Here is a 111,077-nt window from a genome sequence, read left to right as displayed (position 1 = left end):
TGCCATCGATTGCTTTACTCCACGTACTTGCATGCTGCTTCTCCCAGCTAGAGATGGATTCTGTTGTCCCTCCCCTTAAATTTAGACTGGCCTTATGACTTGCTTGGACCCGTTGATTATTCTGGGACTTTAAAGCCCAGGCCTCAAGAAGACTGGCAGTTTAAACTTCCTCCCTCTTGGAAACCAACCATCATGGAAGAAGCCTGACTACCTGAAACTACCATGCTGTGAGGAAGCTGAAGCTAATTCCACAGAGAGAGAGAGGCCATGTCCAGGACCACTAAGACCCTGCACATGTAAGTGAAGCCTCCTTAGGCCTTCTAGTCCAGCCCCACCCAGCCCAGTTACCAGCTGAACGCAGCAGACTGAGTGGTCCAGTTGCTCCAACGTGGAGCCAGAGAACTTTCCAGCTGAGTCTAGCTATTCCTCAGAAAAAAAAAACCCTCAGAGTCATGAGAAATAACATTTTTGTTGCTTTAAGTCATTAAGTTTTGAGGTAGTTTCTTGCACAGCAGATAAATTAACGGATAAATGAAAGTATCTATAACATATATAACATGCACTATATGTTATGTACACACACACACGCGCACACACACACGTATACATATGTTGTTGTTAGGTGCCATAGATTCAGTTCTGACTCATAGCGACCCTGTGCACAACAGAACGAAACGCTACCAGGTCCTGCGCCATCCTTACAATCGTTGTTATGCTTGAGCTCATTGTTGCAGCCGCTGTGTCAATCCACCTCGTTGAGGGTCTTCCTCTTTTCTGCTGACCCTGTACTTTGCCAAGCATAATGTCCTTCTCCAGGGACTGATCCCTCCTGACAACATGTCCAAAGTATGTAAGACACAGTCTCACCATCCTTGCTTCTAAGGAGCATTCTGGTTGCACTTCTTCCAAGACAGATTTGTTCGTTCTTTTGGCAGTCCCTGGTATGTTCAATGTTCTTCGCCAACACCGCAATTCAAAGGCATCAGTTCTTCTTCGGTCTTCCTTATTCATTGTCCAGCTTTCACATGTATATCATGTGATTGAAAATACCATGGCTTGGGTCAGGCGCACCTTAGTCTTCCAGGTGACATCTTTGCTTTTTAACACTTTAAAAAGGTCCTTTTCAGCAGATTTACCCAATACAATGCGTCATTTGATTTCTTGACTGCTGCTTCCACAGCCGTTGATTGTGCATCTAAGTAAAATGAAATCCTTGACAACTTTAATCTTTTCTCCTTTTATCATGATGTTGCTCATTGGTCCAGTTGTGAGGATTTTTGTTTCTTTATGGTGTGGTGCAAACCATACTGAAGGCTGTGGTCTCTGATCTTCATTAGTCCTCTTCATTTTCAGCAAGCAAGGTTGTGTCATGTGTGTAACACAGGTTGTTAATGAGTCTTCCTCCAATCCCGATGCCCCGTTCTTCTTCATACAGTCCAGCTTCTCGGATTATTTGTTCAGCATACTGATTAAATAAGTATGGTGAAAGGACACAACCCTGACGCATACCTTTCCTCACTTCAAACCACTCAGTATCCTCTTGTTCTGTCCGAACAACTGCCTCTTGATCTATGTAAAGGTTCCTCATGAGCACAATTAAGTGTTCTGGGATTCCTATTCTTTGCAATGTTATCCATAATTTGTTATGATCCACACAGTTGAATGCCTTTGCATAGTCAATAAAACACAGGTAAACATCCTTCTGGTATTCTCTGCTTTCAGCCAGGATCCATCTGACATCAGCAATGATATCCCTGGTTCCATGTCCTCTTCTGAAACTAGCCTGAATTTCTGGCAGTTCCCTGTTGATATACTGCTGCCGCCGCTTTTGAATAATCTTCGGCAAAATTTTGCTTGTGTGTGATATTAATGATATTGTTTGATAATTTCCTCATTCAGTTGGATCACCTTTCTTGGGAATAGGCATAAATACTCTTCCAGTCAGTTGGCCAGGAAGCTGTCTTCCAGGTTTCTTGGCATAGACAAGTGAGCACCTCCAGCACTGCATCTGTTTGTTGAAACATCTCAATTGATATTCCAACAATTCCTGGAGCTTTGTTTTTCACCAATGCCTTCAGAGCAGCTTGAACTTCTTCATTTAGTACCATCGGTTCCTGATCATATGCTACCTCTTGAAATGGTTGAACATCGACTAATTCTTTTTGGTATAATAACTCTTTGTATTCTTTCCATCTTTTTTTTTGATTCTTCCTGCGTCATTTAATATTTTCCCCATAGAATCCTTCACTATTGGAACTCGAGGCTTGAATTTTTTCCTTAGTTCTTTCAGCTTGAGAAATGCCAACCGTGTTCTTCCCTTGTGGCTTTCCATCTCCAGCTCTTTGCACATGTCATTATAATACTTTACTTCGTCTTCTCGAGCCACCCTTTAAAATCTTCTGTTCAGTTCTTTTACTTCATCATTTCTTCCTTTTGCTTTAACTGCTAGACATTCATTCATGAGCAAGTTTCAGAGTCTTCTCTGACATCCATCTTGTTCTTTTCTTCCTTTCCTGTCTTTTCAATGACCTCTTGCATTCTTCATGGATGATGTCCTCGATGTCATTCCAGAACTTGTCCTGTCTTCGGTCACTAGTGTTCGATGGGTCAGCTCTATTCTTGAGATGGTCTCTAAATTCAGGTGGGAGATACTGAAGGTCATATTTTGGCTCTCGTGGACTTGCTCTGAATTTCTTCAGTTTCAGCTTGAACTTGAATATGAGCAATTGATGGTCAAAAGTAGACTGCTGTGTCTATATATAGCTAATATATATATTAGCACTGGTGTTGCAGTGGTTAAGAGCTCGGCTGCTACCCAAAAGGTCAGCAGTTTGAATCCACCAGCTGCTCCTTGGAAACCCTATGAGGCAGTTCTACTCTGTCCTATATGGTTGCTATGAGTTGGAATCGAATTTATGACAATAGGTTTGGTTTTTGGTTTTTATATGTCATATATAATATTATTACTTTTGAACCATCTGAGAGAAAATGGTAGAAATCATGGCCCTTTGCTCCTAAGCATTTCAGTGTGTATCTTTTTTTTTTTTTTTTTTTTTATAATAACTTTTATTAAGCTTCAAGTGAACGTTTACAAATCCAATCAGTCTGTCACATATAAGTTTACATACATCTCACTCCCTACTCCCACTTACTCTCCCCGTCTTGAGTCAGCCCTTTCAGTCTCTCCTTTCTTGACAATTTTGCCGGCTTCCCTCTCTCTCTATCCTCCCATCCCCCCTCCAGGCAAGAGTTGCCAACACAATCTCAAGTGTCCACCTGATATAATTAGCTCACTCTTCATCAGCATCTCTCTCCCACCCGCTGACCAGTCCCTTTCATTTCTGATGAGTTGTCTTCGGGGATGGTTCCTGTCCTGTGTCAGCTGAAGGTCTGGGGAGCATGGCCGCCGGAATTCCTCCAGTCTCAGTCAGACCATTAAGTTTGGTCTTGTTATGAGAATTTGGGGTCTGCATCCCACTGATCTCCTGCTCCCTCAGGGGTCCTCTGCTGAGCTCCCTGTCAGGGCAGTCATCGATTGTGGCCGGGCACCAACTAGTTCTTCTGGTCTCAGGATGATGTAGGTCTCTGGTTCATGTGGCCCTTTCTGTCTCTTGGGCTCTTAGTTGTCATGTGGGCTTGGTGTTCTTCATTTTCCTTTGCTCCAGGTGGGTTGAGACCAATTGCTGCATCTTAGATGGCTGCTTGTTAGCATTTAAGACCCCAGACGCCACATTTCGAAGTGGGATGCAGAATGATTTCATAATAGAATTATTTTGCCAATTGACTTAGAAGTCCCCGCAAACCATGTTCCCCAGACCCCCGCGCTTGCTCCGCTGACCTTTGAAGCATTCGTTTTATCCCGGAAACTTCTTTGCTTTTGGTCCAGTCCAATTGAGCTGACCTTCCATGTATTGAGTGTTGTCTTTCCCTTCACCTAAAGCAGTTCTTATCTACTGATTAATCAATAAAAAACCCTCTCCCACCCTCCCTCCCTCCCCCCCTCGTAACCACAAAAGTATGTGTTCTTCTCAGGTTTACTATTTCTCAAGATCTTATAATAGTGGTCTTATACAATATTTGTCCTTTTGCCTCTGACTAATTTTGCTCAGCATAATGCCTTCCAGGTTCCTCCATGTTATGAAATGTTTCAGAGATTCGTCACTGTTCTTTATCGATGCGTAGTATTCCATTGTGTGAATATACCACAATTTATTTACCCATTCATCCGTTGATGGACACCTTGGTTGCTTCCAACTTTTTGCTATTGTAAACAGAGCTGCAATAAACATGGGTGTGCATATATCTGTTTGTATGAAGGCTCTTGTATCTCTAGGGTATATTCCTAGGAGTGGGATTTCTGGGTTGTATGGTAGTTCTATTTCTAACTGTTTAAGATAACGCCAGATAGATTTCCAAAGTGGTTGTACCATTTTACATTCCCACCAGCAGTGTGTATCTTTAATGAGCAAAAACATCCTCTTATAAAACCATAGTATGGGTATCAAAATCAGGAAATTTAACACTGATACAATATTATAATCTGTACAGTCCCTAGTCACATTTTGTCAATTATCTAAACAATATCTTTTATAGTAATTTTTTTCAGTTCCAGGATCTAGCTCAGGATGACACATCGAATTTAGTGGTTATATTAGTTATATCCACCACCAGTCTACGATTTCGTTATACTGAGGTCGCTTGTGTGTTGCTATGGTGCTGGAAGCTATGCCACCAGTATTTCAAATACCAGCAGGGTCACCCGTGGTAGACAGGTCTCAGCAAAGCTTCCAGACCAAGACAGGGTAGGAAGAAAGGCCTGACAGGCTGCTTCCAAAAATTAGCCAATGAAAACCTACTAGCTCACAACAGAATATTGTCTGATACAGTGCTGGAAGATGAGCCCTTTAGATTGGAAGGCACTCAAAACTCACAGTGGCCACAAGAATGGACTCAGACATGTCAATGATCATGAAGATGGCAAGGATTAGACAGTATTTCATATTATTATACGTAAGGTCGCCATGAGTTGGAGCCCACTCAACCACAACTAACAACAATATTAGTTATATATTGTTGCATCACAAATTACCTCAAAACTTAGTGTTTTTGTATTTTTAGGGAACAACATGGCCTTATTGAATTAATTTAAAATATATTAGAATATTATATTGATATACTTTTTCACTTTATCTACTTTCTAGGCAGATTCCTGCTTTGGCTTGTAATGCTAATAGGGAGAAGACCAGAAGTAGAAGAAGCCTGGGCCAGTTATGAACTCGTTGTCTCTCAGCTCCAAACTTACCCTTCTAGACTCTGCTTTGTGATATTGGTGTCGGACTCTGCAAACCACATTTCTGCTTTGCCAGCTGCTCCCTGTTAGGCTCTGTCACTGAGGGGCATGAGAGGGAGATCACAAGGCTGAATGCGGTGTAGTGAATTACTTAATATGGCCCCTTTTTTTTTTTTTTTTTTAGCCATAGTCTTTGTAACTCCCACCAAATGACTGGGTGAGGCTATGAAAATGAGATGTTTTTGGCCCACCAAGGGGATTGGATAACTTGCTAATAATGTAAATACAATGCATGGCAATCTCGTGGGGGTGGGACCATGCAAATAAGGAGTATAGAACCCTAACAAGGGGATTGGTTGGTTTTGCCATCCTGCTAGGCTTAAAGGAAAGCCAGTCCCAGAGCAAAGGGGGATCTGACCACCACCAAGAAAAAGAGCTAGGATTGGAGCTCGTCCTTTGGGCCTGGGATCCCTGTGCTGAGACCTTCCTAGATGAAGGAGACAGAGAGAGAGCTGTAACACTGGAGACGGTGAGTGACGATGAGAAGCAGCGGCAGAGAAAGTGCAGCAGCAGAGGCAGCAGAAGCAGGAGATGACACAGTGGACGAGTGATGTTAGTTTGCCCCATTATTGGTGACATTAACTTGAATCTCTTGGTTACAGTGGTACTCAAGCTCCCACATTCTTAACCACTCTGCAATTCTGCCTCTGGCCTGGAAAGTTCTTTCAGTGGGGAAAAAAAAAAAAAAGAGTAAAAAACGAGACCAATTCTCTTGACAGAGCAATTCTGGGAAGAAAATGAGCCTTAACCCTATTTTAGGCTGAAAATTCCCAATACCCTGGGTTAGCCTTTTACCCATCCCTCTCACTGGCATCCACAACACCTTCACTGAAGGCCCAAGTATGGGCTGACATGCCTGCCCTCAGTTTGGGGAATGAATGCCCTTTCTCACCTTTCCTTTACAACTGCTCGGTCTTTCACCTCTGACTAGAAGCCCTGGTGATGCAGTGGTTAAGTACAAATCCTGGACTAGACCCAGATAACTAAAAGGGACCTCTCACTCACACCATGTGGATCGTGGGAAAGCCAGGGCCAGGTTCAGTTCTATTCCGCTCCTTGATTGCTGCCCAGGGCAAACACTTGGAGGATGTCTGTTGCCTGTTTCTCATCTACAAATGTTAAGAATGACGGAGAGAAGCCAAGTGCAGACGGAGAGAGGCCAAGTGCAGACGTTGAGCTTTTGCTTCACTTATTTATTTATTTTCCTACTTCTTTACAGGAGATATTGCATCTAAACCCTACCATATCCCACTGAATGTCAGGGCCACTGCCTTGGAGGGGTCTGAACTGGCTCCTGCCTGTAAGTGCTGGGAAGTCCCAGGAGGAAGTCCTGCGACTCTGGTTCAAAAGCTATTCCAGGACACGGGCAATACTAGCACTCAGGCAAATAGAAGGCTGGGTTCGTGCTCCAACTCTGAGCCCTTTACCACGCTCCTCGCGAAGCCAACCCGGGTACCCCAGAGTCGGCGCTGCCCAGCCGGTCCACTGCTTCACGCGCGGAGGCGACAGGGACCCCATGTACCCGGGAGCCTCCGCCTGGACCCTACTTCCTTCCGGCTTTCCGGGTCTCACTTTAAGCGGGTCCTAGGCTGGAGGCGCGAGAAGATCGAGAAGGGCTGGTGGGTGACCTGTCACCGCCCAGGGAGGGGTGCCGTGATCTTTCGAAGCCTTGGGGGCACGAAGATCCTCCCCCGCTCAGGGTGGGCAGAGAGCCCGCGCAGTCAGTGGGGTCCCTTTGGGGAGGGACGGAATGGGTGCCGGTAACGGCCTGGGCGGGGAGGCTTTGGCAGTGTGAAGCTGCGGGGATCTCGGTGCAGCCTCTCCCCCACCCAGGGCCCTGGAGCTCCTCCCAACATCGCCCGGGAGAGAGGCTGGGGGACCCCGGCGGCCCGAATGGAGTCCCGGGGGAGGGGCGGCCCGAGGTGCTGCTCCCGGAACAAAGGCCCACAGAAGGGTCCCGGCGAGCGCGGCTCCCCGGGGCGGGGGCGGCTCCCCTCCCACCCTCAGCTCCTCCCCCTGCCCCCTCCCTGCACCCCGCGGCCGGGCCGGCTCGTAGCCCCAGCAGCTCCAACTTCGCCAGCCGGTCCCAAGTTGCGGGGCGCGCGGTTGGTGGGAGCTGGGTGGGGTGAGGAAGAGGAGGAGGAGGAGCAGGAGGGCTCCCGGGCGCCTTGGCCGCGGTTCAGGAATCCGCTGTCGCCGCCGCGGGCCGCTCGCTGCCTCGGGCCGGAGCGGGAGGACGCCAGGCAGGACCGCTCGCTCGCTCCCCGGCTCGCAGCGCACGACTGCGCCCGCCCGGCGCCGATTCCCGCCCGGCGAGGACCCGGCGGCCCGCGCCTGCCTCCCTGTCTCCCCGCCGCCCGCGGGGCGCCGAGCCCGGCCCGCACGGGAGCCGGAGCCCCGGAGCCGCTTGGGCCGCGCTCTTCCGAGAGGAGGAAAAGTTGCGAGCGGATGCTGCCAGCGGCCGAGCCCAGGCGCGGAGAGTCGGATCCGCCCCCGCCGGAGGAGCCTCGGCGGCCGGGGTAAGTAGGGCGGCGGCGCCGGAACCGCCTCCCAGACAGAGCCGGGGAGGCGGCCCAGCCGTGCGCTCCCCGCCTTCGCGGCCCGGGCCCGCGCGCCAAACTTTGGAGGCAGAAGGGGGCTAAGCGGAGCGTGGGAGAGGGAGTTCCCGCCTTGGGGAAGCCCCACGCGGGCACCCACAGACCTGCTGCACCCAGATTGGCAACTGCCAGGTACGCACAGCTCATCAGCGCTTAAACCACAGCCTCACGGCGCACAAGGTCTGGGCACATGCCACGCCGCAAACGGAAATTTACGATCCTGAGAACGCGGGTCGGGGGTGGGGGGTATCGATCTGCAAACCAGACATGTCCTCCTGCTCCTGAAATCGACCCAAGGTCTTTGTCCGCCTCCCCCGCAGCACCCCAACCCCCGCCCCCCGCGCCCCGGCGAGAGGGAGCCCCCAAAGCGCGACGGTCAGGGGAGGGGCTGCCCTGCCTTTGGGAAGTCGTGGCCGGGACCCCGCGGCCGAGGAGTGGAGACGGGAGAGCAGACTTTGCAGTCGGTTTTCAGGGTTCAGCAGGAGTGCGTTGTGATGGGGGCAACTCGGTGTCTGGGTGATGTGACGGGCGTGCACAGCCCTTCCGGAGGCGAGGCCGGGGGAGAGGAGGGACTGATTCATAAACTCAGAGCCGGCGTGCTCAGGTCTGTCAGCGAAGGGAAAAGGCTGGCGGGCCGGCGAGGCTCTGGGCAACGGCGCAGCCGGGCAGCTGGGCGGCCGCGGTGACACGGTCTTCGGGAAAGCCAAGACCCTTCCCCCCAGCGGATATGCTTCCTCGTAGGGACTTCCTGACTGGGCAAGGTGAGGAGATTCCAGCCCTGGGTGTGTATATGTGTAGGGTGGGGGGTGTTTCAGACTCAAGGTCATGAAGAAACCAGGGTAAGTTCTCTGAAGCCTTATTTATTTTCCTTGCACCCAAAGTTGTGTTTGGTTTCTGATGCTGTGGTATCCTGGGGGAGCCAAGCATTTTCCTGGGCCTAGCACAGTTCCTGGCACTTAGTGGGTACTCAGTAAATCATTGTTTGATGAATAACCCATTTGACTGCTAACCAAAAGTTTGGAGGTTCGTGCCCACCTGGAGGCACCTTGGAAGAAAGACTTGGCAGTCTACTTCAAAAAAAACCCCAGCCATTGAAAACCCATGGAGCAGAGTTCTGTTCTGACACACCTGTGGTCATCATGAGTCAGAATTGACTCTCCAGATGACTGGTAAAGCACAATAGCTGGCACATAGTGGGTACTCAATAAATAGTTGTTTGGTAATATTTATTGTGGACTGACTATGAGCTAAACTCAGTGGACCTGAGATGGGTTGGAATCAGTCTTCCTGCAGGGGCTCCGGAGAGCCCCGCCTGATCTGTTTGGGGAAGCGGCCCAAGCACCACTGTGCCCTATATGCTGGCATCAGGGACTTGAGTCTCATCATTGGCCTCAGACCCCCAAAGAGGGACAATAGGAAAAGCTCCATTTCTTGTCTGGCTAAGCTGGGGGAGAGTGGGGTTTGTGTGGGTGGGGTCTGTAGCTTGCAGGCATCTTGGCTATCAACGTGGGATCTCAAAAGAGAAGTGAGTGTCAGTATCAGAGACAACCCAGCAACAGCCATCTGGTGTGCCCTGGGCCTGCCATATCCCGGCATGATTCTAAGAAGGTTAGAGCCCTTTGTGGGAAAGCCCCAGGATCACACCTTCCAAGAGACAGATCCTGCCTAGGGGCCACTCTTTCCTCCCACCTGCAGACTTAGAGAACATTTTAGACCTACAGCAGGGCGAGGGTTCCATCCCATCAACCCTCCCATCTCCTAGCTTCACGGAAGAGGGATGGGTAAGTGGGAAGAAGAGCTGGGCCAGGCTGGCGGGCATGTACAGGGGTACCTGGATCATGGGAGCCGGTAGAATTGGCGGGGCACCTGTTTCCTTCCTAGCTCTGCTGGCCTAGCTGGAGATGGGTCTCATGAAAGATCTAGGAGCTGTGTCCTCCAGCAGGGGTTTGGCTCTGTGGTTGTGGTGGTGGCAGGTGGAGGGGCGGTCACAAACAGTCTCTGCATTGAGCCCTGGAGTGGGTTCCTCCATGCCAGCTGGCATGAGCTTCCCAGAAGATCAGAAACATCCCATGTCCTGGAATTGGGATTGCAAGCAGTTTTGGGAATGATACCCAGCTGGTGTGGGAGAGACAGCATGCAAGGATATGGGGGTGGCCTGGGCATGTAATGGCAAAGAAATGTGTCGTTCCCTACCCCCAGCCCCTTGTGAAGAATTCTGATTAGATCCACTGTGCTTTTCAAGCTTCTGAATGGCATTAATGTGAAAATAAGCAAAGCATGTGAGCAGTGTCAAGGACTGTGGCCCGAGAACGAGAGGGGCCGGTCTGGGCTTAACCAGCTGCCATCAGGTTGATCCTGACTCATGGTGACCCCATGTGTGTCAGAGTAGAACTGTGCTCCGTAGGTTTTCAATGGCTGATTTTTTGGAAGGAGATCACAGGCCTTTCTTCTGAGGCACATCTGGGTGGACTCAAACCTCCAACCTTTCAGTTAGCAGCTGAGCACGTTAACCTTTTGCATCAGCCAGAGACGCCAGTCTGGGTTTGGCCACCCCTAAATTCAGGTTGAACTCTACAGCCAGTCCCTTCCCCACCATCTTTCTACCTTAATTTTGCCTTTTGTGCACCAGAGGCTCTGCATACATTATCTCATTAAGCCCTTGCATCTGTAGAAGGTTTGTGTTTTATCTCCCATTTTACATATTAGGAAACTGAGGCTTAGAAAAGTTGAGTAATTTTTTCAAGGTCACCTAGTTGGTTAGGGACAAAGCTAGGATTTGAACCTGGGCAGTGTGACTCAGGAATTCTTGCTGTCTCCGTCATGCCAGGCTATCTCTCAGGTCCCTCCTAGTTCTCCATGGCATCAAGGAAACAGCACCCATTCCACTTACTGACATGGAGGTTGTTTTATAGGTAGACTGCGGTCCTCTTTTTCCACACACCCTGCTTAGCCTGTCAGGAGGTATAAGTCCCTGGAGAAGGAGGTCATGCTTGGCAGAGTACAGGGTCAGCGGAAAAGAAGATGACCCTCAATGAGGTGGATTGACACAGTGGCTGCAACAATGAGCTCAAGCATAACAACGATTGTAAGGATGGCACAGGACCAGGCAGTGTTTCGTTCTGTTGTGCGTAGGGTCGCTATGAGTTGGAACCGACTCGATGGCACCTAACAACAACAACAGCGGTCCTCTTTTTCCACACACCCTGCCCAGCCTGGGTTACACCATGGCCATGCCGTCAATGGCTGGGTGGCCCAGGTGCTGGAGACTTCCAGTGACTCAGGAGTCAGGAAACGATTAGGGGAGGGCAGCTCAGGGGTGAATGCAGGGAGATGCTGCAGTAACTCAGGTCAGAGATCTCTGCTTACCTGAGAAGTGGGGGCTCAGGTGTCTCGTGGTCACCCCTTGGGTGTGGGAGAAATTGCCAGGTAAACTAAAACATTCTCAAGTAGATTACCATACTCCTTTCTCTATCGACCCTTGCCCTCAACTACCACCTCCTGCTGTCACTTACCTTGTGAATATAAAGGGCCACATCCTGGCAGTCTTTCCCTGGTGCCCATCCCGTGTCTGACACTTAGAGGTGGAGTTAGGTGATGGATGAAGCCTGGGGAGGGTCTGTGAGTGCCTTTGCTGGGAAGTCAAAGGAAAGCAAGGAGCAGGAGGAAGCTGTCCTCAAGGAAACAGATTCAGAGAGGTCTTTATGAAGCCATGCAGGCAGCAGGACTGTTCTCCTTCTCATTCCTTAAATAGAAGTGATGCTGGTGCCCTTTTCTTCTCTGATGGCTAAAGAAACAACAGAGTAGTGCTTGCCCACACTGAGCCTGCGGGTCCCACAGCTGGGTGTGGGTTGGCCCCTGGCGGGCCCAGAGAGTTCATGCCATGGTGGAAGGGAAACAGACTTCAGCCTTGTTTCTCCATCACCCCGAGTCACCCTGGTCATTCCTGGCCCCCCGCCAGGTGGAAGGATGGGGCCACGGGAGCCCCTGACCACGATCAGGGACATACCACTAACCTCATGTCTCCCCCAGCCCTCCCTTTCCACGTGCCCAGGCCTGTTCACAAAGATGGCTTGTGTTCTGAGGGACTGCAGTTTCTCTGGGTCCTGGGAAATCTATCACTGGGACTGGGAGGGCTCTCTGAAAGGGATTTGGAGGAAAAGTGTGGAAAATAAATATGCCAGTTCTCAGTCAGCCTCTCCTGAACTCCACAGTAAACAGGCGCCTCAAAACCGACCTGGGAAGCGATTTGGCCACCATTCTTACACCTGGCTCCCTAGCTGCCTCCCACCCTCCTCCCTCGGTCCTGTCCCTCCTCTTTGACTTTGGAGCCTCTAGTGGGGAACATGGGAATACGCTGGCCACCGCCAGTCCATGTCCTGCTGGGGCAGGTGGACCAGAGGAGCATATGGGAGAAAAGACTTGTCCCCCAGGGGTTCCATCCCAGCCCTACTCTCCCTGGGTGAGTCTTTGAGCCCTGGCCCTGCTGGGAGTGGTAAAGGTGGTCTGTCCGTCCATTGGGGCTCTAGTGGCGCAGTGGTTAAGAGCTGAGGCTGCTAACCAAAAGACTGGCAGTTTGAATCCACCAGCTGCTCCTTAGAAACCCTTTGGGGCAGTTCTATTCTGTACTATAATGTCACTATGAGTCAGAATCGACTCAGCCGCAACAGGTTTGGTTTTGGTTTCCGTCGGTGGATGAATTTTATTTTGATGGTGGAGAACCGTGGGCCTTTTTTCCAGTTGTGTGGCACCTGATGGAACTTTGCATCTTAAACATTGGTTTCGGATGGACAGGCCAAAGATAGCTTTCCCCTCTGAGTCCTTTCAAAATGGGGTCCTTTTGCAAAGAAACCCTCAAAACTATACACGTACCATGACAGTGCTTCCCAGACTAACTAAAATGTCGGGCTGCTTTGCTTTTGGTGGGAGTCGTATCAGTTCAGCGGTGGGGTGGTGTAAGACCACTCCAGTGATTTCAAGAACCTCAGAAGCACTATTGTAATTACTATGTCTGTGGAATGAGAAGCAAATTCATGATAACTTAATAACTTCAATTTATCCGGTTGCCCAACTCTAAACCCAGCAACTGGTGAGAAGGGGAGGGCTCTAGGGTGGAATTAGCAGCTGAGGACACCCACCTCCGGCGCCAGGAGTGGCCGAGGGACCTCTTTCCATGGTATGTGGCTGTGCTGCGTTGGGTCAGCAAACCCTGAAACCTCAGATCTGGGGAGCAGTGCACTGCTTGAAGGCTCTAGGTCCTGCCTCCAGGCGGGGAGCCTCTTTGTCCTGCTGCTGCCGGGCTGCCAGAGAGGGTTCTCCAGAGATCCAGAACCAATAGGAGATGGTAGACAAACAGGCGATAGGTGCACGTTGTTACAGTTAGTTGCTGTCGAGTCGGCTCCGACTCATGGTGACCTTTGGCAATCTTATGTGTAACAGAGTGGAACTTTACCCGGTCCTAGGCTATCTTCATGACCACTGGCATGTTTGAGTCCATTGTGAAGCGCCTTCCCACCTAGGGGGCTCATCTTCCAGCACAGTATCAGACCATGTTCTCTTGTGATGCTTAGGGTTTTCACTGGCTAGTTTTCAGAAGGCGATCACCAGGGTCTTCCTCCTAGTGTGCCTTAGTCTGGAAGCTCCATTGAAACCAGTCCACCTTGGATGACCCTGCTGGTGTCTGAAATACCAGTGGCGTAGTTTCCAGCATCATAGTAACATGCAAGCCACCACAGTATGGCAAACTGATAGATAAGTGGTGGAATAGATATATAAATAAATATAGATAGATCAACTAATTTTAAGGAGTTGGCTCATGCGTTTGCAGGGGCTGGTAAGTCTGAAATCTGCAGGACAAGCTGGGAGGCAGAAAACTGCAGGAGTTGATGCTGTAACCTTGAGGCAGAATTTTCTTGTTCCCTGCAATCTCAGTTTTTGCTCTTAAAGGCCTTCAACTGACTGGATGAGGCCCACCCACATTGTCGAGAGTAATCTCCTTTACTTAAACTCAAGTGATTGTAGATGTTAATCACATCTACAGAGTGTCTTCACAACAATACCTAGATTAGTATTTGATTAAATAACTTGGTCTATAGCCGAGCCGGAGCCCTGGTGGTGCAGTGGTTAAGTGTTTGGCTGCTAACCAAAAGATTGGCAGTTTGAATCCCTCAGCTGCTCCCTGGAAACCCTACGGGCCAGTTCTGCTCCGTCCTAGAGTCAGACTCCACAGCAGTGGCTATAAACCAAAAAACCAAACCCACTGCCGTCGAGTCCGACTCATAGCGACCCCAAAGGACAGAGTAGAGCTGCCCCGTAGGGCTTCCAAGGAGCGGCTGGCGGACTCGAACTGCCGATCTTTTGGTTAACAGCCACAGCTCTTAACCACTGCGCTGCCTCAGAAACAACTCAGCAGCAACAGGTTTTTTATAGCTGAGCCAAGTTGTTGTCACATAAAGTTAACTCTCACGAGAGGTGAGCACCACATCCTGAAGCCTTGTGAGAGATGGGCCGGTGGTCTGGGCTGCCCGTCACATCCTCACAGACCATCACATATGTTGTCATGGGCAGACTTGTACAAATACATGCATAGCCTGCACGTGTACACGCGACTCAGATACGCTCCCCCCCGGCCCCAGTAGATAGCCAGACACGTCACAGGTGCACCCTGAAGCAACATTTGCAGGTACGAGTACATGCGTGTACACACACAGACCCAGGTAATCAAACGCAGGGCATGCTCATCCTGAAAGGCAAATTATATAGTGGTTAAAAGCGCAGATTTTCTTTTCTTTTTTATGATAAAGGACTTGTATTCAAAATATACAAAGAATTCTTAAAACTTAACAATATACAAAACAAAACAATCCAACTAAAAAGCAGCAAAGGATATGAACAGACACATCACCAAAGAAGATATACAGATGACAAATAAGCATGTGAAAAGATGTTCAACACTATATGTCATTAGGGAATCGCAAGTTAAAACGATACTGAGATGCCACTATACATCTGTTTTTGCTGTTAGCTGCCATTGAGTCAGCCCTGACTCCTGGCGACCCCATGTGTGTCAGAGTAAAACTATAAGAGCGCAGATTTTCTGAAGCCAGGTTGCCTGAGTGGGAATGCCCATGATACAGTTTAGTAACTGTGTGACCTCAGGCAAATCCCTTAATCTGTCAGGTCTTTGCTTCCCAAACTGTAAGAGGGGGCATGGTAGTAGTAATTTAGCTCAGAGTATTGTAAGTGAATTAATGTGTGTGTTATGGATGGCATTGTGTCACCCCAAAGTGTGTATTGGAATCCTAACCATATACCTGTGTGTGTAATCCCATTTGGAATAGGGGTTTCTTTGTTATGTGAATGAGGCCCTAGCAGTGTAGGGTAGGTCTTAAACCTTATCACTTAGGAGATATAAAAAGAGCAGATTAGGCATAGACACAAGCAGGGACAAACAGGGGATGATAAATGCCACAGGGAGATCACCAAGGAACTGAGGAACAGAAGCTGAAAGAAGCGAAGACCTTCCCCAGAGCCAACAGAGAGAGACAGAGCCTTCCCCTAGAACCAGTGCCCTGAATCTGGACTTCTAGCCTCCTGAGCTGTGAGAAAATAAACGTCTGTTCACCGAAGCCATCTGCTCAAGGCATTTCTGTGACAACAGCACCAGGACACTATGACGGAACTTAAGCAGTTAGAATTGGCCCGCACAGCCGAGAGCGTGGTCGTGCTGTGTCGCTGTTCACCACGCGTTCCCTGCCTGATAGCCCCAGGCCCGAGTGCACGGCCTTCTCTGAGGAGTACCACAGATGTGAGTGGTGGATGGGGCCAGTCACTGCGCTTTCTGAGGCCCGATTCCTCAAGAGCTGTGGCATTCGCTGTATTAGGTTCTAATCAGAATTTCTTAGAATGATAATCTCATCTTCCCTCAGGAAGTTATTATTTTAAAACAATTTGACATTCACTCCACCAAAGAAAGGTGTGAGTCCTTTAACAGGGGTTTTCAAACTAGGTTCCGAGGAGCCCCAGAGCTCACAGGGACCCCTCAGAGGCCTGGTCGGGGGGGCTTCCAGGCACCTCACCGGTTTATTTGTTCTGCTTACTGGGTTTCTGAGGAAAGTCCCAGTTCGTAACAAGGCTCTACAGGTTGATCTGCTGTGGGTGTGCGCACTCTTGTTCACACTTGCGTTGCCACCTGGGCACAGACGAGTTCCCATAGCTACCTGAGGGTTGGCTTCGGCCTCTCACGCTCCCCTCCCCACCGCACGCTTCCCGCTTCCTCTCCAGCTGCTGTACCATCTGTAGGATTCTGGAAGGTGCTAACATGTCTGAGCCAACGCGGTGCTATCTGAGGAAATATTTTTAAAACAAACTGGGCCACCCCTCTAGCTGAGGCTACACTTATTTTCAGCAAGGAATTTCACAACTCAGACAACACAGGGTGGGGTTGGGGGCGCCCGGCCTTTTTCTGGAGAAGAGCCCAGGGCTTGTGAGGGAGACCGAGAGAGACTTGTGGGCCTGTTGCTGCAGGGTTAAGGACAGAGGTGTTTGAAGAGACCCTGAGATTAGAAACCTAGAGCCTGGGAGTCAGGAAGGGGAAGGCACTCTCAAGAGGAATGAAGAACCAAAACATTCTCCACTATAAAGGACAGGCAAAACCAAACCCACTTCCATGGAGTTCATTCTGACTACTCAAAGCAATCCTATAGGACAGGGTAGAATTGCCCATAGGGTTTCCTAGGCTGTAATCTTTACGGGAGCAGATTGCCACATTTTTCTACCATGGAGCAGCTGGTGGGTTCAAACCACTGACATTCTGGCTAGCAGCTAAGTGCTTTAACCACTGCGCCAGGCGGCCTTGTCCTGTTTTTATTTTGAGTCATGCTATTTCTTTTTCACTTTTCCTCCTTCTTTTGAATTTGGTACAGGTACCAGGGGGTAGGGCTTAGAAAGGGAACATGACAGCCTCCACTGTACACAGGAAAAAAAAATATATATATATATATTATTGTACTTTAGAAGAAGATTTACAGAACAAACTAGTTTCTCATTAAGCAGTTAGTACGCATATTGTTTTATGACATTGGTTAACAATCCCACAACACAGCAACAGTCTCCTTTCTCAACTTTGGGTTCCCTGTTACCAGCTTTCCGATTCCCTCCTGCCTTCTAGTCATTGCCCCTGGGCTGGTGCACCCCTATAGTCTCACTTTGTTTTATGGGCCTGTCCAATCTTTGGCTAAAGGGTGACCCTCAGGAGTGACTTCATTACTGAGCTGAAAGGGTATCCGGGGACCATACTCTCAGGGTTTCTCCAGTTTCTGTCAGGCCAGCAAGTCTGATTTTTCTTTTTGAGTTAGAATTCTGTTCTACATTTTTCTCCAGCTCTATTCGGGACCCTCTATTGTGATCCCTGTCAGAGCAGTCAGTGGTGGTAGCCGGGCACCATCTAGTTGTACTGGACTCAGTCTGGTGGAGGCCGTGGCAGATGTGGTCCATTAGTCCTTTGGATTAATCTTTCCCATGTATCTTTAGTTTTCTTCATTCTTCCTTGCTCCCAAAGGGGTGAGACCAGTGGAATATCCTAGATGCTACTCACCACAGTAGAACGTAGAACATCTTTATAAACTCTGCTATGCCAATTGAACTAGATGTTCCCCTAGACCATGATCCCCACAGCCCTCAGCCCAGCAATTCGGTCTCTCAGGGAGTTTGAATGTGTCTATGGAGCTTCCATGACCTTGCCTTGGACAAGTTGTGCTCGCTTCCCCAGTATTGTGTACATGGGAGATATTGATGATAGCACCTAGCATGCCCAGTGCTGTCCCAAGCGCCTTTCAGGCATTAATGAGTTTTCACAGGAAACTCATGAGGTAGGTACCGTCGTTATCACCGTATTACAGATGGGAAAACAGAGCTACACAGACAGCTGGTGAGTGGCAGAGCTGGGTCTGAGCCCAGCAGCCTGGCCCCAGAGTCTGTGCTCTTAGGCCTGCCAGGAAACCACCTGATTGTGTCTGCCCTGTTTGTGGCAGCAGCCGAAAGGAGAAATGGCACACTTGAATGGCCATTTAGTAACCATGAGCAGGACCCGCCCTGGTTTCTGGCTAGGAAGTTCTGGAGAAGTTGGCGTCAGGGGTAGCCCTGGGCCGGCTGTGGGCACTGAAAGTGAAATTTTGAGCCTCAGCCTTCCCCAAGTCTGATTCTGGCACCCACCAGCTGACCTGGGCAGGACCTTTCTGATTGTACAACGACCTCTTTTGTTTTATTTTTTAAATAACAGCTTTGTGGAGATATAATTCACCCACTAAGTGTACAATTCAGTGGTTTTCAGTATGTTCACAGAGTTGTGCAACCATCACCACATTTCTAGAACATTCGCAACACCCCAGAAAGAAGCCCGTGCCCGTCAGCAGCCATTCCCTATTATCTTCCACCCCTTTTGCCCCCAGCCCTAGGCAACCACAACTACCAATTTTCTTTCTGTCTCTGTGGATTTGCCTATTGTGGACATTTCATACAAACAGAACTACACACGATATGGTCCTTTGTGACAGGTTTCTTTCGTTCAGTATAACGTTCCTGAGATTGGTCCACTCAACGGGCCTCTTGTACGGCCTGGCCATCTGCTGGCGCTGCCCCGTCTGCTCTGACCTGCTCTCAGACAGCAGTGCAGATGGTGGCAGGAGGGATTTAAGTTAAAAGGAGGAGCTGGTGTGAGCGGGGCTCTGTCTCCACAGTGGCTGCCCCAGCAAGTCCAAAACCCCACCCTGCTTGGAACACTCAGCCTTCTGCAGTCCCGGTGATTCTTCTGCAAATATTTATTCCCTAGCCCCTTTGACCAGTCCGCACCTTGTCGGCGTGCCAGCATCCCAAGCTGTCCTCGTCTCTCAGACAGACACGTCTTGCTCTCTGGGGCCTTTTCAGCTCCTGAGAACACTGTTTCCTGCCCACTTTCCTCTGGCAGCTCTCATGCACCTCGGGCCTCAGCTTAGATGTCACGCTCTCCTGGGACCCATCCACTGACCCCAAGTCTAGAGCGGTGGCCCTCCCCTGGGACTGCCTGCGCTTCCCTCCTCATCACATTTCACAGTGTTAACGCTTGCTTGCTTCATGGTCTGTGGTCTCCACAAGGTTTTGAGCACTGTGAGGGCAGGACAGTGTCTACATTATGTCCCCAGAGCTGGGCACAGCCCCAGGCAGGCAGAGGTGCTCATGCCTGGTGATGGAGCAAATGAGTGAGAGATATGACGTGGGACCTGGGATGTAGAGACTTCTGGCTGGAGGATGACGGATCAGGGTGACCTGTGTCTGGGCAGAGATGATGGATCACAGTGATTGGGGGCAGCTGACGTGGGCCCAAGACAAATGTGAGACAGGAAGGGAACTTGGAAAGCTGGCCCCAGGCAGACCACCCCTCATGATCATCACCCAGTGGGCACTCCGCTGGGATCCTGAGCCTGAACGACCTGCTCTTCTGTCCTGGCCAGACTGAGGATGGGCCTGAGACCCTCTGAGAGCCTCTACCAGGCCCCCTACTGCCTACCTTCCCCTAGATGACACCCCTGTGAGTTACTTGGGCTTGTAGATGGTTGTACTATGGGCCTCACGACCTAACACCGCCAGCAAAGGGGGCCCAATTCTGTTGCCTTGTGGATGTTGGTTAAACTTCTCCAGGGTCCAGTCCTGACCTCTAGGCAAGAGAAGCCACCCATGCCTGAGTCAGTTCCCCTGAGCAAAGAAAAGGATGCTGGGCTGGCAGTGGCTGCCTCTCCCAGGAATGGGAAGGAGCTGCTCTGTAGTTCCAGCTTCATCCCTCTGAGCTGTCCTTGTAGAAGGAAGGGGACTCCCAAGTGCTGGACCCAACCTCCATACCACCTACCACATCACCTGCCTAGGGACTACGTGCCTGGTCACACCTGACACCATGCAAGGTGGGCTTTGGGTAACAGGAGGCACCTTCAGGCTAGGTAAGAGAGGAGATCAATTGTGATGAGCCCACAAAGGTAGACATGACGGAGGAGCTGGGGAAGACTTTGTGGAGGAGGTGGATGTTCTGCTAGAAGCAGGAAACCCTGGCAAAGCATGGAGATGGGAAAGTTCAGATCTAATGCAATAATGGTGTGCAGCCCAGCTGGCCTGAACTGTAATTGGTAGGGTACTCAAAGGAGAGAGAGAAAGAGGTGAGGCAGAATGGAATAGTGGTTACATACCCAGGCCCTGGAGCTGGGCTAACCTGGCGTTATGGATTGAATTGTGTTCCCCCAAAATGTGTATCAGCTTGGCTAGGCCATGATTCCCAGTATTGTGTGGCTGTCCACCATTTTGTGATCTGATGTGATTATCCTATGTGTTGTCTCTATGAGTCGGAATCGGAAATCAACTCCACAGCATAAGTTGATTGGTTTTTTAATGATGTTAATGAGGCAGGATTAGAGGCAATTATGTTAGTGAGGTAGGACACAATTCCCAGGATTAGGTTGTATCTTGAGTCAATCTCTTTTAAGATGTAAAAGAGAGAAGTCAGCAGAGAGGAGAGGGACCTCTGTACTACCAAGAAAGAAACACCAGGAGCAGAGTACATCTTTTGGACCCAGGGTTCCTGAGCTGAGAAACTCCTAGACCAGGGGAAGATTGATGACAAGGACCTTCCGCCAGAACCAACACAGAGAGAAAGCCGTCCCCTGGAGCTGGCGCCCTGAATTTAGACTTCTAGCCTCCTAAACTGTGAGAGAATAAATTTTTGTTTGTTAAAGCCATCCATTTGTGGTATTTCTGTTATTGCAGCACTAGCTACTCAAGACATCTGGCTTCCCACTTACTGGCTATGTGACCATGCCCAAGCTACTTAACCTCTCTGTGCCTCAGTCTCCTCATCTGTCAATGGAGCTTCCAGTGGTACATACACATACCACATGGGGGTGATAGGACAATACAGTGAGTTTCTCTGTAAGCATTTAGAGCAGTGTCTGGCATACAATAAACACTCAAGAAGGATGTGCCGGTCCCTTTTTTTTTTAAGGTAGCTAGAAAAGCAAGTTGTGGTCAGATTGTAGAAGGCCTTGAATGTCATACTTTCTATTTACTAAGCACCTGCTCTGTGCCAAGTGGTTAACAGACTTCTCACTAAGTCTCATACAACCCCGCAAGGTTGTTAGTAATGTCTCCATTTTACAGATGAGGAAACTGAAGCTCAGAGAGGTAGAGTAACCCATCCAAGGCCCCTCAGCCAGGAGGAGTCAGAGGTGGTAATCAGACTCAGGTCTGTCTGGCACTTGGGTCTTTCCTCAATGTGGAGATTGGAGAGACAGGGTAGAGGCAGTGGTGGGGACTGCACCTACTCCTGGGGTCCCTGGGACGGGAAGGACGGGGGTGGTGGGAAGGAGAGATGCCGGGCAGGCCTGGAGGGCAGGACGCGTGGGGCCGGAGTGCACTGCTCACCCTTCACAGCTCAGGGCATGCTGTTGAGTCATTTTGGGAAAACATGACATCACTGAGTGTCACCATCTGCCACCCACCTGCTAGTCTGCCTTCTGTGTCTCTCCTGGTGACCTCAGTGCCAAAGCCCCAGGTGGCAGGGTCAGGCCAGCTCCCCCTCTCTGCCCTGAGTTCCCCTCCTGAGCTGCTGTCTCCCACCCCCCACCTCTGTCCTCCCTGCCAGGAGCTCCCTCCCCAGCCCTGCTCTGAGGCTGGAGCTTCTGGAAGTATTGATGGGCACAAAGAGCTTCCCATAAGGCCATCTGATCGGGATCCTGGGCACAGGACGTCTCATGAGCTTGTGTTATGTCTGCTTTTCCTTTGAGAATAGTGCCTGCTGTTCTACTGGGATCACTCTAAATATATAAAGGCTGGTTGAGGTGTGTGCCCAGCACTGTGCCCTGTCCTAGAGGGGATTTAGAGACTGATAGACATAGGCCCCGACTTCCAGAGTATACAGCTGAGTATCTGAGAGCTCTTTATGTATTACGCATCTGCGGGCTTAGTACTTTGTTAGCATCAGTCTGATTGTATGAGGTAGCCCCATTTTACAGATGCAACGCTGAGACCCAGAGAGGTTAAGTGACTTGCCCAAGGACACACAGCCAGAACTGGGACCCACGGTTGTCCAACTCCAGAGACTCCAAAGCCTGTGCTTTTAGCTACTCTACCATCCAGCCTCAAGTGAAGAGTGATAAGAGGTGGGGTACCCGACCTGTGCCTGTCAGGTTGTGTGGTGCAGTCAGGAAGTGCCAGGGGAGTTTTCATCTCAGAATGTGGGTCACTCCAGAGCTTCTTAGAGATTGTAGATCCATCTAGGGGGTGGCAGGGAGTGCCCAGCTTTCTTGGCCATGCAAACCCTGCTGACATGGTTGTTTGGGGTGAGAGGGTCTCTTTAAAACTTCTGTTGACTCTCTTCTCTGTAAGGAGCACAGGGCTCAGGAGGCGGTTATAGAGTTTTTGATGGGCGGGACCTGGAAAAGGAGAATGAGTCAAGCTGGAGATGTGTGCCAGTCTCTCAGCCTGGACTGTGGGCACAGGATGCCAGGCTGCTCCAGCTGCTGCTGTGCCTCGGGCCCCCTCCCCACACAGACCACAGCCGGGCCAGAGCTGGGGGGCAGTCACTGCACCCACACTGACTGGCAGGCACATTAGTGATCTCCCTCACCACAAACTTGCAGAAGAGACACGATTATCCCCATTTTCCAGGTGAACACAGTTAGGCTTAGAGAGCTTTCCTAGCTTGCCTGAGCTCCCTCAGCCAAAAGAGAAGACGCTGAGACTCAGATTTTCAACGTCTCAGTCTTCTTCTGCAGAGGCGGGGATAGGGGCCCAGTTTCTTCTGGAAGGAGGAGAGGAATTGGCTGCTCTCCTACCCTGAGCAGTGCAGACCACGCTCTGTCTAGGGCTAGCCTTTCTGATTCATTCTGCAGTCACCGGGGCAGGCAATGGGTCCCTCTGTTGTAGTGTGAATAACTGTCCAGGGTGAGAGAAAAACTCTTATTTCCCTTGGGCAATGAGTCATGGTTTTTCCTGGAGCGCTTCTGAAGCCATAGGGGCCCTCTGCGAGGCATTGGAGGCCAGCTCCTTCTCCACTCTGGTGCCAGTCCCACCCTTGCCCGAGCAGTGCCTGTCTGTGGAAGAAGGCCTGGAAACAAACGGCCTCCATGACTGGGCCTGGCCCTGGTGATTACCCGGCATGCAGTGCTTTGCTGTTGCTCTCAGTGGACAGATGCCAGACACCCAGAGGTCTGTGGGGGTTGCAGGCTTCAGGGGTCCCTGTTCCCTTTAATACCCAAGTAAGCCCATCCCAAGCCCCAGTCCCACGTGGTTAGCACTTCAGTTCCTTCTCCCCAAGGATTTCTGGGAATCCCCCAGATGTACAGGTGGCTCCTCCTGGGACTGCCCCCTCAGTCTACATCAGGCTTTGGGGGTGAGCATTCCTCCCCCACAGGAGCAAGGGGAACATAAACCAGATATTCCCCCTCATCCTCAGTCTTAGGCCCAGTCACCACAGTAATAATTTCTGGACAGCTGTCACTTTTCTAGCAGAGAAGGCAGACTTTTTTTTTTTTTAATTGAGGTAAAATTCACATAATTAAAGGGAACGTTTCAGCGGCATTTAGTACATTCACAATGTCAAACCGCCACCTCTAGTTCTGAAACGTTTCCATCACTCCAAAATAAAGCCCCTGTGTATGTTAAAAGGAGTCCTGATGACGCAGCAATATAAGCGCTCGGCTGCTGACCGGAAGGCTGGTGGTTTGGACCAAGTGCTCCTGGGAGAAAGATGCAGCAGTCGGCTTCCATAAAGATTTACAGCCTTGGAAACCCTATGGGGCAGTTCTACTCTGTCCTCCAGGGTCGCTATGAGTCCTTTGGCTTTGGTTTTTTGATATATATTAAGCAGTTTCTCCCCAAGCCCCCTGCTGCCAGCCCCTGGCATGCACTGATCCCGAAGAAAAGGTAGACTTGTAAGCTAAACTCTAGGGGCAGTTTTGCTTCTCATTACCCCCCAAATTTCGTTTTCTGGGGTAGGATTTGGCTTTTCCTCTGCTTCAATTCCAAGGCCTGTTGAAAAGGCCTTTCCAAACAAGGGAGTCTAACCTCAGAAGAATTTTGCCTCTACTTCTCCAGGTGGGAAACTGGTTATCAGTTGATGCCGAGTCAGCTCCAAGGCATGGTGACCTTACGTATAACAGAAGGAAATGTCGCCTGGTCCTGGCCATCTTCGTGATCGTTGGCATGTCTGAGTCCGTTCTGGCAGCTGTCGTGCCTGTCCATCTCTTTGATGGTTTCCTTCATTTTCATTGACCCTCTACCAGAAAACTGGTACCTATTTTTATTTGATTTTAACCTTACTTTATAAAATAGGTAATATGTGCCTACAGTACAAAATCCCAAAGGTACAAAAAGGTATCCAGTACAGCCCCTTTGCTGGGCCTTACCCAGACACCCAGGTCTCAACGGAGGCCACCAGCATTGTCAGTTTCTTGTCTGTAAGCTGCTTTTAAATTGTCCGTTTTGTTTTCTTTTCTGGTGAAATACACATAACATAAAATTTGCCATTTTAACTATTTCAAATTGTCCAATTCAGTTGAATTGTCCGCGTTTGTTTTTTTAATTTTTATTGTGGTAAAAATATACACAACAAAACATAAAACAGTTCAATAATTTCTACATGAATAGCTCAGCGACATTGATTACAGTGTCTTCAGGTTTAACTTGTCCAGTTTTAAAACAGTTAAAATCCTATTCTGTTGGGCTCCCAGTTCCACCCTTAGGTACACTGAGGCCCAACCTGGAAAATTCCAGGCTCTGGAAATAGCATCTGGCTCCCTGCAGAGCCAACTCTGCCCAAGGACTGTTATTATGATAATTGCCTGTGATCGCTGCTAAGTGGTCGCTCTCTCCCAAGCCGCTTTGGCTGCCCTGAGTCCCAGTCCCCATCCCTCAGCTGTCACCTTTGACTCAGTCGTCACACCACACAATGGAGACCCCTTACACCCTCACCTCCAGGGAGCCAACCCCAGCCAGTCCCCTTGGCTTCCAAGCAAATTGTTCTCCAGGCTCTGGGTTAACCCTGCCCTCCTGGCTGCCCCTCCTTCCCCTTCCCCTCTTGTCCAGTTGGGCAGGGAGCCAGGGCCTGTGAGGTCAGCCGATGTCAGTGGTCTGGCGATGGTTCATCTGACTAGACCATGCCGCCCCTTGGCCAGACTGTATGTTCAGAGTTCTCAAGGTGTGTGTGTGGAGGCGGTATGCATGCAAGAAGGGCCTGCCCTTCCCCATGCCTATCCTGAGTCTGACCAGAGACCACTCCTCCCTTGCTCCTGCTCTACCTCCAAAACTTGATTTTTTACAAAAGCCTCCCACAGGTCGGCTCTGAGGCACTTGTTGAGGAGGGAAGTTCAAACAGCATTCAATGATAGTAACACCACCACCTCCTCATATCACCCCTGCCTCTGTGCCAGGCACTGCACCGTGCATTTTAATGTATTGCCCCATTTAATCTTCAGGACAACCCTGTGAGGTGGCATTGCTGTCCCCTTTGACAGAGTGAGACCGGAGAAGTCTAATCACAGTAGAGAGTGGCTCAGCCATGCTACTCACTAAGCTCCTAACCCCAGGCTGCACGGCTTCCCAGGAGGGTGTCTCTGTGTTCAGAGACCCACTCACTTCCCTCAGCAGGCCAGCCTCTCATTCCCCACCCATTGCCATGGAGTCAATTCCAACTCATGGCGACCTCGTGTTACAGAGTAGAACTGACCCATAGGGTTTTCTTGGCTGTGATCTTTACGGAAGCAGATCGTAGGCTTTTCCTCTGTGGTGTCACTGGGTAGGTTTGAACTGTTGACCTTTAGGTTAGTGCCACCCAGGGACCTTCATTCCCCACAGACTAGTAATAATAGTAAATAACTCTCTACACCCTTTACTCTGAGCAAGGCATTGTTCTAGAAGCTTGATAAATATTCATCGTTTAATCCTCACGAGGGGAGTCCCGGGTGGGGCATCGATACCTATCTTGTGCCCTTTTTATAGCTGAGGAGGCTGAAGCACAGGGAGCTTGTCAGAAAAGAAGCTCGCATTTAAGGGCAGTGAGGGGTGCAGCCCTTAGGAAATGCAGGGAGGGCTCCTCCTGCACTCAGAGAGAGAGCTGGCCTGTCACATCTCTGCCTAGCCCTTGAAAATAGCCTTCAAGGGAATGCTGTTCAGTACTGCTCAGTGGGCCAAAAGCAGGAGTGTGAGAGGCACAGCTGGGTGAAGTCTATAGACCCTTTGTGCCTGATCTTGGGGTCCCAGTATCGGGGGAAGTTGAATAACAATCTGTTCCTTGGTCCTGGAACAGATTCCTTCCCTCCCTCCTTCCTTCCATATTTATTCATCACTGCATGTATTTATTCAGTGCCGTAAGGCGACAGCTCATGCACGTTCCCTCCAATACAAGGTGGAAAGTGATAAGTATGGTGCCAGGTAGAAGGATGGTGCTAGAAGTGGAATGTGCTTGAGGGTTGCAGTCAGGAGACCCTGCCCCTCATGTCCTGGCCTTGCACCTCCAGCTGTGTGACCTTGGACAGGTCACTTAGCTTCTCTGAGCCTCCATTTCTCCTCTGCCCAGATCATGGAGATAATGGAGGAGAGGATGGTGGGCAGGATCCAGCCTGCACAGAGGGCTGGCCTGAGACTCAGGAGAAACAATAGGGCTTTCGAAGGAGGAGAGGGTGACAGCTGTAGGGGTTGGTGCTGGTCCTCGGGGACTGATTATGGCTGTGGGGGCAGGAGCAAGGAGGCTCTGGGGACACATGGGGTTTGGCTCATCCACAGGAGATGGGTAGAGTTTGGTGAGGCAAGATGGGGAAACCAGTAAACCAGTTGTCATTCACTGTTGACTCTGATTCATGGTAACCCCATTGGTGTCAGAATAGAACTGTACTCCGTAGGGTTTTCAATGGCTGACTTTTTGGAAGTAGATCTCTAGGCCTTTCTTTCGAGGCACCTCTGCGTGGACCTGAACCTCCAACCTCTTGGTGAGCAGCTGAGGGCATCAACCATTGGCACCACCCAGGGAGAGCACAGATGAAGAAGGGAGTGGAATTTTTGGCAGGCACCAGCCTTGCGCTGCCCGCCCTCCCTCAAGGGAATGAATACCTTCCATTTTCTGTATTTCCACCAAAGAGATGGACCCTCTGCTTTGCATTTTTTAAAGCAGTGACTTTATTGTTTTTATAATAATGATAAATGCTTAGTACACAAAATTCACGTAAAATAGGTAAATACAGAGAAAAAGCAACAAATCACCCCCAACCCTACCACCCAGACATAACTGGCTGGTTATTTGGTCCACATACGTCTGGACCCTCCCTAGGCATGTTTACACAGAAGGTGGGGTCAGTGGAGAGACAGAACGTGCTACAAGGATGGGAAAAATGCACCAGTTTAATTTAATTTTAGGCCAGCATTGTACCAAGGCTGTCTGCTCTCAGCAGACCCAGGAAGGATTCCTTTGGAAGGAAGATTGCCTGTCACATCCTTCTCGCCTGTTCAAGTAAATTCCATCTCCATCATGGCTGCATCCTATGGGGCAAGGGGAACTCTGACTCTGTGATCTTAAAACCTTACCAATTCAGACAAAAAAACAGAAAGAAAAAATGGAGGTGGGGGAGCCGGTCTAAATTAGTACGTTCCTGCTCTAGAGTAGTGGCTTTCGCACTTTTTTGACCAAAGCCTGAGACAAAAGTTTTATGAAGCCCGTACCACCAGTTGCTGGCGAGTCGGGCCCAACTTGTGGCGGCCCCATGTGCGTCAGAACAGAACTGTGCTGTATAGGGTTTTCAGTGGCTGATTTTTCAGAAGTAGATCTCCAGGCCTTTCTTCTGAGGCACCTCTGCGTGAGTTCAAACCTCCAACCTTTTGGTTAGTAGTCTGGTACTTAGCCATTTGTGCCACTAAGGGACTCCCATGAAGCCCATGTTTATCCTTATATTATCCTTATGTGATGCACTCTGATATTTTCTAGTCTATACAATTTTTTTAAAGCTTATCAGACCTACCAAATTGATTTCACAACCTGCAGTTTGAAAAATAGCACTCTAAAATCAAAATCAAACCCGTTGCCGTGGAGTCAATTCTGACTCATAGCGCCCCTATAGGACAGAGTAGAACTGTCCCATAGGATTTCCAAGGGGTGGCTGGTAGATTCGAACTGACAGCCTTTCGGTTAACAGCCAAGCTCTTAACCACTGTGCCACCAGGTCTCAAAATGTTGTTTTTGTTGCTAGGTGCCATCGAGTCGGTCCCGAATCATACCAATCCTATGCACAACAGAATGAAACACCGCCCAGTCTTGCGCCATCCTCACAACCGTTGTTACACTTGAGTCCGTTGTTACAGCCACTGTGTCAATCCATCTCGTTGAGGGTCTTCCCCTTTTTTGCAGACTTTCTACTTTACCAAGAATGATGTCCTTCTCCAGGGACTGATCCCTCCTGATAACATGTCCAAAGTATGTGAAACGTAGTCTTGCCATCCTTGCCTCTAAGGAGCATTCTGGTTGTATTTCTTCCAAGACAGATTTGTCCCTTCTTTTGGCAGTCCATGGGATATTCAGTATCCTTCACCAGCATCGCAATTCAAAAGCATCAATCCTTCTTCGGTCCTCTTTATTCATCTTCCAGCTTTCGCATGCATATGGAAAACACCATGGCTTGGGTCAGGCACACCTTAGTCTTCAGGGTGACATCTTCGCTTTTTAACACTTTAAAGAGGTCTTTTGCAGCAGATTTGCCCAATGCAATGGGTTGCTTGATATCTTGACTGCTGCTTCCATGGGTGTTAATTGTGGATCCAAGTAAAATGAAATCCTTGACAACTTCAGCCTTTTCTTTGTTTATCGTGATGTTGCTTTTTGGTCCAGTTGTGAGGATTTTTGTTTTCTTTATGTTGAGGTGTAATCCATACTGACGGTTGTAGTTTTTGGTCTTCATCAGTAAGTGCTTCAAGTCCTCTTCACTGTCAGCAAGTAAGGTTGTGTCATCTACATAGCGCAGGTTGTTGATGAGTCTTCCTCCAATCCTGATGCCCCGTTCTTCACATAGTCCAGCTTCTCAGATTATTTACTGAGCATACGAGTTGAATAAATATGGTGAAAGCTCACAACCCTGATGCACACCTTTCCTGACTTTAAACCACACAATATCCCCTTGTTCTGTTCAAACAACTGCCTCTTGATCTATGTACAGGTCCCTCATGAGCACAATTAAGTGTTCTGGAGTTCCCATTCTTCGCAATGTTAGCCATAATTTGTTACGATCCACACAGTCAAATACCTGGAACAGGATCAAAATCACCTGGAAGGCCTATTAACACAGGTTTCTGGACCTTACCACTAGAGATTTCAATTCAGTAGGTCTAGGTTGGAGCCCAGGAATTTGCATTTCCATCAAGATTGCCAGGTGACGCTGACGCTGCTGGCCCTGGGACTGCTTTGTGACCCACCTTCCTAGAATATTTTTTAAGGCAGTGTTCTCCCTCGGCCAAGACCCCCAGGGGATTTGCTTTATTGAACAGTTCAGAACCGCTGATGACTAAGCATAAGCACTGTAGGTCTCTGAGATCTTTGGGGATGCTGGTCAGACACTGTCTTTGGGATCTTAAACACCAGCCTCCTGAAATCCGGCTGCTACTAATAATATAAAGCGCTGAACGCAGAAAAGGGCTGCTAAGCAAAGGGATATTTGTGCCCAGCCCTGGCTGAATTACCTGCCTCTCCAAATCCCAAACCCACAGAACATAAAACCCTCATAGCCCTTCTGAGAACACTGTTCTTCTATAGAGCAATGAAAGGAACCATTTACCATGTGGATTGCACCTTTTTGTGTTTTTTAAAGGGAGGAAGGTAGGTCAAGCATGACCACCCCAGGGGAAGGCTGTCCCCCACTGGCCTTGGTTGGAGCCTGGTGAGTTTCATTGGCTCCCCAGGTTCCCAGCTTTAACCCGAACCTCTTCCAGGCACTGCAGCTGAGTGCCAGCGTCAGCACACCCAGCTTTCCCGCCAGCTGGCTGCAGAGATGCCCAGATTCCCAGCTGCCTCTCTTCCTCCAGTTCAGGAGACTCTCAGCCCCCACCCTAATCCTCCTCCCCCGGAGTCTCTGGGCTGGACGGCTTAAGGTCCCCCAGCCCCCTCCCCAGCCTCACTGCCCTCCAGATGCCAGCCCTAAGCTGGGAGCAGCCTCAGAGGGAGGAAAGTGTTAAAATGGGACAGAGCCCCACTGTTCTGGTAACAATGGCCCGTTTATGATTGGATTCTACCCGGTTGGCCCCCTTGACTGGACTTTGGGGAGGAGAAAGGACTCCAGCCCCCACCCCACCCCCACCCCCCGGCAGCCGTTTCTGGGTGTGAGGTTGATTCAGAAGCTTCAGCCTCTGTCCGCCCACAGAACCTCATTCTTCAGGCCTTAAGGCATCAGCAAGAAGCCCCCTGTCTCTCAGCCCAGCTCAACAAACATTCATTGAACAGCTGCTGGGCACTGAGGTACCGTGCTGAGTAGCTGTGGGAGTGAGAATAAGCGCTGACGTGAATTCGGTGCCTATCCCAGCCAGCTCACCCCTGGCTGCCCAAGAGTCACTAGGGACCTTATAAAAACTCAGATGCATAGCCACCCTCCTCAGAATCTTCAGGGGCGAACCCCAGGCAGTGATATTTTTTTAAAGCTCTCTAAGTGATTCTCTGGCCCGGCTGGGAGTGAGCACCTCCCCCTCCTGTTGGTTAGACACTGTGCTAAGCCTTTAACTTGGAGCATCCCATTTAAGGAGCTGAGTGCTTGTGTAGGCCTCCTCAAAGATGTCTTCATCCGAATCCCCAGGACCTGTGAATATGTTGTCTTACATGGTAAAAGGGACTTTGCAGTTAAGGATTTGGGGATGGACAGATCATCCTGGATTACCTGGTGGGCCCAGTGTAATACAAGGTCCTTTTATAAGGGGGAGACAGAGGGAGATTTGACTGCAGAAGAGGGGTGTCAGAGTGCAACCTGAGAAAGACTCTGCCCGCCATTGCTGGCTTTGAAGATGGAGGAAGGGACTATGAGCCAAGGGAAGCAGGTACCTTCTAGAAACTGGCAAAGGCAAGGAAACTGATTCTTCTTTAGAGCTTCCAGAAGGAATGCCACCCCGCAGACACCTGGAGTTTAGCCCAGCGAAACTGGTTTCAGGCTTTTGACCTCCAGAATTGTAAGATGATAAATTTGTGTTGTCTCAAGCCACTAAATTTGTGGTAATTTGTTACAGTAGCAATAGGAAATTAAAACAGTGCTATTGCTAACCCATTTTACAGGTGGTGCACAGAGAGGTGAGGCAGTTTGCCTGGGGTCACACAGCCAGTAAGTGGCAGAGCTAGACTAGGAAGGCCTCAGGTGTGTCTGCCCCTCGTTCAGTGCTCTCTGTACTGTCCCTTCTGGAACTAGACAGACATGGGTTCATAATCCTAGCTCTGCCATGTCCTGTCCGTGTGTCCTTGGCCAATGCCGGGGCCCATCTGGCCAGGGGGGTGATTCAAGGAGAGGAGGAGCGGCGACCAGTTGGAAAGATAGCACATTCCAGGTAGAATGCCAGAGGAGTTTGAACTTGATTCTGGAAGGATGTAGCCCACAGGAAATCACCCCTAGTTTCTTTTGTGGTATTTCACAATGGCCGCTTCAGACTTTCAGGCCTGCTCAGTCTTTGGGGTCTGGCCTAATGCATCAACCTATCTCTCGTTCAGAACCCCAGGGTTAGGGCCAGGAGCAGTGCTGTACTTCCTGTTACCCATAGCCAGTAACAACCACTTATCTGGGACGGACAGTGGGCACCCGTGTCCAGGGAGGCCAGCAATGGCCTTGTGCTTACAAACCATGTTTCCTCCAAGACTCTCCAAGAACCTGAGTTTGGAGCCCTGCATATTTCTTAAAGAGGGAGTGTGAGACACACAAAGAGGTCCAGAGAGTTGTCCAAACTCACACAGCAAGTTGGTGACAGGTCTTTGGAAGACCAATTCCTGGCCAGGACTCTGATCTGCCCGCTGCTGTACAGCTACCTCCTTCTGGCAATTCTTGTTCAGCGATAGAGTATAGTGGTTGAATCTGTGGGGTATGGGGTCAGACTGCCTGGGTTCAAATCCCAGCCCTGCCGTGTGAGTGAGAACAAGTTGTTTTGCCTCTTTGCCTTAGTTTTCTCATCTGTAGGATGGAGATGGTGATAATAGTATCCTCCTCCTAGAGTTGTTCTGAGGACTAAATACATTTGTGTGTGTGAAGTGGTTGGAAAGGTGCCTGGTTCATTGTACGTGTTAATTTGTTGTGGTTAAGCTCCCTCAGGGCAGGAACTGTGTCTTTTCCCCCCTGTAGTTCCCAGAGCAAGTGCTTAGTAAATGAGTATACTTTTGCTTGTGAGCTTTTATCCTTTAGAATTCCTTTAGATATTTTTTACTTCTAAAAATCTGCACCTTAATTCTTCAAACCCTTCTTCTTTCTTCTTGCCCCATTGAGGACTCCCAACCCAGGGAACTGCAGAATTGCCATAAAGCAGTCTGAAGCTTGCCTTGTCCCTCGGTAAATTCAGTGAGCAGTTCAGAGATGACGCAGGTGTCCCCAGGTCTCATCTACCAGTGAGCGCTAGAGTCAAATGGTTAGCATTGCGGCCCAGATCTCTTTTACCCTGAGGCCATGCCTGATGGACCCACTGAGGTCTCCCTGGTATTTCTGGGCCCTGCCCAGCACAGCTGGGCACCCATTCTTGTGTGGCTTCACATTGAACTCAGTTCTGCAGCCGCCCGTCCCAGCTCCTCTCCTTTTTTTTTTTTAAATAATTTATTTTATTTTGTTGTTGCTATTGAGAATATACGCAGCAAAACATATGCCAATTCAACAGTTTCTGCTGTCAATTCAGTGACATTGATTACATTCTTTGAGTTGTGCAACCATTCTCACCCTCCTTTTCTGAGTTGTTCCTCCTCCATTAACATAAACTTACTGCCTGCCAAGGTTCCTATCTAATCTTTCCAGTTGTCAGTTTGATTCCACCTAGACAGATCTTGAAAGTGTCTAACGCTCAAGGCAGACATTCTTTATCAGTTAAGCCAAATTATTGTTTGGTTTTAAGAAGACTTCAGGGGATATTTTTGGTTTAAGGTTTAAAGATTATCTCAGGGCAATAGTTTCATGGGTTTATCCAGCCTCCATGGCTCCAGAAAGTCTATACAGTCCATGAGAATTTGAAATCTTGTTCTGCATTTTCCTCCCTTTGATCAGGATTCTACTATAGGATCTTTGATCAAAATGCTCAATAATGGTAGCCAGGCACCATTCAGTTCTTCTGGTCTCATGGCAAAGGAGGCCGTTGTTCATGGAGGCAGTTAGCCACACATTCCATGTCCTCCTTCTTTTCCTGACTCTTCTTCTTTCTCTGTTGCTCCAGGTGAATACAGACCAACTGTTGTGCTTTGGATGGCTACTTGCAAGCTTTGAGGGTCCCAGGCACTATGCAACAAACTAGGAGGTAGAACAGACCAGTTCTTGTCCTTAAGCTCACATCAGGTTCTCTAGCTGGATCATGTCATTCCCTGCAAAACCCTGTCCCCTTTTTTTCTCTACTCTAGTATGAGGGAGCCCAGGTGGGCTTGGCTCAAGTTAGAGCTTGACTGCTAACTGAAAGGTTGGTGATTTGAACCCACTGGCGGCTCCATGGGAGAAGAAACCTGGCAATCTCCTAAGAAACCCTATGGGACAGTTCTGCTCTGTCCTACAGGGTCACTATGAATCAGAATCAACTCAACGGCACACAACAACAACAGCAACTATAAGGATAAAGGGTCCCTGAGTGGCACAAATAGTTTGCACTTGACAACCAACCTAAAGGTTGATGGTTCAAACCCAACAAGTAGGCACCATGGAAGACAGGCCTGGCAGTCTGCTTCTGTAAAGATTATAGCCAAGGAAAACCCTATGGAGCAGTTCTACTCTGTAACACATGGGATCACCATGAGTCGGAGTTGATGTGATGGCGAAGGGAGCATGAGGATGGGGCTTCCTCATCAAGTTCCTACCTCTTCAGTTAACCTCCCCCTAAAAAACCCCCAGGCTTATCTTCACACTGAATAGACCCCCAGGAGGGGAGCTGGCCCATAGTTCTGGAATAAGCCAGAATGATTTCTGGTTTGGACTCAACTAGTTCATTCTTCCGCCCTAGGAAGTCCATTTCTATTTCCCCCAAAGGTAATGTCTTACAGAACTATAATACCAAAAAAACTTGTTGCTGTCGAGTTGATTCCAACTCATAGCAACCCTACAGGACAGAGTAGAGGGGCCCCATAGGATTTCCCAGGAGCAGCTGGTGAATTAGAACTTCGAACTTTTGGTTAGCAACCGAGCTCTTAACCACTGTGCCAGCAGGGCCCCAAACTATAGTACAGTAGTATCACAATCAGGATATTGACATGGTCAAGATACAACACATTTCCACTGCCACCTGGAACCCTCATGTTACCCTTTTATAGCCACACCCACTTCTTTCCCACCCCATCCCCTCCTTAACCCCTGGCAATCACTAATTTGTTCTCCATTTCTACCATTTCGTCATTTCCAGAATGTTATATAAATGGAATCATACATAGCATGGAGCCTTTTGGAACTGACTTTTTTCATTCAGCAAATTCGTCCAGATTGTTGTGTGGGTCGGTAACTTGTTCCTTGTTATTGCTGAGTATGGTACGGGCAGCTGGCTTTAAATGGATTATTCAAACATGGTCCCAGAAACTCCCTAAGCACCTGTGACCACTGGACGTGTCTCCCCAGCCTCAGACTCCATCTTTCCTCTTCCAGGGCTGGGCATACATGGGGTCCATGGTGGCCAGAGATGAGTCTAGACAATAGCAGTAGAGACGAGTGAGCAAAGACCCCTGCTGCTCCTCTCTGTCCTTCCCTCTGCCACCTCCACAGTACCGCGCTAGGATGGTGGGCAGAACTCCCTGGTAGAAAAGAGAAGAGGCTGGGGTTCCTCTTTTATCACAAAGAATCAACTCCACCCTGCTATAAACCAGTGAGTGAGGACTCAAGGAAGCTGAAGGCTTCGTCTCTAAGATTCTGTTTCCTTTGCATTGATGACAGGAAATACCCATAAGTAGTTCTGGAAGAAAACGGAGCAAAAGAAATTCTCCTCTTCATCCTATTCCTTCCCTGGACATTCTCCAGAAGCGGAAAGACTCAAAGTCTCCTTAGGGAGGTCAATAAGTAGGATAGAGCAGGAACTGGGGGTTCTGGGCAGGGCTGTTGCATTGAGGGCTTTTCTCTACTCTACCCAGTTTTCTCAAAGACCCTAATGGAGCTGTCTGCATTATAGAGGTGCAGAGCAAAATGGGAAAGCTATGTCCTCACATTGAAGGCCAACGCATGGTCACTCCACAGCTTCCATGGGCTTCTCCTGAAGATGTTTAAATATATGCATGGATACATATATATACACATCTCTGGTTGAAAGGTTGCTGACCAATGAAACTAACAAGAGTCCCCAAACCCACAAATGAGCAGAGAACTTTTCAGTAATGAGTATGACCAATATGGAAATAATAGGGCACATGACGACTGCGGAAAGAACCCTAGGGCCCAGAAGATTCCTAGTCTTACTTAGCCTGTTTCTCCGAAAGTAGGAATGGCAAATATGTGACACACATGCCAACCCTTCCCCTATCCTACACACATGAAGACATCACTAATCAACCACCCCATTCTTTCCCACCAAAAACAAGTCTGGTCACAGAATTCTTTTGATCAAAGTGCTCCAGGCAGCCAGTGTCAGTCTCTTCGCTTTGGCACATGAGATGAAAACTATTTGCTGTCCTCAGCTTAACAGCATTCTATGGCTCAATATGGAGTCCCTGGGTAGTACAAACGGTTGATGTGCTCAGCTGCTTATTGAAAGGCTGGAGGTTTGAACCCGCCCAGGGGCACCTTGGAAGAAAGGCCCGGCGGTCTACCTCAGAAAAATGAGCCATTGGAAACCCTGTGGAGCTCTACTCTGACACACATGGGATCTCCATGAGTAGGAGTCAACTTGATGGCAACTGAAAATAAAAATGGTCCAAGATGCTGGGAACTTGATACAGTCCTCATCTATGTCAAAACCCCTCTTGGCTGTGCTGGGTTAGGCTCATAACAAAACTCCTTAGCTAGGGTTTGTCATCCAAGTAAATATTAAGCACTAACTGTGTACAGGGCAATGGATTGGGACACAACCCCCTTCAGTCTTTTTATTCCAAATTTACTTTATAACCACTCCCTTTTATTTTGAGAAGGTAATAAGTAAACATAGGGTAACAAATTCAAACAATACAAGTGAGTATAAGTGAAAGGCAAGTCCCCATTCCCATCTCTATTTCCCAGTCCCCCTCAGCCACTTTTGCCAATTTTGTCGTTTCTCTCTTAGAGATATTCTGCGCACATGCCACCATTTGTGTGTACCCACCCCCTTCTTTATGTACTTGGCAGTATACCACACACACTTTTGCTTCTTTTTTTATCATTCATATCTTGAATAGCATTTCATATCAGAGTATACAGAGTTGCCTCAAGTGTTTTAATCATTACAGGGCATTGCACTGATAAATGCATGATCATTTATTTAACTATTCATTTAAATAATTTAATCAGGCATTAGGGTCATTTCCAGCCTTTTTAAATTACAAACCTTTAACAGTTGTATGTGTCCTGGTACCTGTGCAAGTACACCTGCAAAATTAACTCCCAGAAATGGAACCACTGGGTCAAAGAGTACGCATATTTAAAATTCCGATGATTTTGCCAGATGACCCTTCAAAAAGAACACTCCCATCAATGCTATGTGAGAATCTTATGTATTAGGATAGGCCAGGCCGTGCAGCAGTAACGATCTGACCTCCAAATCTTAGTGGATTTACACAATAAACGCTTCTTCTTCACTCACATCACATCTGATGCAGGCTGGGTGGCTCTCCAAGCGGCAAGTCAGGGATCTGGGTTGCTTCCATGTTATACTAAGCCAGTTGGAACACGTGGCCTCCGAAGTTCCCGCAACAGGGAAGAGAGAACCAGAGGTGTGTATAGGCTAGGTTTAAGGACCAGCCTTCAGGGTGGCTTCCAGCACTTTCACCTACATCTCACCCTGTAAGACAAACTGACAGATGTGTTACTATGATGCTGGAAGCTATGTCATGGATATTTCAAATACCAGCCGAGTTACCCTTGATGGACAGGTTTCAGTGGAGCTTCCAGACTGAGACAGACTAGGAAGAAAGGCTTGGCTACCTACTGAAGATTAGCCAATGATCACAACAGAATAGTTTCTGATATAGTGCTAGAAGATGAGCCTCCTAGGTTGGAAGGCGCTCGGAATATCCAGCGGTCGTAGCAGTGGCCGGAGCACACCAGTGATCATGAACGTGGCGCAGGACTGGCAATTGCAATGAGTTAGAGTCGACTCAGTGGCAATTCACGACCACAACTCACATCCCATTGATGAGAACCCAGTCCATGATGTCAGATTTACTGCACGAGAAGCTGGGGACCAGAGGAGCTCATGGATACTGGGTGAGCACCAACTCTCTGCCACAGTCAGTCTCCCCAGAATTTCACCTACACAGTATACTCTAGGACATTTTGTTCTTTGCCAATCTAACATATAAAAAAACAAAACAGTATTGCATATAGTTTTAATTTTCACTTACATATTGTCTTTAGGCAGTTGCCCTCGGCCTCTTCTGCTGTCTTGCCTGTAGCAGACACACTCCCATGGACTTGCCAAAATTTCCCCAAAACCCAAAAAAAATTTTTGTGGGGAAGCCCTAAGACTTTTTTCAATAAAAAAAAAAATCAAAACATATAAAGACATGTGAGTAATAATATAAAATTAGCCGTTTAAAGATCTTTGCCAGCCGTGGTGAGGAACGGACCTGCGGTGGTTCTGTACAATTCCCCAGGCTAGCTATAACCCATCTCCTCCCCTGTTTATGAAAGCACAAGGCAAACAACAGAGAAAAGGATAACCTTGCACCCAGTGGCTTGCAGTTGTTTCTAAGGAGCAGTTTTTTTTTTTTCAAACTTTGATGCTTTAACTATTCTTAGTAACCTCACAGTTAATGGTGACCTCTGGTGTTTTGTTCAGTGAAGGGCTGTGTGGGCTAAATTACAGGCTTAGAGGCTGGAATGCATGAAGCATGTGTGCTTGAATGGAGGGTTTATGTGAGGAAGAAGAGAGCTGGAATTCAGGCTGGCGTTGTGGTGTGACGTCACGCAGTGGAATGCCGACTTTAGGGGATAGTGAGGAATTTTGTTTGGTAGCCAGTGAGGATTCTCAGTAAAGTTGGAATGGCCAGTAGGCTTTATCTCACATCCAACTCTAATGGACTGGCACTGTGTTGAGAAGGCGCATGATGCTACATCCGGCCTCAGATGAAAAGGGGCTGGTGATTGATTAGTGATGTTGCCCCAATCACACGACTGCAAGTGGGGAAGTGTGTGCAGTTTGCCATCCCTGTGCTGAAGGTTTCTGGATGGGGTAAGCTATGAGAGCCAGGGTGGTGAAGCTGGCCTGGGCCATCACTAACCTGGGACACAGGAGACCTAGGTCCTAGTTTGGGTTTTGTCACCACCCAGCTATATGGCCTTGGCCAAGCACTTCCCTTGCTGAGCCTAAATTTCTAGAAATGAAAAGTGAAAAAGGGTAGTCAAGAAAATTTCCAAGCCCTTTCCGCCCTGATATTTTGCAGTTTTATGACAAGAGCCATGTTTTGTCATGATTGGTAGGATGTGAACAGATTCTTCTTGAATCTTTCAGAAATAAATGCCCACTCCGACCTGCACATTGAAGCCAAAAGCCAGTTGCCATCGAGTCAGTCTGACTTATGGCGACCCCATGTGTGTCAGAGTAGAATGGTGCTCCGTAGGGTGTCCAGTGGTTAATTTTTCGGAAATAGATTGCCAGACCTTTCTTGTATGGTGCCTCTGGGTAGACTCGAACCTCCAGTCACTCTGTTAGCAGCCAAGCACCTTAACTATTTGCACCATCCAGAGATTTCACACATTTAGAAGGAAAGAACAACTAAAATTGGAAAACCAAGCTACTTTGTGTGGGGCCGCTGACCTGAGCCCCTGCTGACAACATGATTTTATCTTGGGCCCAAATCCCGTGGCATTCAGCTTGTTCTCGGCCTGATAGCTCTTGGGTCTGCTGGGTTGGGCCTCGCCCACGGGACGCACAGTGCTGTCCTTCACAGCAGTCAGGGTCCATTGTTCCCACGCCCTGTCCCATGAGTCCTGCCATTCCTGTGGCCATGCTTCTCTCAGAGTCTTCTCAGCGCTTCTTGGCCACACCTGCCACATGGGATTTCTGAACCACTCTGGCCTTCAGAGGAGCTGAGGAGAGAACAGCTTTGAGGGTTCTGGCTGTGGTATTTTTGGGTCCCTCTCTGGCTGCCCTGCTGCCTCAGTGCCAAGTCAGTTAGTTTATGCCCAGATGGGGCCGGAAAGACAGGATGGGATCCCCAGGCCAAATACCACCCATGAGCGGATGGGCCACCTGGCAGCGGTTCTGCCTGAGGGCCATTTCCAGCAGGTGGTCAGGTCAGGTTACCACTGTTTCCTTCGTCTTGGTGTGTTGGGAGCTCATGACCCCCATTCCAACACTTGCCACCAGTGTGCAAGCCACTGAGTCTGCTGCATCCCTAAAAATAGGTCCAGCAGCCCCTTGCTAGCTACCACTTGCTGCATCTTAGGCTTGGATGAAGCATTTTACCAGTATCATCTCACTGAATTCCTCGTAACCATGGATGCAATAGATGATGTCAGTGTCCTCATGTTGCAGATGAGGAAACTCCACCTAGAGAGGTTAAATTCCTTGCTCAAGGCCACAGGGCTTCAAAAATAATATGCAAAAGGAAGGAAGCCAAAATCACCCACAACTCTAGAGAAAATCACTCTTAACATTTTCTGACTTTTTCCTGAGTGTATATATTTGTGTGTGTATATATAAATTTTTTTTTTTTTAATGGGATCTTACTTTAGAAACTGGCATGTCCTGCTTTTTTGGCATGACATCATAGCTTGAGCATCTTTCTGTGTAATCAGTTAACTTTACCAACATTCTTTTTTCAATGGGGTGTTAATTAAGCATCTTTTATGTGCTCAGTACTCTGCCAGCACAGGGGAAGAGAAGACCAGCCTACAGAAAACAATAGCCAACTCTTCAAGTCAGTGTATAAGTCCGTCCCTTCACTTAACAAATTTTTATTGAGCTCTGCCATGTGCCAGGTGCTGTGCCAGGTACTGTCATCCAAGGACAGAGCTGGGTCCTCCTCCATTCCACTGTTCCCCTGAGCTCCCCACCTGTAGGCATCCTTTTGACCTCCAAAAGTCTCACGCATCTGCCTCCCTTTCCACCCCTCTGCCACCACCCTGCTCTGGCCACCTTATCCTTCCTGAACCATCCCAAAGGGTACCAGCTGGCCTCCCAGCCTCCAGTCTTGCCCTTTTCCAATGCATTCTCCATGCCATTTCCATTTCTGTTTTAAATTTGAGATCAGGTTTTAAAGACTATTAAAGTGATACATGTGCACGGTTGCCAAAAATTCAAACAACGTGACAGGGTATAAAGTTAAAAGAATCAGCACGTATTAACTGTATGAGTTTCCTAGGGCTGCTGTAACAGAATACCACAAATTGGGTGACTGTCTTAGGCTGGGTTCATTAGAGAAGCAAAACCAGTGAAGCCTCTATATATAGAGAGAGAGAGAGAGAGGGAGGGATTTATATCAAGGAAATGGCTCATGTAGTTGTAGAGATTGGAAAGTCCCAAGTATATGGGTCAGGCTGGAGGCTTCTCCTGACTCACATAGCAATGGGGTCTGGTGAACCCAAGGTCGGCAGGTCAGACAACAGGTCTCCGGGCTCACAGGCTGCGGAGGCCAGCAAATCCCAGGATCAGCAGGTAAGCTACTAGTTCAAGTCCTAAGAACTGGAGGTCAGATGAACAGGAGCTAGCTGCAGTATCCAGAGTGAGCAAAAGCCCACGAGCCTTGCTAGAAAGTCCACCTATACTGGATACAGGCCACACCCCCAAGGAAATTCCCTTTCAATTGATTGGCTTCTCACAGCAGATCCCATCATAGAGGTGATCACATTATATCAGATCTCATCATGGAAGTTATTACATCATTATATGACTACCAAGCTACATCATAACTGCCAAACCACCGAGAGTCATGGCCAAGTTGACACACAACCTTAACGATCACAGTAGCCAAACTATGTCCTCTCTGAAGCCTCTAAAAGAAGATTCTTGTCCGTTTCAGCTTCTGGTAGCCCCAGGTGTTCCTTGGCTTATAGATGCATCTTCACATGGTGGTCCTTCTTCTATCTGTCTCTTTGTCTCTCTTTTTAAAGGACATGACTCATGTTGTCGGGAGGGATCAGTCCCTGGAGAAGGACATCATGCTTTGTAATGTAGAAGGTCAGCAAAAAAGAGGAAGACCCTCAATGAGGTGGATCGACACTGTGGCTGCAACAGTGGGCTCAAGCATAGCAACAATTTTGAGGATGGCACAGAACCAAGCAGTGTTTCGTTCTGTTGTACATGGGGTCGCTATGAGTTGGAACCGACTCAACGGCACCTAACAACAACAGCAGATTGGATTAGGACCCACACTACTTCAGTATGACCTCATGTTAACTGTCTGAGTTATCTAGTGCTACTATAGCAGAAATACCCCAGATGGATGGCTTTAAGAAACAGAAGTTTATTTTTTCAGTCTAGTAGGTTAGAAGTACAAATTCAGGGCACCAGCTCCAAGGGAAGGCTTTCTCTCTGTGTCAGCTCTGGAGGAAGGTCCTTGTTGTCAATCTTCCCCTGGTTTAGGAGCTTCTCACCGATGAGACTCCAGGCCTAAAGGATGTGTGCTTCTGGCTTTTCCTGCTTGGTGGTAATGAGGTCCCCCTGTCTCTCTGCTCGATCAAGATACAACCTAATCTTGTAGATTGAGTTCTGCCCCTCATTACCATCATAGAGGTAGGATTTACAACACATAGGCAAATCACGTGAGATGCCCAAATGCTGGACAATCACATAATACTGGGAATCGTGGCCTAGCCAAGTTGACACACATTTCGGGGGGACACAGTTCAATCCATAACATTAACTCTTAATTTTTAGCTTGACATCAGCATTTTTAACCCCTGTGTGACATTAATTCACTGTGCCAATGCCCTGCAATTACTCAACCAGCCCCTCGTATGGAACACTTGAGTTGCTTCTCCTTTATTGGACATCCAGGGCTGGGTGTACATCCTTGGCCATGAATCTTGGCCCATGTCCAGCTCTGTTCGAATGAGCCAACAGAGCTTCCCTAGGAGGCCCTGGCTGCATAGTTACAGACATCACGGACACCGCAGCTCCTGACTGGGTGGTGCAGCAGGAGCCCAGAAAGGCAGATGGGCTCTGACCTGGCCCAGAGCCCAGGGCCCAGGGCTCAGCTCAAGAGGTACAGGAAGTACCTTCACTAACAGAAGAACTGAGACCGTTCTCTGGGGACCTGTCTTCCGTGCAGCTGTTAGCTTTGGGATTTATACAGCTAAGCAGGCCCCAGTGAAGTGACTTCTTGTCAAATGGGGAGAGAGAGACAGCATAGTCTCCCGTGTCCCCACCCAGGCAGCAAGGGCTGAGGGCAGCTAGGCCTGTCCCTGAGACTCTGTGGTAGCCTCACCCCCCACCGGGCTGAAAGCAAGCCCAGCCCAGGGAGGAGGCAGAGCCCAGGACGTGAGTGTGCCGGGCCAGGCTGGCCTCCACCCCATGGTCCACCCTGTGGCTCTGGCCCACAGCTTCACACAACTATTTGGGCATCCACAGGCCCTCAGGTGACATATGTCTTCCCCTTCAGCTGCCTCTACTCTATCTCTCTCTTTGCTGGGATTGGACAGATTGTTCCTTCAAGGAAGTTAGAGATTGGTTCGTTTTTGGAAAGGAAGCTGGAGTCCCAGGATGTGAGGATGCTCGGGGAATACCGGTAGCCTTGAGCTGCAGAGAGGAGCATCAGCTATTCATCCTTTCATTGGCTTCCTCATTCATTCATTCACTCTCCATTCACTCACTAGTTAATTGAACAGCCACTGGCATTACGCCAGACACTAAGCTGGATAAATTGAGCCATATCTAGTGTGGAAGTCCCTTTGTGAAAAAGAACCTAGCCTGACAGGCCACTGGATGGACTTCTGTGTTCCCCAAGCTCTTCTCCTCTAAGACAGAGGCAGGCCCACCATTCTCCCTGGTCAAATTTGTCAATGACTCTGGGACAACTCACAGAAAGTCTCCCAAGGCCTGCCCTCCCAGGTCTTTGGGATGTGGCAGGGGGCAACCTCCCAGCCCCCAAGGGTTGCGTTCCCTGAGCTGGCTCCGGACTTTCACATAGTGGGATTTGGTGTTCTTATCTCTGCCTGTGGAGCCTTCTAAATCTCCGGCTCTTGCCCTCCCTCCAGCCCTCTCCTCAGTCAGGCTCCTCCTCCAGCCCTCCCTTCAGTCAGGCTCCCCCTCCATTCCTCCCTTCAGTCAGGCTCCCCCTCCAGCCCTCCCTTCAGTCAGGCTCCCCCTCCAGCCCTCCCTTCAGTCAGGCTCCCCCTCCAGCCCTCCCTTCAGTCAGGCTCCCCCTCCAGCCCTCCCTTCAGTCAGGCTCCCCCTCCAGCCCTCCCTTCAGTCTGGCTCGTGTAGCCCAGCAGAGAGGCTTTGTGAATGCGGCCTGCAGCAGCTGAGGAGGCCCCTTCCCCACTGTGCTCCTGGCACAGGGGAGTGGAGTTTTGCTGCCTGATGCAATGTTTGGCAGGGCCATCCCCTTATCAGAGCTCCGTTGGAATTGTTTCTCCCCCTTCCCCACTGTGGGGGAGGGGCTGAGGCAGCCACAGCCCACAGGATCGCCAAAGGCCATCTGGGCCCCAGTGGAAGGCCTGGGGAAGCCAGGGGCCTGGCTGGAAGCCGTCCAAGTAAAGAACTCATTCTCTGTAGTGCCCTTTGCCAGGTCATGAGGGGGACCTGAGCAGAAAGACCCCGAGGGGAGAGCAGAGAGGGAAGCTGGGCCTCACTGGTTTGGTCTGGATGCCTTAGGCTGGTTTCTGCCCTTCCCCTACCAGCATGCAGCTGTGAGAGGCTTGAACTGAAAAGTCTCAGAGTTCCTCTTTTGCAGAAAGGGGTCCCTGGAGATTGATACAGAAATTCAAGGGGCTGATGCACATGAAGCATGAAGTTTTGTCCATAGTGCACACTCAGGGTACACCCTCATAGCACACACCTATAGTATATAATCATAGTACACGCTCACAGCACACACGGATGGTTCACTCAATATATGGACCAACTGCTTTGTCGACCTCTTTCTCTTCATATTTTCTATCGAGTTGGAATGATTAAGCATCTTGCACTAGGCTAAATGCTTGGGGAAGGCATCCGTTTGTTCTTTCATTAGACAAGTATTTATGGAGCCCCCCCTCTTTGCTGGCCGCAATTCTGGGCACTGGGAATACAGAGGTGGAGCAGACAGCTCATGGAACTGATATTCCAGTAGATGAAACCAGCAATAAACACATCCATTTCCATCTCTGCAGGAAAATGACGGGAGTGGTCAACATTAGGCCGGTGGTCGGTCGGTGGTCGGGGAGGATTTCACCAGAGGAGGCATGTGAGCTGAGTCCTGAATGACTAAAAGGAGCCAGGCACAGAAGATCCAGAAGAGCCTCCCAGGCAGAGGGGCTAATGGGAAAGCCCCCAGGTGGGGGGTAGCAGGCAGGGCAGGGGGGCTGGAGCTGAATGAGCAGGGGCAGGAGGGGTGACCAGGAGCCATCACCAAGGCCCTGAAGGGCATGTTAAGGAATATTTTTTTAACAGGTTAATTGAGATATGATTCACGTAGCATACAATTCACCCATCTGAGATGCACAATTCAGAGTTGTACGTCCATCGCCACAATCGATTTTAGAATATTTTCATCATCCCAAAAAGAAACCCCGTATTTCTTAGCTATAATGTAATCTCCCTAACCCCACAGTCCTGGGCAACCAATAATCTACTTTCTGTCTCTATGAAGTTGCCTGTTCTCCACAGAGCTTCATATGAACTGAATCAGACAATGCAATAAAACCTGTGAAAGCCACGACTTGTGTAAGACGAAAACCCACTAAATAGAGAGGGATAGAAAAGTGGTGACTACACCCTGTCAGAGGCAGAAAACTTTCGAGACCCAGAAAAACAAGGCAGTCCTGTCAAGCTTCATCTCTCCCAGGTTTCACTGAATGTGCTCTTTGTGTCTGGCAAAATGTTTTCAAGGTTCGTCCATGTCTCAGCATGTATCAGGGCTTCATTTCTTTTTATGCTGAATAATGTTCCGTTGTATACCACATTTGGTTTATCCATTCAGCGGTTGATGGACATTTGGGTTGTCACACCTTAGCGATTTTTTTTTAACTGTGTGTGGTGCAGTGGAGTGTTCCAAGCAGGAGGAGATACCCCAGCAGTCAGGGCGTTGGCCATACCTCCAAGGGCTCCTGTGTGGCTGATGAACCAGCTATGCTCAGGGGCTCCTCGGAACTGTCTGTCAGGGCAGGAAGAGTTGGTGGGGGGCGGGTGGGGACCCCTGCAGGCTAGAGGAGCCAGAGCACCTGCAAGGAGAAATAAACCCCCAAACCCATAGCCATCAAGTTGTTTCCAACTCATAGTGACCCTGTAGGACAGAGTAGAACTGCCCCATGGGGTTTCCAAGGAGTGGCTGGTGGATCCAAACTCCGGACCTTTTGGTTAGCAGCCTGAGCTCTTAACCTCTACGCCACCAGGGCTTCTCATGGAGGGGAAAAAAAAAAAAAAAAAAACCACTGCCTTGAGTCAATTCCGACTCATAGCGACCTGTACAACAGAAGGATTAAATCCTGAGAACCAGAAAGCAAAGGAGAGAAAGGAGTGAGGCCTTGGTGGGGGGAAGGTAGGGGAGGAGATGCTGTTGCCTAGAGAGAGGATCTAAGATGCAAGAGAGGACCAAGACCACCCACATGTGGAGAGGAGGCCAACAGGGTGGGGGGAGGCAGGAGGGAGGTGGGCTGAGAGGAGGCTGGATCCTGGGCCTCAGGAACGAGGGGGTGTTCTGCACAGCAAGCAGGTGAGAAACTCAACAATGGCGTTATTTCAGTGGAAGGCTGGGGGCAGGAGCCAGGTGGGGTTAGAGGAGAGGTGAGAGCCAGGTGAGAAGGTGAGACAGAGGGAGGACTGTCCTTTTGAGAAGTTCAGCTGTGGAGAAGAGGAATGAGTAGGATGGGAGGGACTTGAGCAGGCTTGAGTGTCGAGTGTCAAGGGGCAGCATTCCATCGAGGAAGGAAGAATAATGGATCATGTAGGACCCCCGAGAGGGCTGGGAGCACTCGATGGAGGACAGCCAGCTCTCACCTGGTCCCAGGAGGAAAGGAGCCTTGGGGAGAGAGGCTTGCCAGGACAGGCCTGAGCAGGAACTCTGCTGGTGGACAGAGTGGGCTGGATCACCAAAAAAAAAAAAAAAAAAAAAAATCCTAGCCCATTGTCATCGAGTCAATTCCGACTCATAGCAACCCTATAGGACAGAGTAGAACCGCCCCATGGGGTTTCCAAGGAGCTCCTGGTGGATTCCAACTGCCGACCTTTTGGTTAGCAGCCGTAGCCCCCAACCACTGCGCCACCAGGATTTCCCAGCTGGATCATGGGGGTCCCAAAAGCTAAGCAGAGGAATGGGAACTTGCGGGCCATCAGGCAGAAAGGCATAGTGCAAAGGCTTTGGGATCACAGAGACTCAGGTTCAAATCCTGGCACTGCCACTCAGGGCTATGAGGCTTTAGCACTGTGACCTAACCGCACCAAGCCTTCATTTCCTTATTAGTACCTGACCATGGAGCAACAGCACCTGGAGAAGCAAATGAATGTTAAGCACCTGGCACACAGTAGGTGCCTCATAAATGGCTGCTATGATTATACCAGGCAATAGGTCATTTAGTATCCGAGGAAAAGGTGAGAAGGGCCTCATGGGAGCTGGGAGGGCTTCAGAGACCACCAGTTCAGTATCCTTTAATGAGGGACCCAAGGCCCAGAGTCAGGGAGGGACCTGTCTAAGAACACACAGCAGGTCAGAAGGGAGAGCTAAGACTGCAGACCAATGCGGGCATTGTGGGGTCTTGGTCAACATCAGGGACAGGGACTATGGGGTTGTGGCCAAAGCATAAATCCTAGGGGTAGGCCACCCCCACTCCCAGTCTCCTGTTGTTAGGGCTGTGTGGCCTTGGGTAAGTGGTCAGGGAGCAGAGCTTGGGGGTCTGCCCTGCACCTCTGGGACTCTGAAGCCCACTCCCCGTGTCCTCCCCCCCGCCCCCACCAAGCGTGCACTGCTTCTTTGGCTGCCATGGTATTTGAGGCCTGGGTTGCAGTTCTAGGTGCTGAGTGAGGGGTGTCCAGCTGACTTTGAGCTCCTGCTGGGCCAAGCTGGGCGCTAGTGCCTAAGGTTCCTCGCAGCGCCTGCCCAGGGCCTGCCCCAGTGTTCATTCTCCAGACTGTCACTGCCCCGAAGGAGCTCCATGCCTCATGCCCTCTTCTCTCCTTTGGTGTTTGCTCTCAACATGCAAAGCTCTGGGCACACCTGGCCCGAGAACGGCTGCCCCACCACCTGCTGCACCCGGTCAGTGCCCCTGCAGTCTCTTCACCGCATCCCCACGCCCTGGCAAGGCAGCCCCCGTGGGACCTAGGCTCCACCTTTTCCCTTGACTGTCACGTAGTTGTTGGGGCATTGTTGGGGTGTTCCTCCAAGAGAGGGAGGAAGAGATGTTTCTTCCTGTGAGCCAAGCAGCAGAGGCAGGCCCAGCCAATGCACACTGAGAGCTGGGAGGGAGGCAGCCGGAATGCTCGTCCTATGTGACAGATGTCACAGGTCACTTCTTGCAGAGGTCCTCCCGTAGGGCAGCTTCTGCTGAGGGCTTTGCCACATGAGATCCCTGTCCTCCTCCCTGATGACCCTGTGACCTCCTGGCTCTGGGGACCTCCTGCACCCCTCTGGGTCCTCTAAATCCCCCCCCCCACACCTAGATTCCATAGCTGAGCACAGGGGCAGCCTGCCCGGGGTGGGGCAGGGCAGAGCGGCCAGCCACTCGCCTGTGCTTCATATTCCCCCTTGCTTCTTCCTTTCAGGGAAATGTCGGGAAGGATCTTATGAACCCTGCGTTGTCGTGGAGGTGGGGGACTGGAAAGGCAACTCAAAAGTAGAAACAGCCCCTGGAAGGTGGAGAAGGAAAAGGTTCAGGGGCTTTGTCACCAAGGCAGCCCACTGTACATCTTAGGGAGGAGAGGGCAGCGAATGCACCCCCACCCCACCGTTTCTCCTCTCTTGTATGTAATGAGCACTTGCCGTATGCCAGATCCTGCTCCTTACAGCAACCTACGGTTGTAGACATGGCCATTTCCATGGAGAAATTGAGGCCCAGAGACATTGAGTCAGCTATACAAGGTCACACAGCATGGCAGAGACACAGGAAGAACGAATGCAGGACTTCTGATCCCCTGCTCCTCTGCTTCCACGCCAGCCAATCTGGTCCGAGAGCAGAGATGGCAGCCCATTGTGCATGGAACTGAAAGCCAGGATTTCAGCATCTTTGCTCTGCAGACTCAGGGTTGCGTCTCACCCTCCCGACTAGACAGGCAGCTTCACACCCACTACTGGTGAACACGGTGTGTAGGGAACGTGGCCCCTGAAGTCATTCTATGAACTCAGCCTGTGCCAGGCTCCCACCCTGACACGTCCATTCTCCAGTGGTTTGCTGGATGCCTGGTATGTGCTAGGCACTAGGCCCAGGTTCAGGGAGCTTGCAGTCTGGGAAAGGGAGACACATGGCCATTAGAAAGCACTCGCATACATGCTGTAATGGGGCCACTGGGCACACTTTTCAGAGCCTTGGACCTGGGAGGGCAGCCGGGGGCACAAGGATGTGCTAACTCAGCTCACCTGAGGGATGAGTAGGAATTTCTGAGGTGGGGTGATCCTGGGGAAAAGAAGGAAGGGGAGGATGGTTTGGTGCCGAGGGAGTGGCCCAGCGGTCAGAAGATGGAGGGATTCATGTGACTAGGGGGCCTGAGTGGGCGGGTGAGAGACGAGGGGAAAGGCAGACAGGGCCACGTCTCTATGACCTGCGGGTCTCCTCAGGCGACGGTGAGTGTGGAGGCTTTCTAAGCAGAGCAAGTTGCCCTGTCCCCCTCTCCTCTGCCTCCGCCCACCCACACCCTTTTCCTCCCCTCTCAGATTGGGGGCTGCTCGGCCTCTCTGAGATGGGAATTTCCTGTTCTTGAGGAGGCCCCCAGTTTTCCAGGCAGGGTCCCCAGACCAGCAGCACCAGCATCATCTGGGAGCTTCTGAGACATGTGAAATTATCAGGCCCCACCCCAAGCCTACCAAGTCAGAAACTCTGGTGCTAGGGCCCAGCACCCTACTTTTTCACAGCCCTGTGGGTAAGTCTGATGCCCACCAGGTGTGAGAACCAGTGTGTCCAGAAGACAGCTGAGGTGGGGGAGGCCCCACCTCAGTTGCCAATGTAGAAATGAGCCTCACCTGCCCCAGGGAAACTCCTGGACCGGTTTCAGGTCAGCTCCCATTACTGAAGTTCTGTCTCTCCACTCTGACAGCACGCTCGTCCTTGTAAACCGTTTGCTTCACTTTGTGGACCAGAACCACTCATGGGACCTCAGTCCCCACTGCTGCGGCTCCTCAAACTGGACGAACTTCCTCTTGGAAATATCTTTTCTCTCTGGAGCAAAGCAGGGTCATTTAATTAAGGTCTCCTGTTAGCTGGCCATTTTCACTTTTCACACAAAGCTTATTGTAATGACAGTTACCGAACTTAGATTTTACAACTAAGCAGAACGCCCACGTTCCCTCACCTAACCTGTTGGTGATTTCTGGGCTTATGTGCCCTCTTCCAGTATCTGTTCACAGCTGCTTAGACCAATCTCAGGCAGCAACTGTGGCGAAGACACAGCTTTCAATTATGCTTTCTGCTGTGCCGGTAACTAGAATTCTCCTAACAAGGATTCCCCACACACCCGGGGGACTTTCTGAGTTGAAAGGGCAGAGAAAACCCTTGGAGCACACGGTGCTGTGGATTTGGGTGCAGAGGTTAAGAGCACGTACTTCGGAGGCCGGCTGCCCGGGTCAGGTCCCAGCCGTACTGTCTGCTGGCTGAGGGACCTCGGGCAAGTTACTTCACCTCTGTGCCTCAGTATCTCATCTATAAAATAGAACAGCTGCCACCTCCTAGGGTTTTTATGAGGATTTGATGAGAAAATGCAAATCACGTGTTTAGCATGGCACCTGGCACATAGCAAGCACTCAATAAACGTCAGCTACCCATGTCATTCCAATTGGCCCTCCCAACTGTAGGGTAAGCCCCACGAGGGCACAGTCAGTGTCTGCTTATTCACTGCTGTATCCCCAATCCCCAGACCCAAGGCTGGCACATAGTTGGTACTCAGAAAACATTTGTTTAATGAGTGCATGGGGAAAGGGTCAGGAGAATTAGGAAGAGTCAGGAATATTCCAGTTGCCTTAGGGTTGGCCTTGTGGTCCTCCTCCTTCTTGGGCCTGTCCTCGCCCAGTCCTCATCTGGGCAGCACAGCCGGCACCCCAGTCAGGGAGAGCCAGCCCTCTACTCCACCACCACGCTTCCTGGCACAGCTTAGGGACTTTCCCCCCAGGGAGGAGTACCAAGGTGCACATCTGCTCCACCCACATTGGGAGCACCCACCCCACTGCTTTCCCCAGAGAACCGATTATCAGGCTGTCCCTGAAGCCACTTCCATTGTGTGAGCAAGGTGTGGTCCCGGAACCCCCCTCCCTGCCTCCTACTCCCCCATGTGAACATCAGCCACTTCCCTTGGGGACCTGCATCTTTTCCAAAAGGGAACGAGCAGGGTTGGGGAGCAAGGGCTGCCCCAGAGTACCCATGAGTACAACAAGATTTTTCCAAACTCCAAATTGGAGCAGGATGTCTCCAATGGGTGAATGTCCTTATGGAGACAAGAGATAGACTTTCAGAAGTGGGGGCTGTGCTGAAACCTGGGACCCGTGGTGCTGGACTGAGTGTGTGTGACATTGCTGATGGTGATGAGAACAAATGGGAGAAATGGTGATCCAGGCTCCACTGGGCAGTCCTCTATTTGCTTGCTTTTAAAAAATATGTATAACTTTCATCAAGGGTCATCTATTCGTTTATCCATTCTGTCATTGTATGTATATCTACTAGGGGCCCGAACTCCCTGTCCTCTCACAGAGATGATCAGCTATTACAAGTGGGTTTGCTTTATGACAATGTATCTAGTGCTAATAGGAATCTTTGTACAGCAGTGGGGCTGTAGGGGGACCCTAACCTAGCCTGGGGGGAGCTATCCCAGTAGCCTGAGACCTGGAGGCTGAAACCTTGTTAAGGATTTTGGTTAGAATTCATGTGTCATCGTGGATTTTTTCTTTAGGTAAAGATCATTTTTTAAATTGTGGTAAATACATATGTAATAAAACATTTGCCATTTCATCACTTTTTACATGTATAGTTCAGTGACATTAAGCACCTTCAACTTGTTCAACCATCACCACTATCCTCTTCCAAATGATCCCATTACCCTTAACAGACGCACAGTGTTTCTTTAGTAATCTTAAAAAACATACACAGAGGGGCGGAGCCAAGACAGTGGAGTAGTCAGATGCTTCTGCTGATCCCTATTACAACAAAAAAAATTACAACAAAGACCCCAAAAAACAAGTGAAACGATTATGACAAGCAAGGAGCCCTGAACATCAAAGGCAAAGTTAGAAAACAGACTCAGCATCAGGGGGAGGGAGAGACAATTCAGAAGCAAAGAGGAGCTGCCGGACCTGAATTGCTGGGAACCCTCAGGCACTGTTCCCGGGAGTGACTGTGGGGGGCTGGTGGTAGCGTTTGGCTGCAGTTTCCTCGGGGAGAAACAGCCAGCCGCACAGCCTACTCACACCTCCAGAACCAGAGGAGAACGGTCCCTTCAGCAAAAGCTAAGTACTTGCGTATGTTTTACCACGTCCCCAGCCCCCAAGCTGGCTTCAGTGGCTGTTGATTTCAGCTGCTGAGTGCCCTGAACCATTCTTCCGGCCTTGGAGAAGGAATAAATTCACAATTGGGGGAAAAGATAATCTGCCAGCTCTACTAACCTGGGAACCTCAGGACAGAAGTGGCTCCTATCCAGACATAAATGGTCCGTGGGCTTTGAATACCTTTCCCCCCTGCATGGACTTGTGTGGGCCTATTTCAGGAGAATAGGCCCTTGTTGGCAGACTACAACTGTTTCAGCTGTGCAGTGGAGAGGTGGGTGTTTGATGTTTGATACTGCTTTGCCTATTAAACAGGGTCCTCACTTACCCATATCAGGGGTCTAAGGACTGGTGGCTCCACTCAGGTCACCCAGCCACCCCCGACAGGGGTCCAAGGATAACTGGTACCTCCCAGTTCTTACAACCAAAAGCATTGGTGCCCATAAAGCACTTGGCACCAATATATTTGAAGAAAAATCAGATAAAAGAATTTTAAAAAATGAAGAAACCCTAAGAATCAGGCGGGACTTTATCAAGAGAAATAACCTACGAGTGACTGGAGTACTGAAACAGGGAGGGATAACAGAAAATACAGAGAGAATTGCTGAAGATTTGTTGGCAGAAAACTTCCCTGATATCGTGAAAGATGAGAAGATATCTATCCAAGATGCTCATCGAACTCCACATAAGGTAGATCATAAAAGGAAGTCACCAAGACATATTATAATCCAACTTGCCAAAACCAAAGATAAAGAGAGAGTTTTAAGAGCAGCTAGGGATAAAGGAAAAGTCACCTACAAAGGAGAGTCAATAAGAATAAGCTCGGACTACTTAGCAGAAACCATGCAGGCAAGAAGGCAATGGGATGACTTATATAAAGCATTGAAGGAAAAAAATTGCCAGCCAAGAATCACATATCCAGCAAAACTGTCTCTCTAATATGAAGACGAAATTAGGACATTTCCAGATGAACAGAAGTTTAGGGAATTCATAAAAACCAAACCAAAACTACAAGAACTACTAAAGGGAGCTCTCTGGTTGCAAAATCAATAATATCAGATATCAACCCAAGACTAGAACACCAGTCAGAGCAATCATATGTCAACCTAGAACGGAAATCACAAAAATAAATCAAGATAAAAAAAACACTCAAAACAGGGAAACAGCAATGTCATTATGTAAAAGAAGACAACATAAAAACAATAAAGAGGGACTAAGAAATGCAGTCATAGATCTTTCATATGGAGAAAAGACAAGGTGATATAAAGAAATAAAGTTAGGTTTAAACTTAGAAAAATAGGGGTAAATATTAAGGTAACCACAAAGGAGACTAACAATCCTACTCATCGAACTAAAATTCAAGAAAAAAATGGGGACTCAGCAGAAACAAAATCAACAACAATGAATAAGAGGAAAAGACAATATATAAAGATAAACTACTTAGCACAAAAAAATTAAGTGGGAAAAAGAAACTGTCAACAACACACAAAAAAAGACATCAAAATGACAGCACTAAACTCATATCTATCCATAATTACGTGGAAAGTAAATGGACTAAATGCACCAATAAAGGGACAGAGAGTGGCAGAATGGATAAAAAAACACAATCTGTCTATATACTGCCTACAAGAGACACACTTTAGACTTAGAGACACAAACAAACTAAAACTCAAAGGATGGAAAAAAAATATATCAAGCAAACAACAATCAAAAACGAGCAGGAGTGGCAGTATTAATTTCTGACAAAGTAGACTTTAAAATTAAATCCACCGCCAGGGCAATTAGGCTAGACAAAGAAATAAAAGGTATCCGGATTGGCAAGGAAGAAGTAAAGTTATCACTATTTGCAGATGACATGATTATATACACAGAAAACCCTAAGGAATCCTTCAGAAAACTACTGAAACTAATAGAAGAGTTTGGCAGAGTCTCAGGTTATAAAATAAACATACAAAAATCACTTGGATTCCTCTACATCAACAAAAAGAACATCGAAGAGGAAATAACCAAATCAATACCATTCACAGTAGCCCCCAAGAAGATAAGATACTTAGGAATAAATCTTACCAAAGATGTAAAAGACCTATACAAAGAAAACTACAAAGCTCTACTACAAGAAATTCAAAAGGACATACTTAAGTGGAAAAACATACCTTGCTCATGGATAGGAAGACTTAACATAGTAAAAATGTCTATTCTACCAAAAGCCATCTATACATTTAACGCACTTCCGATCCAAATTCCAATGTCATATTTTAAGGGAATAGAGAAACAAATCACCAATTTCATATGGAAGGGAAAGAAGCCCCGGATAAGCAAAGCACTACTGAAAAAGAAGAAGAAAGTGGGAGGCCTCACCTTACCTGACTTCAGAACCTATTATACAGCCACAGTAGTCAAAACAGCCTGGTATTGGTACAACAACAGACACATAGACCAATGGAACAGAATTGAGAACCCAGACATAGATCCATCCACGTATGAGCAGCTGATATTTGACAAAGGACCAGTGTCAATTAACTGGGGAAAAGATAGCCTTTTTAACAAGTGGTGCTGGCATAACTGGATATCCATTTGCAAAAAAATGAAACAGGACCCATACCTCACACCATGCACAAAAACTAACTCCAAGTGGATCAAAGACCTAAACATAAAGACTAAAACGATAAAGATCATGGAAGAAAAAATTGGGACAACCCTAGGAGCCCTAATACAAGGTATAAACAGAATACAAAACATTACCAAAAATGATGAAGAGAAACCCGATAACTGGGAGCTCCTAAAAATCAAACACCTATGCTCATCTAAAGACTTCACCAAAAGAGTAAAAAGACCACCTACAGATTGGGAAAGAATTTTCAGCTATGACATCTCCGACCAGCGCCTGATCTCTAAAATCTACATGATTCTGTCAAAACTCAACCACAAACAGACAAACAACCCAATCAAGAAGTGGGCAAAGGATATGAACACACATTTCACTAAAGAAGATATTCAGGCAGCCAACAGATACATGAGAAAATGCTCTGGATCATTAGCCATTAGAGAAATGCAAATTAAAACTACGATGAGATTCCATCTCACACCAACTAGACTGGCATTAATCCAAAAAACACAAAATAATAAATGTTGGAGAGGCTGCGGAGAGATTGGAACTCTCATACACTGCTGGTGGGAATGTAAAATGGTACAACCACTTTGGAAATCTATCTGGCGTTATCTTAAACAGTTAGAAATAGAACTACCATACAACCCAGAAATCCCACTCCTAGGAATATACCCTAGAGATACAAGAGCCTTCATACAAACAGATATATGCACACCCATGTTTATTGCAGCTCTGTTTACAATAGCAAAAAGTTAGAAGCAACCAAGGTGTCCATCAACGGATGAATGGGTAAATAAATTGTGGTATATTCACACAATGGAATACTACGCATCCATAAAGAACAGTGACGAATCTCTGAAACATTTCATAACATGGAGGAACCTGGAAGGCATTATGCTGAGCGAAATGAGTCAGAGGCAAAAGGACAAATATTGTATAAGACCACTATTATAAGATCTTGAGAAATAGTAAACCTGAGAAGAACACATACTTTTGTGGTTACGAGGGGGGGAGGGAGGGAGGGTGGGAGAGGGTTTTTTATTGATTAATCAGTAGATAAGAACTGCTTCAGGTGAAGGGAAAGACAACACTCAATACATGGAAGGTCAGCTCAATTGGACTGGACCAAAAGCAAAGAAGTTTCCGGGATAAAATGAATGCTTCAAAGGTCAGCGGAGCAAGCGCGGGGGTCTGGGGAATATGGTTTGCGGGGACTTCTAAGTCAATTGGCAAAATAATTCTATTATGAAATCATTCTGCATCCCACTTTGAAATGTGGTGTCTGGGGTCTTAAATGCTAACAAGCGGCCATCTAAGATGCAGCAATTGGTCTCAACCCACCTGGAGCAAAGGAAAATGAAGAACACCAAGGCCACACGACAACTAAGAGCCCAAGAGACAGAAAGGGCCACATGAACCAGAGACCTACATCATCCTGAGACCAGAAGAACTAGGTGGTGCCCGGCCACAATCGATGACTGCCCTGACAGGGAGCACAGCAGAGGACCCCTGAGGGAGCAGGAGATCAGTGGGATGCAGACCCCAAATTCTCATAAAAAGACCAAACTTAATGGTCTGACTGAGACTAGAGGAATCCCGGTGGCCATGCTCCCCAGACCTTCTGTTGACACAGGACAGGAACCATCCCCGAAGACAACTCATCAGACATGAAAGGGACTGGTCAGCGGGTGGGAGAGAGATGCTGATGAAGAGTGAGCTAATTATATCAGGTGGACACTTGAGATTGTGTTGGCAACTCTTGTCTGGAGGGGGGATGGGAGGATAGAGAGAGAGGGAAGCAGGCAAAATTGTCAAGAAAGGAGAGACTGAAAGGGCTGACTCAAGAGGGGGAGAGTAAGTGGGAGTAGGGAGTGAGATGTATGTAAACTTATATGTGACAGACTGATTGGATTTGTAAACGTTCACTTGAAGTTTAATAAAAGTTATAAAAAAAAAAAATTAAATCCACCACAAAGGATAAGGAAGGACACTATATAATGATTAAAGAGACAATATACTAGGAGGATATAACCATATTAAACATTTATGCACCCATTGACAGGGCTGCAAGATACATGCAACAAACTCTAATAGCATTGAAAGGTGAGATAGCTCCACAATTATAGCAGGAGACTTCAACACACCATTTTTGGTGTAGGACAGAACATCCAGAAAGAAGCTCAATAAAGACACGGAAGATCTCAATGCCACAATCAACCAACTTGACCTCATAGACATATACAGAACAACCCACCCAACAGCAGCCAAGTATACTTTCTTTTCTAGTGCAAATGCAATATTCTCTAGAATAGACCACATATTAGGTCATAAAGCAAGCCTTAGCAGAATCCAAAACATTGAAATATTACAAAGTATCTTCTTTGACCATATGTCCATAAAAGTAGAAATCAATAACAGAAAAAGCCGGGAAAAGAAATCAAACACTTGGAAACTGAACAATACCCTGCACAAAAACATCTGGGTTATAGAAGACATAAAGGATGGAATAAAGAAATTCAGAGAATACAATGAGAATGAAAACAATTCCTATGAGAACCTTTGGGACACAGCGAAAGCAGTGCTCAGAGGTCAATTTATATCAATAAATGCACATACCCAAAGAGAAGAAAGGGCCAAAATCAAAGAATTATCCCTACAACGTGAACAAATAGAAAGAGCGCAACAAAAGAAACCCTCAGGCACCAGAAGAAAGCAAATAATAAAAATTAGAGCAGAATTAAATGAAATAGAGAACAGAAAAACAATTGAAAGAGTTAACAAGACCAAAAGCTGGTTCTTTGAAAAAATGAACAAAATTGATAAACCATCGGCCAAACTGACAAAAGAAAAACAGGACAGGAAGCAAATAACCCGAATGAGAAATGAGATGGGCAATATCACAACAGACTCAACTGAAATTAAAAGAATCATATCAAATTACTACAAAAAATTGTACTCTAACAAATTTGAAAACCTAGAAGAAATGGATGAATTTCTAGAAACACACTACCTACCTACAGTAACACAAACAACTAAATAAACCCACAACAAAAGAAGAGATTGAAAAGGTAATCAAAAAACTCACAACAAAAAAAAAAGCCCTGGCCCGGACAGCTTCACTGCAGAGTTCTACCAAACTTTCAGAGAAGAGTTAACACCACCACTACCAAAGGTATTTCACAGCATAGAAAAGGACGGAATACTCCCAAACTCATTCTATGAAGCCAGCATATCCCTGATACCAAAACCAGGTAAAGACACCACAAAAAAAAAAAAAAAAAAAAAAAATTACAGACCTATATCCCTTATGAACTTAGATACAAAAATCCTCAACAAATTTCTAGCTGATAGAATTCAACAGCATATCAAAAAAATAATTCACCATGACCAAGTGGGATTCATACCAGGTATGCAGGGATGGTTCAACATGAGAAAAACAATTCATGTAATACATCCTATAAATAAAACAAAAGACAAGAACCACATGATCTTATCAACTGATGTAGAAAAGGCATTTGACAAAGTTCAACACCCATTCATGATAAAAACTCTCAGCAAAATAGGAATAGAAGGAAAATTCCTTAACATAATAAAGGGCATTTATACAAAGCCAACAGCCAACATCATCCTAAATGGAAAGAGTCTGAAAGCATTCCCCTTGAGATTGGGAACCAGACATGGATGCCCTTTATCACCCCTCTTACTCAACACTGTGCTGGAAGTCCTAGCCAGAGCAATTAGGTTAGATAAAGAAATAAAGGGCATCCAGTTTGGTAAGGAAGAAGTAAAAGTATCTCTATTTGCAGATGACATGATCTTATACACAGAAAACTCTAAGGAATCCTCAAGAAAACTACTGAAACTAATAGATACCAGCACAGTATCAGGTTACAAGATAAACACACAAAAATCAGTTGGATTCCTCTGCACCAACAAAGAGAACTTTGAAGAGGAAATCACCAAATCAATACCATTTACAGTAGCCCCCAAGAAGATCAAATACTTAGGAATAAATCTTACTAGAGACGTAAAAGACCTATACAAAGAAGACTACAAGACGCTACTGCAAGAAACCAAAAAAGACCTACATAAAAAAAAAAAAAGACCTACATAGGTGGAAAAATATACCTTGCTTATGGATAGGAAGACTTAACATTATAAAAATGTCTATTCTACCAAAAGTCATCTATAGATACAATGCAATTCCGATCCAAATTCCAACAGCATTTTTTAATGAGATGGAGAAACAAATCATCAGCTTCATATGGAAGGGATAGAGGCCCTGGATAAGTAAGCTAAAAAAGCCAAAGGCAGTGCCATCGAGTCAATTCCGACTCATAGCGACCCAGAGTAGAACTGTCCCATAGAGTTTCCAAGGAGCACCTGGCGGATTCGAACTGCCGACCCTTTGGTTAGCAGCGGTAGCCCTTAAGCACTAGGCCACCAGAGATTCTGGATAAGTAAAGCATTACTGAAAAAGAAGATCAAAGTGGGAGGCCTCACTCTACCTGATTTTAGAACCCATTATACTGCCACAGAAGTCAAAACAGCCTGGTACTGGTACAACAGATACATAGACCAATGGAACAGAATTGAGAATCCAGACATAAATCCATCCACATATGAGCAACTGATATTTGACAAAGGCTTGACGTCAGTTAAATCAGGAAAAGACAGTCTGTTTAACAAATGGTGCCAGCCTAACTGTATATCCATCTGCAAAAAAATGAAACAAGACCCATACCTCACACCATGCACAAAAACTAACTCAAAATGGATCAAAGACCTAAATATAAAATCTAGAACAATAAAGATCATGGAAGAAAAAATAGGCACAACGCTAGGAGCCCTAATACATGGCATAAACAGTATACAAAACATTACTAACAATGCAGAAGAGAAACTAGATAACTGGGAGCTCCTAAAAATCAAACACCTATGCTCATCCAAAGACTTCACCAAAAGAGTAAAAAGATTACCTACAGACTGGGAAAAAGTTTTTAGCTATGACATTTCTGATCAGCGTCTGATCTCTAAAATCTACATGTACTGCAAAAACTCAACTACAAAAAGACAAATAACCCGATTAAAAAATGGGCAAAGGATATGAACGGACACTTCACTAAAGAAGACATTCAGGTGGCGAACAGATACATGAGGAAATGCTCATGATCATTAGCCATTACAGAAATGCAAATCAAAACTACCATGAGATTCCATCTCACTCCAGCAAGGCTGGCGTTAATCCAAAAAACATAAAATAATAAATGTTGGAGAGATTGTGGAGAGACTGGAACACTTCTACACTGCTGGTGGTAATGTAAAATGGTACAACCATTTTGGAAATAGATTTGGTGCTTCTTTAAAAAGCTAGAAATAGAACTACCATATGATCCAGCAATCCCACTCCTTGGAATATATCCTAGAGAAATAAGAGCCTTTATATGAACAGATATATGCATACCCATGTTCATTGCAGCACTGTTTACAATAGCAAAAAGATGGAAGCAACCAAGGTGCCCATCAGAGGATACAATGGATAAATAAATTATGGTATATTCACACAATGGAATACTACACATTGGTAAAGAACAATGATGAATACGTGAAACATATCATAACATGGAGGGATCTGGAAGGTATTATGCTAAGTGAAATTAGTCAGTTGCAAAAGGGCAAAGATTGTATGAGACTAGTCTTATATGAACTCGAAAAATAGTTTAAGCAGAGAAGAAAATATTCTTTGATGGTTACGAGAGTGGGAAGGAAGGGAGCGCGGAGGGGTTTCACACAATACAGGAGAGGTCAGTACAATTGGACTAAACCAAAAGCAAAGAAGTTTCCTGAATAAACTGAACGCTTCAAAGGCCAGCATAGCAGGGGCAGGGGTTTAGGGACCGTGGTTTTGGCACAATAAAATCTATTAAGAAGACCATCTACACCCCAGTTTGGAGAGTGGCATCTGGGGTCTTAAACGCTAGCAAGCGGCCATCTAAGATGCATCAATTGGTCTCAACCCACCTGGAACAAAGGAGAATGAAGAACACAGAAGATACAAAGTAATTATGAGCCCAAGAGACAGAAAGGGCCACATGAGCCAGAGACTACATCAGCCTGAGACCAGAAGAACTAGATGGCTCCCGGCTACAACTGATGACTGCCCTGGCAGAGAACACACAGAGAACCCCTGAGGGAGCAAGAGAGCAGTGGGATGCAAACCTCAAATTCTGGTAAAAAGACCAAACATAATGGTCTGACAGAGAGTAGGAGGACCCCAGACGTCATGGTCCCCAGACCTTCTGTTAGCCCAGGACAGGAACCATTCCCAAAGCCAACTCTTCAGACAGGGATTAGACTGGACTATGGCATCTAGAAAATGGTAAATGGCATAGAAAATGATAACTGGTGAAGAGTGAGCTTCTTGGATCAAGTAGTCACAGGAGACTATGTGGCAGCTCCTGTCTGGAGGGGAGATGAGAGGGGAGAGGTGATCAGAAGCTGGCTGAAAGGACACGAAAATAGAAGGTGGAGAGAAGGAGTGTGCTGTCTCATTGGGGGAGAGCAACTAGGAGTATGTAGCAAGGTGTATATAAATTTTTGTATGAGAGACTCACTTGATTTGTAAACTTTCACTTAAAGCACAATAAGAATTTTTTTTAAATGTATACATATGCATGATAAAATTTCAAACAGTACAGAATTTTACCTAGCAAAGCTAAGACTCACCCCACCCTTTCCTCCTGACCCACAGTGCCCCCTTCCTAGAGGCAATCATTGTTACGTGGCCTTGTGTCTTCCTGCAGTCACTGTCCATTTGTGGGCAGGCATCTATAGTTTCTCCCACTTTTTTTTTTTTTCAAATGGGATCAGACTACATCAGTGGTTCTCAACCCAGGATGTTTTTCTACCTTCCCAGCCCACCCTACCCACCCCCCCACCCGCTCCAGGGGACATTGGGCAATGTCTGGAGACATTTTCGATTGTCCCAACAGGAGTGAGGGTGCTACTGGCATCTAGTGGGTAGAGACCAAGGATGCTGTTAAACATCCTACAATGCACAGGACAAGGCATCCCGCCCCCAGGTGGAAGGTCCCCAGGATGTGGTATGACGGAGGGCTGGCTCCCTGGCTGAGATGCTGGACAAGCTCCCAGTCATGGGTTGAACTGTGTCCCCCAAAAATATCTGTCAACTTGGCTAGGTCATGATTCCCAATAGTGTATAATTGTCTGTCATTTTGTCATCTGATGTGATTTCCCCAGATGTTGTAAATTCTATCACTATGATATAATGAGACGGATTAGTGGCAGTTATATTGATGAGCTCTACAAGATTAGACAGTCTTAAGCCAATCTCTTTTGAGATATAAAAGAGAGAAGGGAGCAGAGAGACATGGGGACCTCATACCACCAAGAAAACAGTGCTGGGAGCAGAGTGTATCCTTTAGACCCGAGGTTCCTGTGCGGAGAATGCTTCCAGACCAAGGGAAGACTGACAATAAGGACTGTCCTTCTAGAGCTGACAAAGTCTTCATCTAGAGCCAGCACCCCGAATTTGGACTTCTAGCTTACTGAACTGTGAGAGAATAAACTTCTCTTTGTTAAAGCCATCCACTTGTGGTATTTCTGTTACAGCAGCACTAGATGACTAAGACACTCCCCTCCTGCCAGGAAAGAATTATCCAGTCCAAAATGTCAATAGGGCCGAGGCTGAGGAAACTTGTCCCACATAAACACACTGTGTCTGCACTTCGTGTTTTTTTTCTTTCTTTTTTTAATGTGTTTTGTAGGTTATTCCACATCAGCATTTATAGATCCACCTTATTATTCTTTGTGGCAACATAAGAATCCATTGTTTGTATGCCCCATCATTTTTATTGAGGTGTTTTCAGTCTTGGGCTATTGCAAACATGTGCGCTACAAGGAACATTCTTTTCCATACATACGCCTTCAACCTGGGAACCAGTGTGTTGATGGGATAAACTTCTGGAGGTGGAATGAATTAGCCCAAGGGTCCACTAGCATCTTAGATGGTCTGATTCCAAGTCTCTGGGTCATGGTGGGTGGTAAGAGTGGGTCTGGGGTTCTGGCTGCAAAGTTGGGCCAGATCTGGTGGAGAGACGTCCTCCTCGTTCCCTGTCTACGAACGGTGTCCTGACTGCCTGTCTCTCCACAGGACGAGGGTGTCCCCCACCTGAAGTCGATGAGCCAGCTCCCAAGGGACGCCCCTGAGCTGAGTCCCACGACTGGCCGGAGGAGCCCGTTGCCCACCCCTCCCCATGGATAAAGGACTCCCTCTGCCCCAGGACTGCCGGGACTTTCTGCACAGCCTGAGGATGAGGAGCAAATATGCCCTTTTCCTGGCTTTCGTGGTGGTAGTTTTTGTCTTCATTGAAAAGGAAAATAAAATCATATCAAGGTGAGAGATGCTGGCACAAGTCTTCCTTATCAAGGTGGGGTGAGGTAGGGACAGAGAGCCACCTGTAGGTTTCCATGGGGACCTGCAAACTCATTCATTTGGCAAGTAATTATCCAGCACTTCCTGTGTCCCAGTCAGTGGGTCATCAGATGTCCTTATGAGGAGAGGGTGGCACGACTGCACAGTGGTAAGATCCTGGGCTCTGGACTTGGGCACCCTGGGTTGGAATCCCAACCCTGGCTTTTCCAGCCATGAGATTCAGGGTGAGTTACTTCACCTTTCTGAAACTGTAAACAGTATAAAAGGTGACTAACGATGTGAAGATTAAGTGAGAAAATGTAAAAACATTTAGCCCAATGTCTGGCATACAGTTGATATCCAGTACTTACTGGCTATGATTATTATTATTTACTTACTTTTTTGGCCTAGAATAATGCCTGACATTAGCAGCCCCCCTTTACCAGTCTTGGTGTCATGGGTAAGGGTGAGCCCATGGAAAGGCAGGTCCTGGTACGGATAGCCTGGTAGGCGGGGCTGCCCTGTGCAGCTGCCCAGGTTGTGAACTGCTGAACCCCAGGGAGTGCCACTCACATAGGCTACACTGGGAACGCCGCTCCCTAGAGTTGGCAGTGTACCACTGTGGCCAATGGCCCTGCTAATGGGCCTGCTAGACAGAGTTCTTAGATCTGCCCTCCTCCCAGGCACAAACCCTGCCAGGAAGCACCAGCCAAGATGGGTAGGCTAGGGATTGGGCTGTGTAGACACTACCAGTGCCCCACCTGGGTCTCCTCAGCATGAACTTCCAGTTCATGCCTACAGGGACCTACAGCAGGCTCCTGCAACCTTCTACCTGAAGGCTTTCTCTCTACCCCCACACTGTCAACTGGTAGTGCCAGGGAGTTAATGCCTCTGGGAGCAGCTTTCTGCAGGCCAGGTGGGTATATTCCACCCCTTGGGGAAGACAGTCCTGTGAGGTGCTCAACACTGTCTCCCCGAGTCCCCCAGTCAGACTGAGCCTTGGTTGCCCAGAAGGGTAACCTGCTCCATAGCATCATACCCTTTATTGACTTCTTTCCTTCCCTGCCTCACTTCCCTACTCCTCTATGAATTCTTCCTGTGATTTCTGTCCCAAATTAACTACTTATTCTTGAATCCTTGCCTCCACATCTGCTTCTGGGGAAACACAATTAAGGCAGGCTTAGGGTAATCAGTCTGGGAAGCTGCTTGGAGGAGCAGGCTGTGCGGTCTATGTGAGTGGCACTCCCCGGGGGTTGAGCAGTATACAACCTGGGCAGCTGCACATGGCACCTCTGCCCATCAGGGTACCTGTACCAAGACCTGCCTGTCCATGGGCTCCCACCCTTGCCCATGACATCAAGACCGGATCAGTCACTGACCCCTGTCTCCCTCCTCACAGGGTGTCAGACAAGCTGAAGCAGATCCCCCAGGCTCTGGCAGATGCCAACAGCACCAACCCAGCCCTGCTCCTGGCCGAGAATGCATCCCTTTTGTCCCTGAGGGAGCTTGATTCTGCCTTCTCCCAGCTACAGAGTCGCCTGCGAAACCTAAGCCTGCAGCTGGGCTTGGAGCCGGAAGCTGAGGCTGAAGGGGAAGAAGAGGAGGAGAAGCCACCCCAGCCCGCTGTGGCCGGGCCCCGGCGCCACGTGCTGCTCATGGCCACCACGCGCACCGGCTCCTCCTTCGTTGGCGAGTTCTTCAACCAGCAGGGCAACATCTTCTACCTCTTTGAGCCGCTGTGGCATGTCGAGCGCACGGTGTCCTTTGAGCCCGGAGGCGCCAATGCCGCCGGCTCGGCCCTGGTGTACCGCGACGTGCTCAAGCAGCTCTTCCTGTGCGACCTTTACGTCCTGGAGCACTTCATCAACCCCCTGCCGGAGGACCACCTGACACAGTTCATGTTCCGCCGGAGCTCCAGCCGCTCGCTCTGCGAGGACCCGGTGTGCACGCCCTTGGTCAAGAAGGTCTTCGAGAAGTACCACTGCAAGAATCGCCGCTGCGGCCCCCTCAACGTGACGCTGGCCGCAGAGGCCTGCCGCCGCAAGGAGCACATGGCCCTCAAGGCCGTCCGCATCCGGCAGCTGGAGTTTCTGCAGCCGCTGGCCGAGGACCCCCGGCTGGACCTGCGCGTCATCCAGCTGGTGCGAGACCCCCGAGCCGTGCTGGCCTCCCGTATGGTGGCCTTCGCCGGCAAGTATGAGACCTGGAAGAAGTGGCTCGCCGAGGGCCAGGACCAGCTGAGAGAGGAGGAGGTGCAGCGGCTCCGGGGCAACTGCGAGAGCATCCGCCTGTCAGCCGAGCTGGGCCTGCGGCAGCCCACCTGGCTGCAGGGCCGCTACATGCTGGTGCGCTACGAGGACGTGGCGCGCCAGCCCCTGCAGAAGGCACGTGAGATGTACCGCTTTGCGGGCATAGCCCTGACCCCACAGGTGGAGGACTGGATCCAGAAGAACACCCAGGCGGCCCAGGACAGTAGCGGCATCTACTCCACGCAGAAGAACTCCTCGGAGCAGTTTGAGAAGTGGCGCTTCAGCATGCCCTTTAAGCTGGCACAGGTGGTGCAGGCCGCCTGCGGCCCCGCCATGCGTCTCTTTGGCTACAGACTGGTACAGGATGCTGCGTCCCTTACCAACCGCTCCTTTAGCCTACTGGAGGAGCGTGGTGCCTTCTGGGTCACGTAGGGGGCCCCGGCCACCCGTACCCCTCCTCATGGTAGTCGGCCTTGCCTTCCTCACTCGCAGGCCAGCAGTGAGACTGGCGTGCAGAGGGCAGGCGGGAGGCGTGCAGTGGGCAGGGAGCCCCTCTGCTGTAGAAGTAGGTCCCATGCCAGCTAGCTTTGCCAGCACATCCGGGGCCCTGGGGTTTCTCCCTGGCAGCAGGACGGTGCCTGCAACCCTGGGGGGCCATCAAACCCAGACCTCAGGGGCTGCGGTCTCCAGAGCAGGCCCGGGCAGGCCTGGGCCTATGACAAGCCTATCACTCACACAAGCACGCATGCGCACACACACGCAGACAGAAACATACATTAAACACAAATAATGCCGCTATGCCTGTGGGCAAGAGTCCAGACACATAGCAGCCGGGCAGAAGGTGGGTCCTGGCCAGACACTTTTAGACCTCCTGAAATGCCCAGTGTTAGCCTTTTAGTTTCTGGGTTGTGGAAGTCTGGAGTCAGGGCAGGTCTTTGGGGAGGAGCCAGCACAGCCCAGGGTGTGGAGGAAGAGAGGGCATTCGGGGATCACCAGGTGACAGCAGCTGTTTACCAACCAGTGCAGAATGAATGTTATTTTATTAGCTGGTATAACTGTGCCGAGTCCATGGTGGTGCAGACAGTTTACAGTTCGGCTGCCAACCGAGAGGTTGGAGGTTCGAGTCCATCCAGAGGTTTCTTAATGAAAGGCCTGACTATCTACTTCTGTAAGTTCAGCCCTTGGAAACCCTGTGGAGCACAGTTCCAATGGCAACTCGTTTTTGTTTTTTTTTTTTATAGCTGTGGCGGCATTCTGATGAATATGAACCCTGTATAGAGCTAAAAAACACATAGCAATGAATACCAACATGCACACCCCACACACAGATGTGAGAGCATCATGAAAACCCAGGTCCACACACATACACACACACACACATAGGCAAGCTTCTCATTGCTTTATGTCCACAGGGTTCATCTGCACCACCCACCTAAAGAGGAGCCTTTAATTATGTTTTTAGAATTATTTGGGGAAGCGGGGGAAGGGGACATGGGGACATGCCAGATCCACTTCCACCCAATTCCCTGACCAGTTTCGACTGAACAGTGGTGTAGAACAGCCAAGTCTGCGATTCCTGTCCATCTTGGCTTCTCCTGGCTACCTCCTCTGACCATCCACGTCCTCGTTGCTGGCAGACAGGATGTTTTGAAATGGCGTGGCCAACGCTCACGTGACTGAGCCCAAAGGCCCCGTGGTAGCTTGGCCAGCTCTGAGAGCTTGTCTGTGCTTGAAGGCTGCCTTCAGCCTGACCAGCCAAAGCAGCTGGGGTCCCTGGAGGTGAAAAGCAGCCCATGGCCCCGCCATTTCCAGCCAGGCCTCAGCTGGGGCTGGGCCAGGAAGAAAGTACAGTGTGCTCTTCGGGGAGAAGTCACATCAGGATACCCCCTCCCCTGAGAAGCCAGCCTGCTCCCTATGGACAGAGGTCAGCCAGCTGGTCGTCATGGTTACAGCCAGTGTCTGGAATTCTTCCTTTAGGGCTCTGGGAAGAGCATTGCTCAACTGGAGCTGGGCTGGGTGTTTTATTTGGGTCTTTTTTAAAGCTGTTTATGGTTTGGTGTCTTTCTTGTTTGGTGCCTGTGTTTTTGGTTTTGACTCGAAGGAGTGCCCCTGGGAGGCAGTCTGGGACTTAGGGAGACTAGAGAACCAGCAGGGAGCACTTGGGAGAGGAGAGGAAGAAAGAGGAGAGGGAGCGGGGATGCTTCCCCAGAAGGATCTAAGCTGAGGGGCCACGTGGGAGCCACTTTGCCCCAGGCCTTTCTGTTTGAACCCCATGTGGAACGAATCTCAGAAACCACCGATGTTCTTGTTGAATGCCCAGAAGCAGCATGAATGAGCAGTCTTTACCCCCTCCCTGAGAAAAGGCCAGCCTTGAAAAGTCCTCGAAAATCCCCCCGAGAATCCAGCACATTTCCTTGGGGGCCAGAGGCCCCATCGCCAAGCAGCACATCTCCCCAAAGTGGAAGTCCTTCCCTAGCTCCCACACCCAAACCCAGAGCAAAACTCAGTACTGGGCCCAGAGCTTGCAGGGAGGGAAATTTGACAGCTCACCAAGGGCTGCGGGCTTAGGGAATCCATTCAAATACTCTGTTTCTGATTTCCTGGACAACTTCTACATCAGACGTGAACCGTTGTCAAACCCAGAGGGCTTAGTTTTGGTTTGAGTAACGCAGACACCAGGGAAGTACAGGATCCGGTTGCTGCTGCTGTGGGGACCAGTGAGTGCGTCCTGATAGGAAGTTGCTGTTTAAAAAGGTGAGGACAGCCGCCATCTTGTGGGATTTGTCGTAATCAGCATATTTGAGCCTTTGCTGAGTCTCCAATACCACGGACTTCAGCCACTCAAGGATGTCTCCGTTCTGGGTTTTACAGTCCAACGAGAGGCTGTCCAGGGAGCTGGCTTTAATGTCAAAAGGACTCCAGCTGTGAACACTTGACTTGGAGTAAAGTGGAACCTGACCTTTCTGGCAGGCCCAGAAGTGCTGGCTTTTCTTCCCCAGCCCCCAAACTACCACCTCGTCTGTTCCCCAAGTGGGGCGGGAGTGGGAGGAGCAACCTCTATACGGGTTCTTCCTAGGGAAGCTCCAAGTTTGGACAGCAGATCTGTTCCTTCCTTCCAGCGTCTCTGGGGCCACCGCCTCAATCCCTCAGCTAGCCCTCTGAGGACGGGACCAAGAATGGACCTTTGAAACTTCTCAGGACATTGACATTTTGTACACTGCAAGTTGACTTAATTTATTTATTTTATGAAAAAGAAGAAACAGAAAATACCTTATTATTGGCAGGGACTCAAAGCTGTACCAAAATAAAGACAAGATAATAATCATAGAAACCATTCACACACTGCATACCCACAAGGACATCTGAAGACAATTCAAAATATGAGGGGGGGAGGGGAGGGAGATAAACCAAGAGCCCCAGGTCTTGGTCACCCCTTGGTATTGTGTAAGGGTTTTTGTTTGGTTTGTTTCTCGCACATTTGAAGATGTGACATTGGGGCCCTGTGCCCGGGTGTTTGAGACAGGACACAACCCAAGTGTGTGTTGCCATGAAGTGTATCCCCCTGGGGCTCAGCAGTGCTCTGGGAACCCTCAGCGTTTGGGTGAGAGTAGTGGGGGGGTGGGTAACTACCAACCTTATGTACCGTGGGACATGACGGGTCGTGCGTTTGGCGTTTTCAGCGGGGAGCTGGCATGGGAAAGGTGGTAGAGCTGGGGGCTGTCCCTCCTTTTCCAGTGAGACCAGCTCTGGTTTCCCCTCTGGTCTTGCTTGCCCGCCAAGAGCCTTCACCTCCATAGTACCCACCACCTGGAGTCAGGGAGCAGCTGAGGCCTCACCACTATGGGCCACCAGCTTCCTCAGCACAAGAGGCTCATTCAGCAAAAAGCGTTCATTCATCTTCTCTCTAGTTGATGAAGACCTCTTTAGCCCAGCCTATTTAAATAGTGCAGAACATTCCAGGCCTGGGTGAGACAGGGGAGTGTCCACCACTCGCAGGCCCTTGCCACAGCTGTCTATTCCTGGCTTCACCTCTGGGCCTGGTTTATAATTATAAACCTGGGAGTGGAGAAGAGGCACTGGGAGGTCCTTGGGGACAGTCAGTGGGGGGCAGGATTCCTGAGGCACTAGACACACAGCTCTGTGTATCACATGCTGGCCGGACCACCAATTATTACTAAGGCCAATTCCATCCTTTTGTCCCTGTATGTGATACACACACTTGAAAATAAATCATGAACAGAAAAAAAATTTTTGTAGTGAATTTATTCACTGTCTGCTAGGGCTCTCAGCCTGGGACCTACTGCCAGAGGCTGGTGTAATTGGGCAGCTGCTGACTAAACCCCAAAGTAGCAGAGGGTACCCACCCAGCCCATCACAACTGCATCTTTTCCTACCATCCCTGCCATGTGTCCGATGACAGCAAGAGGTTGTGCAGCCCCAGTCCCGAAGAAGGGCGCTTAGCTTAGATGGTGGAGAGAGATGCGAGCGTCAGATCATGGTCTGGACCTGACCTTTAAAGCCCCCTCCAACCCTGGGTGATCCCCTCCCACACTGGAGCCTATTTTAATTGACAGTTGGTCCAGTTTCCTGATAGACCCCAGACTGTGAAAGACAAGTACTCACTGGGTGACTCTCTCCAAGGCAGTCTCGTTCTGTTGGGCATGACCCCTCCAACCTCACCTCCAAAGTCTGGAAGAGCAGGCAGGTCTCAGAGGGATGGGCTCCTGGGCTAGGCAGGCGGAGCTGAGAGGAAAGAGCATGGGGGACAGATACCCAAAGAAGCCAACTTGAAGGGAACTTTTGGTAAAGGTGTTGTCAATCTAGATGTATGGACTGAATGGAGGAGCTTCTGCTGAAGCCCAGGAGCCCCCAGCGAGTAGGTTTGCTTGTGGCAATCCCTAGGTTCATGTTGTCTGTTTGGTCGAGCATGGGCCCAGCCCCAGCAGCCATCTGAACGCCCGTTAGTAACTGCCCCGCCTGGGAGCATGGGTCCAGCTAGACAGGAAGGAGAAAGCCCAGGATTTTCTGAATGCAGGCCTCATAGCCTCTCAGCTGCCCACTGTTTCAGGAATAGCGGAAGCTACTCTTTACCTCACAAGGATGAAGGAGCATCGGCATCTTCAGATGTCTTAAGAACATCAAGGTCCTTTGGTCTCATCTCCTTTGTCACTCCGTGACTGTGCATGGGAGACATATTATGTGTTTCCAGGGATACAGACAGGTGCCGTGGTCACAGGCCTTGGCTTGGATTATAGTCCAGGTACTATGTTTGGGAAACAAATGGCCTGCATCCTCTAGCCCTGGGCTGGAACAGGGCACCCCCTGATGTCTCCATCTGTGATATTCCAGCCTAAGTTTGCCTGGCTCCCTTTATCCTTCCTGAATCCTGGAACTCTTGTCTTCTTGCAAGACCTGAGTCCTGTGTCATAGCCACAGTGGTGCAGGACACCCCCTCCCCATGGCCATACGTGGCCACAGTATGTACATATGTGCCCACACATGTGCACATGTAGCACGTAACTCCGCTTGGCCTCTGGTACCGCTTACACTGCTCCCAGACCCGTTGCTGTCAGTGTCCCGATATTGTGGCTGTGGCTGTGACCACAGACGATCTGCCGTCTCCTGGAAATGCAGGGACTGCCCTTCAGAGAGTGCTGGTGGCCGCTGCCAGTCAGGGTCTGCTTTGCAGAACAGAATGTGAACCTTGTGGCCCATCATCTGATGGTGTACTTGACTTATTTAATTAAAAACAAAAACATGCAACGAGCAAACTCTGAAATGTGTCTCTGCTTTTCTTTGACATTTTTCTCAGTAAGAAGAGAAAAATTAACAGTTGTAACAGAGGGGTGGCTTCCTGGGAAGCCCTTCCCCCTTCCTGAATGATAAAAAGCAAGGCAATTAGGATAAGTGCAGGGGGCAAAATGAACCTTTTTTTAGTACTGAGATGTCAGAGCTGAGGGTAACTGCTTGGAAGAGATGACTGTAAGAACGAGGTCGGGAGCAATACCTAGGCCTTGTGGGGCAAAGACAGGAGTGTTGTTACCGGATTAGGGTCCGTGCTGTGACCCCAATACTTCTCAACATGTTTTCTCCTTTTTTCAAAATGGGCAACTGAGAGCTTGACACAACTAATGCCATGATGAACCTATAAGTTCTTCTCCTTGCTCTGCCTGCCTCCTCCTTCACAGACCTCTGTTAATGACTGTTTTGACCAAATGTTACCCTAATCTGGTAACAGTGCCCTGGAGCAGTCGAGCCAATGAAACAAACTCCAAGTCAGAAAGAGTGAGAAAGTTTATGAAGGAGATGCATACATCACCGGGAACCAGCAGCAACACAGGCTGCCTTTATGGAACCCCAAAGAGCAATTTTACATTAGAGCTTATACAGAATCTTACAAGGGTTACAGGTGTCTTTGTAGTCCCCTGCCAGACGTTTCTTTATTAGGCTAAAGATATTCATATCAGATACCTGGGCTCTGATTTTCCTGTGGGGATTGTAGGCCACAGGTGGTCAGACATAATAAAAGGTTATTTGCATCAGTTTAAAACAAAAAACAAAGTCATTAACAGAGGTATGTGAAGGAGGAGGCAGGCAGAGCGAGGAGAAGAACTTATAGGTTCATCATGGCATTAGTTATGTCAAGCTCTCAGTTGCCCATTTTGAAAAAAGGAGAAAACATGCTGGGGGGTATTGGGGTCACGGTGTTAAGCTCGGGGTTAGGGGACCTGGGGACAAGTCCCATCTGGCTGTGTGACCTAGGGTAAGTAATTTCCCCATTTGGGCTCTAGTATCCTTTAGAATGAGGGGAGTAATCAGTAGTTTACAACCACTGTTCCAGTAAAAGCCCCTTTAAGGAGTTCCTGGATAGTGCAAATGGTTAACATGCTCAACTGCTAACCAAAAGGTTGGTGGTTGAAGTCCACCAAGAGGCACTCTGGAAGAAAGAGCTGGTGATCTGCTTCTGAAAAATCCAGCCGTGAAAGCCCTATGGCGCACAGTTCTACTCTGACTCACGTGGGGTCACCGTGAGTCTGAGTCGACAGAAACAGGTGGCTGGAAGGGCAGGCATTGTCCTTTCAACCAGAGCAACTGTGTGTTGATCTGCTTTGCACATTGAGATAAGCATCTTCAGTCAAAACAACTTTAATGCAAATTAGATTCCAGAACTCTTGTGTCCTGACAGCACGTGGAGGGAATGGGCGTTCCCAGCAAGAAGCCAGCCTTCACTTTGGTGCTCAGAGGGACAGCAGGCTGGAGCTCTGTGGTGGGGAGGGGAGGAAGCAGGAACAGCGGCAGCAGTGGGGGCGGCAGGGGAACTGAGCACAGGACAGTGGAGATGTGGTGGGATGTCTCATGGGGGAGTGAGACCCCTTCCCCTAAACACCACCGCTGTATCCCTGCATTTCACCATTTCCTTCCCAAACCTTAAAATAATCTCGAGTCAGGGCAATTGACATCCCAACCTGTATAGAATCCCCCCACCCCCACCATCCACCCAGCCAGGTGGGTTGCTGTCTCCACTTCCCTTAGGTCTAGGTATATTTAGTTTAATTTCTGGGTTGTGTTTCCTACCACAAATGACCCCCTAGAGAAATAAATAGATTGCCCCTAATCATAGAGCAGAGAAGCCTGGACACACCCCCTCACCCTCGGCCACCAGCCCAGGTGGGGAGCCATCTTTCCCCTCTTCCCCTGTCCCTCCCAGACCCTTTGGGCTTCTGACCTTCCTTGCTTCCCACCATGAGCCTTCCTGTCACGCCTCCACTTTCTTATGCTCAGCTTCCCAGCCTCCCCACTTCCCAGGCCCTGGGAAGGAGTTGACACCCCACAGGGTCTCTGAGGCAGTGACAGCAAAACCAGTCTGGGAAGTGGTTTGGTGAGCAGAGGCCTGCCGGTCCAGCCCTGGGGTCAGCAAGCCCAAAGTGTGTTTGAAGGAACTAGGGTCACATAAACAGCTCTTGGGAAGTTACAGTCCCCATAAGCATATTACAGACCCTGAGAAGCCCTGCTTCTCTTTGACTCACCTGGCATTTAACACGTTGACCAGGGTTTGCTAACAAAACCATTTTTATGGGTGAAATTCTTTTTTCATGGGGACCTTTTTTTCATCAAACAATATTTTCAAGATAAGGTGGTGGGCAAAGTGCATGGGGAGAAAAAAACAAGGGCTCTATTGCACATGTGAGGCACAGTCATGTGAGCGGCAGGCTAAGAGGTAAGAGGAGGCCTGTGGAGACTTGGGGATCCCTATGGATAAGAGTTCACTGCCCAAAGGCATCGGAGCTGCTGCCATACAACCTCCTGGTTCCTGAAACTCCTGGTCCTTGGCTACCTGGCCTCCATGGCATTACCAAAAGATATGGTGACCACCACAAAGAATGGGGATCCTGGAGACCCAGGCCAGGCATAAACACCCTTGGCGATATTTATCCGAGAAACCAGAGCTTTGGGTATTTCTTAAAAGAGCCATTTCTGAAACAGCTGGACAAAGGTTACCATTAGTAAACAGGTTCCCTGGAGGTGTAATCCTCTAGTAGCTAGTAAAACTCTAACTAAATGCTGCCGTGCCGTTTATTGGCAGAATGAGCAGGTAGTAAAAGCTCAGCAGGAGAGTCTTGCCCAAAAAATCGGAATGGGGAAAAAAAGGAAGGAAGGAAGGAAGAGAAAGAGGGAGGAAGGGAGAGTGGCAATGGGGGCAGGGGCCATTCTCCTGCCAACGCAGAGAAGAAAGACAGCCAAGTCCTGGCAAGAACCCCCGTACGGCTAGCCTCAGCCACCACGCCCCAGGGTCAGACCAGGCCCGGGAACATCCACAGCCCTGCAGACAACTGGCCACGGGCCACATCTGTCCCATGGATGTGTGGCCCATGGATATATGTTTGGTTTTGTATTTAACAACTGTCACTAGAGGCCAACACTTAAAAATTAAGGGGTTTTATATAAAATCCAGATTTCTAGTTCCTCTTGAAAGTTGGCATCCTCACTTGGGTTATGCCGGAAGCAGACTCTGAGACAAATATTTCAGAGCAAATGGTTTACTGGAGCAGCCAGCAGCCCAGCAGGGGAGGAGGGGAGGGTTTTCAATGGCTGGTTTTTTCTGGAAGTAGATCACCAGGCCTTTCTTCCAAGTCACTTTCGGGCAGACTCAAATGGCCAACCTTTCGGTTAGTAACTGAGTACTTAGCAGTTTGTGGCACCCAGGGGCCCTGGAGGCTGCTCTTGGGGACCATTAATTTCCTGGCAGTGTCCCACAGGCACCAGCAGAGCAGCGTTCCAGATCTTCTGGAAAAAGCCTGGGTCGAGCGATGATGATGATACAGGCAGTTGGAAGATGTCCAGGGCACCCGGAAAGATAAGGGGTGAGAGGTGAGGAGTGGAGCTGCAGCGTCTGCTCCCTGGGAGATCTGTTAACCTCAGCTTTCATTCCGCAGGAACAACGGCCTGCAATGGGGAGAAGTGGAGAATGGCGTGGTCCCCAGGGTCCCTGTGGTCCCCCCAATACTGAGGCAGTGTGCCCATTGCCATTTATCAAGCGCTTGCACTGATGGTGGACTTATAGTGGAGAAATCTCTGTGAATCCTTTTCTGTCAAAAGTGAGATACGGCTAAGTGGTGACTATGGTGAAGGGTAAGACAGTACACAATGCTGGGGAAGCCAGCACAACTTATACGAGGCAAGGTCATGGAAGCTTCATAGACACATCCAGACTCCCTGAGGGGCCGAGTTACTAGGCTAAGGGCTGGGGACCATGGTCTTGGGGGACATCTGGCCCAACTGGCATAACATAGTTTATAAAGAAAATGTTCTACATGCTACTTTGGTGAGTAATGTCTGGAGTCTTAAAAGCTTGTGAGTGGCCAGCTAAGATATTCCACTGGTCTCACCCCGTCTAGAGCAAGACAGAATGGAGAAAACCAAAGATACAAGGGAAAGATTAACCCAAAGGACTGATGGATCACAACTACCACAGCCTCCACCAGGCTGAGTCCAGCACAACTAGATGGTGCCCGGCTACCATCACTGACTGCTCTGACAGGGATCACAATAGAGGGTACCAGACAGAGCTGGAGAAAAATGTAGAACAAAATTCTAACTCACACAAAAAAGACCAAACTTAATGGTCTGACAGAGACTGTACAAAACCCCAGAGTATGGCCCCCCAATACCGTTTTAACTCCATACGAAAGTCATTCCTGTGGTTCACACTTCAGCCAAAGATTAGACAGGCCCATAAAATAAAATGACTAAATGAGCACACCAGCCCAGGGGCAGTGACGAGAAGGCGGGAGGGGACAGGAAAGCTGGTAATGGAGAGCCCAAGGTCTAGAGGGGAGAGTGTCGACACATTGTGGGGCTTGCAACCAATGTCGCAAAACAATATGTGTATTAATTGTTTAATGAGAAAACAATTTTCTCTGTAAACCTTCATCTAAAGCACAATAAAAAAAGAAAAAGTAAGAAAAGGCCAGGCCAGGAGAGCTCCTGCTGGTCCACTCCATCCATTAGATACCTCTCCAGCCCCGATGGTGTTTGGGTTTCCAACCTCAGCTTACATTCCTCGTGGAATGCTGAGGTCTAGGCTGGCCTTCCCGACAGCACCCACCACAGGCTCCTAAATGGCTGGACATCGAGAATGAGGCGGCTAGTCTGAAAGCCATCAGGTCTGCCTGGTGAGGACACCATGAAAGTCAGTAGTGGGGCTGGGGTGACCACACTGATGGCCATCTGTCCACACAGCCACGCTAGATTTCTCCTGCTCTACCCTGTCATGGAGCAGCTGCTGCCCGCCTGAGTGGGGACCAGCGTAAACAGCAGGAAGGACATAGCTGGTTTTGCCTACCTGGAAGGTAGGCAAAATCCTTCCTTCTTCCTGCCGTGATGCACTTGGTGGAAGATGCTCACCTGTGGGGCACCCAGATCCCTCAGGCACCCTCTTGCTATGATCACTCTTGTAATTCCCAGAACCTGAGCTCAAATGCTGTCCTGTTCTCTCCCTGCCAGGAGAGCTCAACAGAGTGACTGAGGAAACAGTGTCTGCAGAGGCCTGGAGGATGGTGAGAACATGGAGGGCTTGTGGACCAAGAAGCAGTTTGCTCTGGCTGAGGCAGTGCTCAGACAGGAGGCTGGAGAGGAAAGCTGGGCCCTAGATGTGCAGGGCTCTGTCGGCCATGCTAAGGATAGCTGTAAGGAGCTGTTGAAAAGCAGAGTGAAGCAGCGTGGCCTGGTCTGATCAGCTGTATCCAATTTTACAGATGAGAAGAGCAGGGCACAGAGAGAGGATATGACCAGCAGTGTCAGGAGGTGAATCCAGGCCTCATCCTCACAGGCCCAGAGAGATTCCAGGCCTCAGACTCCTCTGCCCCATCTCAATCTGTGAAGACCCAGTAGGCCATGTGAGTGCCTACTGTGGAGGAACAAACCCAGAACCAGAGTCTATCCTTTGGATCACACGGAACAAGCCTGACCCCTCTCCCATGTACCAGCTTTTCAAACATATACCTGCGAGCCTGCTCTTCTCTAGGCTTAAATAGCAGCAGTGTGCCCCTGCTCTGTGGCAGTGGGGCAATGACTTACCCTCAGAGCCTGGGGTTGCTCATGTGTGAAATGGGGATAATAATATCACTATGAAGGATGGGGTGATGTACATAGCATGCAGGGATTCACCGTGAGCCCTGAATAAACAGTGGCTGCTAATTCTTTTTTTTTTCTTGTGCTTTAAGTGAAAGTTTACAAATCAAGTCAGTCTCTCATACAAAAATTTATATACACCTTGCTATCCTAGTTGCTCTCCCCGTAATGAGACAGCACGCTCCTTCTCTCCACCCTCTACTTCCATGTCCATTCAGTCAGCTTCTGTCCCCCTCTGCTTTCTCATCTCCCCTCCAGACAGGGAGTGCCCACATAGTCTCATGTGTCTACTTGCTCCAAGAAACTCACTCTTCACCAGTATCATTTTCTATCTTATATTCTAGTCCAATCCCTGTCTGAAGAGTTGGCTTTGGGAATGGTTCCTGTCCTGGGCTAACAGAAGGTCTGGGGGCCATGACCTCCGGGGTCCTTCTAGTCTCAGACCATTAAGTCTGGTCTTTTTTTACAAGAATTTGAGGTCTGCATCCCACTGCTCTCCTGCTCCATCAGGGATTCTCTGTTGTGTTCCCTGTGAAGGCAGTCATCAGTTGTAGCCTGGCACCATCTGGATCTTCTGGTCTCAGGCTGACATAGTTTTTGGTTTATTTGGCCCTTTCTGTCTCTTGGGCTCACAATTCTCCTTTGCTCCAGGTGGGTTGAGACCAATTGATGCATCTTAGATGGCTACTTGCTAGCATTTAAGACCCCAGATGCCACTCTCCAAAGTGGGATGCAGAATGTTTTCTTAATAGATTTGATTATGCCAATTGACCTAGATGTCCCCTGAAACCATGGCCCCCAAACCCCCAACCCTGCTACACTGACCTTTGAAGCTTTCAGTTTCTTCAGGAAACTTCTTTGCTTTTGGTTTATTCCAGTTGTGCTGACCTCTCCTGTATTTTGTGTTGTCTTTCCCTTCATCTAGAATAGTTCTTGTCTACTATCTAATTTATCTAATTAGTGAATACCCTTCTCCTTCCCTCCCTCCCCACTCTTGTAACCACCAAAGAATATTTTCTTCTGTTTAAACTATTTCTTGAGTTCTTATAATAGTGGTCTCATGCAATATCTGTCCTTTTGCAACTATTTTCACTCAGCATAATGCCTCCCAGATTCCTACATGTTGTGAAATGTTTCATGGATTCATCATCATCATTCTTTATCGATGCATAATATTCCCTTGTGTGAATATACCATAATTTATTTATCCATTCATCCGTTGATGGGCACCTTGGTTGCTTCCATGTCCATGTTTTTGCTATTGTAAACAGTGCTGCAATGATCATGGGTGTGTGGCTGCTAATTCTTGAGGAGTGGTGCAAACAGTTTGAACTCAGCTACTAACTTGAAGGTTGGTAGTTCAAATCCAGCCAGTGGTGCCATGGGAAAATTCTGGTGATCTACTTCTGAAAGATCACAGCTATTTAAAACTTTAGGGAGTTCACAATAGCCAGAAGGCAGAAACAACCTAAATGCCTATCAATAGACGAATGGGTAAACAAAATGTGGTGAGTGCATACAGCGGAATACTACTCAGCCAGTAGGAGAAACGAGGTCTTGATACATGCTACTGTATGGATGGAGCCTGAAGATATTATGCTGAGCAAAATAAGCCAATCACAAAGGACAAATGTTGTATAACCTCACATACAAAGATAAGAAAAGGCAGAAGTGTAGAGACCAAAGTTTATTAGTGGTTACCAGGGGTAGGGGTGGACTGTGGAGGCAGGGTTAATGGTAATGGAAAAACTGCATTGATTAAGGGTAGGATTGCACAGTAATTATTATAATTGTTGTCAGGAAGTTGTACACCTGTAAAAAGTTGAATTGGCAAAAGTTGTGGGATAGATTATTTACAACAATGACGAAAAACAAAAAAAAGAGTAGCTGATTCTGAGGCTGCTTATGTTCAACCAAACACCTCATGGGATTTAGTTTCTTGATTTGGAGGTTTAATTGGCCTGATCATGTGTTTAGTGTTTCTGTTCCACCTCTTAGTTCATTGTGTAGGGCCTGGGGTCCTAAAGACTTGCAAGTGGATAGGAGGAGGATATGGAAGGTGTGCCTAATTGCCTCCATGAATAACTGCCTCCTTTGCCATGAGACCAGAAGTGGATTGTGCCTGGCTACCATTACTGAACATTTTGATCAAAGATTTCATAGACAAATCCTGATCAAAAGGGGGAAAACGTAGGACAGAATTTCAGATTTTCATGGACTCTAGACTTTCTGGAGCCATGGAGGCTAGACGAACTCCTGAAACTATTGCCTTAAGAAATGTCTGCCTAGAGCATGTTGCTCTTTTAAGAACTATCTATATGGAATCAAACTGACAACAGCACTTGAAAGATTAGGTAGGAACCTTAGGGGGCGGCGAGTTTATGCTAATGAGGGAGGAACGACTTAGAAAAGAAGGGGAGAATGGTTGGACAACTTGAAGAAGGTAATCAATGTCACTAAATTGTACATGAAGAAACTGTTGAGTTGGTGTATGTTTTGCTGTGCTTATTCTCAACGACAACAACAGAATAAACTTTAAAAGAAAACCTTATGGAGTGCAGTTCTACTTTGAAACACATGAGGCCGCCATGAGTTAGAATCAACTCGATGATGTGGTTGGCTGTTAGTTGCTATCACTTGAAGGTGGTCAGAGGCCCTCACCCTGTGTTCACCCTCTCCTGGGCCCCTGTCTGTTAACCATTGCATCAATCAATACTTTAGAGGCCAAACTGAGCCGAAGTAGAGTTTATAACTAACCAGTTAACCAGTTGCCACCCAGTCAGCTCCAACTCTTGGCAACCCCATGTGTGTCAGGTAGAACTGTGCTCCATAGGGCTTTCAGTGGCTGATTTTCGTGAAGTAGATCACCAGGCTTTTCTTCTGATGCACCTCTGGGTATTCTAGAACCTTGACCTTTCAGTTAGCAGCCAAGTGCATAAACCGTTTGCACCACCCAAAAACCCATTGCCGTCGAGTCATTTCAGTCTAAAATGAGTCCCTCAGCATCTCCCCCAGGCAGGCTGACCCTTGCAGGATAAACACTGAAAACAAGAGCTGAAAGTCCCAGGGGCAGACCCCAGATGCCCCTCAAAGCTCCTCCCAAGCTTGGGTATATGAGTAGGGGCTGACTTTCTCTTTCCTTTAGGAAGCTTTCATTAATATTCTACTACTGCTTTTTAATACTGTTTTTCCCCCGACTTGACGTTGATTTATTTTAGCAGTTTCTCTTCCAGGAAAAAAATGTCCTCTGCCTTCTGTCTCTGCGAGTAAGGAGACTGACGCTTAAGAACCAGAAGAAACTGGTTTAAATCAATTAATTGAAAACATTGCCTGATGGGCACCATGTTCACACTGGTCTGGAGCCCACGTCTTCCTGACACATGTCCTGCTCAGGTGGGGAGCTGCAGAACCTTCCAGAGACATGTTTCAAGACTTGCCCACGGAAGTAGGAGTCCAAGGAGCACATTGCAGGGAAATGTTCCTGACACCTTGCTTCTAGATGACAGGGCCTTTCTCTTTGTCTGTCAGGACCGATTAAGCCTCAGTCCCTGATGTCATTACTCACATTGTCTCCCAGTCTGCCTGACACAGCGAGAGTGTAGTTGAGTGAATAAATGAATGAATGGTGATGAAGTGAAAGAAGCAGTTGGAATAAACACTTTTTTTTTTAATAATTTTTATTGTGCTTTAAGTGAAAGTTTACAAATCAAGTCAGTCTCTCACACAAAAACCCATATACACCTTGCTACACACTCCCAATTACTCTCCCCCTAATGAGACAGCCCGCTCTCTCCCTCCACTCTCTCTTCTCGCGTCCATTTCGCCAGCTTCTAACCCCCTCCACCCTCTGATCTCCCCTCCAGGCAGGAGATGCCAACATAGTCTCAAGTGTCCACCTGATAACACTTTTGTTTTATAAGTTGGAATTGAACGATTTTATTTTTGTGTTGTGGCAAAATATACATAACATAAAATTTGCTGTTAGTGGCTGTGGAGATTTAATTTTGTCCCCCAAAAAGGTATGCTGAAGCCCTAACCCCTGATACCTGTGTCCACAACCTTGTTTGGAAATAGGCTCTTTGAAGATATTATCAATTAAGTTAATAGTTAAGTCAATAAAATGAGGAATTGAGGAGGTGGGCCCTAATCCAATGTCAGTGGTATCCTTAAGAAAGAGGAGAGCAGACACAGACAGAGGACAGGCACCCATGTGAAGATGCATCTATACACTAAAGGACGCCTGGGACTACCAGAAGCTAAGAGAGATGAGAAAAGGTCTTCCCCCGGAGACTTCAGAGAGATATGGCCCAGCTGACACGTCAGCCTGGACTTCTAACCTCTAGAACTTTGAGGCAATACATTTCTGTTTTTACAAGCAACACATTTTAGGGTATTTTGTTAAAATGGCCCTAGGAAACTAAGAAATCATGGCTGTTATTTAGACTCTGAGGATCTTCTCATCATCCCAAATGAAAACCCCATACCCATTAAGCATAACCCCAAATTCATTAAACTCATTTACTCCCTCTCTCTAACCCCTGGCAACCACTAACCTGCTTTCTGCCACTGTGGATTTGCCTATTCATATAAAGGGACTCCTATAACATGTGGCCTTTTGTGACTGGCTTTTTTTTTTCACTTAGCATCCCGTTTTCAAGGTTTATCCATGTTGTAGTGTGTATCAGTACTTCATTACTTTTTATAGCTGAATAATGTTCCATTGTATAGATCTACCACATTTTCTTTATCCATTCATCCGTTGACAGACAATTGGGGAAGTTCTACCTTTTGGCAGCACTTTCATTTTAATAAGCATTTGTTGAGCACCTACTATGTGCCATGCACTGTGCTGGGCGCTTGTTCATTATTTCTTATTGAGCCCTCATAATTACTCAACAGGGTAGATATTATTTCCCCACTTCACAGATGAAGAAACTGAGGCTGAGAAAGGTTTAAGGGACTTGCTGAGATAGAAAGCGGCAGAGACAGTTCAATCCACCAAACATTGACTAGGTGCCTCCTGTATGCCAGACCCTGTGCTGCGTCGCACAGGGGAACAGAAACGACGAACACAGTCCCTGGCTCCTGAAGCTCACAGCATAGTAACGGACACCCCCACATCAGATGTTTCCGGGCAGGTTCAGTATTGCCTACTTTTATACTTTCCAATAAAGGAAACTCATCAAAGATTTCAATGAGGCTTAATTTGTAATAATTTATACAAATTCGTAATCAGGGAAAAATAACAGCCATCATCAAACCCCGTGTCTGTATCAGTCCCTCCCCACGTATGACTCATGTGATTGCCCAGTCCGAAGTGGTTTGGGCTTCTCTGGTTCAAGTGCAACTCACCAACTCCATCTGCCCTTGGCAGTGAAAATCACTCTCTCCATCCGTATCTGCATTAACAGCTGACCAAGGGGGGCTTTATCTTACTCCTCAAGAGGCCAGGAACTCTGCTGCGGTGCTTTTATCTTGGGGATAGAAGCAGGGTGACCATTTCCCCACAGTGGCTACTCACTGTTTTCTTGACATTGCCCCAGGAGAGCCCTGTGATCATGTGGCCGTAGAAGCAGAAGCAGAGTAGAGGCCTGAGCACATGGAGAAGACTGGCCCATGGCTGCGCCCTGCAGAAACTTGTAGTCATTAAAGGTCTCTGGGCAGGATCCAACAGAGACTCATAAAATATAGGGTTTGGAGGGCTCAGGGCCCAACACCACCCTGCCGGCATCTCTTTTCTCAGAGGCTGAAGGAGGTTCATGGCCTGCGGTGGGGGCTGCTGGCTGAGCAACCCCGTAAATGGCAAACTGGAGCAGAGTTTAAGCGAGGTGGGGCATTTTTCTTGAATACACAGAGATGCCACCACCTTTGAAAATATTAGCATTTGTGTAGTGCGGAAGATAAAAACATGGAATCTGGAGCCTGGCTGCCCGGTCCCAAATCCTCGCTGTGTGATCTTGGGCAAGGTACTCAACCTGTCTGATCAGCAATTTCCTCACCTGTAAAATAAGGAAAAGGATAGTAAGTACCTACCTCACTGGGTTGTTGTAAGGATTAAGTAAAGTTAATACTGTACCCGCGAATGGTCTGGCACATAGTAAGTGGTCATTAATGTTAGTTATTACCTTAAGAGACTGTTCAGAGGCAGGAATAAAGAGTAAAACTGTATGTGTGTAATTTTTTGATGGATACAGGGTGGGGTGGGAGAAAGAGGGGTATTCACTAAGTAGATAGTAGACAACTATTCTAGGTGAAGGGAGAGACAACACACAATACAGGAGAGGTCAGCACAACTGGAATAAACCAAAAGCAAATAAGTTTCCTAAATACAACCGAACATTTCAAAGGTCAGAGTAGCAGGGATGGGGGTCTGGGGACCATGGTTTCAAGGGACATCTAGGTCAATTGGCATAACAAAATGTGTTAAGAAAGCATTCTGCATCCCACTTTGGTGAGTGGCGTCTGGGGTCTTAAATGCTAACAAGTGGCCATCGAAGATGCATCAATTGGTCTCAATGCACCTGGAGCAAAGGAGAATGAAGAACGCCAAAGACACAGGGTAAGTATGAGCCCAAGAGACAGAAAGGGCCACATAAATCAGAGGCTACATTAGCCTGAGACCAGAAGAACTAGATGGTGCCCGGCTATAACCAATGACAAGGAATACAACGCAGAAGCCCTGATGGAGCAGCAGAACAGTGGGATGCAGACCTCAAATTCTCATGGAAAGACCAGACTTAATGGTCTGACTGAGACTGGAAGGACCCCAGAGGTCATGGTCCCCAGACTTTCTGTTAGCCCAAGACAGGAACCATTCCCAAAGCCAATTCTTCAGAAAGGGATTGAAATGGACTATAAGACAGAAAATGATACTGGTGAGGAGTGAGTTTCTTGGAACAAGCAGACACATAAGACTACGTGGGCAGCTCCTGCCTGGAGGAGAGATGACAAGGCAGAGGGGGACAGGAGCTGGCTGAATGGAAACAGAGAATGCAGGGTAGAGAGGAGGAGAGGGGTGTCTCATTACGGGGAGAGCAACTAGGATCACATAGCAAGGTGTATATAAATTTTTGTATGAGAGTGACTTGATTTGTAAACTTTTACTTAAAGCACAATAAAGAAATAAGAAAAACCCTCCAGATACTCATATAACTGAATGACAATAATAATAAAGGTAATTTGTGGAGCATGTACTTTCTGCCAGGCACTGTGCTGAGTGCCTTCTATGGGTTACCTCACTTGATAAGCCACCCAACCTTGTGAAATGGGTGCTGGTTTATCACCCATTTTACTGTTGAGGAAACCAAGGCTTGGAGAGGTGAAGTGAGGGGGACCCAGCTGTGCCACACCATTGCCAGAACACCGTGTGCTCAGGGCCTTTGCACCCTCGCGTTTTGCTTTGGTGACAGGACAAATTAGTCAGCCATGATGTCCGGGATCTTGGGCAATCCCTGCAGGTGTTGTCTGCTTCTGTGAGCAGTGCTTGTATTAGTTTTACTTAATCCTTCCAACAACCCAGCGAGGCAGATACTACCTTCTCCCCATTTTACGGATAAGGAAACTGCAACTCAGACAGGTTGAGTATTTTGCCCAAGGCCACACAGCGAAGATTTGAGACCAAGCAGTCTGGCTCCAGATTTCATGTTCTTATCTTCCACACTACACAAATGCTGACAATTGCTCATGGGATCCTGATTTGGCCAAGAAAGAGTGAGATTGGGAGATTCTCTTGAGAACTTGGCTTTTGCCACTAGCAATGAGGAGGGAAACCTCACACGTGAGGCTGGCCCCAAAGAGCTCCCAGATAATACAAACCCACTATAAGCATAGGAATAAGGCTCAAACCCGGTAGAGACCAAAGAAGCGCAAACCCAAACAACAATGACCTCTTAAATTAGCAAAAAATTTTAAAAATAGTAAGACCCAGTGCTGGTAAAGGTACAGGGAAACATCAACTCAGCTAATGGGACACCAAATGGATGCAACTCTTCTGGAAGGCAGTTAGATCATGCGTATTAGCTACCTTAATGTTTCCATACCCTTTTATCCAGCAAATCCAGCCACAGGAACCGATCCTAAGGAATTAAGATGATTATCGAAAACGTTGTTTATAATAGCGAAAAGAAAAGATGCACCTAAATGTTGAATAATAAGGGATCGGTCAAATAAATTACAGCCACACATATGATGGGATTCTCTGTAGCCATTAAAATCATTACATGGAAGAGTCTTAAGACAGTTAATAATGTTCAGGAGATAGTAGGTGACAGAAGGAGGCTATAAAACAGCGAGCACCTCAGGACTCCATTTTTTAAAATAAAGTATTAGCTATAATGGGAGTGTATCTGCACAGAGAAAGGATTGGAAGGACATAAAGCAAAAGGTTGGCAGTAAATGCCGAGTACTGTATGGTTTTTCCTTTATTTATACGAACATCAAACCGCTTCTTTAACCAACATGTGCTCCTTGCATCCATCTCTCACTGGTTATAAGCACAGGCTCTGGAATCAAGCTGCCTGAGTTCAAATCCCAGTGCCACCCCTAACTAGCTGAGACCTCTTTGAGTTTCAGTCTTCAAGTACAAAATAGGCATAACAATATAGCCAAAGACCCTGGCTCACATAAAACCCAAAAACCAAACCCGTTGCCGTCGTCGAGTTGATTCCATCGTCGAGTTGATTCCAACTCAGTGACCCTGTAGGTCAGAGTAGAACTGTCCCATAGAGTTTCCAAGGAGTGCCTGGTGGATTCAAACTGCTGACCTTTTCATTAGCAGCCGTAGCGCTTAACCACTATGCCACCAGGGTTTCTGGTGGCTCACATTAATCTTTATCAAAACCCATAGGACTATACCACGCAGAGTGAAGCCTGATGTAAACTACGGACTGTCGTTAGGTTATAATAACATCTCAGTGTTAGTTCATCAATTGTAACCCAGGAGTGTAAGACGCTAACGATAGGAGAAACCACGTGCGGGAGGGAGGAGGGTATATGGGAACTCTCTGAACTTTCTGCACAACTTTTATCTGAAGCTAAATCTGCTCTAAAAAAATACCCTGTTATTAAAAAAAAAAGGGTTATAAAATATGGGACTGCAGTGGGAATCTAGGGAAACTTCAACTGTATCTGTCATGGCTGAAATTCTTAAAAGAATATAATTAAGAATGCAATTACCAATTAAAAATAATTAAGTCTATTAAATGCAAAATTTTTAAATTAAAACAATATTTTTAAAGAATCTGCTCAGAGGGATGTTGGAAGGCTGCAAACGGGATGATGCGTGCAAGGTTTCAGGCATAATGCCTCCAGTTATTCGTTATTACCACTGCTGGTATCACTATTACTCATTTCTCTTAGGATTACTATTATCAAATTTGCAATTAAGAAGGAGGAAAGCCAGAGCCTGGCCCACTTCCTCTGCCCACCCCACCACACAGAAGGCCATCTCTGCCAGCTTGCCAGCTCTCTGCTCCACGAGGTGAGTGCATGCTGTCCATTTCCTCACGCTTGCCAGCCTCCGGTGTGGTGTTCGCGTCTCCTTGCCCCTGTTTGTGGAAAGGACTTGAAAGGAATGGTCCAGCAAACACTGGTCTGCTGGCCCCAGAGTGAGACGCGGAGGTTTACAAAAATGCCTTCTGAGGGAAAACATAATCAAATGTTTGCTTTGGGAGGAGAAAGGGAGCAGAGCCTGTACCAGGAGCAAAATGAGAGGGGAAAGGGGGTTTTCAGTAAGAGCCTGCCATTCATAGCTGGGCCTCATTTTTTTCCTACTTTGTTTCCTCATTTTGGTCATGACCACCTCACTTACCATGGAGCATCTGGTCCCAACATGGGACTGATTTTAATAAATCCAAGACATCTCCCTCAGCCCAGCAGACTTGGAAGAAGCCAAGGAGAACGCTGCAGTGTTGCCAGCAGGAGCCCTGAGAGGCAGACTCAGACAGGAAAGAGGAGGGAGGTTGGTAATCCAGCGGGGATCGGTGGGCGTCTGGAGGTGAGGTGGTTACACATGACTGGTGTGTTCAGAAACCCAGATGCATGGCCAGAGAGAGGCCTGCCCATGGAGCCAACATTGGCCTCTGGGGAGTCCCACCTCTCCTGGGTTTCTGTCCTCTCCTGTCACCCCTCACTGGGCAGGAGCTAGCTCACATAGGCTAGAGATTTCTCCTGCTGACGGAGAAGAACAGAATGGAGGGACATGTTGTTCCCCTATATAGACACATTCTCACACATTCACATGCACTCTGTCTCTCTGTCTCACACACACACACACCTCCTCCCAGAAGGGTTACAGAGTTCAGCCAGGCCTCTTTCTCCAGTCGGTTTGACCCAGAAGAACGCTGCAGTACCTGAGCTTGAAGACACCAAGGCAGGTGTTAAGTTCTGGTGACCCAGGACGGAGCAACCTGAGAAGCACCAGGAAAGGCCAACAGGGACATTAGATAGAAAAGGAGAGAAAGGAGTGGAAAATAAAGCTGTGATTCCTAGAAAGTCCCACTCCGCCCACTTCCCACAGTGTTCTATTACTCCAAAATGAGGAATTACTTCCTCCAGGCTTAGGGTGGCGAAGAATGTGCCAAAATCCAGGAAAAGGGTTTTATGAATGCAGGGCATGAACTTGGCTTAAACGGAACTCACTGAGACACAATCAAAGGACTCTGTGCTGGACTTTGCATTTCAGTAGAGCCACAAAATACAGTTTTTCAAGGATGCCCCGAGCAGGTTTTGGGCTCATCTCTTCTGTTACTGGTGTTGGTACTAGAACAAGGTAGGCAGGAAGATTAACTGTGACACTAATTTTTGTCTCGGTCTCACTTTTGTATGTAGAAGATGTTCAGATAATGAGATCATTGTTTGCTCTCCCCTACGGGGAGCAGAGACAAGAATTCCTCATTCTGAACTCTGGGCCCTTTGATCGAGCAACGTCAGGGCCCAAAAGCAGAAGCTGTCATGACCCTGAAACAAAGCCTCACGAAAAAGATGGGCTCTGAACAGGAGCTGCCCCAGTGGGGACACGATGGAGGCCAGGGCTGGGGGATCTTGGCTTGTCTGGGCCTCGGAAAAGTATTGTTGTTAGCTGCCGTCGGGCCTGTCCCTGACTCATGGCAGCCCCATGCACAATGGGATCGAACCCTCACATATACATAAACACATACACGATCACACACATGTCACGTATACACTCACAAGCTGGGTGATTTTTGGAGGTAGATTGCCAGGCACTTCTTCCTAGTCTGTCTCAGAAAGTGCCCCTGAAACCTGTTTAGCATTGTAGCAACATGCAAGCCTCCACTGACAGACAGTGGTAGCTGCACTTGAGGTGCTGCACTGGCTGGGAATATAATATGGGTCTTCCGCACGGAAGGTGAAAATCCTGCCTCTGAACAACCAGTGTCCTCAGGAAGAATACAGGGCACGATTTTGAGGCCTCTGGTGTATTAAAATATGAAGAACTGTAAGAACAGGCAAAACTATTCCACGGTGATAGAAGTCAGGATAGTGGCTATGTGGGGCTGGAGGGATAGTGGTTATGAAGGGGCAAGGGCTGGGCTCCTGGGGTGTTGGTAATTTCTATTTCTATTTGGGTGGTGGTTACACAGGTGTAGTGGATACTGTTGGTGTCCTGATCAGACCTGCTTACCAGCCAGGTGCACCCACCACCAACATCGTGGTGTTGGTTGTCAACACTCAGCTTGTAGGTTCACTGCCCACTGCATGCCTCTCTCCCCTTCCCTTGGTTCTCAGAGACTCGAGCACAGAGGAAGCCCACTCACTCCCCTTTCCTGTGGAAAAGTGGCGTCCTGTGAGCACCCAGTCCTTGGCCTGGCCACACCGGCTCGGGAAGGACGCCTGCGTAGCCTGCAGCTGCTGGCCAGCCCCTGGTCTTCATGGCCATAAACCACAAGGATGCCAAGCTGGCTGTGGGGGCCCTAGCTTGAGGCCTGGCAGGACGGGGACTGCGGGCCTCCAGCCCCTCGGTGGGAAAATTTACAAAACAAAGAGCAGACGCTTCAAACAATGACTTGGCTGCAGAATGGGGCCCAACACATTCACATCAGGAAGGGGCGGGTCAGTGCAGGCTAGCCAAACAGCTCAGAGGAGCCTCAAAGAAAGGCAGGCAGGCACGCGGACAGACAGGCATGCAGGACAGGCACACGGACAGACAGGCACAGTGAGGAACTGAAGGAGTTGCTGGGCCAGGCGCTCAGCTGAGCACCTACAAACATAATCCTATTTAATCCTTACAACTGCCTCCAGGGTAGATACTGTCGTTGCTCCTGTTTTGAAGATGAAGAAAGAGAGGCTCAGAGAGGTCAAGCATCCTGCCTACAGTCACACAACTGGTAATAATATTTATTATTTACTATATGACAGGCATGGCAATGGGTATATGATAGGCACTGCTCTAGTTCCAAGTAAAATGAAACCCTTGACAACTTCAGTCTTTTCCCCATTTATCATGGTGTTGCTTACTGGCCCAGTTGTGAGGATTTTTGTTTTCTTTATGCTGAGGTATAGTCTATACCGAAGGCTATAGTCTTTGATCTTCATCAGTAAGTGTTTCAAGTTCTCTTCACTTTCAGCAAGCAAGGTTGTGTCATCTGCATAATGCAGGTTGTTAATGAGTCTTCCTCCAATCCTGATACCGCGTTATTTTAAATATAGTCCAGCTTCTCAGATTATTAGCTCAGCATACAGATTGAATAAGTATGGTGAAAGGACACAACCTTGATGCACACCTTTCCTAATTTTTAACACATAGCATCCCCTTGCTCTGTTTGAAGAACTGCCTCTCGGTCTGTATAAATGTTCTGCATGAGCACAATTAAGTGTTCTGGAATTCCTATTCTTCCCAGTAGTCAAGAAAACAAATGGCATATTGCATTAGGCAAATCTGTTGCAAAAGACCTCTTTAAAGCGTTAAAAAGCAAAGACGTCACTTTGAGAACTAAGGTGTGCCTGACTCAAGCCAAGGTATTTTCAGTTGCCTCATGTGCATAAGAAAGATGGACAATGAATAAGGAAGACTGGAGAAGAATTGATGCATTTGAATTATGGTGTTGCAAAGAACTTCGAATATGCCATGGACCGCCAGAAGAATGAACAAATCTGTTCTGGAAAAAGCACAGCCAGAATGCTCCTTAGAAGCAAGATGGCGAGACTTCGTCTCTGTACTTTGGACATGCTATTAGGAGGGACCAGTCCCTGGAGAAAGACATCATTCTTGCTAAAGTAGAGGGTCAGCGGAAAAAGAGGAAGACCCTCAACGAGATGGATTGACACAGTGGCTGCAACAATGGGCTCAGGCATAATGATTGTGAGGATGGTGCAGGACCAGGCAGTGTTTCATTCTATTGTACACAGGGTCGCTATGAGTCGGAACTGATTGCACCTAACAACAAACGACAACAGCTCTAGTTGCTTTACACAACAACCCTAGAGGTAGTGTGTTAGTCTGCACAGGCTAAGTTGTGCTGTGGTAACAAACGGTCCCCAAAGTCTCAGGGCCTAACATACCTCAGGCCTCGAACAGTTGAAGTGTGGCAGGGAGTTAATGCCCCGAAGAGATGGGAGATGGTGAATACATGCCTGGTCATTTTTTGTTCATGTGTTTTGTTTTTGGTAATAATTTATAAAAGAGAAACAGCTGAGTCAACAGGAAAAATATTTTTGAGGATAAAGATGAGGACCAAATAATAACAATAGCAACGTCTATTTAATTACATTCCAGGTACTGTTCGGGCCTCCTCATAAAACAATTTCACATCAACTCTGCACTTATTCCCATTTTACAGATGAGGAAACTGAGGTTTGGAGATGTTAAGGAACTTGCTCAAGGTCTTACAGCTGCTAAGAGCTGGGCTTTGAGGAAAGCCTGTTCTTCACCTCCTGGGAGGGCCAGTGTGTGGGAAATGGGGATAGGGAAAGATTAAATGACTTCCCCCAGGTCTTGTAGAACCCCAAGCCAGAACTCCAGGGGAGATGGGTTCTCTGAGCCCCTGGGAGCCCCAGAGTAGGGCCCTCCTTCCAGGCCCTCACTCCCAGCATTCTCTGGGCCCCTGGATACTGCCATACTCTAAGTACTCATACACACACTGGACAACCTCCATGGGACTTGGCGTGGAAGTGAGGCTGGGGGTAAGGCCAGTGTCCCAAGCAAAGCCACAGAAACTATTGCTTTGCTATTACTACTTAAAAGGAAAAAAAAAAAAAAATCCCCCCTTGGCCAAGCCCATTCCCTCCAGAGAGTCCCAGCCCCAGACTCTGGGCCCGCCCTGTTCCCTAGGGGTGCTGGGACCCTGTCCTGAGGCATGGACTTCCCTCAGGCCTACATCTCCTCTCAGGGCACTTTCTACCCAGCGTACTAAGTCTTTAACCTCTTGTTAGCAACAGATACCCTTTTCTCCCCAAAAAGCCCTGATATCTCACACGAGGCTTTAATTGATTAAAAAAAAAAAAAAAAAAAAACTAAAAGCACAGCTGCTATGGTTGAAGCCTTCCCCTCTGACCTAGTTCTAAATAATAATGATGATGATGATGATAATAGCCATTATTTGTTGTGCTTTGTTCTGAAGACTTTACCGACTATAATTCAATCCTCACAACCACTCCAGGGGTAGGTAGTATTATTATCCCCATTTAACAGAAGGGGAAACTGAGCCACAGGGAAGTGAGCCTCTTGCCCAAGGTCACCCAGACCAGAGCAAGGATTGTATAAAGGCCCCCAGATGCCCCCGAATGCGGACACTTGCATGCCCTCAGGGTCTTGTGTGACCATCTTCCTGCTGGTCCCCTTCTGCTCAGGGAGAGGGGGCTACAGAGAGCTCTCCCGCTGGCCACAGGCAGCTACCATGTTCTCAGCGAAATGCCTGAGGAGCCGCTGTTCGTCTTCCTATGTTTGTCCTGAGGCCACCCCACCTCAGACAAAGGTCCCTCGTCATGGGGGGTGGGGGGCGGTAGTGGTGGCAGGCCTTTAAGGACATGGGTTTAATGCCAGGGCTGTTTGTTACCAGGACATTTTGTCTCTCCGATGTGAAGACTCTGTTGTCACAGGCTATGTGGAGATGGATGTTATCCTCACTATCCCTACCCCTGCTTGCTGCCCCAGGTCCCGGGAGAGAGGTCTTAGGAAAGCTGGGGCCCGGTGGTCCTTGGTGGCCCTTATTTCCCCTCAGGCTCCAAGTGGTGGCTCCTTAGGGGGCTCCATGCAGCCCCACCGACTGTTTCCCCCGGGTCTGCTGGCCTTACAGGGAGAAACACCGCTATTACCCGGCATGCCCCCTCTCCCTTCCCCAGCCTGCTCTCTCAGCCCCTCTTCACCTGGTTCAGGGGTGTAGGCTCCAAGTGGAAGGAGGAGTGGGGGGCTGGGCTCTGGGCTCTGCACTGAGTTCCCCAGTGTGATCTTAGGGAAGTCTGTGGCCTCTTTGGGGTCTCCATTTCTGTATCTGTAATACGCAGATGGGGCTGCTTTGTTTTTGCCCTGGAGAAACACTCACCCATGTGCCTAGGGAGGCTTTTCAACAGGTACAACGTGCCTTTTTGTACAGATGAGAAACGGAAACAAACAAATGTCCATCAAGAGCAGCTGTTGTGAATTGCTGTTGAGTCGAGCCCAACTCATGGCGACCTCTTGTGTACAGAGTAGAACTGCTCCATGGGGTTTTCAAGGCTGAGGCGTTTCAGAAGCAGATCACCAGGCCTGTCTCCAGAGGTGGCTCTTGGTGGGTTTGAACCGTCAATCACTTAACGGTGTTCACCGCCCAGGGACTCCTCCATCAAGAGGGGAGTGGGTAAATAAAGAGTGGTATAGTGGACGCTGTGCAGCAGTTCTTAAAGGCTAAGTGGACTGACATAGAGAGGTGTGCAGAATACAGTTTTCAGTTAAAAAAAAAAAACTGCAAAACAATACTTACAGTGTTCATCATTTATATAGAAAAATACAATCTGTAAACATATATTTATGTACAGGAAAAGGTCTGGAAAGATATATTTCAAATTGATCATAGAGGTTGCCTCTAAGAAGGGAAGAGAGCTAAGGGCTAAAAGGATAGTCGAGGAGGGTTTTCACCCATCCTTCTGGAGCCCTTGCCCCACATCTCCCAGACCCCCCAGATGGTATGGAATTCCTAATCCCTGGGCCACAGGTATGCTGCACTGTTGGCATCTGGGGTAGGAATTCTGAGTGGCTTATAAATACCAACTTCCTATTCACTGATAGCAAAATTACTATCACCATTTGTTACCTATCCACCAAGGGCTAGCCTCACTCCTGTATCTCCCCCTCACACTGACCTTACAGGGTGGGTGTTATAGCCTTGCAATTAGCAGTCAAGAACTGTGGAGGGTCTGAGATTTTTGCCCTGCTTGCAAGCTTCTGCTGTGGATGCTGGTAGAAGACACGAAACTCCTGGGTCAGAGACAAAGAACTTTATAACTCAAGTCGCAGCAGGTGGCATAAGCTTCATGTTTGCAGCAGTTCCCCCATGCCCCCCAAGTCTCACGGGGCCAATTCAGAGGTGGGCTAGGTGGATGCTGTATCCACAGTGGGTTTATGTCACAGTTGAGGAGCCCTGAGTTAAGATGCTCCCAATCTTATAATCTGTCACAAAACGTGCAGGAATATGAGAGACCCATGGAGAATGGTCTCTCAACATTGACAGACTGGGGAAGTGAGACTCTCAGAAGTTGAGTCACTTCCCTGAGGTCACACAGCTAGAACATAGCACAGCCAGATTGTGCCAGATATTCCGACTCCAAAGCCCTTGCTTTTTCCTAGCTACCTCCAAAAAGGGCTGCAGATTTGGCCTGGGAACCAAACAACCACATACAATACTGCTTCAGATGGAAAATCCACTCTGTGTTCTCAACACTAACCCACAGGAGAGGTGCGGACACGGAGCCTGTCTGTGGTTTGGGGGCTAATACTGCCCACACAGACCTAGCCTGCCTCCCACCCCCAGGAGAAGGGGAAATTCGTCCCATGCTGCCCCTGGGTGATGTCACAGAGGAGCTAGAAATAAGGAATGAGCTTCTAGAGACGGCATAAATGTTCTTTTCTTTGGCAGAAGGAAAAAAAAATGCCATGTTGTTCTATATTTATTTAAAAGTGGAATTTATTTATGGAGCAAAAGAAGTTGGTATTGACTTTCAGCGCCACACCAGGAAATGGTCTGGGCTTGTTTTTGCCTCCTTAGAGCACCCTGTCCCCCGGTGACCTAATCTGATTTTTCGGAATTGGAGGCTGGGTCCTGTCTCCTTCTGGTCTCTGGAGCCCACTCATCCCTGTCTGTAGAATGGACAAAGGGGGCATTGGGGTTCCTCTATTGCATATTCTCTGTTATGGATTGAATTGTATACCCCCAAAATATCTCTCAACTTGGCTGGGCCATGATTCCCACCATTTTGTAATCTAATGTGATTTTCCAATGTGTTGTAAATCTTATCTCTATGATGCTGATGAGATGCGATTAGCAGCAGTTATGTTAATGAGACAGGACTCAATCTACAAGACTGGATTGTGTCTTGAGCCTCTCTCTTTTGAGATATAAAAGAGAGAAGCCAGCGGAGAGACATGGGGACCTCAAACCACCAAGAAAGCAACGCCGGGAACAGATAGCATCCTTTGGACCCAAGGTTCCTTTGCACAGAAGCTCCTTGTCCAGGGGAATATTGATGGCAAGGTCCTGCCTCCAGAGCTGACAGAAAGAGAAAACCTTCCCCTGGAGCTGACGCCCTCAATTTGGACTTCTAGCCTACTAGACTGTGAGAGAATAAACTTCTCTTTGTTAGAGCCATCCACTTGTGGTATTTCTATTATAGCAGCACTAGATAACTAAGATACTCTTCTCATCTGCAAAATGGAGCCACACATCCCTGCCTCACTCCTTTCTTATAGATAAAAAGCAATCAAATAATAATAACAGCTCCTAACTTGATGATTTGCTAACATCTGCATCTCCATGACATATCGGGGGGCATCGGTGGTTCAGTGGTAGAATTCTCACCTTCCATGTGGGAGACGTAGGTTTGATTCCCAGCCAACGCAACTCAAGCACAGCCACCACCCGTCCATCAGTGGAGGCTTGTGTATTGCTATGATGTTGAACAGACTAAGACAGACTAGGAAGAAAGGCCTGACAACTGACTTCTGAAAATCAGCCAAGGGAAACCCTCTGGGTCACAGTGATCGAATCCACAACTGGTCATGGTGATGGCGCCATGAGTCAGGGGCTGACTCGACAACATCTAGTGACAACAAAACATGAAGTGTTGCTTTTGTTGTTAGCTGCTGTTAAGGTGGTTCCTACGCATAGCAACCCTATGTACCACAGAATGAAACACTGCCCGGTTCTGCACCATCCTCACAATTGTTGATATGCTTGAGCCCATTGTTGCTGCCACTGTGTCAATCCATCTTGTTAAGGGTCTCCCTCTTTCTCCATGACCCTCTACTCTACCAAGCAGGATGTTCTTCTCCAGGGACTGGTCCCTCCCAATAACTTGTTCATTTATAGATGAGGAAACTGGGGTTGGGGGGTGGCAAAATCAGCGAATGTTTCATGGATGCCCTTGAAGAACACCTGCCTCCATCGACATCGTCCCTTCCGATTCCTCCTGGCCACCAACGCAGATGCCTTTCCAGCATCTGCTCCTTTGACCTCTGCAGTCGTAGGGGGTCTATATGCTCAGAAGCCTGAGTAGGGCTGAGGCCGGGGTCTCCTCCTACAGATGTCAAGCCTCCTTACCCAACAACTGCTCTTTATGAGTCCTTTAACATTGTTTATCTCATTTTAACCTCACAGCAAACCTGAGAGAAAGAAAGCCTTATCTCCAACTCACAGATAGAAAAACTGAGGTTGTGAAAGCCTTGCATGGCCAGGCCTCATGGCTAGTGGGAGTCAGAGATGGGACTAGAACACGGCCTTCCACTTTCTAGGCCTGGCTTCTTATCCCCACACCATAAAGGCTCTGAACCAGGACACAAGACTGAACACCTGCCCCATGGACATCAGTGACACCTTACTCTGTCATAAGGCCTCTGTCCCCCTCTATAGTGTCTGAGCATTCCCCAGGCTCCTGCCATCTGAGATTCTGGGGGGCTTCTACGTTCCCTTCAATTGAACTCTGTGCTATTACTTTGGAAAGACCCAGAGAGGGTCAGTGACCTGCCCAGGGTCACCCAGCAAGCCACAGCAGTGCCAAGACAAGGTTCGAGCCTCCTGCCTCTGGCCAGTGCTCTGTCACCCACATTCTTTGGCCCAGGCCTCTGCAGGGAGGTGATGGTAGCAGTGGGTGGAGGCTCTATCTCAGGGAGGGGGCCTAGGGCTGTCTCTCTCACTGAGTGAGACCATTCTTGGGTAAGTCCCAAATAAGCTCCCATAGCAGACAGGGAAATTATAGGGTGGGTTGGTGGTGGGGAGGCCAGGGTGTGGCTGGGAGAAAGGAAGAACAGGCAGGAGCTGCCCAGCTGCCCACACTTTCCCTGGCCGCTGTGGACACACCTGCATCAAGGTGTGCCAGGTGGGGGGGGGGCCTCTGGGAGGGCTGGGCCCCTACCCTTAGGAAATCCTGCCTGAGCTGAGGCCCGCAAGCCTGGGGTGGGGAGATGACCATGGGGTTGTTGCTCACCTCCCTGGGCAGGGTGACGAGCTGTTGTCCCCTCTCCTGGAGCTCTGGCTGCTTCCTCACCCTGCAGGTCTCAGTGCAAATCCCTTTTCAGGGATCCCTCCCTGGCTGCCTCTAGAGCATGCCCCCACAGCCCCCATGGTGGCATTGTCACACCTTGTGGCTATGACTCTTGGCTTTATGTCTGATTTCTCTTCGAGGCTCCACCAGCCTGTGAGCTCCACAGAGTCTAGGGCTTTGCCTGGTTTCGCTTCCCCCCTGCCTCCCAGCTCCCACCTGCACCTGGCGGGTGCATCACCATCCACTTGTTTATTCAATGATGAATTGGGAGGGTGCGAGGCACTTGTCCTGTGTTCTCAGGACCTCTAAGAGGGGCTGGAACCCAGGTTTTAAGAGAGCCCAATTGGAGCCAAACACCTCCCCCAGAGCCCAGCAGGCCGCTGCACTGACCCCACCAGAGAGCCCCCACCCCACTCGCAGGCAGAGCGTAGAGGGAGGGGGGAAGCACGTGGGTGAGGAGCAGGTATCGCCACCTGGCCACCTGGTGGGAAGATGGGCTCACCTGTCACCACCCAGCCAGTGTCGGGAGGACCCTCAGAACCCCACATGGAGACTGGGGGATCCCACATAGGGGAGAAGCTGGCATCTGGTGATCCAGAGAGCGGCTTGGGTGGGGTTCTCCAGAGGGCTTGACCTATGCGCCTTTGAGGTCGCAGGTGCTGGAAAAGGGAGAAGCTGGTGCAGGCATCAACCTAGCAGAGCTGACAGTATTTGGATGAAAAACAACAAGGCTTCATATTTATACCCAAACTGATTCCTCAGTGGTTCCTGATTAACTCTGTAAAGGGCGCAGCGAAGAATATGCTAAGGCCTGAGTTCTGGTTCTCTTTCTTTGTTGCTAATTTGCTGTGTGGTTTTGGGTGATTTTCTTGCCCTGACTGGGCCTCAGCTTCCTCCTCTGAACAGCAAAGGGGGTGGTCCTGGTGAGCTCTGGCAGGCAGGGAGGGAGACAGGCTGGGTGAAGGAGGGTTGCAGAGGAAAGAGGGGAGGGAGGAGCTGTCACGGAGATTGCCCAGGCAGTGTGGACACAGCGGCTACGCAGAGGTGACGTGAGGCACTGAGGGGCAGGCTGCTGCCGTGGACTCAAAGCTGGGTTTGAACCCCAGCTCTGCCATCTACTAGCTGGGTGGCTTTGAGCAAGCAACTTAATCTCTGAGTCTCAGTTTCCCTTCCTGCAAAGTAGACAGAACAACTGCCTTCCTCGTGGGCTGCATGAGTAGATGAGCTGAGACGTGTAAAGGGTTTAGCCCAGTCCATATAAAGCACTCAGCAGTGGTTGCTGTGGCTGAGGACAATGACCCTCATGCGTGGGTGCGGCACCTGACAGTTTGTAAAGAGGGTACGCGGCAGCTGTGGTCTTCCTTACGGGAGTCCCTGGGTGAAACGAACAGTCAAGTATTTGGTTACTCACCAAATGGTTGGCGGTTGAAACACACCCAGAGGACCCTCCAATAAAGGCCTGGTGATCTGCATCCAAAAAAAGGTTGCAGCCTTGAAAACCCCACAGGGAAGTTCTACTTTGCACCCACGAGGTCCCCACAAGTCCGAAATGACTGGACAGCAACTGGTTATTGTCTTACAACAACCCTGAGCAGTGACATTGTCACCGCTTGAAGGCTGAAGAAGCTGAGGCTCTGAGCGAGGAAGTGTCCCCCAGCAAGAAAGCAAAAAGGACCCAGGCTTCCCCCACACCATGAGAGCCTCCCCAGAGGTCTCTATAAACAGGAACTGAGAAGCAGACAGCCAATGGCCAATAAACATTTGACAAGATGTTCAACCCCCTCCAAATTCAGGAGAAGGAAAGTCAAAGCAACAGTGAGATTCTGGTTTTCACCCACAAAATGGGCAAACATTTTAAATAAACCGTAACAGCAGTGGGTGATGAGGATGTCTGGAAATGGACAGCTGCACTTTGTTGTGAGCACGTAAATTGCAACACCCTTTTGGAAAATAATTCGGCCTTCTCTTCTAATACTGGAAATACGTGTACATACTAGCCGTCCAGCTCCGTGACCAGGGGATGTGTACATGTTATGACGTTTTGAAAGCATGTCACAGTGTTGCAGCACTACGTGAATCGTGGGCAGAGCAACTCGAAGGACAAGATTGTCTGAAACACGGCAGGACGCTTAGAATCCCTGGTTCCTTCTAATACAGGTCGAGTGCCCCTTCCCGCCCCTAGTCATGGTGTCAGCTGATCAATCAATAAAGCAAGCCTTCGCACATTTCCATATATTCCACGGTGAGAACCACTGCGATGGTGACCCTGGTACCTTTTTTTTTTTTTTTTTTCTGTAAAAGCAGACAATAGCAAGACTCTGGATGTGTGTGCGACGTTTGCGGCACTTGTGAGACCGATGTTTGCGGCACTTGTGAGACCCGGGAGTGTGGAAGGGCCTGGAGGTGAATAGCAGGCAGAATGGAGGGGGCAGAGGGAGGGAAGAAAAGCCTTCTCCCTTCTCCATCTTTGCATGGGTTCCATGGAGCACTCGTTACTCTTGTAATTACAGATTAATAAAGAGAAAAACCTTTTGAAAGAGAATGATGAAAGAACAAAAGAACGGAGAGAAGGGAGGGAGAATGGGAAAGAAGGAAGGGAGGGAGGGAGGAAGGAAAGAAGGGAGGGTGGGAGAAAGGAAGAAGGGAAGAAGAGAGGGAAGGACAAAAGAAGGAAGGAAGTGTCTGGAGATCAAAGCCCCCAACCCCTAACACAACACACCCTCTCCCCGTAAGGAAACAATATGGGGGTGGCCAGGGGGTAACACCTGCTGGGCTACTTCCCTGGCCACCCAGTGCCTGGCATCCTCCCTCCAGCCCACCAGCCATCCTGGACTGCTGTAAATGCCCCTTTCTCTGTGCTATTTGTGTTGGGCCCTGCCCACCTTTGGGGCAGACTCCAGACGCTGCTGCCAGGCACCAGGACAGGGCCCCCGCCATCCGCGAAGGGGTGGGTTTATGGACACAAAGTCTGGCGGCCCGTGCACCAGGGCCCTGGAACCCAGCTGTTCCCACCCTCCTGCTCATCCAGGAGGTAAGTCTCTGCCACTGCCTCCTTCCTGCCTGCCTTCACCCCAGCCCTCAGTTCTCCTGGGTGCTGGCTCCAGGAGTGAACACACAGCCCCTGTTCTTCCTCAGCCCATGAAATAAATCACTGCTCCTTAGCTGGGCAGCTTGGCCAAGCCTGCATCACAGGCGCCATTGACACCTTGCTGGTTCAGCTCACAGCCAGCACAGCCCTTGAGGAGCAGTGAGTGTGTGGGGGACCAGGAACCGCTGTCCAATGCCACGTTGAGGGTAGCTGCAATTCATACATTTCTCATTTTAGAAACATTGTGTTTATTTAAACAGGCGCTGCCTGGTTTCAGAGAAGATATACTACTGCTACAAAGACGCACAAAACCTGTTATAGTTGTTAATTGCCATAACGGCCAGGCTTCTGGGTGACCTTTTGTATAAAACATCGTCCCAACCTGTGCCATATTCACGATCGTTGGGATGCTTGAGCCCATTGTTGAGGTTGCTGTGTCGATCCATTTCATGGAGGGTTTCCTTTGTTTTCGCTGACCGTTTACCAAATATGATGCCCTTCTCTAAAATAAAGCCAGCATGAATTAAGACTGGGACAAGATGCTCATAAATGATTTTGCTACAGAGGTGTTTAATATAGTTTGTAACAGTAGAATATTAGAAACCACTTAAATGTCCAGTGATAGGGGATTGGTTAAAAATTTCACTATTAAAGTGTTTTGGGGTTAAAAGACATAATCTAGGATTTGCTTTAAAATATGCCAGCAAACAAAAAAATACATATTTGATGGTCTCAGGGGACATCTAAGTCAATTGGCATAATAAAATCTATTAAGAAAACATTCTGCCCCCCACTTTGGAGAGTGGCATCTGGGGTCTTAAACATGAGCAAATGGCCATCTAGGATGCATCAATTGGTCTCAATTCACCTGGAGCAAAGGGGAATGAGGAACACCAAAGACATAAGGTAATTATGAGCCCAAGAGACAGAAAGGGCCACATAAATCAGAAACTACATCAGCCTGAGACCAGAAGAACTAGATGGTGCCAGGCTACAACTGATACCTGCCCTGAAAGGGAACACAACAGAGAACCCGTGAGGGAGCAGGAGAGCAGTGGGATGCAGACCCCAAATTCTCATAAAAAGACCAGACTTAATGATCTGAGACTAGAAGGACCCTGGTGATCATGGTCCCCAGACCTTCGGTTAGCCCAAGACAGGAACCATTCCCAAAGCCAACTCTTCAGACAGGGATTGGACTGGACAATGGGATGGAAAATGATGCTGGTGAAGAATGAGCTTCTTGGATCAAGTAGACACATGAGACTATGTTGGCATCTCCTATCTGGAAGGGAGATAAGAGGGCAGGGGGGACAGAAGCTGGTGGAAAGGACATGAAAAGAGAGTGGAGGGAAGGAAGGAGTGTGTTGTCTCATTGGGGGGGAGCAACTAGGAGTATATAGCAAGGTGTATATAAATTTTTGTATGAGAGACTGTCTTGATTTATAAACTTTCACTGAAAGCACAATAAAAATTAAAAATAAAAGTACATGTTCAAGGTATGGGAGGGTGGGAGGCAAGTTTGGTCCTGAGTTGATAATTTTTTTTTTTTTTTTTGGAGCCTCTAATACTCATTTTTTTTAAAAAAAAATCCATATGTGGTGTCATTGGTTTATCTATTTCCTTGCCCTCTTTTTTTTTTTTTGTGTGTGTGTGTTTTAGGTGAGAGTTTACAGAGCAGGTTAGTTTCTCATGAAACAATGAGTTGATAAGTGTTGAAGCTGGGTACCTGCTTATATTATTATTATTATATTCTCTCTATTTTTGTGACTGTTTGAAAATTTCTGTAATCAACCAAAACCAAAAAAGTAAACATAAATGTATGAAATCCTGGAAATATGTCATTAAACATTGGATCTAAAAGTCAAAGTATGATGAGGCATATTTAAGTGTAATTACGTTCCTGGAAAGGTCCCTTCCCCGTAACTATTAAGTGTATCTTTTGTCTCTTCTAAGGATTATCAGGCTCATATTTTAGGTTTTTGCATCAAGCTGATTCCAACTCACGGAGGCCCCACCTGTGTCAGGGTAGAACTGCACTCCAAAGGGTTTTCAAGCCTGTGACCTTTCGGAAAGAGGTCACCTTCTTCTGAGGTGCCTGAGTGGACTCAGCCTCCACCCTTTCAGTCAGCAGCTGAGCCCTTTAACCACTGCACCACCCAGGGGCTCCTCTTGAATCAATGAGGGAGGGTTAACAGTGATGAGATGATGAGAGATGCTGGGAGTGGGGGCAGTACTACTTCCTACTGTTTGGATTTTTTTTTTTTTTTTTTGCAGTGCACATGTGTGCATTTTTAAAATGAATTGATTGATTTAAAATAAAGAAAAGCTGTTGCACAGGTACTATTGACTATTTCTCTTTTTCCTGTAGTAGTTTCTTTGCTGCTTTTGAACTCATTTTGTCTGCCAAGGGAGCAGATATCATGAGCGGACAAGAGGTAGCAGGCATCAAAGATTAAGAGAAAAATGATGGAAAAGTAAGTTCTAAATGGAATAAAATTCAGCCATTAGCTGAATTCCTTCCCCACCACCTCCTGACCCCCTGGAATTGGGAAACGCCTTCGTTGTTGGATTTCAGCCACTAGACCATCTCCCAGGTCTGTTCGGAAGAGGCCACCGCCTAACACAATGACCAGCGCGCCCTCTTGTGGCTTCTTGCGGAAGCGCATGAGTTCGTGCTCTTCTGAACTCGCGGAAGCCGAGTTTCAGAGTTTCCACTCCAAAATAAAACCAAACCGGTTGCCGTGGAGTTGATTCCGAGTCATAGCGACCCTATAGGAAAGAGTAGGACTGACCCATTGAGTTTCCACGGAGCGCCTGGTGGATACAAACTACCAACCTTTTGGGTAGCAGCCGTAGCTCCTAACCACTAGGCTACTAGGGTTTCCAGTTTCTGCTAGAGGTCACAAATTTGGTGCTCCACAGGCCAAATTTGACTTACAGATGTTATCTGTTCACGTGTAGATCACAAGGCTTTGGAAGGTTTTGAATATGTTCCCAACATTTAAAAATCTGATATTTTATATAAAAATCTGGATTTCTGGCTTCTTTTGAAAGCCAGATCCGATGGTCCCTGGGGCTGAGGCCCATGCTCTCCAGTTCCCTGTCTGGCCACTAGCATAGCCACTTGATTTGTGTTCAGGTTGTCCTACACACAACATCCCCCATACAGACCTGTACTGCAATGCCTCCAGGGACAGGGAGCTCACTACCTCCCATCTGTGTGATGGACTAATTATTGGAGAGCTTTTTCTGTTAAACCAATACACAATACCAACAACATAAAATTAGGTCCGAGTCTATAAAGAGTGGTGTAAACCAAGGCCTGAAAAGAAGCAAATTCTGCCAGTTGTGGGATCAGAGAAGGCTTCGTGGAGGAGGTGGCATTTTTTTTTTTTTTTTTGTATTGTATTGTACTTTAGATGAAGGTTTACAGAACAAACTAGTTTCTCATTGAATAGTTAGTACACACATTGTTGTATGACATTGGTTAACAAACCGACAACATGTCAGCACTCTCCCTTCCCAACCCTGGCTTCACTATCACCAGCTTTCCTGTCCCCTCTTGCCTTCCAGTCCCTGCCCCAGGGATGGTGCACTCCTTTAATCTTGTTTTGTTCCATGGGCCTATTCAATCTTTGGCTGAAGGGTCAGGAGTGACCTCATTACTGAGCTGAAAGGGTGACGGGGGGCCATTCTCTCAGGATTTCTCCAGTCTCTGTCAGGCCAGTAAGTCTGGTCTTTCTTTTTGAGTTAGAACTTTGTTCTACATTTTTCTCCACCTCTGTCGGGGAGCCTCTATTGTGATCCCTGTCAGAGCAGTCAGTGGTGGTAGCCGGGCACCATCTCGTTGTTCTGGACTCAGTCTGGTGGAGGCCGTGGTAGATGTGGTCCATTAGAGAGGGTGGCACTTGAGCTAGACCTTAAAGGATGGATATGATTAAAACAAGCAGAAACAGGCAGGGTGGGAGGCACTTTCTAGGTAACAGAGTAGTGGGTGCAAAGGCCCAGAGGGAGGAAGGTGTGGACCATGTACAGGAAACACTCATTCACCCCTTCTATAAATATTCACTGGGCAGTAAGAAATCAGCTGAGTTGGAATGGAGATGTGTGGCTAGATGGGGTTGGGCATAAGGGGAAAAGTAGGTTAGAATTAAATTGTGAAGGATCTCGGTTTTAAAAATCCTGGGCTCCCAAACATGTTACATAAGGTATTTGACATTAATCTACATCCTTGAGTTTTTTGTTCAAGCTAAACTACTCCACTTTCCTCTTGTATAGAGGACTGTGTCCACTGTTGGTTTTGTATCTTTGTAGGAAGCTTCCCTGCCTCCCTTCCTCTAGCAACTAGTGTGGGCATGTGACCGACCTAGGGCTGGCCAATCACAGCACTCCATCCACTCAGCAACAGTAATGGATCCAGTCAGAGCCCTTCCCTGGGATTGCTATACAGTCTCTGGGAGCAAGCAGCTCTCATTCTGCCGGGGCAGTCATGTTTTCCACCACATGGAGAAGACCCATCAGGAACAGGAGAAAAGTGGGACAACAGATGAAAAGAAATAGCAAAGTGGAGGTGAGAGATGGCCAGCTTGGGAAAGCCCAGGGGCACTGGCCTTACATTGCCATCCCCGAGACCCCACCAGTTCCTAGACTGCTTCCTTCGACTTCAAGAGCTGCCTCAATTCCCCACCCCCCACTCCTGTTTATGAGACCAAATAAATTCCTCCTCTGTCTAAAAAAAAAAAAAAATTTTTTTCTGTCTAGGCTAGTCTGAGTTGGGTTTCTGTTGCTTGCAACCAAAGGGTCCTTGCTGATACGGTCCTTTTTCCAAAACACTCATCCTGTGACCAAGCAGCCAGTGAAAGCAAAGGAGGATGGTGCCTTCCAGCCCAGCAGCCCTCCCTCCACTTGAAAGAGGTTGTGCCTGGACACTTTCTGGTGAGCATATGAGCACTTGGTGCTGTTAGGATAAGGCTGAAAAAGCACAGAGGTGTGAATCCAAGTCAAATACAAATGAAGGCAGAGAAGATGATGAATGAAAGCCTCTCTGCAACATTTCTGCCTAAGAGGACACACATGTCCACCCTTAGAGATTCATTCCTTTGGATTAGAACTTCTTTTGAAATAGAATTATGAGCCAGGAGTGAAGTTTAGGAAGCAGAAAGTAGACCAATTTGCAAAAACATCAATATGCCATAGATGAATGCACCGAATTGACTGAGTTTATGAAATTACCAAAAACTTGCTTCTTTGAACTCAATATAAAGTTTTCAGCAATTCGTATAAAATGTTGGCATGGTTTCCAACAAGAAAGAACTGAGGAAAAAAATCAAGCCTTGAGTTGCAAAGAGAAGGTTTCTATGGACAAAATGCTGAACGACGCAGGAAGTATCAAAAGAAGATGGAAGGAATACACACAGTCACTGACCAAAAAGAACTGGTCAACATTCAGCCATTTCAGGAGGTAGCATATGATCAAGAACTGATGGTACTGAAGGAAGAAGTCCAAACTGTACTGAAGACATTGGCAAAAAAACAAGACTCTAGGAATTGATGGAATACCAACTGAGATGTTTCAACAAATGGATGCAGCTCTGGAGGTGCTCACTCATCCATGCCAAGAAATATGGAAGACAGCTTCCTGGCCAACTGGCTGGAAGAGATCCATATTTATGCCTATTCCCCAGAAAGGTGATCCAACTGAATGTGGAAATTATAGAACAATATCATTAATATCACACGCAAGTAAAATTTTGCTGAAGATTATTCAAAAGCAGCTACATTGACAGGAAACTGCCAGAAATTCAAGCCAGATTCAGAAGAGGACATGGAATGAAGGATATCATTGCTGATGTCAGATGGATCCTGGCTGAAAGCAGAGAATACCAGAAGGATGTTTACCTGTGTTTTATTGACTATGCAAAGGCATTCGACTATGTGGATCATAACAAACTATGGATAACATTGTGAAGGACGGGAATTCCGGAACACTTAATTGTGCTCATGAGAAACCTTTACATAGATGAAGAGGCAGTTGTTCGGAGAGAACAAGAGGATACTGATTGGTTTAAAGTCAGGAAAGGTGTGTGTCAGGGTTGTATTCTTTTACCATACTTATTCAATCTGTATGCTGAGCAGATAATCCAAGAAGGTGGACTATATGAAGAAGAATGGGGCATCAGGATAGGAGGAAGACTCATTAACGACCTGTGAAATGCAGATGACACAACCTTGCTTGCTGAAAGTGAAGAGGACTTAAGCACTTACTGATGAAGATGAAAGACCACAGCCTTCAGTATGGATTACACCTCAATATAAAGAAAACAAAAATCCTCACAAACGGACCAATAAGCAACATCATGATAAATGGAGAAAAGATTGAAGTTGTCAAGGATTTCATTTCACTTGGATCCACAATCAACACCCATGGAAGCAGCAGCCAAGAAATCAAAAGACGCATTGCATTGGATAAATCTGCTGCAAAGGACCTCTTCAAAGTGTTGAAGAGCAAAGATGTCACCCTGAAGACTAAGGTGTGCCTGATCCAAGCCTTGGTATTTTCAATGGCCTCATATGCATGGGAAAGCTGGATGATGAATAAGGAAGACCAGAGAAGAATTAATGGTGTTGGTGAAGAATATTGAATACACCGTGAATTGCCAAAAGAACAAACAAATCTGTCTTGGAAGAAGTACAACCAGAATGCTCCTTAGAAGCAAGGATGGCGAGACTGCGTCTCATATACTTTGGACGTGTTATCAGGAGGGATCAGTCTCTGGAGAAGGACACCATGCTTGCTATGGTAGGGGGTCAGTGAAAAAAAAGAGGAAGACCCTCAACAAGATGGATTGACACAGTGGCTGCAACAATGGGCTCGAGCATAGCAACAATCATGTGGATGGCGCAGGACCAGGCCGTGTTTCATTCTGTTGTGCATAGGGTCTCTATGAGTTGGAACTGACTCGACAGTACCTAACAACAACAACAACAAAGTTTTCAGCAATTCAAATAAAATGTTGACATAGTTTCCAAGAAGAAGCAGTTGGAATATGTTTGGCTTGGAAACAATTTGTAGAAAGATCCCACAGGAAAGGGTAAAATCGTTCAAAGCAACTGAAGAGAACTGAATCTCCTCTATTAGTGGTAATCAGCCCCAGGAGTGATCACAGGTATTTTAGACAAAGGTGATTTTCAAATAAAAGCAGGTAAAGGAGATGGCCTAAGGGTGCTGTCAGGGCCAAATTAGGAGAAGATAATTCATTCAGTCATCCATTCTTTTAATGTGTAGGTCATGGTTATGTACTCTGTGCCAGGTCCTGGGCTCAGGGGTACAGATGTGACGAGACACATTCCCTGTTCTCAAGACACTCCAGCAGGGGGAGCCCCAAGGGAGCCCCAGGGACTCCAGGGAATGCAGCCCGGTGGTCTGAGGGCAGAATAGAGGCCTCCACAAGGCTAGGGTGGGGCAAAGATGTCTTGGTCCTCTCTGCCTGAGAAGGGGAAGGAGGGAAACATGATGTTTGAACTGGGTTTCTAAGGGAGTGTAGAAGTTTATCAGGTAAAGAAGGGAAATGATGGAAAATTTCAGGCCGTGGGCAGACAGCTTAAGCAAACCTTCTGAGACACTGCGGGTGAAGGAGGAAACAAAAGACAACGGGGTGGAGGTGGGGGTGGGGGGGGTGTGGCAAATCACCAAGCTTCCAGAAGGCCATTCAAGGGAACTTGACTTTTACCCCATGGTTGATAGGGAGCCTCTGAAGGTTTTATGTAAAGGAAGGTTGTGTTAAAGATGGACCAGACCAGGGGCCAGACAGAAGGGAGCTAGAAGACCAGGCGGGAGGCTGCTGCAGTCGTCCAAGCGAATGCTGATCAGGGCTGAGCTGGGAATTCATTTATTCAACAGATCTTTATGAATTACCATTTGATTAGAGGCAGCCATTAGCTTGGATGCTGGGGACTCAGCAGTGAATAGGAGTTGGGCTACCAAGAGTGAGGCAGAGGAAGAATATCCCAGGCAGAGGGAATAGAATATGATGGTCCCGAGGTGGGAAAGATTTCCATTCTTTTGAGGCACAGAAGATGGCTAGCGCGTCATGACTTGGAGGCTGGAAGAGAGTGACACTGAGGCTGGAGTGGAGCTGGGGTCAGTCCTGCAGGGCATTGCCCTTCCACATTTACTTCCAACCTTCAAGGCCCAGGGCAAATGCCACCTCCACAGGAAGCTCACTGGTCTCTAGCAGTCAGATTCATCCTCCCTCTCTTGGCTCCTTGGCACTTTTTACCAGGATGATGCTGGAGCCGTTTCTGCCCAGAGGGGACCTCCACAGACATTTGTTGAGTGAATGATGGTTTGAAAGAGGGACTAAAGGGTGGTGGTAGGGGACAAGCAGGTGAGGTGATGCCAAGGCGGGTAGAGAAACAGAAAAGCTGGTGGCTTGAGGGTAGCAGGCTCAGCCTGGGCAATCGTCAGGATGACGTCATTCAGAGTACAGGCCACAACCATGGGGTGGGAGCAGAGGTTTGGGTCAGTTTAGAGAGCATGACTAGTGTTTTAAAAGAATCTACGTAGAATAGAAATAATAGAGTGCAGAACACGTAGTAAGGGTTAGTATTGCTTCATGCAGTCTTGCTCTAATTTGCACACACACACACATACACACACGGATGTGTGTGTACTGGGTCACAAGACAAAATGTTCTTTCTTTGTCACAGTAAAAAGTTTGAGACCCTCAAAGCTGGGATATGGATTTGGCTCTTATACCAGAGAACTAAAATAACAATAGCTTAAACAAAACAAGCACTTTGTTTCTCTCTCCTTAACAGTCTAGGCCTAGGCAGTCCAAGAGCAGTGACTGTAGGCTGTTTGGGTTCCAGGGGCCTTCCTCCTTGTTGCTGCCCGTCCCCAGGTGTTGCCCTCGACCACATGGTCAAGATGACTGTGATGTCTACCTTCCTGTCAGTGGGAAGAGGCAAAAGGAGAGGAGACAGTGCTCACTCTTGAGTGCCATACTCCATACTCTGGCAACAGCCTCCAGAAATTCCCAACACTTGCTGCCTGCCAGCACCCACCCCTGGTGTCACAACGGAAGAAGGTAGTCCTTGGAGCCTCAGGAAGATTGCTAGTGGTGCTCACGGTTGTTCTCCAGTGTTCTTTTTCAAGCACAGTTAATTTAGCTTTGTAAATGTGTGAGCCCTTGAGGTTAATTAGAGCAACTGTGGAATGTTGTAAAGAAAACAAGAAAATCCTGAACCTAACAGAAAGCGATGTCTGGATCCGAATTTTGGCGCTGTTCCTCAGAATCACAAACGGGCAATCTGGTCCAATCGCTTCATCTGACCAATGGGGAAACTGAGGCCCAGGGAGAGTTGCCAACCCACGTTCTCAGGCAGTGCTGGGCGGAATCCAAGTGGCCTCACTCCTTTCCTGCTTCTTTCCCCAGCACCCACACTGCCTTCCAGCCACATCCATCCATCACTTGTTTCCGGAATGTGTGGTCCTCCGGGCCATTTGTCTCTCTGTGGGGGTGACAGAGAAGAGGCAGCCAATGGGGACTGACCTTGTAGGCCAGTGGCTGGGTGAGAGGGCAGCTCCACCTGGTCCAACTGCATAACCAGGTCACCCTTTCAAAGCTTAGTTTTCTCTTATATAAATTGGCGGGGGGGGGGGCGTGGAGGAGGGGTAAGGGTGGTAATAATATCTACCTCGTGGGGTTGTTGGGAGAAGGATTAAACAAATAGTGTGAAATCCCTAGAACATTGATGGGAACAAAGAAACATCTGTTTTTTCCTCCTTTCTGTCATCTATGTTGCTCAAAATATAAAAAGTCAGGGTTTTTTGTTGGTGTTGTGTTTGCTTTTGCTCACAGGCACCCCCTGTGTGAGTCACCCCAAAAGTGTGTGACAGCAGCCACAGATGTAGTGCTGGGGGGCTCTGGGGGGGATCCGGGGTCCCTCTAGCACGTATGGGTTTGTGTGCAGTTTGTTCTTCTTTCACATTTGTTCTCAGATCCTGGCTATTCACCTGAGAGAAGTAAATGTGCGGTCCCTGTCCCCTGAGAAAGCACAGAGTGCCAGAGGAGGTGGTTGGCACACACCATGCAGGGAGCCTGGAGGGAGGCTGGTGCTAGGAATAGGACCGGGCCAGGTGCGGGGTGGGCAGTGGGTGCTCCCTCTCCCAGCTCGGCTCCAGCAGCTGTGTCCTGAATGGCCTCAGCACAGCCCAGTACCCAGGCCTGTCTCTGGGAACCCTTTCTGCCACTGGCCCTAAGGGAGCCTGGGAACCCAGGTTGCTGGGATATGGTGACAGTGGCTGTATTGTTCCAGAAGCCAGGGCCTGGCTATCTCCCCATCACCTGAACAAATGTTATTGATCACCAACTGCACAAGCCAACGTTTCCCTGGAGGTTGAGAACTCTCACTCAGAAGGTTGCTGTGTCAGTTGGGATTCTCCAGAGAAACAGAACCCATGGGAGATGTATAGAAAGAGAGATTTATTTTAAGGAATTGGCTCACGAAATTGCGAGGGCTGGCAAGTCCGAAATTTGTAGGGCAGGCGGCAGGCTGGAAACTCAGGCGGGATGTCTGTGCTGCAGTCCTGAGGCAGAATTCCTTCTTTTCCTGGTAAGCCTCCGTGTTTGCTCTTAAGGCCTTCAGCTGATTGGAATGAGGCCCACCCACATTATCAAGGGTAATCTCCTTTACTTAGAGTCAAGGACTGTTAATCACATCTAAATACCTTCACAGTAACATCTAGACTAGTGTTTCACCATAGCCTGGCCAAGGGACACATAAAGTTAACCATCACAGTCCCCAAGGGGTGGACTTGGGTACCCTCAGCAGGCAGCAGGCTCCCCAGGCTGCTCTGACCACCTCGTTGCAATGACCCTGCGTGGAGAACTGGGTTGGTGATTGACAAGATGTTGGAGGAAACAATAAAATGGAAGCCCTGACCACTGGGCTTTTAAAACGTACTAATAATCAAGCATAGAGACCAAAATTCATTACTGGTTAACGGGGTGGGTGGGAGAGGAAAATGGGGGTGGGGGGTGGGGGACATTGCTTAAGGGCTACAGAGTTTTGTTCCGAGCGATGATAATGGTGATTGTTGTACAACATGGTGAATGGAATTATTGCCACTGAATCGTACACATAAAATGGTTGAAAGGTTTTGTTACATATATTTCACCACAAAAAAAAAAAAAAAAGCTATGAAACTGAGTTTAACGGGGTTAACAGTTGTAGAAGAAACTCCTAGGTGGTGCAAACAGTTAATGTGCTCAGCTGCTAACTGGAAGATTGGAGGTTTGAGTCCTCTCAGAGGTGCCACG

The 111,077-nt window shown here is 48.3% G+C and overlaps 1 protein-coding gene across 2 annotated transcripts; it reads left to right on the top strand.

The window, feature by feature from the left end:
* Positions 1-7,902: 7,902 nt before the first annotated feature.
* CHST3 (carbohydrate sulfotransferase 3) lies at positions 7,903-71,108 on the top strand. 2 transcript variants are annotated; one of them, XM_049854814.1, is made up of 3 exons: positions 7,903-8,079; positions 62,836-63,078; positions 64,496-71,108. In XM_049854814.1, exons 2-3 carry the CDS (start codon positions 62,939-62,941, stop codon positions 65,775-65,777), a joined length of 1,422 nt encoding a protein of 473 aa, XP_049710771.1. In that variant the 5' UTR covers positions 7,903-8,079; positions 62,836-62,938; the 3' UTR covers positions 65,778-71,108. The 2 variants fall into 2 exon arrangements, with proteins under 2 accessions (XP_049710771.1, XP_049710772.1); XM_049854815.1 differs by lacking the exon at positions 7,903-8,079 and adding an exon at positions 8,112-8,708.
* Positions 71,109-111,077: the final 39,969 nt, after the last annotated feature.

Source organism: Elephas maximus, chromosome 16, assembly GCF_024166365.1.
Source record: "Elephas maximus indicus isolate mEleMax1 chromosome 16, mEleMax1 primary haplotype, whole genome shotgun sequence".
Taxonomy (NCBI): domain Eukaryota; kingdom Metazoa; phylum Chordata; class Mammalia; order Proboscidea; family Elephantidae; genus Elephas; species Elephas maximus.
Note: the sequence above shows the minus strand (reverse complement) of the source record. Positions and strands in the feature narration are given on the sequence as shown.

Bases quoted from the DNA above. Each gene is read 5' to 3' on its own strand.
- CHST3 (XM_049854814.1), top strand. From the start codon at position 62,939: ATGGATAAAGGACTCCCTCTGCCCCAGGACTGCCGGGACTTTCTGCAC. The intron at 63,079-64,495 runs GTGAGAGATGCT...CCCTCCTCACAG, and splicing joins GAAAATAAAATCATATCAAG to GGTGTCAGACAAGCTGAAGC.